The 101,082-nt window shown below is 32.0% G+C and overlaps 2 protein-coding genes across 3 annotated transcripts; one reads left to right on the forward strand and one right to left on the reverse strand.

Moving 5' to 3' along the window:
- Positions 1–22,520: 22,520 nt before the first annotated feature.
- Positions 22,521–47,942, forward strand: LOC148271767 (unconventional myosin-XV-like). Its single transcript, XM_088240958.1, has 11 exons — positions 22,521–23,263; positions 31,005–31,284; positions 33,424–33,578; positions 35,356–35,494; positions 38,853–38,981; positions 41,539–41,751; positions 42,665–42,823; positions 43,913–44,038; positions 46,019–46,216; positions 46,952–47,116; positions 47,901–47,942. Exons 1-10 carry the CDS (start codon positions 23,205–23,207, stop codon positions 47,114–47,116), a joined length of 1,623 nt encoding a protein of 540 aa, XP_088097084.1. The 5' UTR covers positions 22,521–23,204; the 3' UTR covers positions 47,901–47,942.
- Positions 47,943–53,039: 5,097 nt separating this feature from the next.
- Positions 53,040–61,607, reverse strand: LOC148271768 (uncharacterized). 2 transcript variants are annotated; one of them, XM_088240956.1, is made up of 4 exons: positions 61,468–61,607; positions 59,147–59,303; positions 54,906–55,025; positions 53,040–54,819 (listed from the first exon to the last, which is right to left on the reverse strand). In XM_088240956.1, the coding sequence occupies exons 1-4, from the start codon at positions 61,510–61,512 to the stop codon at positions 53,507–53,509; spliced, it is 1,635 nt and encodes a 544-aa protein (XP_088097082.1). In that variant the 5' UTR covers positions 61,513–61,607; the 3' UTR covers positions 53,040–53,506. The 2 variants fall into 2 exon arrangements, with proteins under 2 accessions (XP_088097082.1, XP_088097083.1); XM_088240957.1 differs by lacking the exons at positions 59,147–59,303; positions 61,468–61,607 and adding an exon at positions 56,719–57,048.
- Between the last annotated feature and the right edge of the window lie 39,475 nt (positions 61,608–101,082).

Consider the following 101,082-nt stretch of genomic DNA (forward strand, 5'->3'; position numbering starts at 1 on the left):
TGTTCGCTCTTGGCGGAGCGGTCGTGGTCACGTTGACAGGGGGAAGCACGTCGCGTCGTTAGGATCCGCCTCCATCCGCTTCTGTCTTCGGCGCTTCTGGAAGAGGGGCGCCAGTCGCTTCTGTCACCAAGACTGTCAGTCTTGTAGGACTTCAATCGAGTTCCCTCAAATCGTCCTCGTACCACCACAACTTTGTCTCTTCGTCTCGCAACGTGGCCAAAGTACATGAGAATACGGATTTGCGTAGTGGAAGAAAGACGCTGTTTAATACTGAATTATCGGATTATAGAAAGATTATTTCTAAGGGCTGTCCATGACATCCACAATATTCTCCACCCGCTCCACTCTTCGAACGCGTCTGTCTTTCTTCGATCATCATCAAATGCATTACGATCTGTTATCTTATAAAATCGCCAAATGAAACCACATATTCCGTAATGATAGAGAAGGTGCAGAAAAAAATTCTTGTTATCTGTATCTCCACACACCTATGGCCCGCATGTGTCGGGAATATAATATGTACTGCCGAAACAATAAAATTGTCATTTTTCATAATACTCTCTCAGCTTTTGTGAAAAATCTCTTAGGAATAAATCTTATTTAATAAGTACACACGTACAACTTATTTTTTATTGCATTGTATCCTGTATAAAAAATATTCAAAAATATGTTTCACATCTTAATATATAAATCTATGGGAAAAGAACTGAGAAGAACACATGAAATGAATAACTTCATTCCTAAACAAATGTATTATCTAAGTATGTATCTTAAAATATTTCGTCATTCATCTATAGGGTATGTAAAAATCCCTGCCAAAAATCAAAGTATTGTGCTAACTTAATCTGTTAAAATGTGTATTTCCCACTATGTTGTATTTCGCCATGTGTTCTTTTCCAACATTCTGAATAATATAAGCTTAATCCCAATTTCGGTCCAAAACTCTAAAAAATGAACTGTTTAGCAAACTAGTTGTAAATATTTATGTTTTTTGTCCCCTGTTACAATAATTATTTGATCTTATCTCCAAAATATGTTAAGAATAGTATAAAAACTGTAAACGTTGTAAACAATTCACCAGTCTTGAAGATGCCTACTTAGGCGAAAGCGCTCGTCGGTCAAAATAATAAAAAGTAAAACTTAACCAAGAAGTTTTATTGATAAGTTTATTTATAATTTTATCATAATAATTAACTATGGAGTTTTATCAAGAAATATCAACAAAAAACATGAACATATTTTTTCCTTTTTTATATCATATTCTGTTGTTCATAATAATATTTTTTACATCTTTTGAAAAGGTTGTCTGAGTCTTTTGTTTAGTTTTGTCTGATAGTTTATTGTACAATTTCAGTCCCTAGTTTATTAGTCTCGACTCTCTTTGTCTCGTTTTAGAATACTGAATATGATGTTGTTCTGATATTCTCGTATTGTGTCCATGTTTACTACATGTTTTTTCGAGTTTAAGTTTATGAACTTAGACAAAGGTCTATAATTACATCGGTGGCTAATTTATGAATAAATTTTGTGGATTCTAGTTGAAAGAGTTCAGAAATATTTCATTGTTTTGTTTAAAGATTTCTTTATTAATTTTATGTACCTAATAAATACATTTTAAATCCACGAGGTATATTTTAAACTGATGATTTTTTTAATCTAAGAACATCAATCAATATTAAACAATGTTTACCTTACCCATGGGAAACTAATGCTATTTAATTTATGGGGTTCTTTACGGAAGTGAATATTTATAATTCATTACGAATATTTATGTACGTATGCAATATTCGTGTCTCGGGCAAGTTATATCACTTTATTGCATTACCAAAATTAATTATTGTGTACATTTTGTATTTACAATGGGCTGAGTATAATGGTCGCGGTTTAAGGCAATCATTTTATTGTTGTTTTTATAACGCCTGACGAATTTTCGTATTCAAAACTTATTTCGCAATATTTAAGAAAGTAACATTTAGGCCATTTCACACCATAGCGAAAATTCACACGGCACGATAAAATGGCGGGGTGGATATATTTAGTTTTCCTTTAAACAAGCTTTTACCCGCGGCTTCGTTCACGTGGTATAAGAGAGAAATTATTTCGGTTTATAATTAGTTGTGTCGTTTATCAATAAGAAATTTTCCTAATGTGAAATATCTTGAAAATTTACGAAAAAAATAGTAAAATATTTTAATAAATACGAACTGCTTTTAACGACATCACTCGTCCATATGAATCAACCAAAAATAAAAGAGCTGTGAAAGATATTCGGGTTACTGACCGTCAACGAACCAAACCGCAGAACTGACCAAGAATTAGCGGAAAAGAACTTTTGACGTCACATGCTGAGTAATTTCAGAAATACCAAACTTTAAAAATATTGGCGCTGATAGATTGGTAGGCTTGGCTTAGTTTGATAGTATAATAAATAATTCAGCAAACTGCCAAAAAAACCTAAACAAAAGACATGGAAAACCTTTACAAAATGTGTTTAAAATATTATTTTTAACAATAGAATATGAATTTAGAAAGGAAAAAAATGTTTTCTCATATAAATTTAATCCGTAAGGGTTTATAAATAAATAAATTTCTAATAAAAAAACACAACTTCCTTATTGTTGATTTTACGTTTTTTTAAAATTTATTTAAGTATTTAAGTGAAGATTCTTGATGGAAGTTCATTATAATTTATTATCGGGTTGTGGTCCTGTGGCTAGTGTCTCGGACTCACGGACCAAAGGTATGTGGTTCGAATCCCACTCTATCCCAACTTGATTACATTTTCTAATAGTGAGTTATTTACAACTCGTTGAAAATGGCCCTCAAAATTAAATATTTGGGTAAATCATAAGAACGCAAATAATTCTTTTTTAAAAAAAAAAAAAAAAAAAAACACGAATGATACTCTGATCCACAAATTTGGAATATTCAGTGACCGGTTTCATAGCTTTCGCGACATCGTCGAGACTAGTATCTTTATTAAGGAGTTCAATGTATTTATACAAAACAGAGGTAAGGATAGAGAATTGAAAATTATATGAAAGTAAATTAAATTAAATTATTTTTGTTTTAAGGATCATTAACGAAATTTTTTCGGTTAACTAACGAGTTTATTAAATTACGTTACTTATCTCTATTTTGTAAAAATACATTGAACTCCAAAGATACCAGTCTCGAAGATGTCGCGAAAGCGATGAAACCGGTGACTGGATATTCCAAATTTGTGATAAATTTTTAAAACGCCTACGCCTCGTGTCGTAATGGTCAGCGCGTTTGCCTACCATGCAAGGGTTCGATTCCCGACACAGTTTATTTGAAATATTTATTTAAATGTGTGTTTTCACACTAGAATATTTCATAGTCCCTCAACTGGCACTTGAAGCGTAAGACTTATCATCTTACCTTCGTGCAACAAAAAAATAAACAAGATACGCTGCGATTGTTGTACCAATGCAGTACCCTATGCACCATTAGGTGCGGAAAGGGAATGATGATGTCGATGATACACGTGAAAAATATAATATGAGCAGACATATTATGAATGATAAACAATTTTATACTTAAATTAAATTTACAAATTCAAAACTAAACGTCTGATTGAAATGATCTGAAATGATTCTTTAAAATATGGAATTGTGTTCAAAATGGCTACCATCCTTTTTTTGACCTTTTCAAAACACTAGAGCCAAAAATGTATTATAAAATTAATAAATTACATACCAACTTGAACTTTTCAGTTGGCATTATTTTTGGCGTTTTCCTACGGTATTTTTACTGGCAGCAACATCTAGCGAAGTCTGCTTCAACTAGACGCTTCGAGTAAATGCCAACAGATGGCAATCACGTTCATAAAATTACACATCAACAATATTTTGTTCCCTTTTACTACGCTAGTTACACCATGTGGCTTTATTTTTTGTCCCAATCAAACAGAAGCTAGATACGCACATATATAAAAAGTATGACGAATAATCCAAAATATAAAAATGTCAATTAGAATTCAAAATAAATTAAAAATAATTCAGTCTTATATCAAACTAAATTAAACATCTAAAATGTAGGTATTCCTACGAGTTTCTACCCAGTGAAGAAAACATTGTCAGTAAGAAACTTCATACCTACGGGAAGTCGGATACAAAAAGTGTTTTCTTATGCGCTGTAAAGATTAGAGAATTAAATTATACGGCAAAGTTTCTTGAAAATGTACGAAAAAATATTTTAATAAAAACGAACTACTTTGAACGACGTCACTAGTTTATATAAATCTGCCAATGATAATATTGTTGTGGAAGATATCCGGTTTGCTTATAGTCAACGGACCAATCGACAGAACTGACCGAAAAGAAGCGGACGAAAACTTTAAACGTCACACCCGGATTAATTTCAGAAACACAAAACTTTAAAAAATCATAGCGCTTATAATACGATACGTATTTTTTTTTAATTGGTTAAGTTTAATAGTCTATTAAAAAATAATTAAAAAATAGAACTTCCCCATTCAGCTATGTTATAATGTATTCTGGTGAAATTTTAAATAAATAATATTTTTTCTTAATGATTTTAATTATTGCTGTTTATTAACAGATTTAAGGGGTTTTAAGGTTGTTTTATTAGTTTTACCCCTTCCTTTTATTCTAATACGTATCTGTGCACATAATTATATTATTTACAAAACATTATATTTAATTTTATATTGTTTTATTATCACACTGTCCTTTACATTAATTCGAAAGGGAAACGAAAAGTATCAATTACATAGCAATTAAGTGTCAATTTCATTCTCAATTTGAAGGTATTTAAGAGAAAGGTGACCTTTGTAATTGTTTTATTCCAAAAAAAATATATTAAAGTTTGTTTTGTCTTTTCCCGTTCCCAGACCACGAAGGCATATTCTAGAAGAGGGCGAACAGTTGAGCAATAAAGAGTTTGATTGTACGGACATGAGTAAAATCAGAGGATATTCTGTTAATGAAGCCAAGTTATTTCAGTGATTTATTTTCTGTATTATCTATATGCTCGTTGTATGTCAGTTTATAGTCCAAAACGACTCCTAAATCTCTGATGAATTTGACTACATCAATTTTGGAGTTTTCTAATAGGTACTCGAAGGAAATTGGTTGTTTTGTTCTATGAAATGACATTATTCTGCAGTTTTTAATATTTAGTTCTAATTTATTGACTTTACACCATCGGTTCTGATTGAAGAAGAAAGCAGTCTTGTAAAGATGATGTAATGCATCACATTCACATATAATGTGTATAGGTGTCACATAGGTCTTCATCCACACTTCTGCATTGCGCCTCAAGCTGAAAAATGGTCAATGCATCAGCAGGCGAATGACATTTTAAGGCGTCAGCTCTTCCGGTTGTTATTTTAATTTATTTTTTTAACGGGGCTTTCTTAGTTTTAGCTTTGCTTATTATGTACATGGCTTATATTTACTGCAAAAGGTATATTCCTTAAAATTTCCCTAATTATAGCGTAAGGATCTGGTGGGATAATCGGCAATGGTCTTGTTAAGGAACTTCTACGCATTTGCTCAGAAAACTTATTCGATAGAAGCCGGATTATTGACAGACATCAACAAACTTCCATTCCACTTTGACAGAGTTCGGATTTTGTTTTCTATTTTTATTTATTTCAACAATTACCTTTTTTACTTTTACCATGTATGATACCGGTTGAAGGAATGATCGGTGAATCGCGGTAACGCTAAAATTTAAATTGAGTTTTTTATTCCAGCGCCATATGCAACGCTCGGACAAGTGCGGATAACATTCGGACCTGCTTTATAACAGCCAAAAGATGCATTAAACGAAAATAAATGTTTTGTTTTGGAAAATATCCAGAATTACCGCTATTAACATAGAGTAATTTTCATGTAATTTGACTTTTTATGACTGCAGACCGTAGTCTCAGCGGCCATGTTGAGTGCCAGCTTTAACCGGAAATAATCACGTTATCTTATTTACTACATCTGTTACGTTTTTAGGTTTTCAACATTCAAAATAATTTGTACAAATTAGAATTATTTGTAAATACGTTCGTAAGATACATGCCGCCTAAAACGGGGTAAAAGATTGCCGTCGAGCCTGTAATATTAAGGAGGCCGAAGAGTTACCAAACTCGATTAACAAAAGAACCGATCGAGATTTATAAACATCCCGACAATACTAACAGATACGAGAGGATGCATTAAAATTATCCTGATACCCAATAATAAAAAAATCCCATGAATGCGTAGATTGTGAAACGACACAGATTTCAAATTAACAAGCTGAATTAAGCAACGACTACAGTCGTACCAATCAATAAATGTACATAACGTTCAATGTATTATACTCGTATTTATAAAATTAACATTAACCCTGATGATAGACGCTGCAATGCGATCCCCAGCGTCGGAAAAGAGAAAAAAAGACAAACGGCATTGCAAAAGAAAACACAGGTACAGAAAAACTCACTGTACAATGACAGTGAAAATTTAAGAATTTCTAGTACCTACCTTGATTTATTAAAAAAAATATACGAACTAGATCAAATATGGCCAGTTAATGAGTGTGATCAAAAGTGGCTATTTAAAAGTGGTAGAATCTCCATAGATAAGTAGCAACTTTTAGAGCATTTCAAGATCAGAAATGGTTTTACACAATTCAAACCAAATGAAAAAAATATAGTAATAAGGCAAATAGCCACTTTTAAACAGACAATCCTTAGTTGAAATTCTGGTATAACTTTTAATCGTACAAACGAATTACCGTATTTTCTCCCTGGATGAGTACTAGAGCAGTATTTTTTTACGCACTGTAGATATTAATCATTGGCGTGTCTGTACCGTTTTGCTTTTTTGATAAATTGTTTCTTATTTATAACAATCTGACAGACGGTAAAATAATCGAATTCTGAATTAACATTATTTGTGAATTCGCTACCTACACATGAAATGTGATTCCACCTTATTTCCTTTTAACCCCATTAGTATTTTTACACTTGCAAACGACACAACACGGCGTAATTGAATTGGATTCGGCAGTTGCGTACTGAGCGACGTCTACAGAGTGACTAATGGCCAAAACGTAAAACTACTCATTTATGGATAGTTTAGTCGGCTTCAGTTTGATGTTCTTACGCAGTTTCTGGACTATTTTAATTCTATGGTTCTAACGCTAGTTTGTCTGGCCTTTTAAGACCTAAATGTTTATCCTGGTGTATCGAACATGAGTCGTATATTTAACGAGCATTACCTTAATATTTCCAACTGTAATTAAAATGGTTTTACATTTAAAGTAGTTGTCTAATGTATTCCGATCTAAGTGCGTCAACAAAACGGAGAAGCTGAAACGTAAGTTGTTATTGCCCGTAATTAGCCATTATTACGAGCAGAGACACCTTTCTCATAAATTAGGCAAGAAAGGGTAAAGATACCAGATACCACCAATAATGTAGCGTGTCTTAAAACCTGAATTAAAAATACCACCATGCTCCTATGATTTACCGTTTTAGAGCTGTAGAAAAACGAAGTTCGGACATCAGACAATGAGGAAGATCAGTTATAAAGAGTTAAAAGCTGTTCCTCAACACTCCCTTCCCGGTGATGTATAGCTAGTACACTTTTTTTAATTTTTTTATTTATCAATATATTTCATAACTGGTACATGTTTTTTTAAAATCTATAGAAATCTACTTCTATACATCTAGTAAATGTTATAACTGTAACATCCAAAAAAGAGACTAACTCTTGTGCTTGGAGAGTGACTTACACTGTTATAGTTATTATTTATTAAAATTTATATAATTTTGAATATACAACGAAAAACAGGAAATAATAATACATTCATACTAATTAATTGAAAGCAGTTTTTACACTTGTTAAAAAAAAACTTTAAATTTGCTTTGAATTTATTTATTGAAATATTTGTTTTAGTAGTATTTAGTTCATTGGGGAGATTATTGTAATTTTTGACACCTTTGAAGACAAAGCTATTTTGACCATTTTGTGTGAAATTTAGGAATTTTAGTATTTTTTTATTAAGGTAGTAGTAGTAAGTTTAAAAAAAAATTTTATAAAGGAATTTATTTTATATATAGTGTCTACTGTGTGAACTTTTAATAATTTATATAGAACTTCCGTACTGAATGTTGAGGGTTTCTTTAAAATACACTGAGTAACATTCACCATTCTGCCTATATTTGAACATCCATATTCCTTCAATTCTTTCATCTGTTGATGTTTGTGAAGTTAAAGAGCTGAAACTTTTATCATGTGGGTGAGATTCATCCTGCTGAACCAGTTCACCTACTAGGCAACGCCTGAAAATAAATTACCAATTTTGTATACTTCTTGTTTTACCGGGTAGTTAATTCAACAGTGTTTTAAGTATGTCGAAATGCTTGCAGACTGGCTGGATTTTCTTCCTAGGGGAAACATTTTTGAGAAGGAAAATATGCCATGTTCCCTTCTCAAAAATGTTTTCGCTTTCTGTTGAGACAAATTTAAATAAATAGTTCTTCAGATTGGTTCGTTTATGGTAAGCTAACCGGATATCCATCACAGCTCTCATATCATTGGTTGATTCACATGAACCGGTAATGTCGTTCAAAATAGTGCTTTTTTTAAAATGTACATTTTTGATATTTTGCAGCGCAATTTAATGCCCTAATTTTTATCATTCTTTTTCCCGTAGGGCTGAAATTTCTCCTTCCGTGGAAATGGCATTAACTACGCGATCGCAACGTGTCTATTTATACGTCACGGACAAAGTTGTATATCGTTCGTCGTGACCTTTCGCCACCGAGTTCAATGTATCGACGTAATGTCTTATTACTTATTGTCGATGCGCGGTGTGATGCGTGTCGTGTCGTGGCTTGTGGCACCCCAATAGGCAATGGTCCCGTTGTGCGAGATGTTTACATTTTTCTCCCATTAAACACCCGCTCTTTACACGCGATCTCGCCGTCGAAGTCTGCGAATTAAAATAATCAGGAAGTTCAACGCATATTCCGATAATTATTCCGCTTTTTATATCGCACTTGATACCATTATGCCAGCATTATCTACGCCAGCGCCAGCGGCTTCCAACATGTGGCTCGATCACAAATAACTATCGACGTGATAACAATTTCTCACCGTGGTTGTTTATCGTGTTCGCGAACACAATGGAACATCCGTGAACACATAATATTAAATTTTATTTTAAAAAATTACGAACTATGTCCAATTTAAACAAATCATATAACGAAAAACAATAATAATTCAGTAACAAATAATAGAAGGAATACAACATAGAAAAGTTAAGACAAGTTAATACATTAGACAGGCATAATACAATCCAGGTTAATTCTACAAATATACAGTCAATTTATTGGGAATATTTCTTTAAGTTTATTTGTAAAAAAACTCAATTTACAATCAAAACACTTTAGATCTTTCTGGGTAGAGGCGCATGGAAACCATAATTAGTCTTATGATGACCGAGGAACAGTAAAGTAAGTCCCTCGCATAGTAAAGAGACTCCCGGACGAAATAAAGAATAGTGATATGAATAAAAACAAAGTAAAATTGGTTTAAAAATCTTTTTCTTAAATTCTAAGTTTAGTGTGTAAAAAAAAATATAAAAAAATGGGGAAACCAAACAATTTAAAACAGTGTCAAACAAAGTGTTTGTTTATTATTTTTTATATATTTCGTTATCAAAAATGACTTGATTTACTTATTTTATTGATATTTTTAAGATTTTTGGAAAATATTTTAGGTAAACATTATTATATTGTGTTACCAAAATGTTTAAAGAGAGAAATCCCTGCAAAAAAACTGCTTTTGCAGTTTGGCGGGAATTAAAAAAATTGTTTAGAAGAATGCGTATGTGAAAAAAAAAAAAACGAATTTCATAATTTCTGAGTCTACGTGAAGGAACATCAAAAGATATTTCTTGGAGAATAGTCGGGACATCAAATAAATTAAAATGTCAAAATATTTACGTTTCGCGACGTATAATTCTGCTGCGCAATCACATATGTGAATTTCACCTGTGTAAATATGGAAAATATTCCAAAACTGCTATTTTAATAATTTCATTCATTATTTATCGTGCTATTCATTGCATTTGGTCAGCGGTTGGCAAGCCAAATATCAAGAAAAGCAGTCGCCATAGTAATTGTGATTTAATTTTAACTTTTTTGTATCAGATACTCCTTTCTATTTTCAACAATGTTTGAGTATGTCCAAATGCTTGCAGGCTGGCTGGATTTCCTCTCTAGGGAGTTGTTCATATTTAAATTTATTGCAACAGACAGAGAAAACATTTTAAAGAAGGGAATATAGACGTGTTTTTTTTTCGGGGAGGCGTAGTAGCATTAAGGTTGGAAACCGCTGATCTACGCGATCTAACACGTTCAATCTGCATCACAAACTTTCATATTCCGCTATGATAGTGTTAAAATAGACTTATTTGAAAATGCCCGTCGTTATTCGTATTCTTGTAGACGGGGGTCAGTGCTATATAAGCTATGACGTCACTGCGACTTGAGCAGATCTATTGTGACGAATCTCCGTAAGTTAGTTCTCACCCTCTAAGCCCAGGTCTTTAAAGAGCCTGGCTGCAGAGTGGAGGGCGAATGTTCTCATATTACCAAAGTTCCTTCTCTAAGTCCAAGTCCTTAAGTAAGGCGCCTATCATTAGCTGATATAATACATCATCAATAATAAATCAAATAAAAAACATAAGCTATGTTAGGTATGTATGTATTTCATCGTTTTAGTCCGCCTCGTCGTGTAATGGTTGGCGCATTCGCTTACCATTCTTGAGGTCTGGGTTCGATTCCTAGCAGAGCGGACGTGAAAGACTGACCTACCAGTGATGACGATACTCTTGTGACATAGGCTTTATTATAATCATAAAATATTATAAAATAAATACCTAAATAAGGAAGTTCTGTGTTTTTTTAATGCTTTTTTTGTTAAAAGATTAATTAACTTAGCCAACAAAATACTTAAACTTTATGTATCGTATTATCAGCGCTATGATTTTTTTAAAGTTTTGTATTTCTGAAATTACGCCGCGTGTGGCATCTCAAGTTCTCTTCCGCTTCTTCTGTTAGTTCTGCCGATTAGCCAGATGACGGTAAGTAAACCGAAAATATTCCACAAATCTTTTATTTGATTCATTTATATGAACTAGTGACGTCGTTCAAAGTAGTTCGTTTTTATTCAATAATTGTTAAAAAAAAAATTCGCATGTTTTCAAGAAACTTTGCCGTTTAATTTAATGCTCTAATTTTTACCGTGCGTAAGAAAACATTTTATATCCAATTTCCCGTAGGGCTGTAGTTCCTCATACTGTAGCTCGATCACAAATAACTATCGACGTGCTTAAAAGCATGCTAAGAATTTGAGCGATCACAATGCACAATAATGAACATTCTTAAGTTATCGCAGTCATAAGTCAAGGCGTGTGTAATCCTTGTGTCGGTTTGTTTTTTGTTTTCCTCGTAAATAAAAACAGTTCACTGGCGAAAAATCGGCGTCAACTATAAAAAATAATACAATATTTGGCATTTGAAAATAGTAAGGAGTATCTAATACAAAAAAAGGGAAAATTAAATTACAATTAATATGGCGACTGCTTTTCTTGACATTTGGCTTGCCAACCGCCGGCTAAATGCAATAAATAGCATGAAAAATAATAATTAAATTAATAAAAATAGCAGTTTTGGAATATTTTCCATATTTACTTCGGGGAAATTCAAATATGTGATTGCGTAGCAGGATTATACGTCGTGAAACGTAAATATTTTGACATTTAATATTAGGTGTTCACGGATGTTCCATTGTGATCGCGAATACTATACAACCATGGTGAGAAATTATTATCACGTCACTTATAAGCACGTCGATAGTTATTTGTGATTGAGCTTCTGGTGGTACATTTATGTATAAATTTGTTTTAGGTGTCCTATAAACGGTTAAACTGCAATATTTCATTGTTTCCAGACTGACCCTGAGGCGTATGACTGATAACCTTACCTTCATCTGACAGATTATCGAAATACGCGGAACGATGATAATGATTTCATCATTATCATTTCCCTACAAAACTTAAAAAAGAAAGCTACAAAGTAAAAGGCACCTCGACTGATGATTGATGGCAGCTGATGATGGAAAGCAGCAATCAACAGTAGCTTTTCACAGCAATTAAAGCTTAATTGTCGTCAGGTACTGACGTTTTCGCCATGTGGACCTGCATACTGATGGTTGTTTTTGTGAACATTAAACCGACATTCGTCAGAATAACATCGCCAACCGGTTGACGAAAGTTGCCAGCTGACAGTTATGCCGAGGTACTCACTGCATTAAAATAACAATCACGCAAACAAATATGGAGACGATTTGTAAACGCCATTTTGAGCCGGCAGTTTTACCGTACAAGCGTACGGACGTGTTTTAAAATATGAATGGTTACAAACTGTGCAAAGGAATTATTCAAATTTCATGATTTTGATAAAATACCTTTGTTACGTTTTATCTTGTTTAATTTTAACCAACGAGCGCTTTTGCCCAAGTAGGCATCTTCAGGACTGGTTCATTGTTTACAACATTTTCAATTATCATGCTATTTTTTTTCCAAGGTTTTTAAGAGATAAGATTCCACGTATTTTGATAATCTGTTAGATAAAGGTAAGGTTATCAGTCATACGCCTCAGGGTCAGTCTAAAAACAATGAAATATTGCAGTTTAACCCTTTATAGGACAATATTTTGAGTTTGTCCAAATTTTTGTAGATGAGAACTAGATTCAACTCCCTGGGGAGCTGTTTATATTAACATATTACGATAGAATATTGACAAGTCATAAGCCCTGTAGATGCCTAGACTTCTATCTTACCTTCTCTTAAATGTTATTCATCTCTGTCCTTTATAGGACACCTAAAACAAAGTGATACATAAATGTAGCACCAGAAGCTCAATCACAAATAACTATCGACGTGCTATTAAGCGACGTGATAACAATTTCTCACCATGGTTGTTTATCGTATTTGCGATCACAATGGAACATCCGTGAACACTTATATTAAATGTCAAAATATTTACGTTTCGCGACGTATAATCCTGCTGCGCAATCACATATTTGAATTTCCCCCGTGTAAATATAAAAATTATTCCAGAACTGTTATTTTTATTTATTTATTTATTATTTATTACGGTATTTCTTGCATTTAGCTGGCGGTTGGCAAGCCAAATGTCAAAAAAATCAGTCGCCACAGTAACTGTACTTTAATTTTTACTTTTTTGTATCAGATACTAATTACTATTTTGCAAATGCAATTTATTGTATTATTTTTTATAGTAAACGCCGATTTTTGCCAGTGAACTGTATTTATTTACGAGGAAAACAAAAAACAAACCGACACGAGCGTTGACTTAGAGTTTACACACGCGTTGACTTATGACTGCGATGACTTAAGCATGTTCATTATTGTTCATTGTGATTGCTCAAATGCTTAGCATGTTTTTAAGCACGTCGATGGCTATTTGTGATTGAACTACTAGTTAGGTTAGTTTTTATCTAACACGGCTCAGATTTTTAAATTATTTGTAGTTCTATATCAGTATTGAAAGACCATATTAAAAAAAACTAAAAAAAATAATTGTAAATAAATTACGAACTAAATATGAGATTTAAAAATAAATTAACAAAAAGTATAGAGATGATCATAATCATCATCATTGCGCCTTACATTTTATTGAGAATTTTTTATTAATTTGCCGAATGCTCATATACATTAAGTGAAATTGACCGTTGTATTATTTACGTCTTTTTTTGTTTTAATATTAAAAAATAAAAAAAAACAGCTCTTTCAAAATATAAAAACAAAAACAGAAAAATGCTTATTTCTATCAATTTCACGATAGCAAAAAATGTACGGCAAAAAGTTTTAATTTGACTTGAGTTATCGAATTAAAATCGGTCTATGGGGATTCAAATCTCCCCCTTCGGTCCGGCTAGGTTAATTTATTAAATTACGAATATATTTATGGTTAAGTGTTACATCTTCTCATCAAATTCAAGGCAAATAATAAAGAACGAGTAGAGAATAACTGTTATTTTTTGCACAAAAGCACAGACTGCGGATGGCAGACTTTTTAACGTACTTTTTGCGATGTTATCGCCTGATGAATCTTAAAAGCTAATCGGATAATTTTGTATTACTACTGCATTACCTCCTATCCACTCTTTTCTCAGTGATTGACAAATCGCTCGCGGTTTTATTTTGACATTCTTGTACAAATAATTAACAGATGGTTTGTGCGGTTTCGTGTGTTCGCACAGTTTTGTGGGCATTGTTCGAATTTGTTTAACGATCGGAGGCGTGTTTCGTTTTTACGAAAAGATAGATTCTAGGTCCGTTATGTAATCAAGTACTTGGACCGTGGTTTATTTTTTGACGGACATTTTAAAGATAATCCCGCGTCATTCAGCTAGTTTTGCAGCGAGCAGTTGGTAGATACATCGAGTGCATTTAAAATTAGTTGGACTGATAAAATAAATAACCTCTAAGTATAAATAACATTTTGTTTTCCTTAAATATGATATGCGGCGAAAAGCGGTTTGATGAGTGTGTATTTGAATATAGTATTTGTGTCACTCTCTCGCAGACGTCTCTGCGAATTTTGTGCGAAAAAGACAACTGCACGTCGCACAACGGATTTTTAGCCAATTTCTCGGCCATAAGTCCCCAACGTGATTTCCAATATTATTTTTTTTGGAAATACACTTTTAACAATTGATTTTTTATTTTATTTATTTATTTATTTTTACTTTTAGATTGTTTGTATTATTTTATTTCTACATATTAATGTTCCCTAACTGGGGTGTCCCGTGCCGAGGGAAACATTTTACAAAATGTGAAACATGCCTTAAATTAGCTATTTAACAAAGTTAACATAATAATAACAATAAAAAAACGTAATTAATCAAATTAACTTAATTACCATTAACATAATAAACAATAAGAAACTAAAATAATCATAAAAAACATAAACAATTTATATAGACCAATAGAAAAAAAATCATAAACAGTACACTCATTTTACCTATTTAGCTTGATCCACTCATCGATCCGTGCGCAACCCACCTCCACTATCCATTTCTTAATAGCAATTTTATATTGTGAGAACTTACTAATTGTCCTTATGGCTAATGGAAGTAGGTTGTACACTTACGATTACCTGGATATAAGGTCCAGTTAATTTTTATGACCTAGGACAACTACCCGCTCCCTAGCGACAGTTTTAATTCTATATTTCTCTCTTTAATGTACACTTAGTTAAAAATATCTCTGAATTGAACGCGCATTACTTAAGTTTTGTACAATTTTATAAGAAGTATTAAAAAAAAAAACAAACAGATCAAATCGTTTGCTGAAGTTGTGTTTAATTTTTATATATTTTTTTTAATGACCAGGTTTTATTGTTTTTGTTTTTTAATACATTTTTTTACCAAAGACCTAAAAATATTTTTACTTTTTCTTGGATTTTTTTTTTAGTAAACTCAAAGGATTGAATTCCCTTAATAAACTACTACGCATTTGAGAATGAATTATTTTTTAATAAATCTCATCAGAAACTGGTAACAAGAAAATAATGAAGAGGTGCGGAAATCTAAAAAACTAACAACCTTTATGCTGACAATGTACATTTTTTTTTAAACTACGACTAATTACTACCCAATTTTTTTGCGGATAAACAAAAAGATTATGAGTATGTTACTAAAAGACGTTTATTAATTTTATGACATTTACGCCCATAAGAAATACTACCTTTTTTTGTATTATCCTAGACTTATTTTCGGAATCTCTATCACTCTATCACTCCACTACTTCGGGAACTACACTGGCTACGTCTTCCACAGAGGGTCGAATACAAACTCTGTTGGCTTATGTATAAGTCACTGCACAACTCGGCTCCGGAATATCTAAGGGAACTATGCATTCCAGATGAACTAGCTGACAGGCGTCTCACGCTTAGATCAGCTACGTCTACGGCAAGAGGAAAAGTTATTATACCTCTACGCAAACAGCGCACTAAATTTAGTGAACGCGCATTTGCGGTCGCAGGCCCTATGGCATGGAATGCTCTCCCAGCAGAGGTGCGAGGCTGTGAAAGTGAAGTGATGTTTCGGAAAAAACTTAAAACCCACTTGTTCTCTAAATCATTTGAATAAATCCGTAGCACGTGACAACAAAATAAATTATTTTTATTAAATTACAAATTTAAAAGCTTCAATCAAATTAACTTTACAATATAATCACCATGTAAAGCGCCCTTGAGGTATTTTATTACGAAAATGGCGCTATATAAGTTATCCATAATAAATAAATAAATATCCTTATTAAAATTGTATGTTTTTTCAAAATTTATTTTAAACTACCTTCACGTAAAAATATATTAAAGTTTTAGAATCAAAATTACACGTTGAAACTGCAATTAATAATATCTGATCGAAGAAATAAATTTAACTATTAAAAAAAAAACTTTTGCATATTTTAATTGCTTGGTATTTTTTTTGTCGAAATTATTTTTTACCATCTACTTCATTGCGTCTTTTTGTTCGAGACAAATAAATACAAATTTAAATATGTATTAGGTAGATCCAAATAAACGTTAATAATTTAGTTTTACTGCATTTAATTATTTATCAAAATGTTTCAACAATTGTTTTTATTAAATATTTATTGATTTAAAACGGTTATTCAAATGTTCACTGCACTGGGTTTCATGCTAAACAATGTCTTATTTTAATTTTAATAAATTTACGATTTCAAACATACCTATTTTATCAAAACCATTAATACCATCAAATTTCTTTACTGATCATTAGTTTGACCTCTTCTAAAATATATTTCTCCAATTAGGTCTCCATTCTATGGAACTCGTATTGACCATTTCGTCGAGTCTGTCCAACACCGTTTTCCAAGAAAAGCGGCATGGTTGATCGGATAATTCCTATTTTGGGATAGAGCAATCTCTCAATCTGTCTTGATTGGAGAAACGTAAAACAGACATAGACCTTAAATGCATTTTTTTTTAAATGCTATTAGTGATGTCCCATCTTTGTTGCAATAAATTTCTCTTCATGTTCCCAACCGTGTCACCAGAAGCCAAAATCTGCTATTTATCAGATCTTCTAAGAGCAACTTTTGTTTTTATGTCCCAATATAATATGTGCATTAGTCAATTTGTCACAGAACTTGGAATTCTTTGGGATAGATCTTCCAGCTTTTCTTAGATCTCTTCGCCATTAACACAGTGTAGAATGAAGATGGATTGGCATGGATTAGCTTGATGTCTTATACGTTGATCGTGTTTATGAACATATTGTATACCATTAGTTTATTGCCCTTGTTTGCCTTTGTAAATTTTTAAAATTAAAATAACATGTAAAAATTACCTTTGATAATATCTGATTGAAGAAATAAATGTAAATACTCAAAAAACATTTTTTTTGTTTATTCACATTTTAATTGCGTAATAAAATAGTTTTTTTTTTCGAAGTGTATTTTTATTCAACTATACATAAATATATTTGAACGTTTTATGATCAAAATGACATGTTGAAACTGCGTTTGATAATATCTGATTGAAGAAATAAATGTACTTACTCAATCTGAATTGATGCCATGTTTTCGTGAAAAACGTCCTGTGAGCGTCGCGTCGGACTGATGCCTAGCTAAAATAGACAAATTCGAGGTCTCGTACTCCCGTTTTGCATACCTCGAAACTGAACTGATTTTGATTTTCGTTTCAAGAATCAGTATCAGAAAGAAATTTTCCGTATCGGCACGTTTTGCTTTTCTCCAAATTCAGTTTTCATATTTATTTGTACCTATATCGTACGTCCAAAGACGACAGATTAAACTCGCGTTTTTCTTCGGGGTTTTCGGGTAGTCCAGCTCTTAAAGACAATTTATCAACAAAAAAAACGATAGGTTTATGGCAACATTGGATATTTATTTATTTATCATTATAACTAACGGCCGTAGCCAATTTGTACAAAATTAAAGTTAAATACAAAGTTATATAATACAAAGAAGACATATTCTATTGTTATGGTTAAACTCTAAAATAAAAGTATTGTGTACTTAAAAAAGAATAAACGATCAATAGTAAAACAGTGAAGAATGGAAGAAAAGTGGTATATAAGAGATGCATTTTTGGTTTGTAAATCTTACACAGGCACACAAATTCAGCAAAAATAAAAAGACCTTTATATGAGTATATTTTACAGACTGAATCTCTGGTTCATCAGTTCTTGTTGCAAATTCAGTAGTACTCACTTCCTATGTACAACCGAATGAGCATGAACCTATCTAGGTAGCAAGTATGACTGCTTGTAAATATAATGTTTCAGGAGTCTTCAACTAATTATTTTATTTTTTCTATCTTCAAATTAATTCAAATACATTTTAAAAATAAAATAAATAAATATCGTTTGTAAAAAAATCATCGTTTTAGTGCCATAATCCAGGAATACGTTCATATGAAGAAAAGTTGTGACGCGCAATTTTGTCTCAAATATTCACAAGCATCGCATGTGAGATTTTTTGTTCACTTCTTCATTAACGTTGCTTTTTTATACTCAACATTTCTAATAGTTTATTTTGTTAAATTACCTTCTAATGAGGTACAAGTGATCATAATTATAGTATAAGAATCATATCTTGTCACGACTGGAGTTGAAATAAAATGAAATAGAATTACTGCTGATTGATTAATGAGTCTGTATAGAATATACTACCACTTTTGTTTAGGCCGCACACTACAATTTTCCCAGTTAGTTGGAATACAAAATACTCGACATAATTTCAGGGGTACCCGTTATAAGATATTAATTGCGTTGCTTAAAAAATACTAATAAAATTAGAATGATAGTTGCGGGTTCTTTGGAACGGACATTCCTCTAAAATTATGAGCAAAGAAAATATTATATTGTAAAAATAATAACAGTCATAAAGTTAAGACTGCTATCGAGAAAGAAACTACGCAAACCATATTACTATGGAGCTAGTATGTTATGCAATTTAATTATGCAGTTATTAAATGTAAATACTACTTGCATTTTAAATGTGTTTACGGGACGCGTGTTGCCAATCTGTATACAGACACAGAACAGAGTTGTCCTGCGATCAATCTTAAATTGCTCTGTACATGAAAAGCACACCGTACCTTTAGGTAATCCTCCTACAACACGGTAGATGGAGTCCTATAAAATGCCGTGCTATATGAAAAAGGAGGTTTAAGCTCCAAAAAGTTTTTTGTACAAAAAAATACCATGTTTATGAGTCAAGCAGTAAAAAACAACATTTTAAATTTGTTAAATCTTGATTGATTTAGTGATTTTATTTCTCACCGTTACTCGATACAACTAAATGTAAACATTTTTTCAGGTGAATGATAATGAGTTTTTATGATTTACTCAAATATTAAATTTCGTTGGCCATTTTCGACGAGTTGTAAAAAACTCACTATTAGAAAATGGGAATCAAGTTGGGGTAGAGTGGGATTCGAACCACAGACCTTTGATCCGTGAGTCCGAGACACGAGACCGCAACCCGATTCAATCTCTGTTTTTTTTATCATTTGCGCATTTGCGTCATCTTTAAAACTCTTTGATTTTGGATTACTTGATGTTCCTTAAAAGTAAAAGGGGCAGTGAAAGTAGCGGAGTTAAAAAAAAAAAAAAAACATTTTCCAAGAGTCAAAAAAACGCTTTTATGTATGTGAAACCGAAAGGAAGACCCACGGTCTTTAAAATGGTTTCGGGTAGGTGGAGGAATGTAGTTTCACTGATGATTTTAAAACTTGTTTGTTTTAATAACTCTCTAGAGGGTAAAATCCAGACTTTGTTTTGCAAACTTTTTTTCAAACTCGATCAATGCAAATACGCTAAAAATCTGGATATCAGGAAACAGCAAAAAAATTCCCCTGTAATTAATGAAATAGGTACTTGATACCATGTTTTATTATCGTGATTATTTTCCGTTTTAAATAATTATGTATTAAATAACAGCCTGTTTTAAAGTCTAGTTGATTTCCCGAGTTCGTGCAGCCTTAGTTTGATCTTTATCTCTCATTTATTGTTTAACACCAAATCATCATTAGATATTGTTAAAATAATTAATTGAATGTTGCATGTCATGCACGCACGCATCATCAAAACCTACTGTCATCAATCTTAAGAGTAATGCATAATTCGCAAATGATATAGACATTATAATAAAATAAATAAAACAACTTTGTTTTTAACCACTAATTTTTATTTTCCACCGACCGGTTTCAAAGCAAACAAGCTTCTTCTAAAATGATAAATATTATTTTTTTATTATGTTCACTAAATACTACACGTGGACCCAATAAATCAAGTCGTTTTTTCCTTTCCGTAATTTGATATCATTATTTTAGAAGTTAGACAGGAGAGAACTAAAAGAAATATTGTTTATTTGGTTATTAAAAATTACCACCCGTGTAAGGAAAAAAACGACTTGATTTATTGGGTCCACGTGTACACGATAAAAATAAAAAAGGAATCAATTCATTAGTTACGTAAACCTTGACGAAGAAGCTTGTTTGCTTTGAAACCGGTAAGTGGAAAATAAAAATTAGTAGTTAAAACAAAGTTGTTTTATTTATTTTATTATAATGAATAACCGCAAAGTGAGCGCTTCAAATATAAACTTAATATTGACATAGTTTTTAAATATTGTATCATCATTTAAATACATAATAGTTTACTTGACGTCCCGATTATTCTCAAACAAATACTTCTTCATGTTATTTTACTTGGACTCGGAAATAATTAAATTCTGTTCACCGGTCATCATAAGACTAATTATGGTTTCCAAGCACCTCTATCCAAAATAAAATCTGGATCTGAAATATTTTACTTGTAAACAACTTTACTAATAAATCATATAATAATTTATAAAACAAAACCACTTTGTTTTTAACCACTCTTTGTTTTTCCACCGACCATTTTTAAAGCTAAACAAGCTTCTTTCTCAATGTATACTTAACTAATTCAATCTTTTCAATTTTATTTTATCAGTATCCTGCCAACGAAACTAATAATCAAGTATTTTAGTCTTGAAAGGATGGTAATGTGAGATGGATACGTTCGAAACTAGACAGGCGTGGACTAAAAGGAATATTGTTTTTTTAGTTCCTTGTTATTTTTTTCTTTTTATGAATAGCTTTTTTAATTTCTTAGATTTTCAAGTTGTCTAATTTTAATATTTTATTTTCAAAATAAAGAACTTTCAATCCAGTGTCTTTATTGAAATTATGATTATTTTCTATCAGATGGTTTGCGAATTCAGAAAAAATATTATTGTTTGGGGACCTCAAGTGTTCTTTTACTCTAATAATAAGTATATTTTAGTTTTTTCTATGTAGATTAAATCGCAATCATTACAATTTAATTGGTATATGCCAGATTTATTATATTTATGGACTTTGTCTTTGTGATTTTTTAACAATGTTTCTTTTTTATTAGTTGTGTAGAAAGAAAGAAAGAAGGTGTAATGTTTGATGGTAGGCATACAGTTAGTGCTTCAAATAAAATTTAAAAAATAAAAAAAACCAAACATAAAATAATTCATAATATTCGATAAATTTATTACACCTATAATCAATCTGGATTCCATAAATGTTTGTCCATTATATTTATTTTTGCTTTTTTTATTGTTTCGTTTCTTGTTTTATGCTACTTTACATAATTGTTTTATGTTACAATATGTTTTTTATGGATCTTTAAAATGAACTCTGTCCGTAAATTTATGAAAATATAATCTAATAAAATTATTTAACACTCGTTTATAGAAAAAACTAATGATTCGGCCATAAATTATTGATATTATATTTGTTTTGTATCAGTTTTGCGCTATTTTGAGCAACTAGCTGAAAATCAAATCGTATGTCTCTTGCTAAGTAAATTTTTTTAGTAACACGAAGTCCTAACCGTTTTCGTTCTCAACTTTTAAATATTAAAATATTACTTTAATTTTTTCTTCGTATAAGATCTAAAACACTATAATAATCTGTGAATGCATTTACATGTCAAACCTTAATAGTAATGGTTCGAATGAAAGTACCCGAATAATGAACAAAGATCTTATGAAGACACTAATAATAATTTGGCATAAATAACAAAGAAAACGCAATTTGCCGATTCTCACAATAAACATCTTTAATGGTTCTTTTATCGCCCGAAGAGGGTTCTTTTAGTCATTTTGACGGCGGTGATTACAAATTTAATGACGATGTATCCATATTTCATAGTTCCCACAGTATATTCGTTTAGTTCCAGCAGTAGGTCGTTCCTTTAATCCGTTCACCCACTTCGTAACAAGATGGCTAGAGTTTCCCAACAATGGACGCTGTCGCAATGTTGGGATGCGTAAGGCGTTCTGAATTCTGTGTAATAATATGAACAATATACCCCGCTATACTTTTCAGTAACTTACTCAGTACCGTATTGAAGTGACTACACACTACACGCTCTCCGGGCAGGCCTCGTTCCGAGTGTAGACAGCTTGACGGATAAAAAATAATATGTAACGAACGGTCCGTTGTTTTTTTTAAATACGGCAGTCGCGAAAAGAGCGCCTAACGACGCCATGTTGACGCGTCGGAAAAATTTAACCGCCAAAACTGAAAAAAAGTGACATTTGCTATCGAACAGATTTAAATAAAATTTTATCATATCTGTGTTCTTTTGTTTTTGTTGTGATGTATTATGAATGTTAGTGCATTTTTTGATTAGAATGTGATCGCATTCTTTCACTTCTTGAGTTGTTTTGTAAGCTATTGGTTAATATTACAAAACCGGGCATGCGAATGTATTTTTTGGTGCGGAAAATGTGCAGTTCTGACGAAATGGTTCATTGCAATTTTAAGTGTTGCATTGTAGTCGATTTCTTGCGAACATTTTATTGTAATTATCGTTGAAAATTGAGAGTAATTATGCCGTGATCTTGTGCTATGGAGACGCTGTAATTAATATTCACGATGACGGGTGAGATGTGTTGCCAATTTAGAAGGGAAACGTTTTTGTTTTTGAGTTTATGTGAACAGTTTTCTCAGAAGGGTGTCAAGTTAAAATGGTGTTGTTGCTTTCCAATCGCTGGTGGATTTTAAGAAATATTCATTGATGAATCTCCAGGATTGTTTGCTTTGGGTTGGATCCTGCATCAAATCGTCTTCAAGAAGGCAAGGATATTTTTCATTTCAAATTATATATACTTTATGTTTCATTTTCATCTGACTACTAATTAGTTTTTATTTTATACGTATTTTAGATAATATTATTAACAATATAAGTAATGTTGAATTTTACTTTTTGTTTGCATTACAGTCATTTACAGTATACTTATTTGTTTACGCACCTTTTTGAACTTATGTTAAAAATAAAATGCATTTATCACGCGAAGGAAAAAATCAGTATTTTACTTAAGATGTCAGTCGCGGACAAATTTCATGTCCGAGTTCGGTCCCCAAACACGTCAACCACTACACTTCTAGGCCAGATAGACAAAAATCAAATGGGAGCTTAGATCAAATTTTTATCAGATCTTGAAAATAAAAAATCTTTAACTATACTTCGATTAAATATCTAATTATTTTATTTTGTTTAGATAGCAATGAAACACATTAAAAACGCATACAAATAATTCATGCTTATTAAATAAAATATAAAAAATGTTTTGGTCGGCCTCGTGGTGTAGTGGTCAGTAAGAGATCTCAGGTTCGTTTCCCGACATGGTTGATATAAAATATTTACTTTAAAAGGTGTTTTTACATTGGAATATTTCATAGTTCCTGGACTGGTACCTGAAGCGTTAGACTGATCATCTTACCGTCATGTAACAAATATGATCAAGATACACGGCGATTGGTGTACCGATACAGTGCCCTATGCGCCATGAGGTGCTGAAAGGGAATTTTGATGATAAACATATTTTTTCTTATTATTAAAACATATATAATACCTACATGAACAAGATATTATACAACAATGCTTTTAGTATGTTCAAACGCTTACAGACCGGCTGGATTTCCTTCATAGGGAGTTATTTATATTTAAATTTGTTGCAACAGAGTGGGAAAATATTTTTGAGGAGGAAATATGGAAGTCTAGGCATTTACAGGACTTATGACCCAGCATTGGCTGATTTAAGTGGCCACTTCTCACACTGTGTCACATTCACCATTCTGCCTATGTTTAAACATCCACTTTTCCTCAACTCTTCCATCTGTTGACTTTTGTGAAGTAAAAGAGCTGAAACCTTTATCATGTGATAGAAGTATAAAAATTGGAAAATTGTTTTCAGGCGTTGCTTAGTATGTGAATTGGTTCAGCCGGACGAATCTAACCCACTAATAAAATAATGAAATAAAAGACTTATTAAGTTTTTTTATAAATGAACTGTGAAAAAAAAATATCAAAATTCTGCAAAAACAAATCTGACTGTACGAACTTAGATTTCCATAAATGTCCTTTTTAGAAAACTTATCTTTCTTTTTTGAAATTTACTAGGTACTTAATAGAAAATATGGGCGGCTCTTAAAACTGGTAATATACTCGTACAAACGGGTATAATTTCATTCAATTTACTCTTTTTTACTATGAGGCATTTACTTTTACGCTTAATGAAACGATCTATGTATGAAGAATGTACGGCTAAAATTATTGTAGCATTGCTTTTTATCAAGGTTTTACATAATACAAGTGGTTAAAGGTGGATTATCGTATTGTTTCCCAGGAAAGTCATCCACATCTGTAATTAAATAAACTAAATATTTTTACCAGAACTACTAACAAGATAATAACAGACCATGAACGTTACCCATTTTGTGTTATCTTTTTATCTTACATAATTCTTAGGTGGTAATCCCAGCAATGCGAAGACTGTCCGCCCTGTCTTATAATTAAATTAATAAAATTAGAATATCGAAATGCATTGTTCTAAAAGTGGAAATATTAATTATGGTATTACTTTTCCCAAGACTTATTCTGACAACGAAAACGAGCATATTTTAATTACGTTTCACCGTCGCTACTTGGATCTGTTTGGAAGAGATTTTTTACCAGATATTATTGAAAATATAAAAAAAAATACCAAAGGAAGAATTGAAGGAATATGAATATTTAACCATATGTTGAATAAAGAATGTTACACGGTGTGTAAATTAGCCACTTACAGGTCAAAAGCTGTTTTTAATTTCTGTTGTAATATACACGAGTACATATTAATTTTGACATACCTTCTAAGGGGAAAATTCAATACTCCGTTTTACGATTTTCTTCAAATTTATGAAGTTAAAAAAATGGACACTATGAAACAATCTGGTTAGGTATCCAAAATAAAACACTTTTATTGAATTTAATTCTACTTTTTTTTTTCATAAATGTGACGCGTTTTTTTTATTTTTTATTATTTATAAATTACTAGAGGACCCGACAGACGTTGTCCCGCTCGAACGTTGGCTTGCCTGCTATCATCTTGGAAAAATAATTTTCATCTAGTTACTAGTTTGTGATTAAATTTCAAAACCAAAAATTGTTGAGATTCAAAAAATGTTGTATTTTAAGTAGGTACTTGTTTATGGTTGAATTCAAAAAACATAAAATAAATATTTTTTTAAATATGGCATTATTTTTGAAAACGTCAAGCTCCGGTCGTCTCACCAACAAAGTGGTGTACTTGTGTAGGAATACGATTTTTAAAAACAAAGATTCATAATTGCACCTCAGGGCCCCGATTACAATGGGAAGTTAACAAAACAAACAAACCATCACGCCGTTTCCCCGTAAGGGTAGGCAGAGAGGATAGAACGCCACAACACTCTATCTTTGCATACAGATCTCGCTTCCTCTACATTCATACATCTTCTCATGCACGCGCGCCGATTATTCCGACTTTTGACATGTCCATCTTTAAGTATTTGTTGGATTTGGTCATGCCATGTCTTTCTCGGTCTTCCTCTATTTCTGCATCCATCAACATTCGCATTGTGAATACTCTTAGCCGTTCTCTCGCTGTACATTCGTTCTACATGTCCAAACCAGCGCAGAGCTCCTTTCTTGATTTTGTCGATAATGCTTGTCTCGGCCTTACATAATGTACGGATCTCAACATTTGTGCATCTATCGTACATAGTTTTACCACACGTTCGCCTGAGAGATCGCATTTTGACAGCATTCAGCCTACTTTCATCCCTGTTTTTCTAAGTCCATACTTCGCTCCCATACATCAGGGACGGGACCAGGACTCCGTTGTGAACTGCCAATTTTGCCTCTTGTGACAAGCATTTATTTGCCAAGGTCGATTTAAGTGCACCGTTCACTCTGTTCCCGGCACTCACCCTCCTTTCAATATCTTTCTCAGTTATTACATCCCTAGTGAACATATGGGGGGGAAGTTAACATTTATCTTCAATTTTATTTACAAAGTAAAATTATTATGTTTTCGGTATGAAAAGCATAATATGCATACATTTTTTTTCTTCCAAACATGTTAATTATAGGTTACCGACAAAGGTATCTTAAATGTTCGTGCAAAAATACTCATTTTCGTACACAAATATCGGTTTTTATTTATACAGTCGAAGTAACTTCTTATTGTAATCGGGACCCAGGGGTGATATTCTGAATGCAAAAGCGCGCGTAGAAAACGCATTTTTAACGCGTAAATACGTACTAAATACACACTAAGAGAGCGATCTCTTTGCGTGCAATTCCGTTCAGAATACCAGCCCAGGGTTGCTGTCTGTTTCACATTCAGAACGGTATTTTTCAGAATACATAATACTTTATTACAGATATTATAAATACATTTTAACAGTAAAATGAAATAAGGCGTAAATTCTCATAAGGTTAATCTCACATTATTTTTAAGCCACAATGACTTACATTTGGATTATAAATTGAATTGCTAAAAAAAACAACTACGATGATTTTTGTAATGGAGAAATTACAAAAGAGAGATTCAGTAGTATTCAACGAGCAAAAACATAATGAAAAAGTTCAGTGGTTTCAAAAAATAAATATTATTTAATGGACATTTATTTTTATTTTATTTATATGTGTGGTATTATCAGCGCTATGGTTTTTTAAAGTTTTGTAATTTTGAAATTACTCCGCACGTGACGTCACGAGTTGTTAATAAACCAGAATAAAATAAATACTTTTCATCTAATTCTACGAATTAATATAAGTCTGTTTCATGAATGAACGAAAATTCATTCATATTTTCAAATATTTGTATATAACCACTTACCGACTTTTCTATGTCCACCAGTTTCGAGACGTACCCGTTTCTTCGTCAGGACACCAATTAAACCAACATGCAAAACCTACTATACACCTTCACTATAGTTGTTGCATTAAAAGATAAAACCAACATGTAATGCATTTTAATGGGCTTACATACAAATAGTAAAGGGTTAAAAGTAAATAATATAGAAATGTTTCACATTTCGAAAGCTTTAAAAATAATGTCCCTTTGAAAAATAATCAAACAACTTTTCAATATAGCCCATTATACAATGTTCTATTGTAATAATGGTCACCTTATACCTATTAAACTCGCGACCGTCTCTTCACCCTCTCCTACTTTTTTCAATATTTTCATAACCTAATCAGTGCATGTAGGGGTTGTCCATTAAAATGCATGGCATGTTGGTTTTACATATATATATATTTTACTTAACTTTTTGTACATAATGTTAATTGTACATTGGCGGGCTTATTACCAAATGGCCATTTCTTCCAACCAACCAATTAAGTAAAAGTATCATTTTTGTAATGCAATGTCGCAAAACATATTCAATAGAAAATAAAAACTAAAGATATACAAAAGTAACAGTATTTGTATATAAATTACCTTAAATCAATACTTTTCCTTATTAAGGAAAAGGAATAAAGAGGAAAGAGGAAAGGCGGAGAGATTAAGGAAGAGAAAGGGGATGTTTTTTCATACTTGATTTGAATAGAGATACAGAGAGTCTGATTGATTCCACAGTCGAGCCGCATGGACACTATATGAGTTAGAGAAGAAAGAGGATTATTGTGTAACAACTATGGTGAAGGTGTATAATGGATTTTGCAATCGGTGTCCTGACGAAGAGACGAATACGTCTCGAACCTAGTAGACATAGAAAGGCGGTAAATGGTTATATGCAAATAATTTATTTTTTTAAAATAATATTATTAATCAAAACATATAATACAAAAAGTACATATTATACTCCCAGGAATTATAAAAGAAGCTCATTTGGGACCGTACGTAAGAAAAAACATTTTTTTGACAATACATAATATCATACAAATTAATACATCCGAAATAAAAAGAAAACATTATTGTATAAGAAACATAAAACACAATCTTATGTAAACTACATTAATAATTATCACTATCAAAAAGATTTAAGAAATATTTTTTAATTGCGACACTTCTGGATTTTTTACTAAATTTTTCGTGTCTTAGCTCATCAGGCAGTTTATTATATTTGAAATGGCCAATATTTTCCAAGGACCTACTGCCAAACTTTGTTGAGCGAAACTTAGACACATGAAGATTCCCTGAATAATGTAACGCGTCTTGTAATTATGAACATTATGACCAAATGTGTATTTTTAATTTGAGTGAGCAGAAAAGTTTATGATATTTAAAACAGTATTGGTTATGTCATGCAGTGGCATTACCTTGAAAGGAAGTATCTTTGTTTGTCGGTAGACATCCTTCACATGGGAATCCCATTTAAGAAGAATGTTTCTTAGAGCTCTGTTCTGAAGAATTTGTATTTCCGAGATCTGATTTTTGCTGGCAAAACCCCATATGCATGATAAATAATATAGGTGGGAATGAATCATAGCGTAGTAGACGGCAAACAAAACGGAATGAGGAAGCAAGCCTCGAGGTCTGTACAATACGCCAGTTACGGGTGCTATTTTTGATTTTACATGCTCAAATTGGTAGCTCCATGAAAGTTTGGAGTCAACAAATAGTCCCAAGTATTTAGTTACATTGGTCTTTTCAATATAGCCAGTTCCGTCAAATTTGTAGTTTTAATAATTTATAAAATTGCATTGGCATTTCAAAATATTAATTGTATCTTGTATATTTTTCATCTATCACTCGAAATAAGTGATAAAAGTTAGCGTTATTATGTGAATGAATAGAGGTAAACAATTCAATACATTTCCCTCCGCAGCATATACTTTAGACAGAGGTATTTGCTGAGAATCGCGTTTTGCTTTACTAAAGCCATTAATAGCCATTGCGCCTATCTTTTGTTGGGAATCACAATCTTAATTTATGTACGAGTTATGAAACATTCATATATTATATCTGAATCAGCTTCGGGAGATTTGTTATTGTTCTAGTTTTTACGAACATCTGCAGATAAAGTGTTAAGTGCTACGCTTTCTGATAAATACGAATGATATTAAAATTGATATTAAAATTGAAATAGGGACTTACATAATGATTTCCTGATTGCAAGTGATTTGCGTTCATAATTTATTACTTTAAGGCCTAAATATGATTTTGTTTTTATTATTTTATTTATTTATTTATTATTAATATACATTTTAGTTATTTTTAAAACATTTTAATATTTTTTTTTTTACAGGACTCACCAAGCCAATGAATATGGCTTGTCGGTAAAGATCCTTTACAATTTATAATATGATAGTCCTACATAGCTGTATAATAATATTTACTACTAACTTAAATATAAGGACCGAAAAAAGTGCATGTAATTTATGCTTTCAAAAAATATTTAGAAAGATGTAAAAAAAAGAAAAAAATAAGTGAATGATAACGCAATTTTAAGATTTAAAAAAATAAATACAGAACCGGAGTACCAAAATTTAAAACAGAAGTGTGTACATATTTAATAGGCACAAAGCATTTTATTAAAAACATTATTTATTTACATATCCATATCTTAATCTATATCTATATCTAAGTCAATATCTATATCACATCCTCATCCATATCCATACATATATATACCCGTACATGCACACATACATATCCATACATACATATATACACATACATACATACATACATATGAACATACATATACACACATAAACATCCATGAGAAAATTACTTAGTTATAAATTCTATTTTATATAAATCTATATTTACAAATATTCAAAAAAAAATTTTTTCAATTTTTGTATTTTTTATTTTTATTTTCTTATTTAAGTTATTCTAATGAAAAAAAAATATCACGGCTAAAGATTATCTATGGTTATGATTCTTGGCACGTTACCAAAGCTCAGAACACCAAACTTCTGAGTTTGAGAGTAAGTGCTTGAGGAGAATATTAGGCATAAGGTGGTTCGATTTTATACTTAACATTAAAGTCCGAGAACGGACGCAGCGACCTCCTATCACGAGCGTCTGGAGGATGCGGTAGTGGACCTGGCTCTCAATAGGGTATTTTCACAAGTGGGGAATAACATTAAAAATGTAGTATATATTTAGAGCGGATTTTTACAATTCTAATAATATAATTATCAATGTATAAAAAAAAGATTTCAATTATAATTATTTGGTTTAAAAATGAGCACATACAAAACGGCGCGCAGTTGGCATCACGTCATTTTGACGTCACGCGTTATGACTGCCGACTGCGCTTCTAATAAACATTGCGTATAAGTTTAGCGCAAAAACGTCATACGCGCCATTTGCCCTGCAGGGCGAAAAACGTCTCGTTTTCGGATAATTCAAAATATGCCTTTTTTAAACCTTTCTAGAAAAATTATTCGACGACGCCCGAAGTAGCGTAAAAAGGTGAAAACTGACGTTTAAAAAATATGAAAATACCTTATTCGGGGATTTCATCAAGACAGATAGTTGAATATCCTAACGGAAAATATGTTTTTGTAAATTTCAAAGTCTTTGAATTATTTTTTTCCTTTCGTTCGCAGGTTGGACGCCCTGAAGACGGACACGCTGAAGGGCGGCAAGGCCAAGGCGGACCGGGACAGGGAGCGGGAGAGGGAGAGGGAGGACGCGCAGTGGACGTGGAAGCGGCAGACGGACCTGGTCAAGTGGCAGGCGGGCCCTCTGCGGGGGCCGCTGCTGCGCCTGCAGCCCGAGCTGGGCGCGCTGGCCGTGGAGGCCTTCCACTGCATCCTGCGCTACTGCGGGGACGCGCCGCCGCACCAGGACATGGCGGAGGTCAAGTGCGTCTACACGGTGCTCATGGTAAGAGACGTAGCGGGTCCATATTTCTGCCTAGCATCACGTCTGACCACGATGAAAGTCCGTTAAAGAATGAAGGCACGGAAGGCAATATTACCCACGAATTAAAATGCCATTTTCTTCGCACTAGCAATTTTTTTAATTTTTTTAAAAAGAAATATTTGCGTTCTTATGATTTACCAAAATATTTCGTTTTGAGGGCCATATACAACAAATTGCAAATTATTCACTATTAGAAAATGAAAATGAAGTTGAGGTAGAATGGAATTCGAACCACGGACCTTTGAGCCGTGAGTCCGCGACACGGGACCACAGGAGCCACGGGACCACATCCCTATTTAAATGTGTTTATTTTATAGGGAAATATCACATACTACGAATTCCGATTAAAATATATCAAATGAATTTAGAATAATTAATTGTATATTCGAAATCAATATGGATATTGTAGAGAAATGTTTTCATTCATAAATTTAAAATACCTCACTAGAAAAACGCGACATGTTTGGCCTTGGTGGTTGTGACGTCAATATTCGTGACAATGTTCTAAACAAATTTGAATGGTCAGGAACAAATAAACATGCATCGTGACGCATTAGGGGCGTGGCCAATGGAATGGTTGTTTTTGCGGAAATTCAAAATTAAATTAAAAATAAAATAAATTATGCCACTAATAAGTAACACTAGACAGTATTTAATAGACCTTTATTACTTCAAAAATGTTTTTAAAAAAGTGATATTTCTATTGTCATTGGTTCAGAGAGTATTTTTATTGAATGTTTAATAATACTGTTCATATTATTATATGTTGAGCAGCTCAGAATTCTCCATTAGGAAGAACGATTAGTAATTTTTCAAAATTTGAGAAGATGTACGATCTAGACTTATTTAACGACTACTTAACGTAAACGGCAGCTAAGTCTCTTTGACAATAATAATATTTCGCCTCTAAAAAGATGAATAAATATCAAAAACAAAGACAAAAAATAATCTATTATACATATAAAACAAACACCATGTTTTACACCTCCATAAGTCTCTCCATACTCCTTATTCACAACAATCGAGATACCAATGCAAATAGAGTCATATGTTACATATATTCTCGTCACATTTTGTTGTCCTGGGCCCCGATTACAATAGGAAGTTAACAGAATTATCTTCGACTGTCTATAAAGAAAAACCGATATTTATGTACGAAAATGAGTATATTTCCATAAACATTTCAAGTATCTTCGTCGGTAACCTATAATTGAACATCTTTAGAAGAAAAAAATGTTTGCTTGTTCTGCTTTTTATACAGAAAACTTAATTTTACTTTGTAGATAAAATTGATGATATATCAACAATTTATAAAATAATATTTTCAGGCATCGCCTAGTATGTAGGTGAAATAATTCAATTAGATTAATCTCACCCGCTTAAATAAAGATTTCACGTCTTTAACTTTACAAACATCAACAGATGAAAGAATTGAAGGAATATAGATGTTCAAATATGGGCAGAATAATGAATGTTACACAGTGTGTAAAGTGGCCACTTAAACCAGCCAATGACAGATCATAAGCCCTGTAGATGCCTAGACTTCTATATTACCTTTTCTAAAATGTTCTTCATCTCTGTTGTTATATGTTAATTGAAGATATATGTAAACTTCCCATTGTTAATCGAGGTTCCAATCAGAAATTGTCAAAAGATATCTTATTCAGAGGTTGCCAAGTATTTTTTTATTTTATTTTATATTTTTTTTACATAAATAAGTATACATATTTGATACACGGGAATCTATAAAAAAATAGTGAATTTGAAAATTGCTGGCGAATTCAGTCAGTTATCAGACTTTATTGAGTGAAGGTTGTTTTTAACTATCTTTAGGTTAAAAAAATGCATAACAAAATGTAAATGCACTACTGCAGTTGCCGACAGCCGTCGAAATTTTTTTTTTTTCACGCTCTTCATTTTATCGTTGTCTGTGCGAGGTACTTCTTCTTGAGCGGTACCCGATAAAATATGTAACCACTCCTGGCGCCCTTAGAGACCTGGCGCGCGCCTTACTCGCCTAAAGGATAATCCGTCGCTGAGTCTACCATATAATATTCCTAGTAAATTGAGATGTTTATTTTCCTAAATGTTTGTTTTCAGCATTGTCACAAGAACGCAGCCCTGCGCGATGAGGTGTACTGCCAACTGATGAAGCAGACCACCTCCAACAAGTCTCCCAACCCTGACTCCTGTCAGAGAGCGTGGCGCCTGATGTCCATTGTGGCTGCCTACTTCAGCTGCTCTGACACCCTTAAGTAAGACGTTTGTCAACTTCTAGAATATCCCACGAAATTAACAACATTTGAAACAGTAAATATATTTCGAATTTACTCAGTTATTATTGATAGACAATTATCAACACATCATTTTTATCAATGAAAAGTGAAGAAATATTTGAAACTTATAAATATTAGTATTCTGGTATCTTTTGAGAGTTCAAAATAGAATTTGATGAACAGCAGGTACCAAATTATTATTAAACTGTTTAGTACAGTTCATGTGAAAGCATAAAAAAGTTTTATACCTCTAAGGCCAATGGCCTGCTGTGACCAACAACTATTCTAAGCTCATATTTACATAATATTATAATACAATAGTTTTGTATAATATTTACATTTGATGTCTTCTTACGCTCAATTTCATGTTTTAATTGGATGGAATTCTTTAACACTGCCTTAAACAATTCAGTTTCATAGAAGAGTTTTTTGTCTGTGTCCAGCCGGATGATGAATACAGTTTTGTGTTTAAAATAGAACCATAATCCTAGACGAGCACTTTAGACTCGATTGATACTCTCATTTAAAATTCTTCTATGAGGAAATCGACCGGAGATGAGTTCCTTCATATAACAGATGATCAATAAACCCTGCATTTAGCATAACAATGCAATGCCCTATGCACCATTGGGTGTGGACAAGGGTATGATTATGATAAGTATTGTAACCTGAACTTCTGTTTGTATTCTTAATGAAAATAAAATAAAATCAACATAAATGATTGGGTGTTACAAGTAAAAAATTAGCACCAAAAGTAAAAGGAATTTTTCTCGTCTAAAAGATATTGTGTTTGCTTTTACGCTACATATATTATTTTATTTGATTAAAAACCTTCAAAATGGAATGTCAATTAGAGATTTAATTTTTTATATAAGTTTATAAAAACCACCATACTTAAATACTGACTTTCGAGGGCATTTTCACTACCTATTTTCAATTCCCTTTTTTTATTTGTCTTAATATGCAAAGTTCAGTTGAGCTATTGAATTTTTGTAAATACATGAATGAATCAGTTTTCTAAAAATAAGTAATTTTTTCATGCTGCTAAGTGTGTGTTTCTACACAAGATAATGTTTTGGTGTAAGTATTATGTCAATTCGTTAATATCTTTATTTTAAATAGAATTTTAAAAATTACGTAATTTTACAAATAATTGTCATTTGTGATAAAATTAATTGAACAAACAAACAAGAAAAAAAAACAATTAATTTGAATGTAAAATGGTATATAAGTATAGCAATGAGATACCATTGAAGATAAAGTATTGTTTTATGAAAAATAAAAAATAAATGAATTAATAGAGCTTTGACTAAAAGTTTTTCTTGAATTACTTCTATAATTCAATTGTTAGTAACACAGAATTAAATTTGAATTAAACATGTATTTTCCATTCTCATCTAACTCGATGCGTCAAAGTTTATTAAGTATTATATTACTTTCTTTGCACCGTAACAGGCCAGGAGGCCTAATTACAGTGGTGAATTACATAACAAAACATCCGGCTTGATAAGAAGCGCATTTTAATTATTGTGTTCTCTCCTGGAACCGAACCCGTAACCTTCCGTACGTGAGTCAAGCGTCTTATCCACTGCACTAAGGAGGCTGCCTTTCTGAGACAAAAAAATAAACATGTACTACTGTTCTGTTGTTTGGAATTGATTCTACACAGATTCTATGCAAATTAAGCAACGATTGAAGGGTTAGTAATTTTAATATTTTATTTTGGTTTTCTTTAACTTTATACATGTAATTACAGACCATACCTCTTGGAGTACCTGACCTCTGCAGCAGGAGACAGAAGGCGCCACTGTCAGGGTACAGCAGCCGTGTGTTTGGCCAACCTCAGGAAGACTGCACGATGTGGAGGAAGAAAAAATGTACCAAGTGTGGAAGAGGTACTTTATATTACAAATCGCAAAAATAAGACAACCCCTTAAATAATTACTACTATCCCTTAATTCAAATTATTCAGTGAATTCCCTCTTTTCCTCAATCCATTTAAGTTTAATATTTACTATGTGCTTCGGGATTACCTTCTTTCAACACAAAGATGCCTTTTTACGAAAAGCTAACCTTTACGCACTATAGAATGACAATTGCCAATAAGGTTATGCAGATGCTGGGCTTCATTATCCAGAATACGACAAATTTTAGTAGCATCTTTTTTATAAAATCTCTGTATTGTGCGCTGGTTCGATCACAACTGGAAAATGCATCATCAGTCTGCAGCCTTTTGTACAACTGCTACTCTTTTAACCTCGAAAGAGTTCAGCGAAAGTTTTTACGCGACATACAGTTCAAAAAGGGTAAACCTATAAATGAAATTTGCTACCAAACTTTGATGTCTGAGTTGAGGTTGCCATCGCTCTCCACCAGAAGGACAATTGCTGACCTCACTCTATTGCACAAAGTGATATGCACCATAATAGATTCCCTGAAAATCTTTTGTGTACCCACAAGAACCACCAGACTCCAACACATGTTCCAGTGTGAGTACAATATGTCAAACTTTACCCACCATTCTCCCCTGGCACGCATCCACAGAACAGCTAATGATTATGCTGAGCTGGTGGACTTGATCCACATCACTCCTGCTGCTATCAAATTAGCTATCCTATCCATCGAATGGCCATCCCCTCAATTCTCCCCTATTTTATGTGTTTCTCCATTCATCTTAACTTTATTTCCTTTTTCTTTTTTTTGGAATGAATACATGTTAAATGTAATAGTTGTGAGTTTATTTTTGTTATTTTCTATGATATTTTATATGCACTTTTAACTGTATATTGTAAGAGCCCTCTGGGCGTTTATTAAATAAATAAATGAAAGTCTACCAGATGACAGAGAACTCCCTCAGGCAGCTTTTGATTTTCAAAGTTCTATCAATATACAAAACCATCCATTTAATTTATAATTTAGTGCGTATGTTAATTTGGTAACAAGATGTCTTTAAACCTTTTCTTTACACAAAGTGTTCAAGCTCAGAAAATGTAGGTCACCTTTTTAGAGTATCAATTATCATATCCATTACACATCCAACATAAAAGGTTTAACTTTCTCTCAACACTACGAGTATTGACAATAACTAATTACTTTGACAATCCACAAACAAAATTAGTTACTGGCCATAACTCAACTGGAGAAATAACAAGTGACCAATATTAAGATATTACTTCCTTTTTATTTTTTCTTTTACACTAAATTTAAATAGCAAAAAAAAAAACAGCTCATTTACTTCTTTTTCATAATATTGTAAAGATATAAGTTCTCTTTTGAAAAAAATATGTATCAAATAGGATTATAAGTATGTATGTAATGAGGTAATCATGATAGAAAATTAAAATTTTAGTGGAGGCTATGTAATTAATATTTTTCATGCAAATTATCGACTAGAATATCAATTTGAATTCCAAACAAGAACAGATGGTTCTAATTACAGCGCGAATTCTCTAATACTACAGATGCATGTATTTGCGAACCAATATGCTAACGAAATGGATGTCTTTAACACAAACCTTGTACATTTTAAAAAGCAATGTAAATTATGGCCCCTATCAACAAAAACTATTATTAACACATTTTTTTGTTTATTCATTAGAGTGAACTTAGATTCTTTGACTACTTCAACAAAGGCCATCTTGCTATTTCTCTGTAGGGGTACGCAGAGACCATGTACCGCCACTTAAGACTATACTGGCGTACATTCCTAGCTTCTTCCACGTTAATACATCTTGTCATACATGCTCGTCTTCCGTCCTACCCTATTATTAATTCTAGCTATATATATCAATTTCCTTAACATTTGAGTTACTTTCGTTCGTCACCAATTCAGTCTCCGGGCAAACATGGTACATTCTAGAGACTATTTGTTGCAAATCCCTCTTGCTGCTTCCTATAAGGATTGCATCGTCAGTATGAACAGCTTACTGCAAAATCATCCTTTTACTCTCCAATACGCATACATTCCATCTCTTTTGTACAGTTGTCAATGTACAGATTAAACAACCACGGTGACATTACGCATACTTGTTAAAACAGTGTTAAAGCGTAAACGCTTAGAGTCTTTAAGAAACTATTTATATTATGTTATCATATTATGTGCCTGTTGCAAATTTTTTATACTGTATACATTGCATTTATTTTTATATTGTATTTGTTTATCTATAATTAAAAAAATATTTTAAAAAGCATTTTCTCTCTTACACAGCATAATCTTTTTATTCGTATTTTTTCAAACTAAATTTCTTAACTCCGTCCTTTCTTTTATTTATTTATACTTTATTTTCTTTAATTTTATTATGTTTATGTAGATACTTATGTTTTATATGCAAAATTTTGTAAATATTATTTACATGTAAAAGTCTCTGTGTTCAGACAGATTAAGAATACAGTTCAAAGTGCTTTTGACTCAATAAGTTAGTTACTCTCGGGTAAAACATCCTGGAAAAACAAGGAAATCGAGTGGTGTTTGGTCCGCCTCGTAGTTAAATGGTTGGCACCTTTCCCTAGCATGTTTGAGGCCATGCAGTGCTATATGCAACATTGGCTGCTGACAGGGGTGTGATGATGATATATAAAACCCTTTTGGTCATAAAAACATTTTGAAAATCAAATAATACCAATTATTTATTTATTTATTTATTACTCACGAAACACAATTTCACAATGGCCCAATTACAATTTTTTTATGCCTCGACTTGTCAGAAAATTCCGTGTTAAGTGGGGACTCTTCTATACTAAAATCAATACATTTATAAATATTATGTATGCACACATCAATATACAAAATACATGATAAAAAGTTATACATGTCAAGAAATACAATACAGCTAAGTTATTTAATAAAACATGGTGTAGCAAAGTTAAGATCCTGCATCTAAAATTTTTATTTATTTATTTAATGATTTTATTATTCAATTAAGTAATAAATTTTGAAAATAAAAATTAAATAATAATTGTGATACATTTTTATGGTTTTATTGAATAAACAGATTAACTAATAATTTTATGTTTCGATTAGCGATAGGCATAACTATTAAGTTTATTCAAAGATGATATACATGTAAGGGTAATAATGAAGACAGCATCGATACTATAAATATATTCCCGGAGCAATCTTATACTGTGGTCTCTTCCCCTCAACAAAAAAAATGATATTTCTCTGTTTCATTAATTAAACAGATTTCTATTGTTCTTATAATTTTTGTAATTGGGTGCCAGAAAATCATGTCAATGAATGTATTTAATTTTCAGGTGACGGCTGTTTCGGCGGGGCGCAGTGCGAGGAGGCAAATATATCGCCTACCCGGAGGAGCAGAGAGAGTTGTCAATACTCGCTGTTCCACTGTTGTCCAAGATGTTATTCACGACCTTTGTGATTTGGTACGATATACATTCTAATTAATGTTGGTTATAAATCAAATTTATTGCAAGCATTCATGTCCAACCGTCAAAATTTGCAAACAATAATGATGTTAAAGTTTATTATTTAAACAAATGACATGTGGTACTTGAATGCACAAATTTGGAACAACAAGTGACCTGTATCATCGATGCGACATCTTTAAGGGTGCTTGCTATCTATAAAGATATATGTGTATAATATGAAATTCAAATTACGCTTTTAGATCAAGTCAAGTTTAAGGAGTTGTGCGCTAGAAATACCACATTGTAAAACGAGGCTAGCACAGAAACATGCATATTTTGTAGGCCCAAAAATTTTCAATTATTTTTTTACTGATAATATTTCATTAACCCTAAACCTAAATTTCCTTCTTTTAAAAAACACGCACTATCCTGGATTCAAACTAAAGATATTAACTCTTTTTTTCCATGATATATTTTGTTGCCCTTTAATAATAAGGAACATTTCTATGTTTTTGTGTATTTTTTATTTCCTTTTTTAATTACTATAAAATAAAAAAGTACCTCCTAATCTTTTATAGAAAATTTTCTTTTCTCTTTCTTATATCATACAAAAATATTATACCTGTCTATTTATTATAGGAGCAAAAATTCATAAACTCTTTTTGTATACACACGAACAGGCCATGCCTTTGTGGGATTTTTTGTTTACTATTTTTACTATTAACTCATGTGTGGCTATGCGGTAACGGATGTCTACCTCGGGTAAAAAACATTTAATAACTCTCTTATTTTTTTAAATAACCAACTCATATTTTTTGTAATCCTTATATGGACTTTTTTACACCAAAATAAGGAAACATTTTTATAAAAAATGCACGGGCTTTTTCTATAAAAAACAATTTCTTCATTTTGTAAAATAAATTAAAACAAACGAAAGAGATGCCAGTATTATAAGTGGTTTATTAAATTTTATAAGAAAGAGCACGAGAATATAGCATATCAGAAGACGGACAAGGACACTATTCGTTAGGGGCGGAGCTTGAATGACCGAGAAAACAATACCGAAAGAGCACGATACAGAATTATACCACTTGTGGGACAGAGAACACATCAGTCGCGTGAAGTTTTTTGTAGTATACTAAGCTGACGCTGTATTTAACACACCGTGTTCCCGAAATGTTTCTACAATTTATTCACAATTTATCTGATTTAAATTATTTTTTGACAATTCTTGATGGAATTTCATTGTAATGATGTAATATTTACATACATTTACATATAAGTTATTAATCAAAAATACTTGGTACACTTCCACTCATTTCCACACTTAAGATAATATTTTGATTTCTATAAATCATCTTTACATTGTATAATATTCGCCAGTCTGAAGATGTCCATAATGGGATGAAAGCGCTAATTGGTCAAACAAATAAGTGGAAGTGTACCCAAGGAAGTGTGCAAAGTTATTTCATTTAAAGTGTTCAAAAAATTTGTTCGTAACTAGTTTTAAAAAACGTGTTCACGTTGTCATTTTTGTGTATGTTTAATTATGATTTGATTATATCACATATTACGTACTATTATTTTATTTCTTACAAGTTTTTTTTGCTATTTTTTTAGGATTTATTTCAATATTATTCTAAGAATATGTTTTAACAGCGTTTTTATTTATTCTAATAAAATCTAGTATTTATTTGCAATAAAAATTTGATATTCTTTTTTGCATTCAAATAAGAGTTGTATTAGCATAGCATACTTTCTAGTCTCCCGGTTGATCTATTTCCGCTAAATTCTGTCGTAAGTGTAATTCGGAATTCAGTCGACAACCAGACGCGGGCGGCAGCGCTTGCTAGCGGGATTTTAAAAGGAATGAACACAATTTCTAACTTTATTTTGCATAAATATGCTTTAATTTTATATTTTTTATGTAACATCTTTGAATAAAGATCATTTTTAACACATACCATTGTAAATAATTTGGTATTTTAGCTTACATTTCAAAATATCTCGACTTATGCTTGTGGTCACATTGTGTTACACCACCGGCTGCAAAGGGATTATTCAGCACAGTCTTTTAAGAGTTAATATGTATTTCATTGCTATGTAATTATTATTTAATTTATGAATTGTCTGTTTTACCTCTGTATATTGTAAAAAAAACAAAAAAGTACAATAATACATAAATTACAATTTGTATAAAAAAACAACTAGATAATACTTCTATATAAAGGACTTATGAAAAATATCAATGTTTTATATTTTAATTACGTATATGAATACTTAGTATATTTGTATTAATAATTCAGTGGAAGTCCCTCTCCAAGCATGACAGTCTGTCTCGTATTTGGAGAGGAACAGCGTTAAAAAAAACCTAATTTAGTTCATATAGTATATCTTATTGAACTGCAATAAATTTACCTTTATTATTGTTACATATTAAATTGAATAAAAAAATATTTATTCATATAATGAATGTATGATTTGTATCCAGTGTTAAATCACGTTAATTAGGTTTAAATCAATTTTTATACAAAGATGTTCTAGATAAATTTTACAATTTTACATTTATTAGATCGGTGTTGCCAACGAAGCGGAACAGGCGGAGTTCTCTCTCTACTGCATCGTCCAGGGAGACGCCTTCACCATGCCGCTGGCTGCGGACGAGTACATCCTGGACGTTACCACGGAGCTGCAGAAGGCCGGTCAGCCCTTCTACCTCATCTTCTGTCGCAGCGTTTGGTACCACCCCCTGAGGCACGATACTCCCAACCCACTTTACACGGAGGTAAGACAAATACATATTTGCCAATAAAAATTAGGTCTCCGGATGTTGCCGAAAGTGAAATTAGTATTCGTCAACGGAGTCCTGGTAGCAACCCTGATAAATGGAAGCAAAGTGTGGAATTGAAAAAACAAGGATGAAAGTAATTTGAGTGCTTTTAAAATGCAATCTCTCAGGGGAACTTATTTATTTTACATAATATACATACACATATAAGGGCGGGCATATTGCCTAAAGGCAATTTCTTCCTATCTACCTAAACCATTTAGTTTGAGAAAATTTCAAATATATGGACATGTTCTAAAGAATTATACTGAATCTTATAATTTTATACAAAATTAAAAACAAAATGTGTGGTAAAACTATATATTATGTAAACATATAATTGTGTCTGTAAAATTGTGTATTTTGTGCATTAAAAAAAAAAAAAAACAGTATTTAAGGCTAAGACAGGCATTGTAGGATTTGCCTATTGAGAGTGGAGCTCCTACCCCAGTTGGAGATGACAAAAAAATTGGGTTGTGGTCCGAGGTTCGAACCCCACTCTCTCGGTTATGAAGGGCCATAGTAATGACAATAACCAAATTGAACTGATGGACTGATGTAACCACGTCCTCTGTGGCTTGGATCTATAAGAGACAATGTTATAAATCATAATATTACAGGAGACTAATTATTTTGCCATTTTTTTGGATTATAATGAATTTTTTGACGTTTTTAATAACAAATGTAAATAAAAAACATTACAAACACATGTGCATGTGTATAAAATAGTTCAATATACATTCTTTTTCAATTGTCATCGACCCTCTACAAACGGTGGCAAGAAAAATATGAAATCTGACACTGGCCCTTCTCTAGATCCAAGCCAAAAATATTAATGAAAATAAACTCAAATTTGTTTTGTAATTTCTAGGTCTTGTTCAACCAAGTAGCCCCTGACTACCTCGAGGGGCTCCTCCTGGAGCTCCCTGGCGGGGGGCGTCCCACAGCGGGGGCCCTGAGGGACGTAGCGCTAGTGGCCGCCCTGCTCCACAGAGCTGCCGACCTAAACCACCCACCACATCTTAAGGAGGTAACACCACATTCATTAACCAGATCAGCCTTCTTAGCCCTTGCTTCTGCAGCAAATTTAATTTGATTTCTTACACATGTCGCACATCATATAAAATATTCATAACTAAAAAATAAAAGAATCTCCAGTAGAGTCTTAAAACCAAATCAACATAATGTCTTAAAACCATATTTTCTTCATTTGATTTTTCTTTTCACCTTTTAACATAATGCTGATGTGTCTTTATATATTTAGATTTGTCTAAATAAATGTTATTACATTTTGTTAAAAATCTCAATTGTCATGATGAAAATACTTTATTTATTCATTTATTTTCTTCATAGTAAACAATGATTAATAATAAAAATAATGTGACCTCACTGGGGTTACCCGTGCTGAGAAGACTTAACAGTACACTTTTATTTAAATATTTTTACATGTGAGAATATACAAAAACTTATATACATAGATAAAATTAACAAAATGTTCAGACAGTTTTAAACATTACGTATTTATGTTTATATTTAATTTATGTTAACCTTTATTGTTTATATTATAAAACGCACAATAAAAGAAGAAAAACATAACATAAACTAAACATTTGTGGAGCAGTTGTGGTTTGGGCGAATGAGAAAATCCATTTTACTTCTACCCAGCTGCACTGTCCATTTTTCATAGCCTTTTTGAACATTTTCTATTTACTAATAAATGCCACATTCAAATAAATGTTTATATGTGTCATCATGTCATTAAATGGGTCAATCATAAATCTAGAATTATGTAAATTTTTTAGCTCATGAGAGTTTTTTTCATAATTTATTCGGTATATTTAAATCAAAATCATATTTTTCTACATTATGACTATTTTATCGGAGGTGCAATATATCGGTGTAGTTTAAAAAAAATAATGATTATGTAATATGCTTGGGAAAAGATTTAGAAAATAATTATAAAAAAAATATAAATACAATGAAAAAAATTATGGCAATTTATAACAAAAATATTCACCGAATAAACATTGTAGTTGGTATTTACAAATTTAGGAAAAAATTGGCAGTTTCTAGTGTTGTAATTTGGCATAAATTGATTATAAATTATTGATGTTTTCAGATAAAGTTCCTGCTCCCTAAACCAGTACTGGGCTTGCGTGAAATAAGACCAGCGAGGTGGGCTTCCCTCGTGCAGGCAGACTGGAGCATAGCCCAACCACTTTCCACGCATCAAGCCAAGGCTCAGGTAATTCAAATTGGTTTTAAAGGTGGTTCTGCGCCACAATATTTCGTTGTTTCTGGACTTGCGCCTTAAGCATGAGACCGATCACCTTACCTTCAAAATGATCCTGCAAAATGAGTGTTACAAAAACGATTCAGATGCGCTGCAGTAGGAGCACTGATTCTGTACCATATGCACCACTGTGTGCGGATAGGGATTAGATAGATTCATTTTTTATTTTTTACAGAAAAAGAATTATCTGCGTTCTTATGATTTACCCAAATATTTAATTTTTAAGGGGCCATTCTCAACGAGTTGTAAATAACTCACTATTAGAAAATGGAATCAAGTTGGGGTAGAGTGGGATTCGAACCACGGACCTTTGGTCTGCATTTTTCTGAATTTTTGGTTTAAATCTTTATTTGCCAAGAAAATATTTAAAAAATAATTAATACTTCGCGGACTCTTTCATATAGGATCCACTCATCGGATACTTTTTTCACATAGGATCTACTCATTTGAACACGTCATAACTTTCTCACTTTTTTAAATACATATTTCACTACCAATTGGACCATAGTTGTTGGTTTGAAGTAAATCTTATTTGGCTAACATACTGGGATCCCTTTGTTGCCGACTGTTTTTTTTATAGAAACACAATATCTCCTCCTACCTTGTAATTACCTTGTAGTTTTCCGTAGGCCATGTCGTCTTTCCACTACCAATGTCCTATGGACTGATAACTATAGCCGTCATTTCCTAAACGAGAGACACAATTTTGAATGCTTTAGCTGGCATTACAAATAATAAAAGCTTTGACAGATTAAAAAAATTATCAAACATTCATCATAAGCTAAATTAGAATGACAAGTGTTTATATTCTGGGGTCGCTGTAAAAGATTACACGCACAAGAATATGTAATATTAGCGTGGGAACAAGATAAGAATGCTAAATTTTGATACAATGGTCTGTGATAATTCAACTATAAAAAAGTGAAAACAATGCACTGAAAGTATAAAGCTAAATTGGTGTTGTATTCTCCCACAGGTAATTGCACGTATGTATTTGAGTTGAGTTTCCTGTGTTTCTTCTATGTCATATTATGACAATTGATCGCTATTTATGGCTTATGAAGTTTAATGTTGTTGTTTTAGTCTTATATGAAGCGAGAAGTCTCAGTTGATATAAAACATTTATTGAAAAGGGTGTTTTTACACTAGAATATTTCATAGTCCCTGGACTGGTACCTGAAGCGTAATACTGATCATCTTACCTTCACGTAACACAAAAATTATCAAGATACTCTTCGATCGGTGTACCAATGCAGTGCATTATGCACCACCAGGTGCGAAAATGGAATGATGATGATGAAAACCTGGTATAAATACATAATTTTTGTTTTAAAAAATTCTACTCTCATAAAATCTAAGAAAAACATGGATAGTAGTAGGATGCATGCTGTTGAAATGGGATCTCTCATTACCCGTAGGGGTGGGCAGAGGGGTGGACCCCTACGCACGTCTATCCTGACATACATTCTTAGCTTTTTTAAAATTCATAGATCTTGTTATACATGCCCTTGAGTTATGGTCTGCTTTTGACATGACCAGACTTGAGGTCTTGGTTCATCTGATCATTCCACGTCGTTCTTGATTATCCTCCTCCTACATTCCCATTCATTCTCACCATATAATATCTGTTTGACCATTCTTTTATCATCCATGTGCTCTCCACGACCAGAGCGCCTTAGTGACACTTTCTTAATCTTATCAATTATACTTGTCTCAGATTTGCACTCTTGTTTGATTTCATCATCCATATATTGATTTCCCACGCATTCATCTAAATGATGGCATTTCAACTACGTTCTCTCTGCTTTCATTCATCCTCTGCCAGATCTATGTTTTACTCGTATACATAAATGTTGGAATTAATGTTTTAAATTTCTACCGACGATATTTAGGTACATGATTTTTTAATGTAAAATTATTTTGACCTTCCAGGTTCTAGCTGTCCTGTCTCAGTGGCCACTGTTTGGCAGTTCTTTCTTTGCCGTGAAGCGTGTGGCCGGTGGCGCCGGCGCTCCCGAGTGGAGAGATCACATTCTCGCTCTAAACAGAAGGGGGGTCCACTTCCTGGACGTGCAGACCCATGAGACCCTTCAACACTGGCCCTTCGCGGAAGTCATCAGCACCAGGAAGGTAAAAAAGATTCTCAGTGTTTATACCGGAGTATCATCTTTTTGTGACACTAAAAAATATTCATTTGACCTCAATGTGTCTTGGATTGCATATGCTATCTCATTGTGATGCTAAAAATATGGCATTGACGGCAAGCATCATCCCATTGTGAATCTAAATAATATGACACTCTCTCCAAGTGTTGCCTCATTGTGAGACTAAAATGTGACATTGACCGCTTGTCCGTGTCATTGTGATACTAAATATCGTCGCCTAGCTAACATCGCGTAAGTCATTTTTTTTCTTTTTCTACAGAAAACTGTTACAACAGTCGTCCTGTGACAATAAAAAAACTGCTTATTGTTTTAAATTGAAGTGGAATTAGACTTAGACTTTTTAATAGGCAATAGCTCTTAGATAAACATTTCATTTTAATACATTTAAAGGCGTAATTTAGTTGAGCTTTCAATAATATAAGTAAATATAATTCATCGTCTATATATATATATATTATGATGTTGACTGATAGTTTTATCTCATTGTGATACTAAAAATATTTTATTTATGAAAAGCATCACTAAAAATATGAACACAAGCATCATTTAACTGTGTCACTAAAAGTATGCCATTGACCGCAAGTGTTGCCTCATTCTGAAATTAAAAATACGTTGTTCACTACAATCAGCGTCCCATTGGGACACTTATCATCACAAATTTTATATCATTGTGAAAACTGAATGACTTGTTTGATTGTAGGTGAGGTCAGAGGATGGATCCCTGTTCTTGGACATGAAGTGTGGATCTCTCCTACAGCAGAGGGTGACCCGCCTGCAGACAGAACAAGCTCACGAGGTATCCCGTCTCGTTAGACAATACATCACCCTACAACAGGCTGGAACAGGGCAGATGAGCGACGAATAGGTAAGGATGCAATATAATCATCATTATATTAAAGTTATCAGAATTAAATTTTGTTTGCCAGTGAAATATCAGTCTTAAACCACCTTTGAAGCAAAAATTTCATTAAACTTAAAATATGCCTATCATTGGCGTGTTACAAAAATAATTATACCACCACATATGTAGTTGTTGATACATTTTTTTCTAAATGTTATTAAATCTTTGTATATAACCACTTACCGACTTTTCTATGTCTGCCGGTTTCGAGACATAACAGTCTCTTTGTCAGGACATCAATTAAACTAAAGTGCAAAACCCACTATACACCTTCACTATAGTTGTAGCACAAAAATATAAAACTAACATGCCGATTTGAAAGCACATGCTTTAAGTAGATTATACACGCACTGATTATAATTTACGAAAATGTTTATTACTGTAGGAGAAATAGTTAAAAAAAGAGAGAGGGGATGAAGGGAGGGTGCTTGAGTTGAATTGGTATAGGGTGACCTTAATTCTATTCCATTTCATTAAACTTATGAATTTAACAACAACAACAAAAAAGTATCCCTAACTCTATGAGGCCCAGAGTCCTGTGTCGAGTTGGGATACAACATAATGGAAAGTGGAAGCATGCATATTACGAAAGGATATTAAAAATACAAATTAAAGCAAACATAATGTTTAATAAACATCTGGACAACGCGCTTAATAGCATATAAATCTATGCAACGTCTCGCAGCAGTCTCCTGCAAATAATATGTATGATTATATGATTTTATAAACTTAATGTTTTCTTTTCCAGATGGTGGGATCATGAACCTTATTTTCGGAGCACAACATCAAATAACTATAAGTTTAATGTGAGAATCAACACTGCTTTTGCATGAAGTGTAAATAATATAAATTTTTATTTTAAGAAAACATCCATTGGATATTATGGAAAAAGGTTTATATATTTTAATTTATAATTTCGTAACCTTAAAAAGTATTCTCATCAAATAACAATCATTGCATATTAAATGATTATTTGTTTACCGTCGTACCATCATGATTTATAAATAATTTTAAACTTTTTATCACACTTTTTTTCATAATCTATAATATACAACTGTCTAGGTTTTAAGTTAACAACATATAGAATACAAATCATATCATGTGACAATATTAAAATAATTAATCTTATTAATGTTCATTTATTTGTTAGATAAATATTTTCAACATTGTATTTATTATATTAATAATGCTCAAATAATACTCCTTCCATTTTTGTATAGTTGTTATGACGATTCTAAAAGTGTGCACGTGTCATTTGATTTATTCGAGATTTAAATAGATTACTATTAAGGGACTCCTTAAAATATATTTAGTTATATTCTAACATGTTCTTCTCTTAGTTGCTCAGAATCTGTCCATAAATAAAAATGATACTGATATTATAGATACTGATTGTACAAACAAATTATCAGACACCAGCAGCTCTTTTTATGAATCAATTTAGCCTCTTCTACGGTCACTATAATTGTGCTAAAAATGCACTACACCTGAGACTTATTCAAAATTATCCCAATCACTGTGACGGATAATAAAAGGACACATTATTTCCTACAATAGCTACATTTAAGATACAGCAAATATTGCATTATCCTTAACGATTTAATATTCATATTTCATTCATCATCATCATCATTCTATGTCCGCTCCCTAGTTGGAGCATATGGTATCTACAAAGGCCATCCGTGCATCTCTATCGGCTGCCAGCTCCTGGTAGTTCTGACATAAATTACCGACGAACAGTCAGCAGGATGTCGAGAACTTGATGCCTTGTAGAATAGGCAAGCGTGATTAAGGCTCTCAGAAGACATCCGCAGTATATGGCCCAGACAACCGTATCGCCTCCGCTTAATGATAGTTGTCACCGGAGTTTGCTGCGTCTATTCTCTTATTACTTCATTCCTCACAAAGTCAAACCACCGCCCCAAATTTCTTCTGAGACACCTATTCTTAAAACTCAGTATTTTGCTGTTTTGGGCCCTAGTGAGGTGCCACGATTTGCATCCGTAGAGAATAGGTGTTATGCAGGCGTTATTTAGGCGGCATTTGGTTTTCACCGAGTAAATATGTAAATTAAAAAAAACTTCACGGAGTAAAAAAATAATAGACTACATATTTCATTAATTCACATTTATTTATTAGTAATTTACTTACCATAGATAGTTATGACAACTTACTGGTAGCTGTAAAAATTGTGAAAAATGTACTTAATAATTTAACTAATTATCTACTTATTCCATAAATTTTATTCTATTCACAAATAAAATGCTTTTCTGTTTTTCACAATAGCGGTGCAATAAAAGTATTTTTTTCTTTACACAGGACGGCCGTTAGAGAATGTATTGGATTGAATGGACCCACGAATTAATAGTATATTTAATTATACGCCTTTAAATAAAATCATTATCTGAAATAGCGCAGAACAAAACAATCAGACCACATTAATGTGAAGTGTTTAAGGACAAGTGTCCTTAGACACTTTCTCTTCCTTAGAAGAGAAAATATTTTGAGACCTTTCTATACGTAGTAAAATTTAATCAAATCATTTGAATATTGAGAAATTACATAGTATAAGTTTTACTCTAAGTGTTTATATAGTTGAATCTCCTTACAAACATTCCATTTTATGAAATATTGTAATCTGTTCTGACTTTTTATAAGCATCCATTAATTTTTCATAAAATGCCGTCAAGCAAGAGACCTCTGCTTTTCAATTGTATGCGCCATCAATTTTAAAATTCATAAATACAACATGAATTTATGGTATGCACTTGTGTAGTTATTCTTGTCTTATTTCGTCAGAACAGAAACAATATTCTATTTAAGTCTTATTACTTGTAAAAAATTCAAGATAAATGTCTAGTTGTTTAAATGAATATTTTAATCATTGTACGTTCATCAAAAAACGCATCTTGATACAAAAGTATTAAGCTGATATTTAAGTACTTAAATGTAATTTGTATAAGCAGATGTCAAAAGTCACCGAGCAAACAAAGTACCGAGTCATGGTCACCAAAACATTGTAATCGATTCATCGGTGAAAACAGTATTTCGCAGAACACTTATTCCCCCCAATTAACAAGGAATACACTTTGAGAATCAAACTCTTCAACTATATTAATTTTATTTGTATCAATAATAAAAATAAAAAAGTATCTTATGTAGGACTCCATATTACAAGAGTTAATAATTAAGAAAAAAAGTATTCTCCTGTTTATTGCTTTGGTCGGTTACGATGTTTAGGCAATCATGGGTCAATATATTCTAACTTCCTTTATTTCAAATTAGCAAAAATTTGTATATTTCCGGCAAAGGGGCGATTCTAATTGTAGATTCCGAAACAGTAAAAATCTATGTTAACGGGTTTTAAAATAAACTATTTTTGACATGTAAAAAATAATGCAGTTCATCAATTTCTCATTTAATTTAAAATGGATTATTTGAATAACTTGATTATTCTATATCCAGTTATAATTAATTTTATCCATTGCGAAAAAAGTTACCTATAGAAATGTATAATTTCTTTGGATTATTCAAAAGCAAAACACGCTTTCCCGAAATGATTGACTAAGCACTTAATATTATTCCACGCATTTACTCAATTGAAAATTAACAACTGAATACTAATTCCCAATTTTTTTAATTTCATAATCCCCTATTTTTAAGGTAGAGAAAAAAAAATTTTTTTATTGAGAAATGCAAAATGTAATTTTACTATTTTACCCAGAAGATCTGGTCCATTTTATAATTTGTGCTATAAGTGTAATGAATGTCAAATAAGTGTAGTTATATTTATGTCGCTTTTATTTTTATTTACGTATTGTTAATAAAATATTATATTTGTATGTTATAACTTTTATACATTTAGTTGAAATATTGATTTTTAGATTTACAAGCAAATTGGGTTGTAACATACACTTTGTAAAGAGAATGGTTGGAGATTATAATATTATGTATGATTTTATAACACAATTTATTTATTGTAAGAAAAATGTCATATTGAAATAAGTCTAATAAATATATTCTGATTAAAAATTTAGTTTTTTTTATTTATAGTGTTTGGCCCCTTTATTTGGAAACAAAAAAGTACAAGGGTTTAAAAAAATATTTGTATTTAAAGTACAGCCTATTGGGAAATTTATTTAAAATAGATCGCATGTATAAAAAAAGACAACAACATAACATTTTGAATAAAAATGTAAAAAATAAAAATTACTAAGCTCTATTTTATATTGTGTAGCAAATGGCTTCCACAAATAAGCCCCCAGCCTGTTGCCGGTCTTCTGTGTGTCCTTGAATCCCACAGTTTAAACTGTCAGCAATGGCGGGACGTCCAGGACTAGAGAACCCGATGATGTGAAAGCTATGGAAGGCTTTAAGAAGGCATTCTCGCAGTATGTGGCCGAGCCAACAGTAGCATCTCCATTTGATGACAGTCACAGGAGATTAATCTCGGCATGTCTGTTTCTAATAAGAATGCAAGATGTTAAGAAGTTTGGGTTACATAAAATTTGCACGGAGAAACAATTTACATTTTTAAATGTCTTCAACATTTGGAAAGAGAATATGAAATACGTGCAACTTTTCTAAGTTTACCTCTGCAAATGGAATGAAATGTCAAAGTTTTTTTTTTTAAACAAAACACCATAAAAATACAAAAAAACCTAATCGAAATTCATGACCTTACATTAAATAATTTGTAAATTATTTTTATAGTTGGATAATTTATACAGCGCCGTTTTTGTAAAAATCACCTCGAGGGCGCTGTACAATAAATTAATATCTCAGCACGTAAATTAATATATCAGAGCAGGCGCTCTGCGGACCGACCATGAGGTCGATTGGAATTATAGTTCCTTGTTTTTTGAAATTGGAAAATTATGATCTATTCCAATTATAACATATCATCTCGCAGCTACAAAGCGCATGGTCAGTAAGAAATCTAGACCCTATTTACAATATGTTTTAATTTGACAATGAAGTTTGATTTTTGAAAGACATTGAAATTAATAAAAAAAGTCCTTTTCTTTTGAAAGAGACTTTTTTTATAACAAGTTAGATTATAACAAGTCTTGCAGCTACTAAGCGCATAAAAGGTTGAAATTCGAGACCCCATTTACAAAATTTAGGTATTTGACACATAGTTGATAACATTTACATATATTGAAGCTAGATTACCACATGGACGAGTGGAATTCTAGCAACTTAAAATCAAATCAATAAATTTACAAAAAATAAACATCAAGCAGAGAAGATAATTTGTCAAGTGTTCATGCTAAAAAATAAACAATGAAAAACTAAATAAATAAAGCACCACTTCAACACTATAATCGTAATGTTGTATATATAACTGAACCCACATAATACATATTATATAAACATAATTATCTAATTATATTTCATACTTCAATGCTGTTAAGCACATACTGGCAATTGGATGAAAGTACCGAAGGAATTATGCCACTTTTTGTACTGTAAAATAATCATAATACAAAGTCAAAAGAATTCTAATAAATCTGAGAATTTTGCCAACAAGTAAACAATCGGTTGGACAAAAGCTCTCCAGAAAATATGTTTAAAGATTCTTTACATCAAAGAAACTTGTTCATTCGGCTGATGTCATCAGATGACACCACAATCTTAAAAAAAGAACAATGTGAGGAATGATTACTCATTTTTTTCCACTGTCTGTATGCACTATTACTCATTTTTTTAATATGAACAATAGTTATCAAAAATAATAACTAAAAAAATATTCGAGTATCATAGATAAGTTGCTTATTTTTACTAAAAAAACAAGCTCTCTCATCATACGCATGATACATACTACCATGTATTTTGAAAACAACCTATGCAAAAGTAGTGTGTTGCATAAATCAGCTAAATAATGTTTCTGTTAAATAAATTTTATTAGGAGCATAGTTTTAATACTGATTTCAACATAGGGCCACACCACAATATTAAATAAGTGTTCAAACATGTATGTTTAAGTACTAATTTTCATCAATAATGTCTTGAGTATACCCAAATGTTTGTAGACAGGCTGGTTTTCTGCCCTAGGGAGTTATTTAGGTCTAAATTTGTTGCAACAGAAATGGAAAACATTTTTGAGAATGGAATATGGAAGCCTAAGCATTTTAACAGGGCTTATGACCCTGTCATAGCTGGTTTAAGTGGCCACTTTACACCGTGTAACATTCTAAAGTGGCCATTAAAACCAGCCAATGACAGGGCATAAAAGCCCTGTCAATGGCAAAAAAAAATATATTCCCTTCAAAAAATTGTTTTTTATCTTTGTTACAAGAAATTTAGAACTAATTTTAGCAGTCGAGTTTCATGATTATGTTAAATAAAATGTTAATCGGTGGGACTGTGTCGTGGCGTGCGTGTAGAATACTTCCTCTCCAATCTGTCGTTCCACTGCTGGGCGGTGTACTGGACGTATCCAGGGTCTGTTGGACTGCTAGGTCCGCCATTATAATTCAAGTTATCGTCATTTTTCTTTACCCCTGCCATCGGGAGGAGAAACGACACAGCGGGAAGTTCGTTACTTTCAACTTGAGATGAGGCTTCCCGTTTATCCATTTTGTTCGGTTGCTTCTGCAAACCGAAATACTCGGCTATCTGCTGAAGAGTGGGCGGCTTCGAAGATCTAAGAGTGTTCATTCTACTTCTTAATGTGTCAGTTTGGGATCCGTTATCTGATTTTTGATGAATGTTGTAAAGAGATAAATTGTCGTACACTCCGTAGCTTTTGTTTGATTTCTTCTCTTTAATGCTGGCGAATACCGGAGTCTGTAGCTCGGGAAGGTAATCTGATCTTACGGGAAATGGCGGGAGTTGCTCTTCTTCAAATTTCTCCCACTGTTTGTGTTTTTCATAATCAATTTGCGATAATCCCATTCGAGGATAGTTTTTTCTATCATCTTGGTTCGTCATCCTTTCCTGATAGTCTTTCATGTATTGTTCGTTCAGCTTAGCAAGGCCTTCTTCATAGTTCTTCCTCTCTGTCTGCTTCTCCATTAGGCTCCGGGCGTCCAACATTTTAAGATAAGAAATGTTTTTGGTCATTTCTTCATCATGCTCGGGAATAGTGTGTATGGAGTTTCCAGAAGGGTAATGGTGTCTGCTGATTCCGTTGCTTTTCTGCTGGAGCGTGCTTTCTTCGACTGCGACACTTCGCTTAACGTCTCCATTGCGAACTGATCCATATTTCGTTTTTTCTATCTTCTCAAATGGGCCATCGACATTTTGGTGCGAGAATTTGTGATAACCGTTTCTTTCACCCGCTATAAAATCGTCAGTTTCATGTTCTTCGGCAGTTTCTAAATGTGTAATGACAGGTTTTATTGATTCCTCCACTTTATTCAAGTCTTTTGGTTCAATTTTATCTTTTTTCTTCATCTTTGTAAATTTTTCTGGGAAAAACTTGGGTCGTAAACTATTTGTATTAGTTTCGGGATTTTTCTTGTTATCGGGAGGTAATTTAGGGTAGGCTGCACCATTTTTCTCAGCGTCGGTTTGTGAATGTTTGCTGGTGATGAGCCTTCTAGCTCCCATGAGATCGATCAAGAACAGAACGGCTGTGATGAGAGATAAGACACCGAGAACAGCGGCATTGTCTACGAGACCGTCAGGAATAGAATCCAGAGAGGCTAACTCTAATCCACCTGGAAAATTTAAAAGAAAGTGTGAAGTGTATAAGAACAAGGAATTACTACAGCAGGATAATACTAGTGGAATAATATCTTCATACCTAAAACAACGAAAAAAAGTGCCCCTAGACCTAGGAGAAACCCTTCTAACACTCTTCTTCCTCTAGGAATTTCTCTGAAGATCTTAGCTAGCAATAGTCCCACTGTTATGATGACATATCCTAAAATCAAACAATAGGAACTTATTAAAATATCATATCCTTCATATAGTAGCAGAAATCATATCTTAATGAAACTATTTTAACATACTATAAAAGAACAAAAATAAATCTTTGTAAATGAATCATTATGCCGATTAGATAGGCTACAAAATGTATTGACAAATCATTGATTGAGACACTAATTTCACAGTAATTTAAGACAACAAAGCGTGAAATTCGATTCAAAATCACTATGCGACATATTGATTTAAAAATTCAGTCCACTAGGCATGAACTCACTTCAAAGAAAGGTAAACAAAATATTATGCTGTAGCATACATTTACTGCATAATAACTTTCCTTAAACCAGCAAAATATTACAATGACTTCTTATCTTTACATTACAAAGTAACAAGTGGGTAACTGGTTTCACTTTCTATAGGTGATAACAATTCCATTTTGGCCTGATTCCAGTCCCCCACAGCTTAAGTATGCCAATAAGTATATAAAACTTAACTAAACATCGACAAATTTAGTATTCCTTAACAAATACGGAAAGTCTTTATAAAATATTTAAGGTTCATACAGTAGACACTCGGTATAAAATAAATTCTATTTTACAAATTTATAAAGAAAAAATAAAAGAATTTGAGATGAATAGTCTCTCAGATACCAACATAATATTAAAATTCCTAAATTCCACAGAAGTCATGGTCAAAATAGGTTTGTCTTCAAAGGTGTAAAAAATTATAATAATCTTCCCAATGAACTAAAAACTATTAAAAATAATATATCAACAAATAAATTTAAAGTTAATCTAAAGAAATTTTTTGAACATGTGTAAAAACAACATTAAATTTTAATTAATATGAATGAATTATTATTTTATGTTTTTTCTTTATATATCCTATGTTTTTATTTTTCTTTCTCATGTACTCGTATTTAAAATTATGTAAACTCTTATAAATAAACAACTAAAACAGTGTAAGTCACTCTCCAAGCACAAGAGTTAGTCTCTTTTTTGGAGAGTTACAGTGATAACATTTACTAGATGTGTAAAAGTAGATATGTTTAGAATTTTACAAAAACATGTACTTTTTATGAAATTTATTAATAAAAAAAATAAATAAAAAATGTTTGCAGACAAGGGCTAGATTTTACATTGATTTTTACCCATTATATAATATTTTTGATTATTTTTGTTTTGCGAGAGTTAAGAGACACTTCAACCCTTGGATTGGAAAGAACAGCACAAAAGTTTATACCCAACAAAATCAACAGTACTCCTCCACATTTCCGAAACCGTTTTGAAGACAATAGGTCTTCCTATCGGTCTCACTCATACAAAAAAGTGATGTTTTTTTGTCAATAAATGAGTTACTCATTTCGCGATTATAATTTAGTTTAACTCTACATTCACTGTCGATTTGGCAAATTATATGGAGAGCTTTTATTGGATATTGTCATTCATCCTCATGACCATATTGCGAACCCAAAACCAAAATCAACAGGTGGAAGAGTTGACGGAAAATTAATGTTCAAACAAATACAGAAGGGGTCATAAGGGTTCCATACTTCCCATTCTCAAAAAACGTTCCGTATCTGTGATCTAATGTATTATAATTGATCGAATTCCAAAATTTAAAAAATAGTTTTGAGCAAATGGTACACTTAAGAATATAAAATAATTTTCGAGAGTTCGACGATAGCTTACCAACTATTGATCTGTTGGTGACCGACAGATCTTCTCATTTAATAGTAACCGCAATATTAATTTGCACATCATATTTTGAATAACAAAATCAAAATCGAGACAGTATGTCAAACAATGACGTTTGTTTTGTACATCTTAAAACAGGCTATACAACAGGCAGTAAAAGCTTAAAATAATACTTCGTATCACCTATATCAGGAACAAATATTGGTTTATTTGATAAATTCCGTATTGAAAATTATAAAATAAATAATAACTAGTTATTTAAAATGTCACCCGCGACGAATCGTGACACCCGCCATTCGTCATTGTAATTAGATTTTTATCGTTGTTTTGGTAGCACCGTAAGGTCACAGGTCACGATTTTAAAAGTTAATTATTCGTTGGAGGTCAAGATTTTCAAAACATCTGAAGGAATGATTTGCTTTTATGTTTATTTTATTAAGCTTTTTTGGGCAATATCTTCCAACCCACCAGTAAAATAAAAGGTTGTTTACGTTTTTTTTCAGGCGTGATTTAAACATAGCTACTGTAGAAACATCTGTGATAGTGGATGGGAGATGATTCCACAATTGAGCCGCATGGACACTATAAATATGTGCTAGAGAATGAGGAATTGCATTGCATCCAGGAATTAAGAGGGTACTTTGAAAATAAGAACGAATAGGAAAAAAGAAAAAAAAATAACAAAACCATGAACTGATCCAAGTTGAAATTTTTTTACGAAGGTAAGTATATTGAGCGTTGGGACTATAAAGTACAATAAACATACATAAGTTGGTGTGATAGTCTCTCCGCTGTCTAATTTCGAGCCATTTCAGTTGCCTACGATAAACGTGATCAGATTTCCTTAGACCAAATATATATCTACTGCATGTATTCTAAAGTCGTTTGAATTTATCAAGCAGTTTATAGCTTAAATCATTTATGGAAACATCAGCATAATTCAGAATGAGTATGCTTAATGCTTGTACGAGTGCATTTGGTACTAATGGGTAAGAATTTTTTTAGCCTTCTCAGTGAGTGAAGACTGAAAAATATTTTACTACTTATCTACCTAATTCATTAGTATAAGCTCGCCAGTAAAGGTTAATATAATTCAATGTTTATCCATTAGAATTCTTAGATTTTCACAAATTTCCTGTGCTGGAATTATCACCATTGATTTGAAATGGAATGAGAGAATATACGTCTAATTTACTAAGTAATCCTTGGCTTTGTGCCTACATAACTTGTGTTTAGATGGATTTATAAGTAAACCATACACCATACTCCTTTGTCTATGTTGATAACCTATTTAATGTATAGGACATGGATTTTATGGGCTTACTGGTGCTTTCAGATCTGCAATAAGGATATGGTTGTAAATTGTCTGCAAAGAACATTTGAGACATTCTTCTATCGGACAGGTAAACAGGGAAAATTAAAATGATGATTAAACTTCACTATGAGGTACTCCAGCGATTCTATCTACACATTCTGATTGGTGATCTGGTGTTTTGATAAGTACATTGTACATGAATACGATCTTAACCATTCTCTGACCGGTTGTGTTATATTTAGTATTTTGAACCTTACCTAGCAAACAATTTATCAAAATCGACTGAATTGACAGTGCTGCTGAAGTAATTATCTTAAATGTATATCTTGTTATTCATCGCGTATCGTATCTCATATGTAACTTTGGGCAAAGCAATAATTGTACTATGTCCCGCGCAAAAGCTTGATTGATTGTGATCAAGATGATATTTGATAGTAAATACTAATGATTGATTTGATTATATAAGCATATATGCAACTCGTTAAATGACCGGAAAAATGAAAGAATAATGGTCAGTAATCTTTAAAATAAAATGGTGAAGAATTTTTGGGCAATAGCACTATGAATATTTTCTCCAAGCTTTAGGAAAAACAGTATTTAAAGAAACCCTTAATAATGTGAGTAACTACAGGAAACATAATAAGTCAAATAAAACGTATTATTTTCATATTCAGCTAAACACTGCTCATTGATTTAGTGTTTATAGAAAGTAAATGTGTATACTTGAAAAGGAGAAAATAAAAATAGAGGACGTTCATGAGAAGGTGGAATACTTAAGCGCTGGAGAGTGATGAATTTATCGACATCCAGTTTTAGCATAGGTGTAACAAAAGTTACTATTTTCCTAAATGATGTAGTAATATAATTTGATTCAAAGGTTTGATTGTTGTAAGTTTATTTTATTTTCATTGTGAAGTTCTGGTGGACTCAGTTAACGCTATTTTCTAAAACTACTTCGAATGAGAAATGCGTCTTAAGTATCGATATGATCAAAACATTAAACCTTCACCCATCTTTTAGAATCATGAGTATTATTAATTAATTATGAGCACTATTTAGGAAACCAAATGAAAACGACTTAAGCAAAAAAGTATTCAAAAATAAAACCTCCGTAAACAGCGTCCCCAAATGACGCCCCAATAGAATCCCATGTGATGTTCCTTAACAGCGACCACTCTCTTGATATTTTTTGTAGGTAAAGTGCAAGTCTAACTGACTCATCGTCAGTCACTCGCTTGCACACGAGGCAGGCAACGCAAAGTATCTGTAAAACCACAATGATCATTTAGAATAATCCACAAATCATTTTCAAAGAAACTGTTTTCTTGGAACTATGATTCTGTGCCCCTATAAAAACGTTGAAATTACTACCAAATTACAAATACTTGTGGATATTTCAAAATATTTAGTCACGTTATTACGCTATATTTAGTTCTCACATAGTCAGAAATAAGAGAACTAATCCGCAAGGTGAAAATTATTCTACAATATTGATGTTTAAATAAACTTATTAATTGTTTATTTTTAATTAATTAAATTCTAGCCTTGTATGACTTAAATGAAGTATTCGAATAACTCACAATATTCTGGATACTAAAGGAAATGTTTTCTAGAAAAAATCATTCATTGTCACTAGTAAAATTGGAGCAATTAAAAAATAAATGCATAATCATCATAAGTATTATTGCATTAGTCGCTACGTTGGTCAACATACCCATTGGGAAATTAATGATGTTATTTTTTCCAATGGTCAATCGATTTCACTATTTTCTGATAGGTTTAAAAAAAGTTTATATTTACAGCTTTGACATCACATTTGAAGAGCTATGACTCTATTATAAAATGTAATGAAATATTTTTAATTTATTGGATTTTTTTATTTTTGTTTAAATAAATATTTGCGTTTTTATGATTAACCCATATATTTAATTTTGAGGGCCATTTTCAACGAGTTGTAAATAACTCACTGTTAGAAAATGGGAATCAAGTTGGGGAAGAGTAGGATTCGAACCACGGACCTTTGGTCCGTGAGTCCGAGACACTAGCCACAGAACCACAATCCGATTCAAATGTAAGCATGGTTTTTATACAGATACCAAAAAATAATGGTATTGTTAACTTCCGGTACCATATGACCTTGCATGGTTCTTATTGAACTAAGTCATAAAATATTTTTTCAAACATAACGTCAAAATACAGTTTCAATAGTAATAAATTAGTTTGTTTAAAAATATAACCATACGCAAATATATTTGACGAAAAAACTCATATTAAAACATGATGTAACCATGAAAAACTAATTTTAAAAGGTTTTTCTAAGACACAAGAAAATAATGTCATTGCTCAAACCTGTATCAGTAGGTATGGATTGTTAGAATTACACAATGCATAGGTACCTTTGCTTACAATTATGTACGATGTACGTAAGCACCCAATACAAAACTTTTGTATATGTGAAAAACAAAAGATTGCCTTGTGCATGAATATTAGTATGTATGTAAATATTATAAAAAATATGCTTTTGTAAATCATTTAATAGAAATTTAAGAATAAATAGCTTGTACGAAAAATTATACTTTATTTTCGTGCATACATAAAACTATTATTAAATTGAATAAAACGTACTCAGTTTTTAACATCCATATAATATTCTCTATTTTTATCAATGTGTTTGATGTGTAAGCTTTTAATGTTTGTAATTTTTTCACGGTTTTCATTTTTTTCATTATATTTTTGCACGTTGCGTTGTATGCTGTATCATCAGCAGCATTCCCCTTTCGAACCTAATAGTGCATATATGACACTGTATTGGTACACCAACCATAGCGGATCTTATCCCGAACCTTTTGGAAACGCACTTACCTTTTGACCACAAGACGGCCTTTTAAAATATATGTGTGTTTATGTAATAATATTTCTTTTTTATTTTTGCTATTATTGAATTATGTACGTGCTTTCACATTCCATTATGTTGTACCCCAATTCAACACAAGGCCCTTGGCGTTATAGAGTTTGGGATACGGAATTATTATATTTTTGGTAATATGTATGTATTTGTATAAATAAATAAATAAATAAAATAATGAATTTAACAGGCAGCGAGATAATATTGAAAATATAATTTCAAAAATAAAGAAAGAGAGTGTGTGAAAAAAAACGACATTAAATTCTTTAGAAAAGCGTTATTTCGATACTTTTATTATTTTCCTTGAACAGAAAAAATACTATCTGAAAACAATCCCAAAAATATTTAAAAATCTTAAGAAAAATTTTATAAATACAACTAAAAAAAACGGCTAAAAGCATGCAGTAAAAACAAATCACTTTTTTTTTAATCGATTAAATTGTACCGAAAACTATTTTTTTAAAGATTATGTTCTTTAAAAAAACATTTGTCGGGGATTTCCCCAAAAACCTATAATACGTACAACTTCGAAAACCTTCACCACCACCCACTTGTCACACACGACCATTTCTGGAAAACACGGCACTCAATTAAGTTGGAGCAACTCGTCGCTACATTTCCTGACCAAAGACAATTCACGGCTGAGCGAAGGAAACTGACTGCACACAATTCTTTAACTTCATTATCTACAATTGTTGTTAACAGGTAGGTTGGCTAAAGGTACATACAAGACAATATTACTAGGACCGACGACCCCCCCTCGCTCACGCCAAGGTGATAACACCTAGAGGTTGCACAAAACAATAATATGACATTATAGCGTACTTGTCATAAACAGGAGGGCTCTATAAGCAAAAACAAACATTATTCAAATAGACATGGAATACACGTATAGGCGTGATAAATAATTATGCGTTTAGTGCTATTGCACTATATAAATGAGATTTTCGATCGTCTTGTTAAGACATTTTCAAATGTTTTGAAATGTTGGGACATTTTTTTTAATGTTAGGAAATTGTTAAAATGTTTTCAAACGAGTTTGAAAATGTCCCAACAAGACGAAAGGCGTCTCAATATACGCTCTTGTACATTAAAAAAAATAAGTAGAATTAAAATCCAATAAACGTGTTTTATTTTGGATACATTACCAAATTTATTGTATTAGTTAAAATAAATAAAAGTCAGATATTTTAGATTTTTTTTCGATGCTACCGGTGCGGGATTTGATCTCCTCTACTGCTCATTATCGGATTCAATCCTTGGCCACCTTCTTCAGTTTTGACTTTCCCTCTACTCTAGTAAAGTATTAATTAACATACCTTCAAATTGATAAAAAAAACTTCTAATCTTAAACCGCTCAATCTCAAAACCTTTTTTTGCAAAAAAGTTAATATTAGCGTTTTTATGTTTTTATGATAATTTTGGGACCATTTTTTTTTAGTCGCAAACAATCGTGTTCGAAAATGGGAAACAAGTGGTGATAAAACGGGATTCGAACCTTGGACCTCCTGATCCGAAGTTCATGACACACTATCTACGAGATAATAACCCATCATATTTTATTAAGCTCTCATGGTGTGATTTTAAGAATTTTAACAAAATAGTTCACAGGTACATATTAAAAATTCACTCGGTAATTTAGCAATATGCAGGGATTGAGAATTAAAATTACTAACCGTAGATTCATAAACATACTTGAAAGTTATAGTATTTATAAACATTAGTTTCACAGCTGAACATGTTATTATTATTATTTTTTTTTTTTTAAATAAAAAGAGAAGTACTTGAGTTCTTCTTATTTACTCAAATATTCCACATTAAATAAAATCCATGAACTCTTTTGCAACCGAGATCTGAGACTAAGCAGAAGATGAAGAGCAATAAAAGTTTATGTATTGCCAGCGTTGCTGTATGGAGTGGAGCGTTGGACTCAAGTTTCAACTATGAACAAAATTGAGGCCTTTGAACTTTGGTTATGCAGAATTATGCTTCATATCCCGAGTCTCCAACAAAGCAATTTTAAGCATTATGAACAAAAAGAGGGAGTCACTGACCACTTTTAGAAGAAGAAAAGCCTAATACTTTGGTCGCATATTAGAAATATGCCTTTCTCCAACTTATTAAGGAAGGAAAGATAGAAGGCAGGCGGAGTATGGGACGGAATAGAGAATCATGGCTCAGAAATCACTGACAGTGGTTCGGTGTGCCGGATGCAGCAGCGCTGCGCTGATAAGACTGGCCCAGCATCGTGATGAATTCAGAACGATAGTCGCTAACTTCCGGTAGGAGTGGCAAAAGAAGAAAAGAAGACTCCAATATTTCAATTTTATGACCATTTCCTAAAATACGTAAATAAATGCTACTAGAAAAATGGAGATCAAGTTATGGTAGAGTGGGATTTGAACTTCGGACCTTTGGTCCATGAGTCCACAATCGTTATATTGAAGATTTTAGATTTTTTAGACTGTGAGATACAATAAAACAAATTTAAACTCTTAAACATTGTTTTTAATTATATATTAAAACATGGAAATTTATTTAAACGTACTTCAAAATTGAACATTATATTCTCTCTTTCATTATAAAAGTTATACGCGTTAACTTGTTATGAGTGGTCTGTGAGACGATGTTTGTGAATCTATGATTAGTTTTGTATTGCATAACTTTGATATTTACATAGCAATTCACATTACTTCGTATAATAAGGATTCGATTTATAACTGGGTCGACATAAGTATATCAGTTATTAGTTTTATTTTTTCAAGCTGTCTGATTTCAGTAATTATTAGTAAGTAAACAAAAAAATAAATAATATAGGTTGAGACGATGATGAGTATAGTTGAAAACATTTATAATTTAAGTTTACATGTTATTTAAATAATATATATATTAGGTTCTTCTCGGTAAGGATATTACGAGAAATTTTATTTTATTGTTTTAATTGTGAAATTAACATTTTTTGTGCAAATATATTTGAAATATAACAACACGTTATTTGCAATGATACATTAAACTAGACGATGTAATTAACATCACTTTCTCAGTCAATAAATACAAGTAATTGACATATTCGATTATACGTAATATCGAGGAAAGATAATACAAGACAATAGATAATATTTATTATGTAACTAGCAGATGAATCTCCGCATCCCTAAAGAACAAAGGATCACAATAAATCATTAAGATGGTCATCCTGCTTTTCTGTGATTGGTCAATTAGTATACTTTCTAACGGTTATTTGTCTTATTTTGTCTTGAAGCAGAACACTGCAACTTTATAGCATTAATTTTTATCGGAAAAAAGTGCAAACATATTATAAATACGACGAAATATAGAAAATAGGTTTGCGTTTCAAAAATAATTATCCAAAAAACTATTTCGATAAGATTTTAAGCTATCAGAAAGGATAATAACAGTTTTAGGTTTTATACTTTACGGGCTACATCGTTTTTCTCAGTCATCAATTATAAGATTTAGGAATATCAGATAATCTTTCAAATTTCCTTAAAAAACGGTCATTCACGAGTACGTTGCGTTGGTTAGGCTTCCCGCGGAGGATCACAGATTTATCACGTAATTATTAATATATTGACCTCAACGAAAGACTTCGTTGCAATCTTAAATTATGTCTATTGTTAATACTATTGATCAGATTATTGACAAAATCATACAAGTGAACGGACAAAAAATTTACAAGAATGTTCCGATTTCGTGGACTGGAGACGATCCGACCAGGGAATGCGAGGTAAATTAACTATTTATATTAGAACATTTAGCTAAGAGTAAAGTATTTATTAAAATAACGAATCAAGGACTTTTGAATCCGCGTCTATTTTGTTATATTAAACACAATAAAGTTTCTAGAATTTACGATGTATTCTTAATGAATTAAATGTTAGAAATGAGTAAGAGAAGATTGTTAGTTAATCATATTACATCTGAATGTAAAATCTGACCATCCATTAGTACAAGAGCACCAATGAACTTATATTGTATGCTTTAAAGTTCCCGTTTGAAATGCATTTTTGGGTATTCTTGAGGTATTTAAGTGAGGAATAGCATTATTAACGACATAAATGTATTCAAAATCACGGTTTTCTAATTTCATGTTAAAAATGCTACATTTTGAACATGTTTTATCAAAGTAGTCGTGTTAGAAAATTCTAGCTTTATCGTTTCTTACGAATAGAGTTCGGCGTCAGCTGTTCTGCCATTGTCGGAAAATATTTTTACGTATCTAAAGATAGTTCAAGAATTTGTCTAAAGAATTGGTGTAGATTTATAATCGTTTATTTAATTTAACAATCATCATAAGCCATAGCATAATAATTTCAAAAAAGCAAAAATCTTTAAATAATATTAATGCGAAACATTAAAAAAAAAATAGTTGTAATACATAAAAATAATTTAAGAGAGTCGCTAACATGTCGTGATAATGTAATTAACCGCCATCTTGACTTTTTTTTCATAAAATTATTATGCACTAATAATATTTGGCTGATGTATAAAGCGTTCTTTTTATGAAAAATCTTGAGGGCGTTTTATAATTTTATACGTAAACTTACATTATATTTTCTGATTTTTAAGCTGAGCGTATGATAAACGAAATAACGGAGGTTTCAATTGAGATCTGAACTGACTGGGACTGTCAATGATTCGCAAGTGTTAGGGCAATTATTGTTTCCAGGTAGAGGGTCCCATCTCCTAACCCTAGTACTTGAGTAGCGCCGGATTTCGATAAGTTTTCCTCTGCCTGAATCAAATGCTGACCTGAGAGTAGATATTCTTTGACATGTATTTTTCATTTTATTAGCCATTTCGCGAAGGGATTTGAAAACTGTTCTGCAAAGCTTATGTTTTTCCTGGGCTTTTTAACTAGTGTAAATTTCAAAGTTGTGAGATGTGAGAATATTGTATATGCGTGAACGGTGAACCACCAAATAAACATACAAATTTCGTTTGGAAAAGGCACTCGATAATTTTATTTGCATGCGTTTTTTCACACACAACGCACGCATAAGCAAAATGTATATTAGAGATTTGAATGTGCTGTAGGAACCAAAATTGATAACGTGAGAAATATTCTACTTCATTTTGAAAAACTTGAAAGAAGAGCGTACAATTTATAATAATAATTATGATTTTTTTATTCTTTTGTGACCGGGCGGATTAAAAATACTGTTTTGCGTGTGAAATGTAACCAAAATCCCGGACGAGTGCTTTCGACTCGATGGCTCTTCTCTGGTTAAAATCCTGAAGAAAGAAAACGAGTGGAGATAAGTGCGCCTCGTAGTGTAGTGGTTGACGCGTTCGCCTACCATGCCTGAGGCCCCAGGTTTGATTCCCGGGCAGGTCGATATGAAATTTTGTTTAGAAAAGTGGCTCTACACGGCAATATTTCACGTTTCTGGACTGATACCCGAAGCGTAAGGCTGATCACCTTGCGTTCATGTAACAGGTGATCGATATACGCTGCATTTAGTGTGCGAATGCTGTGCTTTATGCACCATCATGTGTGGACAGAGGTAAAACGATGATACTTTATTACTTACCAGTGTTGCATATTATGTGTTCTAAAATGACGCAATTATGTACAGGCGCCATGGCGCAGTTGGTTAGACGGCCAACTGTGAAACTGGCGTCGCGGGTTCGATTCCCACCGGTTGCAAGAAAAAAATCCTCAAAATATTTTTTCTCGATGCTGAAGTTCAGTGCTACGAGGAATTGGATGTAAAAAAGTGAGTGTACGGCAAAATTTCAATAAAACGTATGGAAAAAATAATACAATGAACTATTTTAAATGACGTCACAAGTTCTTTTAAATCAACCAATCATAGAGTAGTGAGGTGGATTTCCGGTTTCCGGGAGGTTAACTCACCAATTAGGACAACTCGCCGAAGTAAATTAGTGACGTCACGCGCAGAATAATTAAACAGTTAACAAAACATTACCAAAAATATAACGATGATAATACGAGACATAAAATTTTTAATATATATATTTTTTTATTTGGCTAAGTTTGATAGTCTTTTAATAAATAAAAAAAATCACCGCACTTCCTCATTGTTCTGTGTATTGTAGTGTACTTGCCATAACTTCCTTCCATATCCCCACTTTTCCACCTGCTGACGAGCCTCTAAAGAATATGCTTAGCGGGTTATTCCTTATAATAATTTAAATAGGCTAGTAAAACGAAGCTAGCACAGAAACATGCATATTTTATAGGCCAAAAAATGTTAAATCCTTTTTTAATCCCAAATTTTAAAAATTTTCTTTTTGTAAAAAAAATCCTGAATTCAAACTAAAGATCTTTTTCTATGATTTATTTTGTCGCCCTTTAATAATAACATATATTTTAATGTTTTTTAAAAATATTTTTTATTTCCTTTTTTAATTACCATAAAATAAAAAAGTACCTCCTAATCTTTTACTTTTGCGGTTTCCTTTCTCTTTCTTATGTAATACCTGTCTATTTAGTCTGTCCTGACCTGTCTATCGGCCTCGCGGTGTAATGGTCAGCGCGTTTACCTACCATTCAAGAGGTTTCGGGTTCGATTCCCGACACGGTTGAAATAAAACATTTATTTAAAAGGTTGTTTTCACACCAGAATATTTCATAATCCCTGGCCTGGTACCTGAAGCGTAAGACTGATCATCTTACCTTCATGTAAAAAAATATCAAGATACACTGCGATTGGTGTACCAATGCAGTGCCTTATGCACCATTAGGTGCGGAAGGGATTGATGATGATTTATTATAGAAGCAAAAAATTCATGAACACTTCTTGTAAACCCACGAACAGGCCATGCCTTTGTGGGATTTTTTTGTTTACTATGCTTACTGTTAATATGCATTTCATTGGTCTGTAATAATTCCTTATTTTTTAATTATCTGTTTTACCTCTTTATGTATTTTGTAAAAAAAAATAAAACAATAAATTAAAAATATAAAAAAAAAATAGTACCTATAGTCCTTAAAATATAGCTTGATTAAAATGACAGCTGTCAAACTAATGTCACTAGTGAGTCGTCACTTTTGCTGAAAACTATTATTCTAATAAAAAATATAGGTAGTGTCTTAGTAACGTTTTTTTTTTTTAATTTTGCAGATTTTTATCGGTCGCATCCCACGGGACTGCAGCTTAGAGGGGGAACTGGTCCCGTTGTTCCAGCAAATTGGGCACTTGTTTGAGATGCGGCTGATGGTTCAGTTCTCCGGCAGCAATCGAGGGTGAGTTTTTTTTCATATTTTTATAACGTCGTCGAGTCGTCTAACCCGTTCGCGGGTAGCAGTGACGTTTATTGAATTATTTAAACACTTTATGTACATACAAGGGCGGGCGGCAATTTTTCCACCTCCCCAAACCGTTCAATTAAAGAAAATCTAAACTAATATTATAAACCGAGGCTTCACTGACACACATTTCTGATTATCGTAGGCAACTGAAATGGCTCAAAATTTGTCAGCCGAGAGACTATCACCCACCCCTCACTTCTGTTCAATGTACTTCATAGTCCTAACGCTCCTATACAGGGGTTCTTTACACCCCGTCACATCCGGAACCACAAAGATCAGTATGGGCAAGAAGACATATTAGCATATTTACAAAAATAAAATATTAAAAAAAAAACAAATTGTTGCTCACTTCTGCAGGGGAGAAGCGAGGGAAGCATGGACCCGCAGTCGTCGGGGTATCAGACTCCCCCCTCTCCCTCCTCGTTTCTCCCCTGCAGAAGTAAGCAACCATTTGGACTCGATTGCTAATCTTGGGTAAAAATCCGGAAAAATAGTCATAATTTACATTCACGTTTAAGTGGCCACTTTACCACTGTGTAACATTCACCGTTCTGCCTATGTTTGAACATTCATATTTCGACAAATATGAATGTCCGAACATCCATTTTCATTTGGTGAAAAACCACCGAACGAAAATGGATGTTCGAACACAGTCAGAATAGAGCGTATCACACAGGGTGTATAGTGACCCCTTTAATCAGCCAATGACAGGTCGTAGCTCTGTAAGTGTCTAGACTTCCACATTCCCTTCTCTAAAATCTTCTCTTGGTGGTAATATTGTAATGGGATACGTACTGGTCCATATATATTCATGTTTACTATTTCTTTAGTTGGGCGTGATAAAGTATTTTTAAAATTATTTTTCAGATTTGGCTATGCAATGTACACCTCCGAAACGGAGGCACTCAGCGCTGTGGAAAAATTCAATAACTATATGATTCGTTCATGTTGGAAACTAGGTAAGATCAACTTTCTTTTATAATTCTTATCACCATGTTATATGACATATGTGTGTATATGTGCATGTTTGTATATGTGTGTACATACAGGGTGTTCTTTAAACCCTGTCACATCCGAAACCACGATGATTAGTATGAGCAAGACGACATATTGGCACATTAAAATATTTTTTTAGAACTAATAAAATTTACAAAAATAAAATATCAAATAAAACAACTGGTTGCTTACTTCTGCAGGGGAGAAACGAGGAGGAGGGAGGGGAAAAGTCTGATACACTGTCAACCACGCGGTCACGCCCCTTTCGCTTCTCCTCTGCCGAAGTCTGCAACCATTTGTTATTTATTTTTAATTTTCTTCATTCTATTTTTTTTTTAATATGCTAATATGTCTTCTTGCCCATACTGATCATCGTGGTTTCGGATGTGACAGGATTTAAAGGTAACCTTGTATGTTTGTGTGTGTGGATACGTATGTTTACGTCACTGGCGGCTCTTGACCAAAAACATTGGCAGTGCATTTCTTTACATTTTGTCAACTTGTATATTAAGTTCAATATTATAACAATATGACAGGTCCAACGTGATAAATGAGCAATAGTATGACAGCACGCGCATCGAAACCAGGAACGCTAAATTCGCCTAACATATAGGTAACTAAATTCGTACTAATATCATGTCATTACACATGTTCAAAGTGACATTACTAATGAACTTAAAACTTCAAATCTGCGCATGCGTTGGCAATGCCCAGAGTATGTATATTATCTTCTCCCTCTAAACGCACGATTCACCGTTATTAAGCGTTGTCTATCTCGCTCAAATGACGATTTTACGAGATATGGTATATTTCATACAAAATCAGGGTAAAGAACTGTGCAAAATAGAATATGCACGGGGACGATTGCGCATGCGTAGACAAGATTATAAAATCGTCCGCTAGAGTCGATTTCGCTAGATCTTTTGGCGCTAGTATTTAATATTATGATGTTTACGAGTATATTATTGACACAAATCCCGGTTTTTTTGTACCTATAACATTTTACTGTCAATAAAATTACTAATTTATTTCCACATATTTTTACTTGGCAGTGCACTGCACTTATGCACATATTAAGGAACCGCCTCTGGTTTATTTATTTATTTATTAACATACACGGCACGCAGTGCCTTTTACCTTAAAAAGATACATATTAAAAATAACATAAACATTTCAATATAATGTGAAAAACTTAAAAATTAAATATGAATGTATTATTTTACATAAATACTAAATATATAACACAGCAGTTTTGTATAAAAAAACATATTTAGATATAAAAAATAATTAACAATGTGTGCAAATAAAATTTTAAAAGGAAAATAATTTATGTATATTTTTCTTTAAAAGGTACTAAATATAAGTATATTGAAAACACCAAAATTCAATTGTCTCAAAAAAACTAAAAATAATGACGTAATTTAAAAAATAAGTAAACACGTAAATATGGTAAATATGGTACCCATACAAAAGTAAACATAGAAAGCACTATAATTTAAAAAATGTAAATTACCGTTCATCATCTTTGAAATGATTAAATAGCGTTAATTTATATAGTATATGTATGTATGTGTATGTATCAGTGTCGAGCCGTGATTTATTTTATAGGTAATCTACAAAAATTGATCATCAATTTGTACCTACATATAAGTACATAATGTGTAAGTAATATTAATATAAATGACTATTTTTCTGTGGTTCTGTGAAAATCAACTCAAAAAACAATTTTTAATAACCACGCGATATACGTAGCATTATTATTTACTATTTTATTACAATACTTGTACAAAAGTTTATTCGAAAATACCACAATGACACTCAGAAAATATTTATATTATGATTTAAATGTCAACACCAAACACTGGCCAATTCCTTTTAAAATGAATATTGCCAAAAACTGTCACTGCAAACGCCGCATGTCCTATGTGATACATATGTATGTAATATGTGAACGGAATCCTATCAAAGAAAAATAATCCTTTGGAAATAACGTTCGAAATACTATTCTCCAAATAGAGAATCTTCAAATGATATTTGTAACCCGCAAGCTTGTTTTAGTGCTAAAAAGCCTGACTGGGAAAGATGCAAAATAGTGTATTTTTTTTTGTATGGAGAAATAAGCTGAGGTAATCAGCTAATTTTATCGTTCACTGAGAGTGGGCTGGGCGCTAGGCGCACTACATACATTTTTTGTAGGAAGATATAAACGATAATGGTGGTTTTATTTATTTATTCATTAAAAATTACACTAGTTTAAATATTAATGAACTTATTAAGGCTTTTTAGGCTATGCTCGTATCGAGCCATAATAATTAACAATAAAAATGCGTAGTAAAATTAATAAGATTAAATTACACCGCAAGACAAATAAATTTACGAGTTCTCAAAAAAAACTAAAATTGACATATAATGAATTATTCTTGATATTTAATTAGTTTTTTTTATATTGTTTGACATATGTGATGACTACTCGTTATTTCAAGGTTAAAATAAAAAATCTTACTCATGAATTGTACTTAGAAATTGCCATTATATATCAGGTATCAGATTACCCGAACCTTAGAGACCCATAACGGTTCATTTATGGTCGAGTGTTTGTGATGGAATAATAAAAGACATGTTATTTTTTAATTCATATTTAAGAAGTAGGTTCTTATCGCTTTATTTTAAATTAAAGTATTTTACATTTAAACATATTTATAACATTTAAAAATATTTAGTACTTAGTGAATTCACCTTTATTTTTTATAACATGTAAAATTCTATTATTTAGAGAAGCGTAAAGCGAATCTAAAATTTCTGATGTTATTTCTTCTTCCCAAACTTGAATTAAGTTTTTTTTAATTCCTCAATGTTTTTTGATTTTTTTTTCCCGACTTTTTTTTTCATAATCGCCCATAAATTTTCTATCGGGTTCAAATCAGGGCTATTCCCGGGCCACGTCAACGATTTTAAGCCAATTTTCTCCTTGAATTCATTGATCTATAAAAAAACAATAAATTATTTATCATGTGGTCACAAAATGCATTTAAAAATATATATATTTGTACTCACAGTGCGGGCTCTATGGCACGGCGCAGAATCGTCCTGAAAAATTGGGTCCGCGGTATACTGCGTAATGTCCTCGATTGTTGGAATAATATGTTTTTTTAACACTTTTTTGTACTGAATGGCATTCATCGTACCCTGTACAAAATTTAGAGGTCCTAAACCGTATGCTGTCATGCACCCCCAAATCATCACGTAGGGTGAATGTTTAACGGTTCGAGTGACGCACGACGGATGATATCTTTCCCCACGTTTTCGTCGAACTATCTTTCTGCCGTCTGGACCAAAAAGGTTGAATTTTGATTCATCAGAGAAAACAACATTTTGCCAATTCTCCAAGGTCCAATTCTGGTGCTCTTTCGCCCAATCCAGTCTAGCCTTCTTCATTTTGTCCGTGAGTAATGGTTTCTTTGCGGGACTCCGTGCTTGGAAACCATGCTCCAACAGCCGCCTGGACACTGTTTTTACTGAAAATGTTGATGTGCTGGTAGACTGCACCTCTGCGTGTATTTCAGGTGCCGTTAAAAATCGATCGCGCATAACAATTTTTTTTATTAAGCGATCATCTCGGGCAGATGTCACGCGCCCCCGTCCGCTTCCTTTTTTCCGTTCTATGGATCCAGTTTCTTGGATTTTTTTAAATAAAAACCTCACTGCACCTTCTGAATACCCAACTCGACGAGATATTTCACAATTAGATATGTTTTCTTGCGACAATGTGATTATTTTGGATTTTATCGCAATCGACATTTGCTTTGCACTTTCCATGATTGTTGTGTTATGTTCACTCAAACGCGGGTAAAACAAGACTGTTGAGACATTTTAAAATGTAAATATTGTAGAAAGGTGACACATAGTGTCCTTAATTTATTAAACAAAAGAAAGAGGTATCGATAAAGGATTTCTTAGAAAAAGGGTTCAGTAAAGTCAAGGGGCGCGGTAGCAGGTAAACTCGTATTTTTTTTTGTCTTGCGGTGTATAATGACATGTGATGCAATAGAATAACAATCTAGAAAAAAATGGTTTAATTAATAAATAGTAAAATTCTAAAGAATACAATGCAAAAAAGATAATCAGAAATATTTTTAAAATGTAAATTATACAAATTAAGATTCACACATAATCAAATATACAAAGTAATGGTATTATTAAAATCAACAAAATAATAGTAAAATATAGCAGTATTAAAAAAAAATCTTTAAATAAAAAGTTTATAGTAAATAACAATTATGCTATTTATTTTCCCATAAACATGGTTACTATAAAGTATTATTATCGAAAGTCAAATATAATAGTAAGCTCGTAAGCTGTGCATAATCGCTTATTTAGACGATTCCCCCCCCGGTATGTATGTGTGTGTATGGTGTATATATGTGATATATGTCTATATACGTATCGACGTTGGAAAGACAAAGTTACTAAGTGGCATGTAGCAACTTTACTGAAGAATCAATTAAAGTTTTCGTCTTCGGAGACGGCAGATAAAACTGGGCGCTTTTTTGGGTTTTTTAGAAAGTCCTAGCGCCTGTTAGAAACATTTAAAAAAAAAAACAAAAATATGAAGTTACGTTAAATGGTAAGCACGATGTTGTGTAAAAAAAACACTAATCTAATGCCATAATCGAGGGAGAAAATACGGAATACGTTTGTAAGAAGAAAAGTCAGACCGCGTTTCCTCTAAAATCCAATACGGGTCCTAAGATTCGAACTTTATTTTTTATTCATTGGTCAATGCAATGATCTCTTCCCTTAAACAAAATCCAAACTTGTACGCTTCCCCTGAAAATGGCTTTCGTTTTGGAGAACTAAATATGTTCATTTAGGACATTGAACACTCTTGGAGCCACAAAAGAGAAATTTCTCTGAACAAAAGTCGTACGTGTTTTTGGTATTAAATAATTCAAATTGCAGGAAAACCTTGTTCAAGCATTCTGCTGAGATCTCTTGTAACCGCATAACCACAAATGTGTCAATGACTCTTTTTAAAAATTATCTAAGTCTAATTATCTAAGTCCAGTACCTTCATAAATTGAAACAATGTCTCAGATGGGAAAGTGAGGGGGGGGGGGGATACGAAGCATCACTCTCAGTATTGTTTTTTGTACATTTATTAGGGGGTTTGTGATAGACGCCGTGCAACCTCCCCATCCCACTATACCATAGGTAGCCACTGACTGGACAAGAGGAAAATAAACAGTTTTTTAGCTCAATAACAAATAACTATCGACGTGCTTAAAAACATGCTAAGCATTTGAGCGATCACAATGAACAATAATGAACATGCTTAAGTTATCGCAATCATAAGTCAACTCTCGCGTCAATTTGTTTTTTGTTTTCCTCTTAAATAAATACAGTTCACTGGCGAAAAATCAGCGTTTACTATTAAAAACAATACAATTTATTGCATTTGCAAAATAGTAAGGAAAATTTAAATTTATTGCAACAGAGAGGAAAAACATTTTTGAGAATGGAATATGGACGTTTAGGCATTTACAGGGCTTATGACCTGTCTTCGGCTGGTTTAAGTGGCCACTTTAAACACTGTAACATTCACCATTCTGTACACGTTTTGTGCATTCACGTCCATATTCCCTTCTCAAAAATGTTTTTCCTCTGTTTAAATAAATTTGAATGTGAATAACTCCCTAGGGAGCAAATCCAGCCAGTCTGCAAGCATTTAGACATACTCAATCATTGTTGAAAATAGAAAGCGGAGTATCTGATACAAAAAAAAAATACAATTACTATGGCGACTGCTTTTCTTGATATTTGGGTTGCCACCCGCCGACTAAATGCAATAAATAGCATGATAAATAATAAATGAATTAATAAAAATAGCAGTTTTGGAATATTTACCATATTTACACATGAGAAATTAGAATATGTGATTGCGCAGCAGGATTATACGTCACGAAACGTAAATATTTTGACATTTAATATTAGGTGTTCACGGATGTTCCATTGTGATCACGAATATTAAGAATCGCGAGAAATTGTTATCACGTCGCTTATTAGCGCGTCAATAGTTATTTGTGATTGAGCTACAGAGAGTGCCCAAAATGTTCCCAAGTGAGCAGAATACATGACACAGCTTTGAATTCACAGTAAACTGGCATAGACACCCAGTCTTCTTTACTTTCCTAAGCGTGTTTCACGGCAATGTTGACGCGACAACGCTCATTTTTCTGAATATAATTTTAAACAATAGTTCTATAAAGCATCATCTCTATTTGATTATACCGATTTCTGGAGCTTCTTTGCTTTGCGAATAAACTAAAATGACTTAATAGCGTTTTGTCACTTACGTTTAAAGCTGCTTCTAGCTCAGTCGTAGTTTAAGACGGGTCCTCTTCCACTATCGCACTGAATTCCTCATCAGTCTGAGTCTTCGCTTTTCTACGTGGTTCTTTGTTGAGGTCTAAATTATCCGAACTGAAGCGATTAAAAAAAAAATGCAGTGCGTTCGCTTGCGGCGTGTCCGTTCACGTCGTCGATGTTGCGTGCCGTCTGCGCTGCGCTAGTATTGCGACCAAACTAGGATTAAAAAAATAATGCAAATTTTCAACTGATCCATCAAAAAATGTCTGGGCGATAACGAACGTCGAAAAACAAATGACAAACTGGTTTTGAAAAAATAACGAATCAAATATTTGAATTTGGAATTCCTTCACAAAGTTTGTAAAAACGGCAATCTCTCGTAGGTAAGAACTTAATATTTAGGCAGGCACCTGAGATAACTATATATTATTTTACTACAAAATTCTATGGTGCGATGTAAATTTTTATTAAGCCACATCAACCGCAAACTGAGATTATTGATGTTTAACATCAGGCGCATTTTTCAAAAATATAATTAATACTTTTGCTTGGCTGTTAAGTTTAATATATAAAAAGTACTTTATAGAACAAATAAAGGTTTTTTTTTAAAGTGTGATAAAATATTTTTACAGAGCATCTTAAAAATTATTACCCTTGTAATAACAATAACCCAAAAATGTTTAAAACAATGTTAATTACAAAAAAAAAATGTTTATATTTATGTAGCCACATTTTGATGTTAATTCGCAACAATACGTTAAGCATCTCAACCCTACAATGCCCAATGTAGACGATCTGCTACATACTGATAATCGGTGTATTTAAGTGATTTCAAACATGTTTATCACTCAGCGACTAGTTTATTATATTGTATACATACAAGCCGTTATAATTTATTTTAAAAAGTAAAATTTTTCGATAAAATTTGAAACAAAAAGTCAGTTAAAAGTGTAATTTAGCTAAATTTCAAAGGGTGATTCCTTTGGTTTTTAAAAAAAAATGATTCTTGTATTTTTCAACCTTTTAATGGCGGATGTCCACATAAAGAAAAAATATTCGATATTTTAAATACAAATTCTGTTCATGAATTAAAACGAATTCTAACTCGTAATAACGAGTTAGAATTCGTTTTAATTCAATAATAAGTTAGAAAAATAATGGATTTATTAAAAAAAATATACTAAATTTTCCTTTGTTTCCTGGAATACGTAATTTTTTATTTCTTTATTTAACATGTTAGATATAATTTTAAATTGTGAATTTGTGGATTAATTGCCAAATGGCAACTTCTTCCAACCAACTGGTGATGATGATTTCACTAAATAGAGGTATTATTTCGTAATTTAAGTTTTTTTTTATTTTTGTTTTATTGCTCAAAAAACTTGTATTTTTTTAAGTACTAATGTTGTATACATTTTTTTATTATTATCTTGTTATTCTCAACTTTACTGTGTTATATTTAGTACATAAGATTTTCTCATGGTTATTGTTATATTTTATTTAGAAATGTTATGTTTCTTTTTAACTTTTTGTTTTTTGTATTAAATGTTTACTAAATTTTTTAGTTTTAATTATTCTATTATTTCATATTTTGTAATACATGTTTATTGTGCACTTCTGTGATTATTTCTGTATTTTTTTTAAAAAAAAGGTCATTTAAGCCGTTAATGTATAAATAAATAAACCAAAATATGTAATTAAAACTGAAAAAAAACTTTTGTTTTAAAATTACTTTATCCCAGTATCTGCATTAAAAACATACATAAAAATATTTTTTTAGTTAGAATTAGAAAAATTGGACACTGAAGCGTTAATTTGCAACAATACGGTAAGCATCTTAAAGCAGTGTGACACAGTGTTGTTAGTTCAGTTGCATAGTTTTTTTTAACACATCCAGATATCGCTTTCGGAACATGATTTCTTTCATTTTTGCAAAACGCTATCCCATTTAATAAAAAAAATCCTTTCTCATATTTTTTGTTTTTTCTAGGAGTGTGCCTCAGCGAAAATAATTGCCGTTTAAAGGTGAAACGGATTCCTCGTTCTGTCTCCTCCATACAAATTACGCAGACTGTTTTTCATAATTCAGAGGAAGTCATTGAGGTAAGTAATTTACATATATTTTAATAAATATATTATTTATTTTTGTTTATTTTGAATCTTGAAAAGGGTTACACACATAGAATTAAGAATAGTCCAGAAAGAGCATAGAATCATATTTGAAAACATCGGACTGTGTCCAATAATTCCCCCGCTTAGACACACTTGCGCCGCGCGCATACGTTAAGTCGCCGGGTAATGTTGCTTGGTGGGGGAAAAAAATCATAACTCAAATGTACGGTAAAAAAATGCAATCTGTTAATTTCTCTAAAATTTTATTGTGCACGCGGAAACATTGATTGACACAACAGATTAGATCAATAAAGGGTCATTTAATAAGAGTAATTAAATTTATGAACTTTGAACTTAAAATATAAAACAAATTTTATTTGACACAAAACTGATATTTTTATATCATCTTAAATAATATTTTATGTTTTAAAGATAGTGTCGTTCAAATGTCCCCCACGGCGTTGTTTAATCCGAGGTCTAATTTTCATTAGTTTTTTTTATTAAATGAGCAAAGTAGGGTAAAAAAATTCTACCCTGGCAACACTAACGAAATTTCCATTTTGTTTCTTCGACAATCTGACAGATGGAAAAATGATTCAATTAATTTCTTTGCTACTTAAACATTCGTTTGTTAATTACACACGAAATGTGATGCCATCCTGTTTCTTTAAGATCCTAGCAGTATTTCTGCACTTTAAAAGGACACACCACGGCATAGTGCGCGTGAGTTGCGTACTGAGCGACGTCTACAAAGAAACTAATGGGGCAAAACGTAAACCTACTCATTTATGAGTAGTTGAGTCACCTTCTGTTTGATGTGCGTATGCGGTTTCTTGACTATTCTTAATTCTATGGTTACACATAAACATTCTTATGTGTGCTCTAATAATAACAATGTACACACATTTAATTAATAAGTTAAGATTTTTTTTCCTCATAAATGTTTTTTCCCATTTCATAATATTTTTTACTGCCTTATATGAAAAATAATTTGGGATTTCGCCTATTTTCTAAATGGAAGTCTGATTTTTTACATTTTCTCTGGAATTGTGACCATGTTCATGTATGCAACAGACAGAATGATAGCAGAAAATGTTTCAAAATATTTATTTTAAATAAGTCTATTTTATTAAAATAAATAAAACAACTTTCTTTTTAACCACTATTTTTTTTTTTTAATTCAACGACCGGTTTCAAAGCAAACAAGCTTCTTCGTCTAGGTTTACGTAACTAATGAATTATTTCCTATTTTATTTTTATCATGTTTACTAAATACTACACGTGGAGCCAATAAACCAAGTCTTTTTTCCCAAAAGGGTGGTAATTAAAATTTAAAAAAAAAAGCTAGACAGGAGTGGACTAATATAAATATTGTTTATTTGGTTATAAATGATTAATTTCTTATTATGGATCGTTTTTTTTAATTTCCGGTAAAACCGGACGGTGGAAAAAAAATAGTGGTTAATAACAAAGTTGTTTCATTTATTTGATTATAATGAATAACCACAAAGTTCACCTTCAAATATAAAATTTATATTAGTCAAATTTAATTTGACGTTGAGCGTTTGAGTTGAAACAGTAGGTATGTCGGTAGAGCCGGCTTCGTAATACCGAGGCAGATAAACATAGTAGAAAAGTTAAGCATAACGTCTCGATACGTACCGATAAAGATAGCGTTTGTAATCGCCCCCCTGATATCTCCACGCCGCATAATATCAAATTAACATTCCCTATTCATATTATCGTGAGTACATCTATGAATGACTCGCTGTAAATTACTAAGCTTGTCAATAGATCGCTACAAAAACAAAACATATTTCTATTGTTGTTGAACTTCAAATCTCCATTGTGACCCGCTACAGGCTGATACGGGCGGCTGCTTGCAATCATTGAAAAAAAAAACAGTTAACCATTTTTTTACGTATGGATTTTTATGCACACGTTTTTTCTGTCCGATAGTACGAACGCACGGAACTTAGACACAATACGCAAACGCAAAATTACTACAGTAGAGATTTTAATTTATCTCAACATGTAATCATGATTATTATGTACACTAACGGGCAATAACTGTTTCATTATGAATAATAAAAAATTCGACCCTTCGGGGCTCATGTTATCGGCCCTTCGGGCTTTCTTTATCGGCACTACGGGCCTCAGTATTGGGCTCTTCGTGCCTCTGTTGATTTGGATCTCGAGTCACCTAGAAGTATCGTCCCTCTGGGTCTCACTTATTTTATTCGGAGTAATCTTAATGTAATAAAGAATAATCTCTCACTGAAAATAATAATCTCACGCAATAAATAATCTCATTCAAAATTTAAAGAAAAGTAAAAATATTGTTTAGTAAGCGATTAAAATTTAAAAAAATAGAATAAGTAATTTAAAAGATAACAGTCAGCTGTGGTCGACTGTTACATGCAAATTTAACAAAAAATGACCCTGATTTAGAATTGATACCACGATAACAAGGCTCAAATTCATGTGCGCGAGTTTAAAGGACAGACGCCATTAATCAATTTTAGAGTATTCATATTATGCACTGTGATATATTTGTATATGATGGCATAAAAAACCGTGTTTTATTTATTTAGTTGTTTACTTTTTATCATGAACACTTGACTAACTCACTTCTCTGCTCAATGTTAAGTTTTTATTTATATTAAAGTTTGGTTTTTAGAATGACATTTGTCAATGCGCTTCGTAGCTGCAAGACGTTCGTTAAAATATCTTCCATGTGTAAAATGTCTAAAAACATCAAATTATTTCAAACTCAAAATTCATAAATGGGGTCAAGAATTTCAGTTGTCTGTGCGCTCTGTAGCTGCAGGACGTGTTGTGACCCAGCTCTTATTTTTAAACGATTTTGAAAAAATAATTATAAACACCAAAAATTGTAATTAAATAATGTAAATGGGGGCTAGATTTCATAGCGTCCATGCGCTCTGTAGCTTTAAGACGTGCTGTAATCTAGTTCCCATCTGTTATTCCTATCATGATTGAAAATGAGGAACTGGAATCTCAATCGTCCGTGAGCTTTGTAGCTGCAAGACATGTTGAGACATTTATTGTACAGCGCCCTTTTCATTCTAACAAAAATGGCCCCGTGGTCCCGTGGCTAGTGTTGTGGACATCCTGATTAGAAATCCAAAGTTCGTTAATAAATACCGATTTTTTTAATACCGTCGCGATATGTACCGTACATACGTACCGAGACGGTATATTTAACTTTTCTACTATTTGTACATTCCCCGGTAAGACGAATTTTGACCTACCGACATGTCGATATGCGTTTGCATTATGTCATTTCAAATTCGATTGATTTCAACAAATTAGTGACACTGAAACTTTACTCCGCGATCAAATCTAAATTCAAAATTAAAGTTTTTCTCTTTTGTATTTTAAATAGGCTTCTGTTATCACGACTATTTATCAAAAGCATCTACTTGAAAACGATTAAAAATTCAAATAAATCACAACGAAAGCAAAAAATACTCGCTTGAAAATGATTTAATATGACATTTGATAATTTCTAAGACGGTATGGTTAAGTTTTCGTCTGTACACATCTACCGAGGCAGAACAAAGTTAGCTTTATTGACATCTCGATACGTGCTTTCAGAAAGATAGAAAAAAGTATGATAATTATGTTTATTTTTTTTACAATTACTTTATTTTTACAAAACCTCAAAGATCACTTGATATTATGCATGCGTTCTAATTACCCCGAATTTCAAAACTGAACGGCTAGATGCTGCTATGTTTTGATGTGGCAGCGTCTAGTCACATTATCTCTGCATCTAGCCGTTCGATTTCAAAACTGACAGTTATATCAGAATTTCATTCGACTTCAAAAATGTATTATTTCTCGTTCCTATTATAAATAAGCTTTTAAGAAAAAAGAATATCACCACCTCAGAACGTCTAAATTATTTAATAAAATGTAATTAATACAAAAATTGCTCGGTGGAACAAAATTTTTGTCAGTTTTCATAAGTGAAAACTTGATGATTAAGGGTCGGTAGTGTATATTCGTGATCGCTCGGGAGAATTTATCACAAACTATACCGTCATGGTGAAGGTATGACCTCCTTAACCTCTGATTGTAATCGCGGTCCTGGACATGCACCTAAGAAGTAGGACTGATCACTTTACTTCCATGTAACAGATTATTGAGATACGCAGTGTTCTGTGCACCACTGGGAGTGGAAAGGGAAATAATAAAGACGATAATATTATGTAGGCAAAGGTCTAAGTATTGAAGACGTTTTCTCTAAAATTGAAGTACTCGTAACTTGCGTTTTTTCTAATATTGTTTTGATATATAGTAACCCTCATAAGAGGGTCACAGTTTTCCCATAACGTTTGGTTCCGCCCAGTATAAAAGGGTTTCAAGTTTGATGTATGAACAATTCATTAGTTTCCCAATATTACCGATTCAGGGGTAGTGCCTACCGACGCCGACGTAAAGTTAACTCTTGTATGGCTGTGATGTCACACTAGTCTACATGTAATACAATCTTGATATATCTCTCTTGTTTATTTAAATAATGAAGTTGTATTTTTTATTATCTTCAAAGGGACATTTTCACACCGGATTTGGAAAGTAAAATTTGTATAACTATGCTGGATTATAATACAAAAAATATTTAACCTAGCCATCCAGTAGTTTATTGTATAATTTCAGTCCCTGATTTACTAGTCTTGTTGTCCTTGTCTCGTTTTGAAATGTTGTATTTATTTATTTTAAAGAAACAAACAGTCGAAAATGATATAATAACATTTTTTTTAAAATATGGTTTAAAGACAGACCAGCGAAGTTTCTAAATAAGAATCATACATATTATTAAATTGCGTTACAACAAAGGGGAGTGTTTATGTGTATTTGTATGAGAGTAAGTGCAGATGTGTGTTTATGTGTTTGGGTGTTTAGTGTGGGAGTAAGTGTTCAGGTGTGTGTAAGTAATCGGGTTGTGCTCCTGTGGCTAGTGTCTCGGACTCACGGACCAAAGGTCCGCGGTTCGAATCCCACTCTCCCTCAACTCGATTCCATTTTCTAATAGTGAGTTATTTACAAGAAAATGGCCCTCAAAATTAAATATTTGGGTAAATCATAAGAACGCAAATATTTCTTTAAAAAAAAAAAAGTGAGCATCATTAAATAGTAAGTGGGGTCGTATCGCAGCCAGAAATAATGAGTCTTAATTTATTTTTAAATAAATCAAGGGGTATGTAAAATATGTCAATAGATGAAAATAAAAAACATTATAGTTAGAACAAGAACGATAGAGGAAAGAGTGTTGTGCATAGTTAGTGCTAGAGACTGGCAGATGGAATAAATACTTATTACTTGTCACGTGACATTAAGATTAATTTTGGAGAGTAGGTTAAAAGAGTCTAATTTATTATTTAATAATTTATGTAAATAGCATAATTCAGATAGAGTGCGTCTATTTTCAAGGGTAATAGATCCATTTTGTTTGGCAGATTGGCTGTAAGTACAAAACGTTTTATTGTTTTTTTAATCTAGGTATTTAAAAAATTTTCGTTCAACATTTTCAATCCTTTATATGTTTGTTTTGCATTAATATTCGTTCTGATATTTTTGTACGTTGTCCATGTTTATTATAGTTTTTTTCAAGTTTTAGTTCTTTGTCTACAATGATATCAGTGGCTAACTTATGAATAAATTTTAAAGATCCTAGTTGAAAAAGTTCATTAACAGTTAAATGTTTAGTTTTTTTTCAAAAAGATTTCTTTAGTTGATGTTAGATAAGGGGGGTCATATACTAGCTTCAACATTTTATTTTGCTTTCGTTGTGGTCTGTTTATGTCATTTTGGTTTCCTGGGGCCTTATGCTGGACTCATCCGTCTTTAGAATCGTATGCGGCATCCGTAATTCGACGAGTAACAGCATTCTTGAACCACCCATACGAATGCAGTCGATCGAAAACCAATCGACTTTATCTCGAGTGCCCCAAAGAACTCGACATTGACAATCGAATGCGAAATCGTAACTTCAGCTGCCAAACTTCCTTCTTGTAAAACGCCCGGCATTCATGTTTGAATGACGAGTCGGTATTTTTGTTGTATTTTAACATAAAATTTACAACACTGATCAATGTTATGATGATGGCGTATCAACAAATGTACAACAAATTTATTTATTTAATCCAATATAAAATACAAATACATAGTTTACAAAATAAAATGTTAATACAGTATAATTTTATTTTTATTTATGGATGTAGCCACTCCACTGGCCCACAGGCACGTTCCTGAGTGTCTGTGTATTATTTATTTCATACATAATTGTACATACTTTCTCATCAATTGTTGCGTAAAAATTCAAAAGAAATATAAAAAATGATTCTTAAACATACCTACATCAATTAAACGAGAAAGGACTTTCAAGAAACAAAAATTATATTCTGATATATAAAACATATTCCTCAGCTTCCTGTCTAGTCTTTTTAGCAATCCATTTATGGACTCGAGATTTGAAAATATTGTACAAATATAACTGTACTTATTTTTAATCCATTTTACTAGAAACATGATTTCACAATTATTTTATCGCTCGTCAATGTCAAAATACGTATTTAAGATATATATAATACTATATGTTTTTAAAATCCATAAAATAAATATGAAATATTTCTAATACCGTGTAGATGTGTGTTATGTCAAAGGCAAAAAATAATTATCAATGTTGCAGTGTCTCAGTAAAACATTTTCTTTTATTTTTTTCGTAATATTCCATACACCAAATATTAAACGGAAGAAGTCTGACAAGAAACAATTAAGGTTTACGTGTGGAAAGAGGCTAGGAGAGCCATAGCTCTGTTACTAGATGCACACAAACATGATTCTCTACCTTCCATAACGCCTTTCACAAATACAAGAGTTACTAGATACTCCATCCTGATGCTGCAAAAAAAATAAAAAATAATACAATCTTTGGTCAAAGAGGATTGGCCTACTACTCGGTTAAAGTGTACAATCTACTTCCATTGTCCATAAGGACAATTCGTAAGTACTCCCAATATAAAACTGCCATTAAGAAATGGATAGCGGAGGTGGGTTGCGCACGGATCGATGAGTCGATTTAGCCAAATAGGTAAAATGTGTGTACTGTTTATGAAATTTGGTCTATATTTTTATTTTTTTATTTGTGTATTTTTCCATACATATATTATATGCATAGAAATATAATTCCAAATTACACTTTAGAAAAATACATCTCTAAATTAAGCTATAACATGAATTGTAAAATATGCCCACAAAGACTTCAGCGTCTGAGCGTGGGCCTTTCCTTTTTAATTATTAAAAAGTTTTTATATGGTATGACATATATATGGTATGACATATATATGGTATGACATATATATGGTATGACATATATATGGTTTATATATATATATATATATATATATGGTATGACATGACCTTGAAAAGAAAAGAAAAATCAAATTAACATATGCTGATATTACGAAAATATGATTTATTTGCAATATGCATTTATTTTTAATTTTATTTTTTTTTTAATTGAAAATAATGTGTATCTGCTCCTTCCATGCTAATCCAAGACCTCGAACCTATTTTAAACTGTACCAGTAATAAATTTTTTTGTAGTTCCTTGGTTAGAAGATTGAAGGATCTTGGACCAACATGTAAGGAGTGCCTCTGTGCGAACTTAGTTCTGCATCCTGGAACTGACAGTACGCTATCGGATCTATTGCTATTACGATATAAATTGGTTACGCTTTTTATGATTATTTTAGTTTATATTGTTAATTATGTTAATGATAATTATGTTTATTAGATTAATTACATGTTTTTAAATTATTATTATGTTAATTTTAATAAATAATTAATTTAAGACATGTTTCACATTTTGTAAAATGTTTCCCTCGGCACGGGACACCCCAGTGAGGGAAAATTATTCTGTATAAAAAAAAGAATACAAACAATGTAAGAGTATAAATAAATACGGATTTGTAAGTGTTGCCACTTTTTCATTCGTCTTTGTAATTAAATTGTCGGGGGGTTTTCAGAAGTAGCATTATGACAAAGCAATCGAGATGCCCAATCGACTATTGTCGAGTGGGTGACAGAATGTCGCATCTTTCCAGCAAGAGGCTCCTGTTTCCCATAGTTGTTGCATGAAATGAAAGACCTTGGAACTCAGAACTATAGTCGACAAATCACATAATTAGCCCAGTTTTATTTTTTTATGTTAGACAGTTCAATGAACAACAATGCAATATCTCTAATTACACCCGAGTATAGCCGAACGTAATCCGACACATCCCGACCGCAGGTTTCGGCAAATTTTCGGCCGAAACCGGAACCGCGGCCGATACTTGTTTTATGAGCTGAAAATGAAACATCGGTCGGTCACTACTATCAACCCAATAACTTCTCCGTCTCTATTGAGCTATCTGTAATCCAAACATTTTATATAATAATATTATTTTTTTATCATCCCATGGGAAATAGATGCCTTTCCTTAAGTGACGTTACATAATAATATAATACCCCTTCTAAGAAGCTCTTTGAATTATCATACCCTTAAGCCCATTTCACACGCATCGCCCAAATGCACACGGCACTGTAAAATTAGGGTGGAATGACATTTATTACAATCAGTAAATGTTAGTAAATATTTGTATAAAACCACTTACCGACTTTTCATGTATACCAGTTCGAGACGTTCCCGTCTGTTCGTCAGGACACTAATTGCACTAACACGCAATTTCCACCATACACCTTTACCATAGTTGTTAAAAAGAAATATAAAACCGACACGACATGCATTTTAATAAGCAATGATTTAATATGCACTGATTTTTTAATGAAAATATTTTAAGTTGTTGGAGAAATAATTGAAAAAAGATTGAGGGGATGAAGGGAGGGGTGTGAGTTAAATAGGTATAGGGTGACCATCACAATGAAACATCGTACAACGGGCTGTATTGAAAGGCTGTGTGATTATTGATCAAAGGAACATTATTTTTTAAAGCTTTCCTAATGTGAAATATTTCCATATTATTAACTTTTAACACTTTATTAAAGGTATGTAAGATTTAAGCTCCCGTATCTTTAATAAAGTAACAATAACGGAAAAAAAGGAATACGGTTTGGTCAATTCAACCTAATAATTATGTGCTTTAGGTAACGTTTAAGGTCGCAAACATGTTCTAAAGGAAAATTATTACGTTTTATTTAACGATATCAATTTGACATGTAATTGTCAGTGTGGCCAGATATGAAGAAAAAGGTAAGCGCATTCAAAAAATAAAAATCCACAAATTATTCTCAATCTAGACTCTAGGGGATAGAGAAGATTCAGAATACTACCCCTGGGGTGCAAAAGCGCGTGTAGAAAACGCATTTTTAACGTGTATTTACGTACTAAATACACGCTAACAGAGCGATCTCTTTGCGCGCGATTTCGTTCAGAATACCAGTCCTGGAGTTATAAAAACATTTTTGTGACAATACATAATATAATATCAGTTAACAATATCCAAAATAGAACGAAAACATAATATTAGAAACATAAAACTCAGTGTTATTTATTTATTATATATACGGCCTAAGCCAATTACAACAGTTACATGAAGAAACATAAATGCAAGAAATTGAACAAAAAGAACATAAAACTATTTAGCAAAGGCAAAACAGGGCAAAAAATAATTGTAAACAATATATTCAAAAAAACGGAAAATCTAAAACTTTGAGCTAAACCATGCCAATCCAACTTCATCCCACACTGTTTAGTCGCGAAGAGATCTACGAAAAGCCGGAAGATCTATCCCAAAAAATTCCAAGTCGTGTGATGAATTGACTAATCTACACATTCTGGACATTGGGGCATAAAAACCATAGTTGCGCTTAGAAGATTTTATAAATAGCAGATTTTGACTTCTGGTGACACGGTTGAGAACATGAAAAGAAATTGATTGCAACAGAGATGGGACATCACTTAAAGCATTAAGTATTTTGAAAATGCATATGAGGCCCATCTCAGTTCTACGTCTCTCCAATGAAGACAGATTAAGAGATTGCTCTATTTCAAAATAGGAATAATTACCCCTTCGTAATCCGAGCAACTATGCCACTTTTCTTAGAAAACGGTGTTGGACAGACTCAATATGGTCAATATGAGTCCTGTAGAATGGAGACCAAATAGGAGAAGCGTATTCTAGATGGGGTCGAACTAGTGAGCAATAAAGAATTTTGATGGTATTAATATTTCCGCCGTCACTCTATTGATAAAACCGAGAAGTTTGAGAGATTTGTTTACAATATTATCAATGTGTTCACGGTAGGAGAGTTTACTATCTAAAGTAATGCCATGATCCTTTATTGACGAAACCATTGAAAGGGAAGTAAATTGTATAGGTTTTTTTTCGTCGCGAGAAAGATATTATTTTACATTTGTCAATGTTCAGTTGAAGACAATTGATGTCGCACCACTCATTAAAACAATTAATATCATGTTGAAAAAGAAGACAATCATTGGGAGATTCAATCAGTTTAAGTACCTTGTTGTCATCAGCAAAAAGCCAGAATTTTGTATTTCGAAAAACATTGATAATATCATTTATAAAAATATTAAATAATAATGGAGCAAGGTGGGCTCCTTGAGGTACTCCAGAAGTAACAGTGATTGGAGAAGACAAGGAATCATTAATTTGAATCAACTGTTTTCTTTCACTTGGGTAAGACCTGAAAAATGATAATAAAGGATCTCTTATACCAATGGCTTGTAATTTAGCCAGAAGAATTGTGTGATTGACTTTATCGAAAGCTTTAGAAAAGTCTGTATAAGGCACAGAACGTTATACACTATTTATAGAAATGATACTAATAGCGAATCGGGTTGTAGTCCCGTGGCTAGTGTTGTGGACTCACGGGCCAGAGGCCCGAGGTTCTAACCCCAATCTACCCCAACTTGATTTCCATTTTCTAATAGTGAGTTATTTACAACTCGTTGAAAATGGCCACCAAAATTTAAATATTTGTGTAAGCTATAAGAACGCTAATATTTCTTTAAAAAAAAAAAAAAACTATCACTATCAAAAATATTAAATTGTTTGATTGCTTCACGTTTGGATTAACTATTCGACTTCCTGTTTTTTTGTTCTTTGGGCAGTTTATTAAATTGGAAACAGTCAATATTTTCAAGATGTTTTTGGGTCGTTGAGCGAAATTTAGATAAAGGAAGATTTTTTATTTTCTTTTATTGTGGTTGTAAGTATCATGATTAAATGTGTATTTTAAATGAGTGTTATCATTATTCACTAATTTGGTGTAAAATAATGAAAGAGAATACATTATTTACTAACTTGTTGTAATTTGTCATATTGTTCTCTTCGTTTGGGGAAAAAACTAACACCTTCTGTTAACAGCAATAGTTTTATCGTGCCGTGTTGATTTTTACGTTCGTCTGAAATAGGCCTTTCAATGTCAACTGTCAACTGTCAAATGCCAATACATTTACACTTGTTTCCATTCCTTGTGTCAAATTCGAAAAGTTACTTCTACATTTTTTATAACCCTTTCACGTCCCGTCAGTGTTACGCCACGTCTAATCGTAGGTTGTGCCTTCCTAAATTTAACAAATTATTTATTTAGAACCTTTTTACGTGAGCGTATGTTATTGGCAGTTTTAAGGGATACACCAACGTGCACTGTAAGCTTCTTATAGCATGTCTCCTATCAGTACGTTGGTTTATATTATTGTGCAGTAACTGCAATGAGGAAGTTCAGTGTATTTAAAAAATAATATATATCGTATTATCAGCGCTATGAAATATTATTTTAAATAAACAATATTTCATATCAACCATGTCGGGAATCAAACCCGAGACTTTTTTAATGGTAGGCAAACGCGCTGACCATTACAACACGAGGCCGACATCATCACATTATTGCACTATTGAACAAAGTATTTTTTTATAATTTATTTGGAAGTCTAGGGCTTATGACCTGTCATTGGCTGGTTTAAGTGGCCACTTTACACATTGTGTAACATTCACCGTTCTGCCCATGTTTGAACATCCACATTTTCTCAACTCTTCCATCTGTTTACTTTTGTGAAGTTAAAGAGCTGAAACCTTTATCACGTGGGTGAGATTCACCCGGCTGAACCAAATCACCTACTAGGCAACGCTTGAAAACAATTCCAAATTTTATTCTTATCCTTTTACCGGGTAATTAATTTAACAATGCTTGAGTATGTCCAAATGCTTGCAGACTGGCTGGATTTCTTCCCCAGATTTACTCAAACATTGTTAAAAGTTTTTTTTTATGTAGGTATCGTATTTTGTAAAGTTTTGTGTTTTTAAAATTACTCCGCATGGGACGTCAGAGGTTCTCTTCCGCTTATTCTCAGTCAATTCTGCCGATTGGTCCGTTTACGGTAAGCAAACCGGATATCTTTTACAGTTCTCTTATCATTAGTTCATTCACACGAACTAGTGACGTCGTTCAAAGACTGTTTTTATTAAAAATATTTTTAATTATTTTTTTCATAAGACCGATCATCTTACCTTTTTGTAGCCAAAAAAATATCAGGATACGATGTGATTGATGTACCAATACAGTGCCCTATGCACTATTATGTGCGGAAAGGGAATAATTATGATGAGTAAAGAAATACTTGGTATTTGCATGTTAGCGTTTGCAAGTATTTGTATGTTGGTGTATTGAGTGTTCAGACGAATACGTCCCGAAACCGGTAGAAATTAAAAGTCGGTAAGTGGTTAGATACAAATATTTACTTACATTAATGAAAATAAAAAAGCTAATGCTTTGAACATAAATAATCAATTTAGTATATTATTTATTGTTTCAGCATTTACTTTGTGGAAAAACATTTTGAATTTATTTAAAATAAAACACTTTGTAAATTTACCACACAAGAGTTTAATACATTAAAACACGCCTAGTTTTGGGTAATCAGTATAACCCATCCTCAGGTGTAAATATATACATTTTTTAACGCTTATATTTACACCTGAGGATGGGTAATACTGTTTACCCTAAACTAGACGTGTTTTAATGTATTAAACTCTTGTGTGGTAAATTTACAAAGTGTTTTATTTTAAATAAATTAAAAATAATCAGTTTAGTGCGATTTGAGTTTTTTTTTCTAAGCCAATCAATAGGTTTATAAAAGCCCTAATCGATTGTCAGTAATGATATATAATAAATGTACTTATATACTTAACCTTAACAATCTTAAAATCTATTTGAATGTACAATTGGTATATATGTAGTCAAGGCATGATCTTGGCAGACATGACGAGTGTGTCATCTCAAGTCGGGAGTGATAACACCGCTTGCTTCTTGAATGCTTGCCTCTGCTGTAAGAACACATCGACAGCGCCGTTCAAAGAGATTTTGTCAATTATTCTGAGAATCCTTGGCAAAGGGGAAAATAATGAAGACATGTTAAGGTGTTAGTGTAATTAGTGTCCCGACGAAGAGACGTCTCAAAACCAGTATACATAGAAAAGTCGGCAAATGGGTATACGTTTATAAATATTTCATTATCATCATCCCCTTTCCGCACCCGGTAGAGCACTGGGTACAAAATTAAACTCAATGCAGCGTAGTTTTATTTATTTATTTTAAAGAAACAAACAGTCGTAAATGATATAATAACATTTTTTTTTAAAATACAGTTTAAAGACAGACCAGCAAAGTTTCTAAATAAAAAAATCATACACAACAAAAATCATACACAATAAAAGGAGTAAGTGTAGATGTGTGTTTATGTGTATTAGTGTAAGTTAGTAGGAGTAAGTGTTTAGGAGTGTGCATCAAAATAGTAAATGGGATCGCATCGCAGCCAGAAATAATGAGTCTTAATTTATTTTTAAATAAATTAAGGGGCATGTAAAATATATCAATAGATGAAAAAAAAACATTCTAGTTAGAGCAAGAACGATAGAAAAAAATAGTGTTGTGCATAGTTAGTGCTACAGACTGGCAGATGGAATAAATACTTATTTCTTGTCACGAGAAAGGGTACATTAAGATTAATTTCGGAGAGTAGGTTAAAAGAGTGTACTTAATTATTTAGTAATTTATGTAAATAGCATAATTCAGAAACAGTGCGTCTATTTACAAGGGTAAAAAATTCATTTTGTTTGGCAGATTGGCTATAAGTACAAAGCGTTTTATTGTTTTTATAATCTAGGTATTATAAAAATTTTCGTTGAACATTTTTAATCCTTTCTATGTTTGTTATACTCTGATACATGAATGTAAGACTATCAGTCTTACGCTTCAGTTGCCGATCCAGGAACAATGAAATATTGCAGTTCAAAAACCTCAAAAATCAATAGTTCACGTCCAACCTGCATGAAATCGAACCCAGGATCTCAAGATCGGTAGGCGATGGCGTTAACCACCGCATAACGAGGCGGACTTTTTTCTTCTCGATTTCTTCATTCCGAACGAAATATATACCTGGATACAAAAAACTCCGTTTGGCGACCTCCGTAGTGCGATGGCTAAGACGCTTGACCCACGCACGGAAGGTTTCGGGTTTGATTATCGATGAGAACGCAAAAAACGTTATTTTTCTCAATCCTGGATGTTTTGTGTTGCAATTCACCACTGTGAACATCAGTCTGTTGTGCGAAAAACTATTTTTTTTTAATTAGAAAAATACAAATATTTCGTAACATTTAATAAAATTATTGTTTTCAAATCCATATGCATATTTTTATGCAATGTTTTTCAACCTTTTTGAATACGCGACCCCCTTACGAGTAGAAAAAAATCTGGCGACCCTCTCCCCCCAGGACCAGTTTTTGTGTTATTCGAGGTGGTCGCAGTCATGAGATGAGATTTCTTAAGATCTGGCACTTCCCCCCCAGGATGCCAGTTTTTAATATCTTAGTTTATACTTTAGGCTTGCTTGGGCCCGCGACCCGCTAGCAGGGCTTTGCGACCCTCTAGCAGGGTTTCGCGACCCGAAGGTTAAAAAACACTGCTTTAGTGTTTGCGGATGTTTCTATGGAAGTAATTTCTTCCATAATATGGGCAATGTATGTACATACACATGTGTAATGTGTAAAATATGAACAATAGGACATTGCATAACAATACAATGCGTGTCTATTATTCCTCGGTTCGTCACTAGAATTCCCATGTTTTACTGCTAAACAGACACTCTTTACATTCCTCTACCTCTTCTATGACAATGGCGGACCTTGGTAGGCTCTGGGAAATGGAATTCTCAATACTTAACATTAAATTATTTTCAATACTTAGTGACAATAGCGAACTTGTAATATATTAAGATCAGATGCGTACACGATAACCTGTGCCTTCAAATTAAAATTTTTAATTTTTAATTTTTTTTATTTTGATAATAAAATAGCATACATAATTAAATTGTTGTTCCGGCAAAGCGGAGGCTTATCTGAGAGCTACATTAAATTTTTATTTATTACAAAAGTTTAATAAAAAAAAAGAAAATATTAAACTTCACACATAAGATTGACTTGTTCTTTTAAATAAGTTTTTGATGATTTTAAAAAATGTATTTAAGTTTTTCCCCTCGATTTTCACTAAGTATTAAGTTAAACAGTTTGATACTACATTCCGCATTGTTATATCTCCATAGTGTCTAATTTATATTATCGTATTATCAGCGGTATGATTTTTAAAAGTTTTGTATTTCTGAAATTACTCCGCGCGTGACGTGTCAAGTTCCCTCCTGTTTCTTCTCGGTCAGTTCTGCCGACTAATCCGTTGACGTACCGCAAACCGGAAATCTTTCACAATTCTCTTATCATTGGTTGATTGAAAGAATCGAAGGAATATAGATGTTCAAATATGGGCAGAATGGTCAATGTTACACAGTGTGTAAAGTGGCCACTTAAACCAGCTAATGTCAGGTCATAAGCCCTGTAGATACCTAGACTTATATATTACCTTCTCTAAAATGTTCTTCATCTCTGTTGTAATATGTTTAAAAATTTAAGGAAAAGAAACAAGTGACAAAGAGATTGAGGTATTCCAAGAGGAAAACGTTCGACCTGCAAAATTTGTTTTTTTATTGTACGTATAAAAAAAAAAATAGACTTACTAGCGGACCCGACAGACGCTGTCCTGCCCAAACGTTGGCTTGCTAAATGCATTAGCCGGTTCTACTGAGTGGTGTTTCGGAAAAATCTTTTAACCCTCTTGTTCTCTAAATCATTTCGAAAAAACAAAAATCATCCCATCTTTTATTAACAAAACAAATTTAGATTCAGTAGTAAAAATAATTATACACCAAAGCAATTGTAACAAAACTAACTGCGATCTTACATGTTCAGTACTTGATACAACAGATAAAATTTAATATCTTGGTGTATACATAGACCAAAACTTCAAATGGAAAGACCATATCAGTGAACTAGTTAAACGAATTAGAAAATGTATATACATATTTATTAGATTAAGGAATATTTTAAAAATCAATCATTTAAAAATAGCTTATTACTCAATTGTACAATCTTTGTTACAATATGGTATTGTAGGATGGGGCGGTGCATATGCCAATTTATTAAACCCTCTTAAAATAGTATATAGATTAATTATTAAAGTAGTTTTAAAGAAACCCTCAACATTCAATACGGAAAACCTATATAAAATATATAAGGTTCACACAGTAGACACTCATTATAAAATAAATTCTATTTTACAAATTTATAAAGAAGAAAAAATAAAAGAATTTGAGATGAATAAGTCACTCAGATACCAACATAATATTAAAATTCCTAAATTCTATATAATTCATGGTCAAGCTTTGTCTTCAAAGGTGTAAAAAATTATAATAATCTTCCTCATGAACTAAAAACTATTAAAAATTATCTATCAATAAATAAATTTAAAGTTCATCTAAAGATTTTTTTTGAACACGTGTAAAAACAACATGAAATCTTAATTAGTACGAATGTATTATTGTTTTATGTTTTAGCTTTATATATCTTATGTTTTTATTTTTCTTTCTCATGTAAAATTATATAAACTACTATAAATAAACAACTAAAACAGTCACTCTCTAAGCACAAAAGTTAGTATTTTTTTTTGGACAGTTACAGTGATAACGTTTACCAGATGTGTAAAAGTAGATATGTTTAGAATTTTAGAAAAACACGTACTTTTTATAAATTAATTAATTAAATTTAATAGTAAAAAAATAAAAATAATATTTGAATCGGGTTGTGGTCCTGTGGCTAGTGTCTCGGACTCACGGACCATAGGTCCGTGGTTCGAATCCCACTCTACCCCAACTTGATTCCCATTTTCTAATAGTGAGTTATTTACAACTCGTTGATAATGGCCCACCAAATTTAATATTTGGGTAAATCATAGGAACGCAAATAATTCTTAAAAAAAAAAATTTGAAATCAAAATTATTTATTTATAGAATCACTTTGTGAAGCGCCGTCAAAGTATTGTGTTACGAAAATGGCGCTTTATAAGTTATCCATAATGATAATGATTTAATCCAGATTTTTTTGTCAATGCCATTTTGTGATTCAGTACTTAAATTCAGTACATGTAAATTTGTTCGGGTCAGAGTTTGCCGTCGATCGCGTGCTACTGATTTATGCACAATATTCGCGTGCCTCCAATAAGCTATACACCTTCCGAGTTCAAATTAAGCATGACACGAATCTCACAATGAGAAGTTCAGTGGTTTTTTATTAAATGTTTTTTTTATTTTTTTATGCTTGTTGTGGCCAGCAGTTCAATTAAGGCGATAATTTTCCCTGTCAGGAAAGTATAAATTAAATTGACTCATACACATTAATTGCATTCGTTAGTTAATGTGTAGTTGAATATCACGCCGATAGACGGCGGGATCATTTTTTGCTCGGTCGGCAATATGGTGTTATTGAAATTTCCGGTTGTTGTTTTTCGAAAACGCGTGGAGTTTTTGGTTTGCGCTCTGACTTGTGTTTTGCAAGGCAAACTTCTTTTTTTCTTCTTGAAAATTTTCATTGCTGCATTGTGCTGATCCAGCTCAAATTTACCAATTACCCAATCGCATCGCATTAACACTTTGTATCCCGGAGCCGTGTAAACACGTGAATATATAACCACGCGTTGTGTCTCGGTCCCGTGTTTTCACGTGGTTTACCAGATGTCTAAAAAAGTGCATTTGACTTATTTGCCACTAATAAACTACGTGAAAACACGGGACCGGGACACAACGCGTGGTTATTATAATCGCGTGTTACACGTTTTCGGGATACAAATCACAAAAAAGGAGTGAGACCCCGTATATGTGCAAACATTGCAATGTGGCTCTCCATAAAGGCCAATGTTGGCAAAATTATCATACAAAAATGACTTGAAAACTGAGCTGTTAATATTAACATATTACAATAGAGATAGAGAAAATTTTAGAGAAGTGAATATATAATTCTAAGCATCTACAGGGCTTATGGTTTGACAACAGACTCAAATTTCAAAATTCCAAATTTTTGGTTTCGTTTAAGTTTGGTTTTTAACTAAACAACAAACGTGTAATGGACGGTTTCGGTTTGCACTCGCAATTCTCAACCCAAGTACTTGCGGCCCGTTATATTGCTGTAATCTGTAGCTAACTTCGTGGTCGATCGTGGATGTGAAGTAATTGTTTCCATAGACAAAAAAACCATTAACCACTAATTATTTATATTTTCCACCCACTGGTTTCAAAGCTACAAAAGCTTCTTTAATAAAGTTTACTAATGAATTCTATCATATTATAATTTAACAGTGATTACTTAATTTTACATTGATAAATTTAGGTTTATTTAGGTTTAACTATTGATAACTTTTTTAAGTGGAATATTCATGTTATGAAAACATGCAAACGGTTAAGATCTGTAGTTAGTCAACTACACAAATTAAAGTTTTTAGTTCCTCTCTCCACACTAAGATTAGTATATTTGTCTCTGGGAGAATCTATAATAAGATACGGGATCACTGCTTGGGGACATTCTTGTTCAACAAACATTAAATATGTACAAAATGTTCAAAATGCACTTGTCAAATTGATTGCACCCAATTATGTATACAATCAGAGGAATAATACCCCATTTATGTATGATAAATTAAATGTTTTACCAGTTAAGGGTATTTTATGGAGCAAAATTATTATCCAACAGATGTTCAGCTCGATATATAAAAATAAATTAGAACACAGCTATCTAACAAGATTTACATCTGTTGATGGCCTAGTAGTACCAAAATTTAAAAATAAATATGGACAACGTACGTTGGATTATATTGTTCCAAAAGTATTTAATTTGTTGCCACTTGACATGAAAACATGTCATAGTAAAAATAAAATTAAGTTTCTATTACGTAAGTGGTTAGTAGATAAAACGTTCCTATATTGATTTATTATTTATGTAGTATTTATGTAATACATTTTTTAAATTTTTTAATATTCTTTACTTATTATTATTTTTTTACATATATACATTTTTTGAAAAAAAAAAAATTTATCCCTCATTAATTACATTTTTGTTATTTTCTTGGGTTAACCTTTTCTTTTCTTTTATTACTTTCTTACTTTCTTATTTCATTTACAAATGTAAAATGTTAGATCTTAATTTTAATATGTACTTTTAATTTTCTTACTATTTTTTTATATTTTTTTTCTGTAGATATGAATTGAAATTCTAGATTTACTTTACCTTGTTTAATTTATTTTCTTATCTTGTTTTGATTACATTTATGAGCACACACTATTTATATATGTGTCTATTATTTTTTTTTCTTTCTTATATTTAAAATATATTTAAGTAAATTACTATTCTTTAATTTTAATTGTATTATTTTACTCTATTTTCTTACTTAAAAAAAAAAAAAATCTTTAAACTATTTTTATGTTTATTATTTTATACGTATACAGTATTATGTCTGTACTCTTCTTATTTGATTATTAATTAAAACTAATGTCTGAGCACCCGATGACAAACTATTATTGAATAGTTTATCGGGACAAAATATATCTTAATACTTTTTTTTCTTTATAATGTATTATAATGTAATAATATGTATATTTTATTGAATAAAGACTCTAAAAAAAATAAAAAAAAAAAAAAAAAAATAATAATAAAAAAAGTGTTTTTGTAATGTTGTTCTTTTAATGACGGAAAGTGTAAAGTGAGATGGATGAGATCTTTAAAACTAGACAGGAGTTCGCTAAAGGAAATATTGCTTTTTCCTTATTATGAATCCCTTTTTTTAATTTCTAAGATTTCCAAGTTGATCCAATTTTTTTATAATGAATAACCACAAAATTAGTGTAAATATACAAAATATATATATATATATATATATATATACAGGGTGTTCTTTAAACCCTGTCACATCCGAAACCACGATGATCAGTATGAGAAAGAAGACATTTTGGTACATTAAAATATTTTTTTAGAACGACTTAAATCTTAAAAAATAAAATATAGAAAAAAATAAAATGGTTTCTTACTTCTGCAAGGAAGAAACGAGAGGGGCGCGGCCGTGCAGTTCAGACTCCCCCCCTCCCTTCTTCTCGTTTCTCCCCTGCAGAAGTGAGCAACCATTTGTTTTTTTTCTATATTTTATTTATTAAGATTAGTCGTTCTAAAAAAATATTTCAACGTACCTATTTGTCTTCTTGCTCATACTGATCATCGTGGTTTCGGATGTGACAGGGTTTAAAGAACACCTTGTATATATATATAAATATATATATTTACACACTAACAAGAATTTTCACTAGCAGACTTTAACTGTCAGACCTATAATATTACAATGACATGTGAGGTTCTACGTGCTAGATTTCACTGAAAATATTGATCGCCCTGTTTTACTATATGAAATTTTAATTATTTAACGAATATGAAATAAATTGAAATGACGAAGTCGAACTGTGCAACTGAGTTTTAGTTTCAACACTACTGCGGCTTGAATCTTTAAGAAACAATACTTGTTTAATTTTTAAAGGATTTATAGGTTTACAAAAAATAAATTTATTTTTGTATGACTTTTGATGTCACATAAGTCTGCATTTAATACGAGACTTAATAAAAGAAGGATGAAACCAGAGTGAAAGCGGTTAGAATTTTTCAAGAATCGGATCAAGGCTAAAAATTATAATTATAATAATAAAAATATATTTATAGTTGATAAAATTATATTACCGGTCATAAACCCTGTAAATGCGTAGACTTCCATATTACCTTCTCAAAAATGTTTCCCTCTCTGTTGCAACAAATTTGGACCTAAATAACTCCCTAGTGAGGAAAACTAGCCTGTCTGCAAACATTTGCACATACTCAAAACATCGCTGAATCAACTAACAAGTAAAAGAAGAAGTATAAAGATAGAAATCTTTTTTTCATCGACCTACCAGGGTCGCATTCGAAGAGAATGCATATACAAAAAAAAATGAAGGATGTTTTTTTGTGTTTGAAAAAAAAATGTTTTTGAGTGTTTAAGAACAACATTAGCTTTTCATGGATCCCAATCAGATTCTTTCCTTACATTCCTTATAATTTCTTCCCATTTATTTATTTTAACTGGATTTTTGGTAATATCAAAATATTATAAACTGACATTAAATACATTTTTGAAAATTGCATTTATGAATAAAGTGCACCCCTGTTAGCGAGAAGAGCTGTGTTTGACATTTGCAAAAAGAATGATATATTTGAAAATGAATTATTTTATGTTTTGGAATTCAACCATAACCAAGTTTCTAGGTAGCCTACTTAAATTCAATATTTGAATATTATTTTTTTTTAGTTTTGGAAATCAATCATTAACAAAGACCTAGGTACCTACTTATCAATAAGAAGTTTTATTCTAAGGCTATAAAAGGCAACGTTCGGGCAGGACAACTTCTGTCGGGTCCGCTAGATTCCAAAATGCTAAAAATGTTGAATTACTATATTGCCAAATGACGAATTATTGTAAAATACAAATTGAGAACAGTTTTTTTTCAAAACTTGGCGTTCGCTCAAAACTTAATTTTCAGGAAAGGGTTTCTTGTTATTCGCATCAAATCGCGTGAACAATTCTCTTTTCAAAAATCATACCCTGAAACTTCATATAAAGTTTAAATGTTATTTGATCCTCAATATAAATTATTTAAATTAGATATATACTGGGCTACATTAGGGATACACGATAAAATATCGCATTTTTAAAAAACAGTACGAATTTGAATTTTTTTAAAGTTGCATTTAGCGTGCTTTGATGAGTTTTTTTTTCAGGTCATCGATGCGTCTCGATATTGGCCTTGAATTTGACAAAAAACAATCGCCATGAAGGGCGAATATCGTGTTTTGAAAAAAACAATCCTCAATTTTGAAAAGGTTGTCAATTTTTTTAAAGCTCGATATTAGCAAATAGCAAAAATTTACAAATCTGCTTTCCTTCCATGCTTCTACTTTTATTTGCTTTTAATATACCTTGATATTCTTATGTTTTTTCTTTATGCCTTTTTTGTATGCTTTAATTTAGTAGATACTCACTCTTATTTGGCATATTATTTATTAATCTTATTTCTTACTATAGTATAGAGTGAGTTTCCAGAAACGGTATCTCAATTATTACTTCAATATGTTTTTTTTTATATATTCTTTTTCTATTGATTTCAATGATACTATTATTTTGTTTTTTCAATACTCCTATACTTTACTATAATTTTGTTGATTTCAATGATACTTTAATTTAGGATATTCGATTATTTATGAATCTAAATTTGTAAAGTTTATATTTTAATATTTATATCTGTTTATTATTATTTTTTTTAATTTTAAAAGGAATAACCCGCTAAGCCTCTATTTTGAGGCTTGTCAGCAGGTGGGATAGAGAGGATACGTAAGGAGATAGTGAAAAATACACCACAACACCCAGACCAATTGAGATAAAAATCTTTCTTGGATTTTTTTCTTGCATCTGACGGGAATCGAACCTGCGACGCCAGTTTCACAGTTGGCCGTCTTGCCAACTCCGCCACGGCGCCTGTCAAATTTTACATTGTATTCTTTTGAATTTTACTATTCATTACCTATACCTTGTTTTTCTGGGTTTTTATTCTATTGCATCACATGTCATTATAATTTGATCCAATTAATTTTGCTATGTGTTTTTTATTGTTAATTTTTATAGCTTGACACGGGCACAGCCTAAAAAGCCTTAACAATTTCATTGATATTTAAATGAGTGTAATTTTGAATGAATAAATAAATTGATTACACAAGCTGAGTGACGTTTTCTCGCTTAGTTTTCTGACCCGCAAGAAACCGACTTTAGAACTTAGAATATAATATCCTATTAGTTTCGCGCTTACCA

This window comes from Micrasema longulum, unplaced genomic scaffold (genome assembly GCF_059751315.1).
Source record: "Micrasema longulum isolate JH-2025_06_02 unplaced genomic scaffold, ASM5975131v1 h1tg002665l, whole genome shotgun sequence".
In the NCBI taxonomy this organism is placed as follows: Eukaryota; Metazoa; Arthropoda; class Insecta; order Trichoptera; family Brachycentridae; genus Micrasema; species Micrasema longulum.

Bases quoted from the DNA above. Each gene is read 5' to 3' on its own strand.
- LOC148271767 (XM_088240958.1), top strand. From the start codon at position 23,205: ATGAATCTCCAGGATTGTTTGCTTTGGGTTGGATCCTGCATCAAATCG. The intron at 31,285-33,423 runs GTAAGAGACGTA...GTTTGTTTTCAG, and splicing joins GCGTCTACACGGTGCTCATG to CATTGTCACAAGAACGCAGC. The intron at 33,579-35,355 runs GTAAGACGTTTG...ATGTAATTACAG, and splicing joins AGCTGCTCTGACACCCTTAA to ACCATACCTCTTGGAGTACC.
- LOC148271768 (XM_088240956.1), bottom strand. From the start codon at position 61,512: ATGGTCGTGTGTGACAAGTGGGTGGTGGTGAAGGTTTTCGAAGTT. The intron at 59,304-61,467 runs GTACGTATTATA...GTGGTTTTACAG, and splicing joins TGGTGAAGGTTTTCGAAGTT to ATACTTTGCGTTGCCTGCCT. The intron at 54,820-54,905 runs GTATGAAGATAT...TAAATTTTCCAG, and splicing joins ACTTTTTTTCGTTGTTTTAG to GTGGATTAGAGTTAGCCTCT.